The following is a 125,739-nucleotide window of genomic DNA, read 5'->3' as shown; positions in this document are numbered from 1 at the left end:
GTGTGATTTTTCATGCAGACTAAAAATGCCGATTCATCAGGGGGTCACTTCGTTTGCTATCTCAGTATTATCTAAAGCCGGGCTGTCAATCATATGGCCCAGTGGCCAAAACCAGCCTGCAAGATGCTCCAATCCAGCCCTCTAAATCCCTTTTTATTTTTCTTTTGAGCAAATGTCTTAAGACACAAGACAACAATGAGACCCGAGCCGAGATGAGGTGAAAGCTAATAAACTGGCATTAGCCTCAAAGCCATGCTGTCAGGGTGAGTTTGTAAAAACATGCACAATGCAAAGAAGTTCTTTGACATTTGACTGTATTTTGTTTTCATTCAAATTGGCTTCGTGTTGAGGTTGCAGTCCTCTTCAGGATTAAATGTTTGTTTTTGTTTTTCTAAAATACAGACATTTTCATCATGTAAACTCTACAACGCTAAAACTAAGAAAAACAAAAGTTTATATTTTAAGGTTACTATAACACTATTTTTCCAGTGCAGTCCAGTCAAGATGAACTTAGGCTGTATGTGACCCCTGAACGAAAACGTTTGCATTGTTGTAAACCTAATTATTCTCAATAATTCTAATACCACTGGAAAAGCCTGTTTTCGTTTTAAATTGTGTTTCATTTGCAAGGAAGAAGCATTCGTGAAATGAGCACTAAAGCTGAGTCGAAGTCACACTGATGAAAACTTGAAAATATCCAATCTGCCAATGCCAAACTACTCATTTTTACCATTGACACTTTTGTCTGGATTGGGTGAATGTAGGCTGAAAACATAAACGATATTGACAGTTTAACACGTAGCATGTGAAAGAACCATGAACAGCAACAACAACCTGTTACCGCTTCATCCTGGTGGTCACCAGCCTGTTCAACTGCTGCTAATAGCAAGACCTCCCAGATATATTGAAATATGTACGTCATTTGACAGTTCTGTCATAAGGATCTACAGCGTGTGTTCATCCTGGGTGCATTTTATTGCATTTTTTTTTTGTTTGTTTGCTTGCTTTTAACCATTGCACATCAGTTTTATTTCATTGATGATTGTGTTACTTCTGTGACACAAATTTTAAAATCTTATTTTTCTTCTGGCACTTGATGATATTTGCAGTATCATTTAAAATAACAGCAACAATGTAAAAAGTAACTATTCACTCATAGAATTATTTTATTTAAGCCATCAAGGTTTCTTTGGAATATTTCAACCAAATATGGATATAATCATTAGCTTGGATGTCCAAAACCTGAGTCTTGTCTTGACAAATGCTTCAAATCCCATCCAGATAACACTGATCTCACAGGCTCTGCCGTGCCTTCAGGAGCTAATGTAGTATTACCAATTACCATTATGATGCGAATACATCCTGAAGAATCTCAGCCTTTGTTTCTGCACATATTGTTCTAAAGTGCAGCCCCATGCTCAACCTCCTTCGTAAACTCCGAGAAATCCTGGGGATACACATGACTTCCTGATTGAGTGTAGACAACCTGATAGCAGTTTAGGATCACAGTAGAGTTAACGCACTGTCAAATGCCAAGCAATGAGCACCTCACCAGGGGGACACATGAGAGTAACATGTGAGCGTATGCTGGGCGTGCGTATGTGTGCAAAGTATATGTAAGGGGTGAGCGTGAAACGAGTGTGTATCTTGAGTGTGTGTGGGAGTGAATTGTGTGTATACGTCTGTTTGTGTGTGTGAGGGCTACCCTGCTCAGGGCATTGACTGAATTGTTTCCACATGTGTCTTAACGCAGAGTTCTGGGCGGGTTTGGAGGACAAGGGAGGAGGTGGGGGGAGGAGAGGTGGGGGTGCTATAGCTGGTGGTGGTGGTGGTGGGGGGTTCGGATTTCATAGCACCATGCAGCACATCTGGGCAGCAAGAGCAGAATTAGAGTTCCCACGACTGAAAACACATAGCTTACACACATTCACATGTGTGTACACACACCTTGATACACCGCCACTGGTACACAAACATCTGTGATGTGAAAGAAGCCAGCATGTGCACGCTCTCCACCTCAAACAGTGTGGCTCACAAATCCAATGCTACCACACACAGAGTACAACAGATTTATTCTGTGCAAGTGCTGCTTATTGTATCATGCTCTGTTGCTTTTTAATTTGTTCTCTCTGATTCTTTAGACTCACACTGTCATGCATGCCCACACTTACACACATACACGCACTCAAACACCACTTCTGCCCTGGCACAGCTGTCCCGAATGCTGCGGGCACACGGGCGTTTCACTGGCACGACACATGGAAGGAAAATCTGAATGTGTTCTCACTAATCAGTCCCCTATTCCACCCAAAGAGAGGGAGCGAAAGAGAGGGAGAAGGGGTGAGAGAGAGAGAGAGAGGGAGAGGGGGAGAGAGAGGGAGAGGATGAGGACAGACCCATGCAGAGACTGTACGACCTGTATAGCAGGTGTTGAAAAGTGAGAAGGCGGGAGACAATGTGAGTGTCAGGGTGAAAATGTGAGAAGAAAGAAAGAGTGACAGAGCGAGATAAAAGCAGGTTAGAGGTGAATGGGCTGGAAGGGAGGGCGGGGGAGGAAGAGAGAGGGAGAAAGACGGAGTGAGATGGGATAAATGGGGGCATGCCAGTTCCATAAATGTTTAATTGCCAGCAGGTTTATTCATGTTAAGAGAGAGAGAGAGCAGAAGAAAGAGAGAGCTTAAACAGTACAAAATCTGTCTAGAGCCCCCAAATCTAATTTACACAACAAACAGAGAGAGGAGAGAAGAGAGGGTAAAAATGAAGGGGAAAGGGGGGTGAGACAGAGAAAAGGAGAGGGAGAAAAATGCTAATTGGCTACAGTTGGCCATGTCTGGCCTGAGATGAAAGAGGACGAGGACAGAGAATGAGGGAGCAAGAGGGAGGATGAGAGTCCAAAGAGAGGAGTAAAGAAGGCAGGGCAGAGTGTTGGCTGTATGGATGGACGGACGGATGGATGGAGTGGAACGCACAAGTGTCATCTGTTGTGTATAGCACATAATGTGCCCCAGCCGTTACTTCTGGGGGTTTGTTTCATCGCCGCAACTGTTACTTAAAGCAGTTTTTACATTCCCCAAAACCAACAAATGAGAGTACGTAAAACCAAAAAGCAGTAAAACATTTTCATTCACAAATGCAAAATAAAGAAATTTTATGGGTGATGAAAGTTGTACAAGTAATGTGATCCTTCGTCATCAAGAAAATGATGAGTAAATCTCAAAACATAATGGAGCTGTTGACCACTGCCATTCTATAGGAAGTTCCTTGTCATCACTTCAAGAACACTGAATACTTTATATGAGTTTAAAAACAGAAAACACAGTTTAAATGTTAATCATCGGGGTCTCATGGGGCTGACTTTTACTTTGCAGCAACTGTGTCTTGGACCAAACCTATCAAAATAGATGAGGGGAAAGGGCATGCTGCATGGTGTAGCCTTTAAATATTCCACTCCTATTTGCACTCCAGCTGTAACTCTCCATCTGTAGATGCAAACATGTTGAATGAGGTCCACAAATGAGTCAGATTGGACTTTCCCAAGTGTGCAAAGGTTTGGCATTGTCTGCTGTACTGCTGCAAGAATACTGGAACTGTTTGGGAGAGTCTTTCCTAAATTTAGGAAACTTGTAACCTCAACTGCTGCACTGTGTTGTGCACCTTGTCCTTTCTGTGGCTGAGGCCAGACCTTCTCCTCCCCCAACTCATCCCGATCAGACTCACACAGCGCATATCTCTCCTATTACATTTTACACCTCCTCTCTGCCTTCCCTGTGTTTTCACTTAAGCTTATTCCTGTATTACTCAACCCCCCACCGCCCATCTCCCACCCACACACACATGCTTGTGGAGATCACAGTGTGTCACTAAAAACACGATACCAACCTAGTAGGTCAGCTTTGTCCTGAGAAAGGTGAGCTTGCTTTTTTGACTTCGGCAGCTTTGGGCCTTGCCAGAAGAAAAAAAAAAAAAGTTGTGTGTTTTGTGAATAAACCCAAGGTAAGAACATTTTCTAAAAAAAAATCTGTCTGCTCGTCTTTCTGTCTTTGTAACGCAGACCTATGTCTTCAGGCAAATACAGCATCTGTGCTTTGTTAAACATATTACTGTTACGCAAGAATCTGGGGCAAAGAACAACAGCACTTGCTAAATATGTTGTTTATCAAAGTTAAAAATGCATTCAATTGCGGTCAAGATTTTTTTTTTTCTTGAGTACCCTTCACTATGACTAATCAGGAAAACAAAGATGCATTTGAAAGGTAAATAACGTGAGGCCACTGGTGAAGAGTTCGCCGACTGGGTTTAGATTCGGGCCAGAACCAGATCGGGAAAGCAGGTCAAGGGGTGCTGTTCTGGAGGAGATCTGCTTAGTCTTCTCTGTGTGTGTTTTCATGTTTAGCATGGTTTAGTCAGTCTCTGATTTACAAACATTTAAGGCCCTGCTGCTGCGCTGTTTCATTTTTCATTTAAATGCAGCCTTAGGCCATGTCCCATATTGAAGACTGCTACCCAGCACACCGCTGCACTCTGCACCACACCGAGCTACTCCCCTCCTCATTGTCTGGTCTGGTCTGAGCGGTAGATGAGGACCCGCCAATGACCCCATAGCTAGAAACACACACACATGGACACACAGACACGTGCACATTTCTATATGCACGCTGACACACACACACACACACACACACAAACACATGCAGCAATGCAGACACACGTGCACACAAACACACACATAAGCAGGCGGAGGAAACGCAGACAGAACACACACATGCAGACAACATGCAGAACAAGCCGTCTAAATCCACTAATACCAAAAAAATCTGGAGAGACAGACAGGTATAACCCAGGAGCCACTACAAACACACACAGAGACATTACACACACTCCAGTGCACAGTTATGTTTAGTGAGGTTTAACTCAAACACATTAGATACACATATAGATTGTTACCTACCCACAAACGACTGATAACCAGTTTCAGTCATGACATACGCACTCACACACACACACACACACACAAATGATAGATACAAGTGTGTGTGCACAAAAACACACACCTGTGGTTTAAGGCCAGCACACAGAGAACTCTTTAGTCTTTCAACTGTCTGTCTCACTTAAAGTGAGCAGTGCTTTTGAAGAGGACGTGACAGACAGAGAAAACACACACACACACACACACACACACACAGACTACGATGAGTACACTGCTGGACCAGAAGACCTGACTAAGCTGAATTTCCCCCTGCTCCCCTTTCCTATTTTCCATCTGCCTCAGCGTAGGAGAACCTGCGTAGGGAAAAATAATGCCCACCATACACATGCCACGCTTCACTTTCTCTACTCTTGTGTGACACTCCTTTAAACTCACAATCACATTCATTCGCACATGCACACACACGCGCGCGCGCGCGCACACACACACACACAGATAAACTCCGTCTGCCAATCTACAGTTTCCCTCTGCTTTCTGTTCCCTGGTTTCCTCGCATGCAGCCTTACCATACTCTGTCTCCACTCGTTCTCCCAGTTTCATCAACTCCAGCCTTATCTCTTCCCAGTGCCCTATCTCTTACATCTATCCTGCTTTTTTTTGTCAGTTCTGTGGTTCTGTGTGGTTGACCAACAGCCAGAGAGAGACAAGTGTAGGAGTCCTGGCCAAACTTGCCTGCCTCTCCGCCCAAATTACATGGGACAGTCCCAATTACCCTGTGGCCAACCAAAGCATTTCCTGGGTTAGTGCTAGTGACGCGTGCCCCCCCTTTGCTGTGGTTACAGGGGGTGTCATTAGACGCTTGTTTTACTGTAACCCCAAGAACGTGCCCGCCGGCCGCATCCACGCCACGGGAAGCACAACTGCAACGTTCCAATAACTTTGCCGGGCCTGATGGATGACAAATGGGAGAACCTTCAGGGTAACACTGGAGCGAGTAGTAAATTCCTGCTGTCCATGAGGGAGATGCAGGGAGCGTTTCAGGGAAGAAATACTAGACGGACTGCTGTAATTGCTGGGAACAAAAGAAGTGTAAACTGTGATATGTTGTGGCATTAGATAGGCGTTTAGATATGAACAGTATAAATAAAGATGTAAAACAGTCCAGCGTCTAAAAGCGTTAGTTGCGTTTCAGTGGAGAAATATTAGCAATCACTCATACAAGAACATAACATTTAAAAACATAGACATTTGCACTTGTGCCTTGTTTATGTTAACTAAATTACAAGATAAGAAAATAAATGAAAGCGAGAATAGAGGAGTGACAGAAAGTGTGAGAAAGAGATGTATCTCGGAGAGGACGATTAGGAAAACAGAGAGGGGAAAGAGTGAGCGACTGACGCACAAGGCAGGACGAGGAGCTGGTGAGGGGCGCCTGGCGAGAGGTAGAGTGACGTAATGGATGAGAGGAGCGAGGGATTAGCGCAGTGACAGAGATGAAGGGATGCTCTTTTGTGTCACCCATCCTCACTCTCACTCCGTCCATCATTCATCCGGAGCGTCACGGGGCAAGTGTGCCGCAGCTGGGCCTGCCAGCTGTGTGCAAGTGTACTAGTGCGTAATCAGTTTGTTTGCATACATTTCAAAGTCTGTTTATGCACATGTGTGTATTGAAGGTATTAATATTCTTTCTGTCAGTCTGTCAGCATTAATGTGCAACATGTGTGTGTGTGTAAAAAGTGTGTTTCATGTGTGGACGCATCATGTGTGTAGTGTGAGTTTACATGCAATGTGTCTACTCCTTGTTGCCCATCTGGTGCTGCTATGCTGTGCTGCTCAGCCAGCTCTTTAATAGCTCCAATAAGCCTGTGGTTTGTTGCCTCATGTACACACACACACACACACACACACACACTAGTCACAATTTTAGGTACACCTTACTTGTACTGGACTGGATCCTTTTTGCTTTCCAAACTGCCTTTATTTTTATTGGCAGTGATTTAACAAGGTGCTGGAAACATTTTTCAGAGATTTTTGTCCATATTGACATGATACAGCAACAGAGAGGTTGCATGTGTTTTGGCTGCTCATCCATGATGCAAACTGTGAGAGTATGTGATAAGACGACTGCAAAGGCCTTTCTTCAGGTGAAAACTCACTGATGTTTGAGTTCAAGTGAAACAGCATGGTTTTCAAATTTTCTTTTCAGAAAAGTTTTTGTATTCACACAACATTTTTAAAATGATGTCCATTTACACAAAACAACACGAACGCTAAAAATGTTTGCAGTTTCATGTGGAACAAGTAGTGGGTTTGCTTTTGTAATGAAAAAAACGCATTCACACTGAGGAATATAGGCCCTAAGCATTAATAATAGAGAGTTCACAGAAATCTGCGTGGACAGATGGCAAAGTTGGAAAATGACTCTGAATTTTAAAACTACTAAGTCCCTGGAGAATATGGACTGGGAGTCATGACACTTGAGGCAAACATTGTTGTCACTTTCCTCACGAATGGGCAAACAAGCTCTTTACTATGGTCATGATGAGCATGCACAGTTGCATTTTCAGAAAGTTGCATTCCCCATATATGGAGTTGGAGCATTTTCAGTAAGCTTCACCTTGGAAGATGTTTTCATAAAGTTGCTTTTACATTGGATCTGAGCACCACTGTCAGGTAAACAGATACCCAAAACCCAATTGTTTACCTCTCTGGACTCCCCGATCATAAATTAAATTAATACAGACATCACAATTTCTCTAAGAAACAAGGAGCTAAGTGGTCTTTACAACCCAAACAGTTGCGTTTTTTATACGATTTTGTTTTTTGTGCAAACATGGTTTGCTGTACAAATGCTTGAGACTAATACATGGTAATTTTACCTCTGGCAGTATGTACTTTAGAGGTGTGCGTGTATTGTAAATTATACCAACTATTGTATAACAGTTGAGCGGTTCTGAACAGGGTTAATAGATTTCTTCTGAGGCAGTTTACAAAACACTGGTTTTATTATGTGATGCATCTGTGCTGAACTATACTGTTGATACTGATCAAGTAAAATTAAATTTGGAATGAGAAAGTGTGTCCAAACCACTGACTGGTATATTATTACTTTCTTTCTTTTTGAATAAATGATAAACACTTGAAATGAATAAAAAAACTTGCAGCTGAGAAGGTACTAGAAAATCTGTCTCCTGACACTGGTGAAATATGTTGTATTTGTCCTTCTGTACTTTAAATAAATAACTGAGTTACTAAAAGGTGTAGGGCGTGCAGTGCTTCGTGCTCCCTCCTCTCGGCTCAAATACCAGCCGGACCTTTCAGTGTGGAGTTTCCATCTTGTGCCCATGCAAGCATGAGTTTCCTCCAAACAGTTCAAAAACATGCATGTGAGATTAGCTGGTGACACTATCCCCACCGTGTGTATGTGAGTGTGTGTGGTTGTCTGTCTCTCTGTGTTTATTCTGTGATGGACTGGTGACCTGCCCAGGGTGTAACCTGCCCTTACCCACAGTAAGCTGGGACTGGTTAAGGGAATAAAACATTGCAGAAGATGGATGTTAGAGCTATGACACACCAGTTATGGTGTAATTCCGATTCCACTATTGTGGTCTAGATTTGGGAATCTGAGTTATGAGTTTCAGTGTTTCTGAGCCTTATGAGGTCAGCATCTTGTTTGTTCTTAGTCCAGTAATAAAATGATAAAATGGTAATCACAACAGAGGCTTGAGCTCTCAGAATTACTTGCAAAAAAAAAAAAAGGCCAAAGTTGAAGCCCCGTTTACAGTGATGCACAGAGCCACTGAAAATGCCCATTTTTAAAAAAAAAAAAAAAATGCTCTGAAACACACTGTGACTCCATCTCCATGTAAACAAAACAAAACATTTGAAATGCTGTTAGTAGTTATGCTCCCCACGGCCATAGTAAATAGTTCTTCGGATCTGCCGGTAGATAGACAATAACAGCAATGGTGTCCTCCAGAGTGACGTGACTCTCAATCCATAATCTCCTGGGATTTATAATTTTATAGTGGAGAGTCTTACAACTTATTCATCTGTCCATATAAATGTCTGTGTAATCATATATACGTATATACACAATAAAGAATGGATGACTCACCTGCACTACTGGTCAATGTGGAACGTCTGCACTTGGCGACCATTTCACCACAAAGTGTGCATGCACTTTAACAACCAAGCACAAGGTATTTATGTTAAATCAAGATTTAGGCTTCAAAAACTCAAGTACAGAATGGGAACTTGAGAGATTTTAATTGTATGTATATTCAAAATATATTAATATTACTAATATAATATGAATAATCTGAAGTATTCCACATTTAGTTTAGAAATTTAACAATTCAAATAATTTGATTCTAGTAGTAATATTTTTATATTTATATTTTTTTCTCATAATGAAGTATTATCCTCACGATAGTCTGTAACATCCAGGTTATAAAAGTAACATTTATTGCATTTAAAGGCCTCATAGTAATTTCATGTATGATTTACTTATCCAACTTGAGATTTAACTATAGACATGCACAGAGCATTGAGTGATCGTTAGCTTCAAATGGACACAAACTAAATCGGTAAATATTTGAAAGAGCTATTGCTTTGTGCACATCACACACACTTTACCTTCAGTATCGCGGGTCCAGCTGAAAGCTTGCCTGTGGTGCGATGGCCGCCAGTGATGCTGTTCGAAACTTCGCTATGAACCATCTTGCCTTTGTATATATCTATGTGCGTAATCAACATTGTGTATCATTATCTGCAAGCAAGTGTGCTGTTTCATTGTAAAGATAACCAACAGCCCCCACTAGTGGTTCTCCAGTAAAACTACGTTTTTTTAAACGTTTCTGTTGTTTCTGTGTAAACGGATATTTTTACGACGTTGCCTTGAAAATGCAAGAAAAAAAAAATCTGTTTTCATTTGAGTCATGTTGCAAAAAATCAAAAGAGCTCTATCCATCTATCCATCTACTTATCCGCTTCATCCTGTTCAGCGTCGCTGGGTGCCTTAGCCAATCCCAGCTAACTATGGGCGAGGGCAGGTTACGCCCTGGACAGGTCGCCGTTGAAAGAGCTTTAATGTTGCTTAAACTTGAGTCCTACTGGATTTTAGTGCTGCCTTCTATTGCACAATGGTGTAATTACTTAGACTTTACGGATTACACCTTTGATGCTTTCTCTTTTTTTGATATCAAAACAAAACACTGTCAAGAAAAAGAAATCTCTGTGATTAAATAGTAATAATAAATACAATTGTTTGTGTAATTGTGTAGACTAACATGAATACACACAGACTCACACACTTTACACAACCCTTTACACACCGGCTCGTCTCACTGTTATTCTCTTTCCAGGAGAAAGAGGCCGAAAAATGACCATTTATTTACTTTGAGCTGTGGGGCTGCGGCAACACAGCCTGCCAGGACCAGGAAAAAAAGAAAGAGAAAGTCAAAGAGTGAAACAGCGGAGCGAGCAGGAAGGCAAAAGGTAGGTGAACAACAGAAGGATACAGAGGGAGGAGTGGTGGACGACCAAGGAAGGAATGAGCCAGAGAAATCTACATGTTGAGAGAGAGAGAGGGAAAGTTTGCTGGTGGATGTTGAGTAGCGGTAAGCTGTGGTTTGGTCCAGTGCAGTGTTTGGTTGTGTTACAGTCTGGCTGTGGTTTGTGTGGGTTGGGCGGCAAAAAGTAGGGAAACAAATCTGGGCAAGAAAGTGGGTGAATCAATTTCTAGCACTTGAAAACACACATTAAGAGTGTTTAATAAACTTATCTTTCAAGTGAGTTTCATCCATGTTGAGGTTGTGTATGTGTCTGATGAGACAAATTAAGGTTTACCTCAAGCATTTCAAATATTTTGAGCCATGTTGTGTTTGTCCAGGTCCATCGGAGCAAGCGCTCTGCCCTACCCAGGCCGCTGCTGGCCCAGCTGTTGGGACTCTGTTCAGTAGCAGAGTGTCTTTCCAGCTCGCAGGGCAACATTGGGTCCCGTTCCAACACACCGAGAACTTATTTACATTCAGGGGAAAATACGCCTTTTCAAATATTCCTTACAAGTAATTTCTAACCGAGAAATAGTTCTACGCATGTAAACAGCACAAATTGTCAACTCAACTTTGACGTGATTCCCCTGGATGTGGTGGATTACGCTCAGATTCAAAGCTAGGTTGTTCCAGTTTATCCAACAAAACAGGTCTCTCTTCAACTAGATGTTTATTTGAATCCCACTGGGAAAAGCCAGGTGTTGCCAGTGTACACAGGCCTTATGTGGTTTAGGGAGTTTACCTCGGAGTGCACACTACAGGTGCTTGTAGGAGTGTGCTCTGGCACTCAGAAGATAAGATGTTGAGATGGGAGGAGAGCATGTGTCCTAGTCTGCAGTGCTGTCCAAGGATTCCAACAACTCCATTGACCGGCAGACTGACAGATATGTACACGCATACAAGACCGATTATCTCTCTCGAAGGCCAAGCTCGCTACAGTTACCTGCTCTTGCTTTCTGTTCCCTTGTCTGTTGTTTTTCATCTCTCTCCCTCTCTCCCTCTCTCCCTCGCCCTGTCTTCTCCTAATCTGTTCCAGAGCATTGTGATCACATGGAAAAAAAACATAGCAAGTGCACATATTTCCCCCTTTGCCAAGAGTGAAACACACACACACACAGACACACACAGGGGTGTGGTGTAGTGGGGGGGGTGGGGGGGTGGGTGATGGGGAGGAAAAAAAAGAGAAATAAACTGTTTATTCAAAGGCAGCGCTGAGTCCTTTTGTTGTGGTGGGGACCTGTCTTTTATTAGCAGCCTGAAAAGCCTTCAAAGGCTGGAAAGACAGAAGACATGCCAACAGACGAGTGTATACAAGGCAACGAGAGGAGGGTGGGGTAGGAGGAGGGGTGGCAGAGAAAGGGGGACGTTGAAGGGGACAGGGCAAAAAAAGGTTTGGAGAAATAGCAAACCGATGGGGTGTTGGGGGCGTGGGGGTGCATGAATGGTAGAAAGGTATCATGGAAGAGTTGATAGAAGGCTGAGGACTTGAAATGCAGCCACTCTGGCATTGAGGACACAGAGCAAAGACCAGTGCTGATGGAAAAGGGGGGGTTGCTGGGACCAGTCCAGATGGACCATAATATAGAGAAACAATTCAGGCCTGTTCTCATATGTTTGCAGCTTTTTGCACAGGCAGGACTTTCACAGAGTCTTGCAACCCATTTTGTCAGGCTTCGTGTTTGTGTGGGTGATGGCATGGTTGAGAGGATTCATGTCAAAACTCGATTAAAAAAGATTTTGTTGCGTGTGTGTGTCAGCACAGAAACCTTCACACAGGTCATCCATTGTGTTTGTGGCAGCTTTTTGCAAGCTTAAACCTTCATGAGCGAGAGAGATTTATGTATTTGAGGATAACTTGATGAGGCAAAGTAGACAATCCCTGATTGTGCACTTTTATCTTTTTTATCTCTTAAAGCAAAGCTGTCAATGCGGCATTTAAACCCCTCCAATTCTCTTTTTTCTCTCTCCCTTTTCCTGTCAGAATCAAGTCTTCAGTGCACAGCCCTTTTGCTTTGCTCCCCTGTCACCTGCTTTCGATCTCATCTCCTGATTATTTGATCTGTATGTCTACTTTGGAAGGGAGATGGTCCAAACTTAAAGGTCTTTGTGTGTGTGTGTGTGTGTGTGTGTGTTCATGTCTGTGTGTGTGTGTTTCAAAAATGCTGATGGCATGAACCACACGCAGGCTTATGTGCAAGTGTGTATGTGCATAAAGAATTCAATCTATTTTCGTGTTTGTGCATTGTGTGCGTGTGTGCACATGTCTGTGCACGGTGACCGTTCTTGAAGCTGAATCAAAGTGCTCTGCTTTCAATAAGAGTCACAATCAGCAAAGTGGCAGCACACAATGACATCACTGCAGCTGGGTCCCCAGCTGGAGCACAGAGAGGACTTTGGCAAGTGTGTGTGTGTGTGTGTGTGTGTGTGTGTGTGTGAATGAGTGTATGTGTGCAACCAGTGTACGCATAGTTTATTTGTAATATGCATATTTTATGCAATTCGTAAACTGTGGCAGGGTAAACTGCTAGCAGGTTCATGCCAACGTAATGCCTTTTCTATCCAAAAATGTCGTGTGTGTATATGTGTATGTGTGTGCATGTGGTAGCTGAATGTTTAAGTGAGATTTCCAACCTCAGTCGTCCCCATCAGTCTTTGCACATTCTGTGCCCTGTTTCTATTGGAGCAGACAGTGCTGTGGTGAGAAAAACAACAGGAATTTCATCTGTCATTGATTAAGCCCATTAACGGTGGTGTCTGATGTCTTTTACACTCATTCCACACACACCGACATGCAGCTGCAGTCGCAAGTACACAAAGTTACTCTGGCAAACTCACTCACACCCTGACTACCCCCACACTGCACCGCTACCAGGGCTACCATACTGTAACGGACACAACATGGAACATCATCCAAATCCACACCGTGTGTGCAAGTGTGTACGTATGCGCGTGTACACTTGCGTGTGCACGAGCACTTGTGTGTGAGTGTGTTTGTATTGGGTGTGAATGGATTTTCACACGCTAAGTCATGCAAGCCGGAAAATACTGATCATAAACTTCCAACCAGCATGAAAAACCGACAACCCCACGGAGAGCCAACACACACACACACGCACACCATGCTACCGGACACACAAGCTACTGACTCAATTTACAAACATGCATTTACACACGCAAACACACACAGAGATGTGGACACACATACACACACACACACACACGCGCTCATCATTAGACGCTCATTTCAACAAACCACATTTTCATGCAACATACACGTACACCACAGCCACTGAAAACACTCTGCTACTGAGCATAGTGCGCAACCAGACACTCCGAACTCACTAAACAAACGTCTGATGTTGCCACTCTGGTATTTACCACTCCACCACTGTCATTTTATAAGCTAGCCTCACTACTCTGAGTGTGCAAGCAATGTGATTCTAGCTGTGCTCTGAAAATACAGCTCACATAATGTGACAGTTATTGGTTTGGGAATAGCGCTGCACATGTCTCAATACACTGCTGGGCAAAGAGCTAAAAAGGTGGAAAATCTCTAGGCATTCTTTCATCTGAGTATCGAAATGGTGGTGTGTGTAAATGAGACTGCAACAGCAGCGTACCAAATTTTTTCAGTCTAAAACAATATTAAATGTTCATCAGATCTGGCTATGTCCAAGCATTGAGTGTGTGGACTGATGAAAATGAACAACAACCATGTGTTTTCATCTGCCAATAGATGATGTGGAACATTTGAAACCCTGTCATCTGCCAGGGTTTGAATCCCCCCCCCCCCCCCTCCCCCCCCCCCCCCACAATCTGTATGTCTGTCTGTCCTATCTTATTGTCTCCTTCCATCCCGTCACCTCAGCAGAAACAGAACAGCAGGAAACCTTCACCTCTGAGCCTGGTTCTGCAGGTTTCATCCTGCTAAAAGGAGTTTTTCCTTTCCACTGTTGCCTATGTTGCTCATGTGGAATTGTTGGCTCTTTCTTTGTAAAAGTGCCTTGACATGACTGTCTTGTATTTGGTGCGATACAAATTAAATTGAATTAAACTGAAAACCTCAGACATCGGGACCATTTCCCACATATTCTCACTCGTCACCCTTTCTTTCTCCTGAAACAATAGTTTCAATAGTGAGTTCATTCTCACTGTCCAGTAAGGCTTTGGAGAGACCAGAGACTTCAGGTTTGTTGGACACTTTCCAAAGGTGTGAACTGAGCACAAGAGAGAAAATTTGTCTTTTTATGTTCGGCCTGTCAAGTGCCTGGATTCATTTAATCAAACTTCAGCGTGACAGGGTAAAAGTTAGTTCAGTGGGCTTTTTTTTTTTTTTTCCACTCACAGTAAAACTATCCCTGGTTCAAATCCAAGTTTGGGTGCAACATGCATTTGTTATGAATTTATTTATGTCATATTGTGAGCAGTCATGAAGATGTCTGTATCAGGTGACCTGTCCGGGACGTACCCTGCCTTCGCTTATAGTTACTGGGGATTAGATCAAGGCACCTGCAACCCAAAGATAGATGAAACAGATTAAAAGATCAGCTGATATTGCTTTTTTCTTGTTAATTAAAGACACAACCATCACAAAAGTTCTGAATGTTGCAGTGGCTGCACGTATTTGATCGTTATCAGTGTTTCAGTTGCTGGTATATATTATCATTGTCCACACGCACATAAAGTTGTACTGCGCTGTTTTATAATAAATTGTACTGTCATTACTCATAAGACTATTAGGTTTTTTTCAGCAATGTTGCAACAGTTGGACCGCTGCGTGATTAGACCACACGGACAAGCCTCGGCTCTACACATGCATCAGCGATCCCATTGTGCCTATGGCTCTGTCACTCGTTCACCACTTTTCCTTACTTAGTCAACCATTGCAGACCACCAACATCATTTGTCTGGTAATGCTCCCACTGAGGTATCATCTAACCATCACAACTGGGTCTTCATCCAAAGTGCTCAGAATGTCGGACTTGCTCAGTTTTTCTGCTTCCAACATGTCGCCTTGTTGCTGACTGTCCACTCACTGCTTGATTCATCTCAGATATCAATGTACTTCATTTACAAGTCGATAATTTAATGAGATGACATAGATGTGCATATGTATATCAGACATTTTTTTAATATCTGGGAAATAAATTGGACTCTGAAAAATAGAGGATTAGTGTGATTGGTACAAAATTTGAAAGACGACAGTGAGTAATGTTTAGATACACTACATATTATTAAAGAGAAATAAAAGGTAGAACTTAAGAGCAGATTCGTTGCACATTATCGTGGATTGCTCAATGCCGTGAACTCTGCTGGTGGGATGAATGCCTCTCTGCTTTCCTCATTTCAGGTTTTAATGAAGGTGATGCTTAGTGCACTAAATTGTCTCACAGGTGTTTCAAACACTTTCGGTCTGGTAACTATAAAAATCACCATTTTCTTACTCATTAAGCTTTCCTGTGAACCCCTGGGCCTTTGTGAAAGCATCTGTATTTATTAGATTTGTTAAGCATCTGTCGGATGTGTGGGAATATTTTTTTTTTTGGCTTTGCCTAACACCGAGGAATTTAGATGAAGATAATTAGATGTGTTTAATATGGGTTTGTCTGTTCTTTTCCATTTTCAGTCCTTGATCCAATATGTAGCTGTTTGGGTATTTATAGCTTTTTGAGTTTCCTTTTGCTTTAGTCAGTGTAGTCCTCACCAAGTGATTATGGTCCAAATACTCAGTACAGACTGCTTGGATGAAGGGAATAATTTATACAACTGTTATCTCACCGTCATAACTTGATTAACGCATTGTTGTTGTATTTTAGCAGAAGTAAAAGGGAGTTAAGACTGAGATGTAATTCAAATAGAGTTATTGCTCTCTTCAAAGGTGCTTTTCATCTCCAGTGTAACTTAGTCCTAAATCACAACAAGACTCAATCAGATCACTCTCTTTCATATATGGCTCTGAATAGAATAGAATAGAATAGAATAGAATAGAATAGAATAGAATAGGAGCCAAAAGCAAAGCATGAAGCAGAGTAACAAATCAGTTGAACAGGCGAGTGATGCCAGCAGCAAAGGCCTGAGGGAACAGAGTAGTGATGAGGGACAGCTACCAGAAACACCTAGCAGGCACATGCATGTGGAAGGAAACACACACACACACACACACACACACACACACACACACACACACACACACACACACACTCACATACCTGTTCACATGAGTCATTAAATTGACAACACACCTGATACACATCTTTGTTTCACTCCACTCAAAGCAAACTTCTGCCTGTTGTCATGGGTCTTTTATTATCTGCGTGTTTCCTCTGATCTTTTCCTCCGTGTGTCTTTCTCCGTCTTCGTCACTCTTCATCCTCTATCAAATTCCAGAGATCCGTCACATTCCATATTTCCATCACAGGAGACAGCCCCACAGCCCTGCTACTCTCCACAAGTCCACAGCTCTATCCAGCACACCAGCCTCTCTCCAGAATCCTGTCATGTGCTATAATTTAGCTCTCTCCAAAACGCTTTACTTTCCCTCCGACTGTCACTTCCCATATATCACTGTCATTCAGCCCATTTGTTGGGGGTCTATAGGAAAAAAGGCTTATGGGTGACTGAGCAGAGGTCATCATCTGAATATCTCTTGGTTGTTTCCTCTGATTCTAGTACACTCGCACACACACACGCTCATTTATGCATACTTAAACCTAAGTCTAAATGACAAAGGGGAAAGGCAGGTGGGTTTATGAGGAGTGAGGGTTTGAACAGAAAAAGCCAGAAAGTGACAGAAGCCAACAGAGAGAGTGTTGTTGAGGGGGAAAGAGCGTGAGAGAAAGAGGAAGAATGAGCAGAAAATGGAGAATAAAACAACAGGCAAAGTGGGAGAGAAAAGGAGAGGGAGAAATCCTCTGGAGTGCTTTTTCGCTCCAACGGGACAAAAGGTTACAGCATGACGGGGGTAGGTGTCAGGTGATGTGTGACAAGTCCAAATTAAAGATGACATAATGGCGGGGGCCCGGATGGGGTCCAAAACGGGGCCTGACTGAGAATGAGGGTGGGGGCAGACCGTGGCAACCAAGTCAAGCTGGGCCACGCTGGGCTGGGCTAAGCTAGGACTGGGCAGCAGGGGGCTACCCTGCAGGCTCCTCCATATGGAACGTGTTAGCTTAGCGATTGCTAATGAAATGCAGACTGACGTCAGGCAGACACCCACCCATTGTTTTGCTCCTTAATTTGTTATAATATTTGTCTTACAAATTAGAATTTTGCCAGAACAGAAAAAGAATAGTAAGATACAGCTCCCCCCACCCCCCACCCCCCACAAAAAAAAGGGAAAAAGGAAAATGGGCAACGGGTATTACAGTAGAAGCAGCAAATTTTGATTTCGGTATTGACAGGGAAGGAGGTAAAAAAAAAAGCTGAGGGTCTCAGGGCAAGTGTGAACACAAGAAGAGCCAGAGCCTCAGCTGTCTAAGTGGGAGGTAAAGTGACTGGAGAACTAGCATGGGTGGGTGCACTGGAAAGGGAGGGAATGCTGTGAGAGTATGTGTTAATTGCATATGGAAGTTTTTACCATAAACAAACAATTGTGCATTACTCACAACAATTTGTAGGAATGCATCACTTATGCCTAACTTCTGCAGATGGTGATCTGGTCAATGCATCCTCATAAACACTCCTTCAGTAAGTTTTTTTTTTCTTTCTCTCCCTCTCTCTCTCTCTCTTTCCTTTATTTCTCGTCCATTCACACAGTTCCCAACTTACTGAGAAGTCTTCCTAAAATAGGCTTACTGGAGCAAGTTTAAGAATGCTTTTGTTATTCCAAGAGGAGTTGTGCTGTAATTGACCACCACCTGGGCATCTGGCAGAAGTCAGTGTTAGTCAGAGAGAAAGGGATGCAGAGGGAGAGGAAGGAGCTGTGGATGGAAAGAATGAAAGAAACGACAAAACAAAGATGAACAAATTGAGACTGGGGAAAGACAGACAAGAAAAGAGAAAAGATTAATGGAGGAAAGGGGGGGGTGAAAGATGGAAAGTGTGTGCTATGTTTCTCTCTCTCTTGCTTTTTTCTTCTTACTCTTCCACTCCGACATGTCAATTTAGAGGTGCTTTATTGGCATGAGTAATGATGGGAGGTGTTGCCAGGGTAATTACATAGCACATTAAAGGGTTTCATAAACATTACAGTTCCTCCTCTGCCCAGTGGCAAGGCTAAAGGGGCAGGGAAAGCGAAAAAACAGAATGGGATAAGCGGACACAGTGAAAACGAGCCAAAGCAGCCCAAAGAAGAACAGAGAGGAGGAGGATGGAAGACTAAAGGGCACTTACCGGAGGACGAGAAAAGGGAGGAGTGCGGAAGAGACGAACAGAAAAGATGACAGGAGTGAAGGTTACCATGCTCATGGATTCCATCACTGAGCACATCAACATGAAACAGGAAGGAAAAAAACAACATGCTGGATCTGTGTCCAACGCAAACCACAGCTGCAATTCGCCGTTCGTGAAGGAGCATAGGATATCTCTCACCCATACATAAACACACGCATACACACTGAAGCCACAAAACACACACTGCACCATGCACACTCTGGTTGGCTCAGTCTTTGCTCATAACCAGTAACCATTTACACTACAGCCACAAACGCCACATGCTCAGCTGTGCACAGTCTGTCACTGAGGGTCATGGCGTAATCACTCAACCAAACACACACAACCACAAGGAGCATAATTAAACAAACATCCACCCGGTCACAGAGTGTTGCATATTTATGTACAACCTCATTGGTCAAAAGCAATTAAGTTGTACATCCACACAGAGGACACAAAACAGCTTCTGCCCATCAGTGGCAGACAGCATGCAGAAAGACTAACATTGATCATGCACAATGTATCGATTAATCTGTTGATTTTCCTGGTAAATCTGAACAATAAAAGCTTATGGTTTATATTAAGTGTGATGGGCAGAAATTCTACATGACGTTCTGTCGCAGCTTCCTAATGCTGATACTTATAAGTATATGATCCATTTGCTTAAAGACAGCACCTTCCAAGTAGGACACTTTTTATGGTGGGGAGTTGTTTGTTCTTTACAGAAAGTTTCATCAATGCAAAATGTCAAGCTTCAACAAGTGGTCTCGCCAGATGGCACAGGGAAAGAGATGAGACAATTCTCGCTGCTGGAATGTATATGTTCTTGGATGTGAGGAAAGTATATCATGCTCTTGACAGTTTGTCAGTTCGAATTACGAAGATGTCTTGTATTCTTAAGTACTTCAGAAAAAAAAAAATCAACAACAATGAGAATAAATTAAAGCCACTAGAAAAAAGCCAGTACAACTGTAACATATGTCCTGCTGGAAATAGAACTTTAGCCTGAGCAAGGGGGCTACCTAGATGCAATTCACTCTGTAAAGCCAGGAATTGGTGTAACGATGACAAGCTAGATTGCATGAATAATCACCTTGACACTAGTCCAAAGCAGCATCAAACCCTCAAACTTGAAAGTGTCAAAGTAAAGTTATTCCAGTGCTTCAGCTGGGCTGTGTATAAAGACAACAGCTGCAATGAATTCCAGGATGGGAGCAAAGCAAACTTTAATATTCACTGGATTAATCTGACTAAGCGAGAGAAGGGAGCAGGCTGTGCACCACCAACATTGCAGCTAATAAAAACAATATTTCACTATTCTCTTCATCTCAGCCATTGCTTGCTATCGCTCTCTGCTAATTAATTCCTGCTCTTACTTACTTGCAGCTGTCGAGTCTCTCATCTTGCAGACGCGGACAAGTGGCAAACAGGTTCTCATTTCAAAGCACAGCACACTGTACACATTCCTTGACTTCGACTGGGCCTCCCTGTCATCAAAGGGCCTTTATTAAGTGTCTCATACATTTACACATTGGGGAACAGTTTAAACTTGGCCCATGATTAACAGAGTAGGGATATCTATCCAAGAAACCAATGTTAGGCTGACATCTCAACATCTGATGTGAAGTTTAGGGTCCATGTCTGCAGGTATTAATCAAAGCCACAAGCGTTCTTCTCCCTCTAGAGATCCAGCGTGCATGCAGGCCTGGTTTCCCAGTCCCTCCTCCCATTCAAACATATACAGCCCATACCTTATAGACAAAGCTAATTGGACACAATCCACCGCACTTGACACATCTGAAAACTCAAAATCTGCACAGTATGTCACCGCAATGATGGATTGCATTCATACTGTTCAAAGTTTTCAGTGTCTTACACTTTGGAGTGCACAGCAGGGGAATAGCGTTGCCTCTCGGCCAGCTTGTCTGCAACTAAATCCAAACCAAGCCATATCCAAACTTGACTCCTTACCCACAACTCCACACATGCATACACAACTGATGTAATGAGGCAACAACTGGCTCGGGGCTCAAAACACAGAGCTTTGCATTAGGTTTTACTCCGGTCACCCATAGCATGGAGTCCTGCATGATGACCTTTGGGTCAGGCCAGAGTGCCCTCATATAATGAAAGTGCTGTTTGGGGATTTGTTTGGCTGTGATAGAGAAAGGGCGAGCACACGCAATGCACCCTGGGTCTTTGTCTGGGTGCTGACGGTATTGACGAGCACTGATCGATGTTAATTGCTAGACAGAATAGCCATATTGACCAGGCTCCCTAGATGAAGAAGCCTGCAGGCCAAGTCACAGAGAAGGAGAGAAATACGAAGAGAGAGAGAGAGAGAGAGAGCAAGGCCTAGACCTACAGCAGCTAAAGGGCCCCAGACACACACCAACACAAACACACACACACACACACACACACACACACACACACACACACACCCACACACACACACACACACACGGGTCTCATTCACTTTAATGAGTTGAGAGAGGAGCACAAAGGCATAACGTCCATCAATGCCAAGTCTATTCAACACAACAGAGGGTATATGCAAAAAAAATATCTGGTGTCCTGGTGTGTGTCGCTTTGGCATGTGTTTGTGCACATGTGAGTGCATGCACATGTGCATGTGTGAATATTAAGCACGGCATAATTGGCCTGCATGAAAGTAAGATGAGTTTTGAGTGTGAGGAACGGGAAGGGGACATCCATGTGTGTGAGGATGTTTGAGCATACAAGTTTGTGTGTGTTTGTGTGTGCGGGTCTTAGCCAAAGATCAATAAGCAGGAGCTGCAGAGGCAAAGACATGAGCAATCAATATGCCGGCTGCAAACCGGGGAAGGGACAGAGAGAGCAGATAAAAAACAGCCGGAGAGATTAAAGAGACAGATAGAGTGGACAGAAAATGAATGAAAGAAAGAGTGATGTGACAGAAGAACCCAAGACGAGGGACGAAGAGACCTGTTTGGTTTTCCAAGCTATTTGTTTTTGAGGTTGTTCCATTGTTGTTTGAAAGTTCCTGTTTATAAAAGTTTGTTGTTTTGTTTTGTTTTGTTTTGTTTTTGCATTCATTATCAAATCTACAAATTCAGAAAATAATCAAGAAGCAATAAGAAAATTTGCACATCGACCTTTTCTTGACTGGGCCCTCAGTTTGCTATCTTGTTGTTTTTTTTTTTTTGTTGTTGTTTTTTTGTTAGCATTAATCTCCAATATGACTTGAAAAATGCATGTTCCCCAAAGGCTCCTTGTGCAACATACATCTCATGGATATAAATGGAATGGAAGTAAAATCAACACACAACCAAGATCCTCTTTCACTATGAACAAATCTACTTCTACTTTTAAGCCGAAAACCTAAAGCTGCTATCTGAATACAGCTGAGCTCTTCTGTCTGCACTTTCTATTTCCAAGATGTGCTGTAGCCCCCACTCTGAACCCTTCCATCTGGGCTTAAGAGTACCAGACAGGCCCATACCTCATCACCAGAATGTGGTTCAAATCCCTCTCCACAACATTTACACTCGCGTCCCTTGCAGCATTGTGGTGAGCAGTGAAAAAGCGCCCAGACACAGGTGCAAAGACAGAGAGAGCCAGTAGTAGGAAAAAGGGCCAAAGGCTTGTCTATGGAGCATGACTGGAAAGGCATTCAACCACAATGCCCCTAACCCAGCCCAGCTCAACTTTGTCCAGTTGCGAAAAGTCTGTGCATGAGTGTGATTTAAAAGTACAATGATGAAAAGAATAAGCGTACACTTTGAGCCAAGATAACTGTCCCTGATGTATGAGGCCAACACCCTCCCACCTCTATTACACACACATGGACACACGAACAAATTAACTCTTTCCCTTTATTCTCTCTTTGTGTGTGCGTGTGTATGTGTGTGTGTGTGTGTGTGAGAGAGAGAGAGAGAGAGACAGACAGAGAGAGAGAGAGAAAGGTATGGTAGGAGTGTTGTGTTGGCTTGGCTGACCGTCTGCGGTTGTGCGGTGGTGAGAGGGAGTTTTGGGAGCGCTGAGCGGGCGTTGCTGCCGAAATCTCTGAGAAATGTTCGTTTTGGATCCATGTCCGTGCTTACATACCGCCCTCCCCACTGTCTCCCATTCTCCGTTTCATTTTTCCCTCTTAAGGTTTAACTTAAAAGTTATGAAATGGGGAGTCAAAATACATCACTTGAAAGCGCGGTGACTCTGAAGCGTATGCGTGCGTGCGTGTGTGTGTGTGTGAGAAAGACGGAGGGAGGGAGCCCTCCATTCCTCACCCTCCACCGTCAACCTGGGGCCACTGAGGCTGCAAAGAGGTTATCTTCAGGAGAGATAATGGCCAAGAAGTCAGTTTGTTGACGACAGCTGTTCACCTGTTTCTTCCAGATGTGTTATTGTTGGAGTATTTTTAGCAGAACACTTTCTTTTTTTTTTCTTCTTTTTTGGCCAAAGATGCTTTCAAAACCCAATCTGTCTGAAATGCACTTTTTCCTTTCTTTATTTCTGGAAAGTAAAATACTCCCGGTACAATTACATCATTCTATTAGTTTCCAATTCATTTACTTTGTTTTTATATAATTTAGAAATATCAACTCAATTGTCCAACATGAAAAGTGGTCGATACGAAAAACATAAAGACGAGTAAAAAAAATAAGGAAAATTATCTCACCATTCATTAAAATTGACGTTATTATTATTATTATTATTTTTTTTTTTATTTTATTTTTTTGCTGTGTAAGTTTGGTCGGCATCGCATAGCGACTGACTAATCCCATTTTGATCCAATAAGTGTGCGTGCGTGTGAGTTAGCGTGCGTGTGAGTGTGAGGGAGAGATAGAGAGCGAGAGAGGTGGGAGGGAGGCATAGAGGAGGGAGGGAGGGAGGGAGGATTGATCCGCGTCTGTTAAAATCTTGTTCTGGTTTTTCTTGGAGTGAGGTCTGTGCCTGCCGACGCGCCTCTCCTGTGCAGCCCCCCCTCAAGAAGAGCTTTTATGAAAAGAAACCTTGGAATTTTTGAAAGGGAGAAGGATCTGCATAATACAAGTGAAGTGGATAAAAGCGCACGGCTGGGTTCTTTTGCGTTCTCCCTTGCGTTTTCTGCTGGTGTCTGAATGAAGCAAGGAGGCAGATACATGGAGAAGGACGGTGCAGGTTTTGGACTGGGAGTCGATCTGTCAGTGTGATTTTGAGTAAACATGTTTCCAGCGGACTCACTTTGTAACTTTTAATTTCTCCAGAAAGTGGCGACCCTGACTCTTCTCTTCTTGCGGCGCGGAGTTCGTTTTTTTTTTCTTCTTCTTCTTCTTCTTTCTCGGAACGAGGAAACTTTGGTGTTTTTCCCCCTTTCAGAGAAACTGCTTAAACTTTCTACGTTTAAAAAAAATAAATAAAAAGATCGGATTGCATTTTCCCCCTTCAAACATTTCGGAGGTGATGTCATCGTGCTGTGTTTTGGCAGGTATTGTGCGGAGAGGGCGCACAGAGAACTTCTGCTGCCAGGCGGCAACCAGCGGCTAAGGAAAGCGGGGAAGTCCGGAAAATCAGGTGCAAAGTGCGGCTGTCATTTCCTCGCCGTGTCGCGGGTGGCTGAGTCCGCCACCCAGTCACAGCTGTTCCCATCCTCTCCAGCCACCCCTCCCTCCCTCGTCTTTCTTTCTCCTTTATTATCCCCTCCCATTCTCATTCACCAGTCTCCATATACCCCTCTGAGCTGGACCGCTCCGGGACCTTATCACCCTCTCTGTCGAGCACTGTTGGCCGGTGTCACCTGAGCCACAGATCCGTTAAGCCAGCGTGGGGGCGCAGACATGACCGAGGCCACTTTGCATTACCGTGCGCCCGCAGAGCGCCCTTCTCCAGGACACCGTTTGCTCCAGCAGCCAGCCCAGGTAGCCCACCTTCAACAGCCTCTGACCTTGCTCTGCTGGGACTAAACCTCCCCGTTCGTGGCGGGACAGACACTCATTTAGCATCTTGGGGGTCCAGGAGCTTGCTGTTGCGCCGAAACGTTACGCATTGGATTACACAAAAGATTACGCACGCGCCGCATCTGTTCACGGGGCCACGCATCACTGCGGGGGGTCAACAAGATCGATTGGAATTGGCTGTCTTGTGACGCGTGAGCGCGCTTTCACCTGTTCCTCTGCCTGTCAGGCACGCGCAGCGCCAGCTTTTTTAAAAGTCCGAACCCCTTTGCTCCCCCCCCCCCCCCCCCCCCCGCCCATCCGCCCCTCCAGCGGTCTGGACAGCTGTCAGAGGTTGCCCCGCGGTCACAGTGGCACAGTTACCCTGGCTTCACACCCCACCTTGCCCGTGGCCGCACATTTAGGCTGCCGATACCGGGGGAACCGGGGCTCGCCGCCGCCGATGCCAACAGGAGAGTCCGCTAACTCTTTGGCTCCGCACCGCATCCACCGGATTCAACACACAGAAGACAACTCTGCGGACTGTCGGACTGGCTCGGAACGTGCGAGGAGACCGTCTCTGGGCCAAGTTCCATAGTGGAGGGGGGAAGCAATGTGGCCCCTTCTTTCCACGTTGACCGTCTTGTAAGTCGCTTCAATCACTTTATCTTGTTATTGTTTTATTTCTGGACTCTAGTTCAGGCTTTATTCTAAGTTCTTTAAAGTACTTTATGGGTAAACCGGAGAAGATGGAGAGGAAGGTGGCTTTGTCTAAAGATTACATCATTCCTCATCAGTCCCCATAGAAAACATGCCATGGAAGGCCCTGTTTTGATTGGCTGACAGTTCAGGGTCACTGGGTCAGAGTCAGGGCTGTGTTACTCATAAAACCTGCCATAAACATCATCATCGCCATCTGCACCTACTTCAGGGATAGTCAAGGTGGTTTAGAGAAGACAATTTTCCCATCCACAAAAAAAAAAAAGGTTTCTTTTTTCTTCTATTGAAAATATTTCAGAAGTTGAGTCAAATAACACAGACTTTATCTAGTGGGATAGGAAAATGATAAAGTGCCAAGAGCAAATCTAAGGGAGGAGGATATAGACTCAGGGGGCTCGAGTTTGCCCATTTGAGGTGTGTCTTGTTAAAAGCCAAGGGATTTATTTTTCTTCCTTTGTGTCGACTGTACTTCTCCCAGATGGCAGTCATCTCCAGATACTTCTCATTCCTGACACAACCTGGACAGGGTGTGTGCTGCTGCCGGTGTCTCCCTGACTTTTTCTCTCTTTGTCTGTCTCCCTCAGCCTCTCTCCACTTGCTCGATTAAATGCCTACATCTGTCTTGCCTGTAACCCCCCCGCGCCCACACACACACACACACACAGATAGTTGCTGAGATATAATAGCATGAATTAATAACTGATGAATGATGGCAGTATCTGAAGACGAGCAGCCTCACTGTTTAGTCTGCCGGTTTTAGTTTAGCTCTCCAACAGCCAACCATACTTTCATTCATTTCTGTCTCACCTATCCATTTAACCACAGCCTTCTACATCCACATGCTTTCTGACCAACTCTGTCACAAGTATTTAGCTGCTGAGAAAAGCAAAAGCACCCACAACAACCTGTTACTGTTCTTCACCCAAACCCACATGTGGAGACTCTCTGATTTGCTGTATCCCATTTAAACTGCTGATCCCACTTACACACCCACCAGATTCTTAACTATAAGGCCTACTGCAGACCGTCAGAAACTGTTGCACTGTGCTGGAAGCCTGCAGCTACAGTATTGGCCTACCACGATAACCACTGCTACACCCGGGTGAAACCGCTCTTTCGCGCTGGTGCCCAGTCCTCGGTGCTGAGGCCTGCTCGTCCAACCACAGCCTCCATATGGCTGATCTGCTGGGACGCAGGTTTATGATGTCAGATCATTGCTTGCTTTGGCAACCGCCCAAGGCGCACTGGGCTTTCCCTCTCTCCATACCTCCTTCTGTCTTTACTCTCCCCAAACTTTTACTCTCTTATTCTCTCATTTTCTCATCCCTCCCCCACCTCCCGACTGATCCTCTCTCCCTCTTTCCTTTCGCCTTCTCTTTCTCTCTGTGGCTGGCATAATATGGAGTGTCTGTGGTTTCTGTGGGAGCGGGGGAATCCAGTGCTGAGGCACTTTTCCTTCAGTGTCCTCGGCAGCAGTGCAGCGGTGGTGTTTTAACAGCTGAGAGTCCTCACAATGCACAGGCGCTCAGGTTTTTTCGGCTGCGCAGGCAGAATGTGAGGGCCAGCGCTCTGCTGCATTTCCCAGGATGTCTGCATCTATTACAACGATCAGGAGCCAACGCACCAGCTATGGGAAACAAATGTTCAGAAAGAAGAGAAAAAAGAAAGCGAGACTTTTGTGATTGTATGTGCATGTGTGAGTGTCACGTGACGGCAATACTTGGTACAGTGCGCATGAGTTCAGTACCCCACTTTTCTTTCGCATATTTATCTTTTACTTCTCGCTTCATTCAAGTATGGGGTTACACCACTTATTCTTATTTTGTTCTTTTAAACTGCGGCATGCAACTTCATTTTTTTTAGCTGACCCTCTCTACTTCACATCTTAGCTTACATTGAATTTATTTTCTGTCATTCTTCTTCAACTTCATCTCCCCTCTGTATAATTCTTATGTCATCTGTCTTGCCCTTTCCCCATGCCTTTGTTTACTGCTCCGTCAGTCCACCTCTCTCCTCTTCGCTATCTCCTTTTCTTAGCAGTGCATATGTCTTTGCTTTGGCCCAGCTGTCAGCTGCCCGCTTCTCCTGTACACACACACTTACACCCTGTGCACATCTGCACGTCTGTGTACATGCCCATGACAATCTGGAGGAGTCACCTCACTAACCCCAAACACAAAGGAAGACGGGAGGAAGGGAGTGATAGGAGAAAGGTAGAGAGGGCAGAAAGACAGTGAGGGAGAGACAAGTTAGTGGAGAGATGAGGAAGATGGCCGAGCAGAGAGAGAGAGAGAGAGAGAGAGAGAGAGAGAGAGAGAGAGAGGGAAAAGGCATGCAGAGAGATAGCAAAAGATGAGGTGGGGAAAGACAAAATTCATAGAATTACTTGTCAGCCCACACACTTGGTCCTGAACTTCATCAAGCTTTCAGCCACTAATTCAGAGCAGTTCAAGGACTGCCAAAGTAGATTTTGCGCAACACAATCACTCCCTCACTAAAGTTGTAAATAACATTTGATGCATCCAAGGTCAAGGTTGAAACTTCAATTAAGCAATGTGATAAACTGGGAAGAATTTTAATTGTAAGTGTAACCAGCTGTTTCACTCAAAATCTATCTAAAATGTCAGCTAGATAAACAATTCTAAGAAATACAATCTAAAAAGGTAGCTTTTATTTATGAACAATATACATTAATTCTACATGCTACATCACCAGCAGCTGTTTCCTCCATAAATCCTCTTTCCACACGTTTTAGTAGCTCGTGTTCTCACTTATTCAGAGCATTTCTAAATGTAACCGCAGTTCTCGGTTCTCAAAAGCCACATCATAGCAGAGCGTACACCTGTAGTCCAGCCCAGCTGTCTACATACACAAGGCAGCCAAATGAGCCAGCCCATTGCTTTAGAAGTCCAAACCAAAACATGTTCTAGTTGTCTCGGCATGTTTGCCATTTTGTTACGGTCCAATCAGGTCATTTGCAGGCCAGATTTTGGTGTAGCGAAAGTCACAGATGGGTCAGTCAGTGGGTTCGAACCAAAGGCTGGTGGCGTTACTCTAAGCAGTGCCGCGGGTGTTGTCCGTCTGCTGATCCCTGGACATCTGCCTGTCTGTATGTCAAGCTGCTGTGCCAGCCGCACGTCCAACAGTGTGAGCAATCACCCAATAAGGAAATGAGAGGTCGAATAGGGAAAACGGCAGAGAAGAAAGAGATGGAAATGATGGTGTCATTCCCAGACGTTCCAACATTCAGGGTTGCTTACATACCTCGAAAACTCATCTGTTTCCCTACTTTTTCCAGATGTATCCAGATGATGCTGGTGATGTGCAATCCATTACAGGTGAGAGTCAACACCGGTGAAAAAGCGTGATTATGCCAGATAAAAAAAAAACAAAAAAAAAACGAAAAACAAGCTGAGGTGTTTGCATGCAGTTTTCAAGTAAATTTACAACATTTGGCAGACCTGTGGACGTGTTTGTGTGTGTTTCAGCAGGTGCTTGGCGTGGATGGAGTCAACTTCAGTGTGCATGTGGAAAACCAGACACAGGTGCGAGACACCATGAGTCGACGGCATCACCGAGTTTACCAGCTCTACAGCCGCACCAGTGGCAAGCATGTACAGGTGCTTGGTCGCAGAATCAGTGCCCGAGGAGAAGATGGAGACAAATATGGTAAGACACACACACACACACATGCAAAGACAAATGCATACACATAAAGAGTAGAAATGATAAATGGAAAAGTGTGTGTATGTATACTAGTAGAGACGCTTACCTGCTAATACATACACACTCACAGCATCCAAAGGCTGCAAGTACAAAGACTTTGAGGGTGACCAAGTGCATGCATGAACGGAGACAGAATGCAACTGTGCAGGCACACTCACAAAAGAGCACACACTCACACCTCCCCAGGCTTTGGCAGAGGGGCAGTGAAGCTTGTCTTGGGAGTACAAAGACCTCATCGACTGGCTGCTGACTCAATGATTCACAAGAGAGAGAGAGCGAGAGAGAGAAAGCAAGAGAGAGAGAGAGAGATGTTAGGGAAAAGTGTATGGTAGTGGGAGAAACAACCTGGCAGGTAAATTGTCGGACCGAGTGTTAGAAACTCATCTCCTTCATCGATCCCTCCATTGATTTCTCATCCTCCCTGTTGTCTCCTCTGGATTTAAAACAGCAGGCTTCCTCTCCCTCCCTCTGTCCATCCTCTCGCATGCTTTCTGTCCATCCCCCACTTTCTCCTCCTTCTCTCCACCTTCACTGTATGTAATGATAGTCAACCCATTCTTAAGCCCTACGCAATCAATGAGAAGAAAAAAGCCACGCCACAAAGCTGGAGTTCATATTTCTGCATGTGGTCCAGAAATGGATTAGACAGCACATCCTTTCCATTTACAAGCATGTCAGACGGCTAACATGCCACTTCAAGCCAAAGATGGGAACCACAAATGGCAAAAGCGGATCTGTTTTTGTCAAATAACACTTAGAAATTCTCTTAAAACTGACCAACTATGGAAGCATGGAACCACACAAAGAATGTAGATCCTCGCAGGGAGAGAAGAAATAAAGCAAGTGCATGAAGATATGAACATGAAGTAAAAGAACAGAAGGGAGGCAAGAAGAGAGTTGGGGGAAGAGGGCAAGAGGGAGGGAGGTATTGATTTCTCTTGACCCCTTTGTTGACTAAGGTCATGTAGGAACCGTTTTAAGGTTTTATTTTTAAACAGGCACAAGCTCTCACAAGATGTGTAGTTAGTGAGGCGCTATTGCCTGGAAGGATAAACATGCACACGCATGCACAAAACCATGCACACATGGGGGCACGTGCACACACTTTTAAATAACAGTATCACAGCCGCTTAGTTGAAGTGTTTTTTTCTTGCTCTTCTGCTCCTCCGTGCTCTTCGTTATTGTTATCTTCTTTCCAAGGCCCATTTGTAGTCGGAGCCTTTGCATCCATGTGTGTGACTGGCCTTATTTGACAGTCTGTCAAGCCAGAGACTGTTTAATAGCAACTTTGAATTTGAAAACTCTAAATTAGTGTGAATGCTGGTTTTCTGGCAACTGCTAATTTGTGCAATTAAACTGTCAGTACGTAGTGGTAGGCCTGTCCATGAAAGCCTGACTAAAGCTTTGCAAGTTGTAATTTTATCATATCTTTATCTGTTTGTCTTTGTTTGTGTGCTGCAATCTAATAAACTTTGTGAAATACTTTAGGTCGTCCCCAGATGCACAAAGACCTACTGTGTCAGCTGTGGCTCTAATGTCTGTCTGTCCCTCTGTCTGTCCCTTCACAAGCCCAGCTCGTAGTGGAGGCCGATACCTTTGGCAGCCAGGTGAGAATCCGGGGCAAAGAAACCAATTTCTACCTGTGCATGAACCGACGCGGAAAACTGGTTGGAAAGGTGAGACTTCTTTGTTTCAGAGATGTGTTAAAAAAAAAAAAAAAAAATCTGTCATTACTGTACAATTTCCTGACCAGCCTCTCTTTGCTTTTGTGTCTGTGTATATATCTGTGGTTTCTCTGCTCTCTTAGAAGGCCAGTAATCGAAGCGCCGACTGCGTGTTTGTGGAAAAGGTTCTGGAAAACCACTACACAGCTCTGATGTCAGCACGCTATACGGGCTGGTATGTCGGCTTCACTAAAAGAGGCCGTCCTCGCCGAGGCCCCCACACACTGCCCAACCAGCAGGATGTACACTTCATGAAACGGTTCCCACCTGGGGAGCAACCTGACCTCACCACCCCCTTCCGCTTCACCACCGTCAGCAAGCGAGGGAAAAGGGTGCGCGCTACTGGGCCGCGCTAGTAGTGGCCAATGTTAGCACCCACAGTCTTTTCATCCAAAGCCTTGACCTGAGCCTGCCAATGGCTAACCCAGTCAACTCTTCTGTCGCACTCGAATGAACACTTCTCTTTGTTGGGAAAAACATTGACCAGGAACATGATGAATCATTCATGGGGTTTAGCTTTATACCTCCTAATTTGCCACTACAGCCACCTAGTAAGTGATCATTCCTCTCAACTTTAGTCCCCTTACTGGACCAACTGGACAAAATCTGGCCTGATGCTGAAAGCTCTTGAACCTGGTCTGCATCTTTTCACGGGCCAGAAATATTGCCAAAGAATTCCAAGGGCAGCCAGACTCTCAGGGTCTACAAAGGCCTTTATGCCATGACCACAGAAACCACAGGGCCCTTGTGCCTCCTATTCTGGATGAGCTGGAAGATGTCAAATATGGGATTACAACTGGAGCATGCAGAGAGAACGCGGGTGTGAAAGACTGACTGAACAAGAGAATGGGTGCTCAGCCAACGGATAAAGGGAAATCTGGAAGGAGAAGACATAAAAATGGCGGGTTGGACAAAGGGATTGAATGATCTGCATAGATCAAATGGACCAACAATGGACTATTGACATGTGACGCACTTATTTGTCTCACTGCTAAATTGGTGAGAACCTGTGAGACTGTTGAATGAATGAAAGGATGGGTGATGAAGGTGTGAATGCAGGAAAGATGGAGTGAGTGATTCACTGAATAAATGTATGTTTGCAAGAAGATGACGAGAAAGAAATGTATGTTAGAGTTTGTGTATGTGTGTGTTTGTGTGTTGTGTGTGCGCGAGTGAATGCAACAACCATGAGTGAAGCTGGATCACGAGGGACTCTGGAAAGGGACCATAAAGTCCCTGCATGAACCCGTGACAACTCACCGCAGGGACTGAAGCTTTAGGAACAGGAATGTATAAAAACCAAGCTGCACCAAAAACAGCCAGCCAATCACAGCAAACCAAACCGACGACCAACCAAAGACAACTGGAGACCTTCTTCATGACTCCTCCCCGTACCCTGCCTCCCCTGAGGATGAGTGCATGGGCAAGCCCAGTGGGGAGGGTGCCTTCTCTATAAGCATTGCTATAGAAACGAGCCAGGGGACGATGCTCCTGCGCGATACCGTGGATACAGAGTGCTGCTACCAGGACATTCAGTGGAACAAACCAAAGTCTCGTGCATACATACAGGAGAGAAAAATATTAAAGGGAACAATTTATTGAAAGTTATAAATATATATTATATATAAAAGAAGACAGAAACCCTAAATAAGCAATCTTACTATGATGGTTACTATAATTATTACGATAAAATTATTGCATTTATTTATTTCAGCTCTGTGTGCAGCAGTCTTTCTCGACTCAGTAAACCTTACAGAAACATTTCCTGTGTCTGTCAGCCTCTTTAAACTGCATCCTCCATTCGTCTTTACTGATAAGTTTGATTTGAGAGGAATCCACAGTTGCTTCAGGTGACTGACAGGAGGATTAAGTGCAACCCATTTCATAGCTGATTAGTCATGTATGTTATTTATTCAGAGCAGTAGCAGTTGGTTCCAGCAACTGTAGGATCTGGCGCAATGCGTTGCTTCGTACGTTTTCTGAATTCAGTGTTTAGAGATGTTTGACCACCAGGTAAAAAAAAAAAAAGAAACTCATAAATCAAATTTGAATAGACTTCAAATGTTGGCATCATGAAGGTACTCGATCTAAATACTTGATCTAATTTTGAACATTATATCTGGTGGTATCAGCTTATTCTGAGCTTTATTGTTAATCATTGGGTTATGGTTGGTTGCTCATCCGATGTATGAAAAAAAAAAGAAGAAGCTCTCGTTTGAATATACTGGGTATAACAGTATGTGTAAATAGTGTAGAATCTGTCAGTAGAATTCAACTTTATTTATTACTGTCCAGTTCGTATTGACTTTTATCATCAAGTTTTGTAATTCTATGGTCTTTTCATGGTAATTAAAAAAAGTAGTCAGATTAAATGTTAAAGGTACTTCATTGGTAGATTTAGCCTTGCTTCACAGTATTGGAAAACTAATATGAAAGATTTTAAAATGGAGTTAAAAAAAAAAATCTGTCTGAGCAAGTTCAACAAATCAACAGCAGAATGTCATGTTATCCTTGAAACTCTCCTCTGCCAGCACGCCATCATACAATCTGGAAGGAGTTGTTCAACCAGCAGACTCCTAATAGACACAAGGTGCACGGACTTAAAGGCCACAGTAGACCAGATTCTTAAGTTTTCATAGTTCTCGTCAGCATAGGTTAAAGTAGTCACTGTGGCTCAGACTTTAAATTTCATGGAAAATACATATCTAAGATTTACCAGGCTCTCACAGGACCCATTCGGCGGACCATTAAAAGTACTGCTGAGCATCAATCGTTGCAGGAGCCAACTGTCACGTCTACACTGAGAGGTTTTGTCATTGATAAACAGCTTTGAGGATTAGATAGAAGAGTGGAAGTGAAATGTAGTAGTGATATAGAGTTTCATAGTAGTTTCCCGTCTCATCTCGCCGACCTTTACTCCCCCGCCCACCATTCCCTATCCTAGCAGGAGGTCACTGAAGAGATGTCGCTGCCAAATGACCCAATCACGTCTGCAGACACAAACAGCTGACTCAGGGGGAAAAAGGGCTGTACCGGAGGATTCCTATTGCAAGGCAGCAGGAATCTGTGCTGGGGGGGGGTGGTATGAAGAGGAGACAGTGGGATAAAGAAGAGCAAGTTGGGGTGGTGTTAGGGTGAGTTGTTCATTTCTGGAACGTTGCTCCAGCTCTACTTGAGAATGATGGAAATATTCTGCGTAGCCAAACCCAGAGTGGAAGGTGTATGGTAATCATGTCGGGGAAGGAATGCCAAATATGTGCGTGAGAACGGAGCTGTGACCTGAGAGCTGCAGGAATTATGGGCCAAAATCCCACAGACCCAGAGGAAGCACACACACCCATATCCAACACATACACACATCATATATTAATGGTGCTCCACCAAGCACAAATCCATCCCACATTACTTATTCCCAGAATTTGAAACATTCTACTATAGTGAACTAAACCCAAAAATGTAGAAAAACCAACCCCCTCGGCAGGACACCTCCCCTCTTTCTCCTGGAAAACACACGCTGCACCTTGACTGGACAGATGAATTGCAGAAATGAACTATAATGCTCAGGTCTTGGTTATACACGAAACACCAAGAACTTCAAATACACTCCTCTGCTTCACAGCTACACTGTTTATAAGTCTGAGGATGTGATCTACTCTAACAGGTTGTTTAGACTCCAAACTTGGTTACCCAGCAGTTGAAGTCTCAAAAAAACAGATTGCACTGAAAGGGAAGGATGAGTTTATACTCCCACCTGGTGGCCACACTGAAAACACCCACGTGTCCCTCCTGCTTCATCCAACTTTGGTTCCAGTTACACTGGATTTCATCCCAGCTGGCATTGGGAGAAAGACGGTTACCCCTTAAACAGGTCTCCATCAGAGAGACAAAGACGATGAATGCATCCACACCGATCTAACTAAATACGGATGAATCTATATTTCCAGAAAGCAAACTTTACACTGGAAAGTCTCAATCTTGCAATTGGTGTGTTTACAGTGTGACAAGACAGCTAGTTTGTCATCACGTGTCTTCTCACACTTGGAAATAGAAAACTAAAAAGCTGCACACTAACAGGTTTGACCTATGAATTCAGAGCACGAATGCAGGTCTGATGAGTGAAAAGTATGTCATCCTGAGAGTTTGACTCGAGGTCAGTTAATATAAACCTAGCTGACAAAATAAGCAGTGTGTAACTAAACATTTTAATAAATATCAACCTATCCAAACACACACACACGCACATACACATGCGAACAGATCGACAATTAGACACTCATTCATGTTACAGTTGGCTCAACACTCCACCACTGTCAAGTACTTTATTCACAATAAGATCATTTTCTTTAAAAAATCATTTTTAATATACAACACAATTTTTGACAAGACAACTCCGTTTACAGCTAAATTTGAGCTCTTGAATTCCAGCTTCTCTCATAACCAAAGCAAGCACGTGATGTGGGAGAGAACGATCGAGTGGAAGGGACAGATGAACAAGGGTTAGAGGAAAGAATGAGGGGAAAAAGACAGTGAGAGACAAAGAGAGAGAGAGAAAGGGCCAGGGGGAGAGAAAGAGGACTACGCTTAGTATGACTTTTGTACTAAGAACCAAAATACTCAAATAAATTTAGAAAATAACAGTAATAAAAAAAAACAGTAAGAAAGTAAGAGTTAAAGAGGAGAAAAAAAAAAAGCAGAGGTCTGCCGGGATGCTGTATCCAAGGCAACCTCACATGCATGTCTGTCTGACGCTTCGGCTCTCTTCTGCCATTTCTCACAAAGTCCACATAAACAAACACACTCCCGCAAACTTGAGTGTGTGCACCCCCTTTTTCCAAGTGAATGTGCATCTTTGGGGGCGAGGGAGCAGGGGGGGGGGGGGGGGGGGGGGGGGGGGGAGTGAAGAGAGGGAGAGAGAGAGATAGAGAGAAAGAGTCAGGGAGGAGTGAGAGGGAGTGAGAGGGAGCGGGGACGTTATCCCAAACCCATTTCTCCCTCATTCTCTCCCTCCACCTCCCATCCTTCCCTTCTTCCCTGGAGCCGAGTAAAAAGAGTCTCTGTCTCCCGAATCACAGCTCCGGTCATCCTCTGTCCAACTGTGCCACTGTTCCGTACTGTGTGAGTGTGTGTTTGTGTATGTATGTTTGTGTGTGTGTGTGTGTGTGTGCGTGTGTGTGCGTGTGCGTGAGAGATATTTATAAATATATAACTATTAGCAATCCTGTGTCTGTGGAAAGCTGTTTTGACAGGGGCTGAAAACTGAGGAGCAGAAGCTGCTTTAAGTTTGGATCAAAAGGACAAAAAGCGCTTGTGACTTATTTCAGGTCTAGGTTAATACTGTCAATAGTGTACTTTACAAAAACATAAATTAAGAGTCATAAGGTGAGCTTCTTGGGAGAGTCATGTTGATTCTGTAGTTGGGGAAAACTCAGTGTTGACTGTGTGTGTATGTCTGTAGTGGGAGGCAACGGGCACAAGCTGAAAGTCTGTCAGAACGGCCGGGGTGGGTAGCAGTGGTGGTAGGGTGGCGTGGGGTCGGGGGGGGGGGGGGGGGGGCTGGGTGGGAGATGGACAGAGAGATGACAAGGAGGAAGGAGAAGAGATGGGCTCCTTTCCCTGACAGACGCATCCATCAGCCAATCAGCCCTGGGTTCCTCCAAGAAAGGATGCAGTGGATGGCGCCACCTGAGGAGGAGTCAAGAAAAGAATCAGCGCTGATTCATGGTGCTAACTCAGAATTGTTTTTTTTTTTTAATAAAGAAAAAACATTCCGAACCAGGGTGTATCCCAGCAGTACCTGCTATCTAGAAATATAGGTGTAGGTCCGGGAAGGAGACCGTCCCTCTGACTGGCCGTTGGTTGAGACGTTCAGGAAGTCCCAGATCAGGATGGTGTCGTCGTGAGAACTGCTGATGATCTGAAACTCATCGAACTGCAGGCGGAACACACGGCCGGAGTGCTCCTGAAAACACAGCCAGAGCCGAGCAGTCAGTTTAAAGGGTGAGCATCACTGAAATTTACAGCATTTCCCCAACGTAAACATGCTGCGCACACAGACTTCTTTCTCCCCACACTGCATCAAAAAAATCCCTTGAAATGCCATATGCTGGACCCACTCTGAAATGGATTATGTCGTAGCAAAAGCATTTAGCAGCTTTGATGGAGTTGGCAATTAACCAGTGATGTTGTTACAGTTGGAAATAAGATGTTTGTTGAAAAAAAGTTTCATGGGCAAGAAATGCAACTTCCTAAACAGTCAGCAGAGTCTGTTTCCTGATATTAACAGTTGCCGGTTAGGAGCTATTTGGAGTGCACACAGTGTAGTAAGAGATGAGTCCTCTTTGCTTTTTGATTTGAAAATGGCTATAAGTCAGTTTTTTTGGTCCATTTTTACTAGTATTTTGTGATTAAACCAATATGCAGCTCAACCATCTCCTGTTAGCCCACAGGGCAGGTTGTATTGATGTATCAATAATTAGTTTCAGAGGTGCTGGATGGAAAAAAATCTTAACCAAATGACGCTAGCAATTACTAACATTACATGACTGTGGACATGAATGCTCATCCCTGAGCTGCTGGAACTCAGAGGCACTCACCACTAGAGTACGCAGGCATAATGTGCTGGCAGGGGCTCGTGGGTCCAAGGCTGCTTGCAGGTCCCACACCTTAATTTTCCTGCAAGGGGAGCAGCACAGCATGTTGAAGTGTCGGAATACGAATTCAGTCCTCGTACAGATCTGCTTAGAAGACTCACCCGTCGTAGGCGCCACTGACAATCCTCTTGTTGTCGAAGCGAATGCAGCGCACCAACTCCTCGTGACCTTCCAGCACTCGCAAACACGCCCCACACTCTATGTCCCATAACCTGCAGGAAGAGAACCCTTGGTAAGAACACAGCGATGAAGACACCCGATCATGGCATTTATGGCAAATATTAGAAAACATTTTCACATCAAGTATGAAAGTCATGTTTGTCAAAGTATCTTCTACAACTTAAAAGCAAATGGTTCATAAAGTTGGGCTTCAGGTTTCGTTACAATCTCAAATAAAATTAAATTAAATAGCTCTTTTGGGATGAAAATTGACAGATACCAGGTTTTCTTAGTTAGGGAGTGCAACTGCATCGATAATAGTAATAAAGAAAAGCACAGGTCTTCTTGAATTTAGACAGAGTGAAACCTCTTATCATAGCTTGCAGCTTTGTAATTTGCGCTGAAAATCCCAGCTTTCCTTCACATACACCTCAGATCCAGACAGGAAAAAAGGATGACTTAACAAATGGCAGAATTTTATGAAGCCGGGGAAGGCGGACCAGACCGAGACTGGCTGACCGCTTCTGTACGTGTGTTGGCGTGCCAAGAACACACCATGGTCATTTCATCTGCTGCAGGGGGAGTGACATTTAGAGCTGCACTCGCAAAATACAACCTGTTCACATTTTAAGTTGTTTCACCTTGCACCTGTTACAGCGTCTCCAAAGTGCACATGTCATGATGCCAATGTTAAAGTTACGTTGTTTTTGTTTTTTTTTTTTATTTAAAATCAGATCCACTGAATCTCTTAAGTACCGGATTGTGTTGTCAGATGAGCCGCTGACCACCAGGCGATCTCTGTACTGTAGACACGCGATTCCCCGCTTATGACCATTTAGAGTTCGGACAAACTCACATGTGCTGGTGCTCCATACCTGTAGAGGAAGCAGCACAAAAAAAGCTTCATGAAGCGATGAACTGTATTGAGGGAAGCAGACTTTTACTCACAGGGAGTGGAGTCAAACACTAATCTGTGAAACTACGGAAAAAGTGATTGTCACCTTGATAGTACGGTCCCCTGAGGCGGACACAATGTATTTGTCGTCAAAGTCGACCACGTTGACAGCAGCTCGATGCCCCACCAGGACACGGCGTAGGCCGATGTCAGTCGGCGAAGCCATGTCCCAGACTGCAATCGAACGGTCCTTGGAGCAAGTGACCATCAGGCCGTTGGCGAAGCGCAGGTGGAGAACTGCCTCGTTGTGATGGATCAGTGTGTTCAGTACCTCACCCGTCGTCACCTCCCACACCCTGTGGTGCAGCAGAGGAAGGAGAACCGAGGAAAACAGCAGAGGAGCAGAGAACACAGAGATGGCCGTCAGATCAAAGGTTGGGGCAAAAGTCAGGGGGGGGGGGGGGGGGGGGAGAAAAAAAATACAGGGAGACAAGAATAAAAGATAGGAATGTTAAGGGAGCAGTGCCAAACGAGCAGGGAGGATAACAAAAGGGTGAGAATTGCGGAAAATGATAGGAGGAAGAGGTTCGTAGGAAAGAAAAATGAGATGGGCACACGAGAAAGAAAGATCAGGAAGAACCGGGACATGGAAAAGACATGTAATGAAAGAAGAGGAAAAGGAAAACAATGGAGACACAGGGGAGAATTTTTGCTCTATTGGTTCCACAATGCAGAACAACTCAGTCCGCACATGTGTGCACACTGAGGTCACATGCACACGCACAAGTGCCTGTTAAGAACATGTTGCTGAACTGCACCGCTGGGCACTTAAGAGGCAAATGCAAAACACATTGGAAAAGATGACAACCAAACCTACAAACAAAGTGCCTGTCAAGCTGTTACTAAGGAAGTGAAATCACATTTTCCTTGGACATGGACCAGCAAGTACGCCTGAAGTGTGAAGTAATAAGAGAATTAATGTTGAGCTTCTGTGTGCAGTAGCCAAACAAGTGTCAACATACGCACACATGCCAGGCCTTAAAACATCTGCAATAAAACAGATCCCTTTATCTGTGGCGCTGACAGTAAATCTAAGTCATAATAAATAACAAACTTAATTACTTTTATTACAACTTTTAGTTGATTTAATGATAGACCACAAGGAGCAGAAAGCAGCAGATGCGGGTGTGCTGCTTCAGTCTGCAAAACAGACAATGGCATACAGCATGTGAAACGGTACACTTACGGCGCAGAGCACGACATCCTGAACTATGTGAAGCGCAATGAGGTTTAGACAACTGCTGTTTTGAAATGGCAGCATTCTTACATATGGTAGTAATCACACTGAAAACTGACTGTATTTAAGTAAGAAGTGTGCAAAGTACGGCAACAGCACTACTGCATTTTCAGCTGTGGCTTGTGGCAAATTCTAAAATCATAAAGGAATAAAACCCAGTGCACAGAAATGATAAATACATTTCTCAACAAATAAAAAGCTAAATAACCAAAAATGTTGTTGCTGGTGACCAAAATTTGCATGATTCAGTGACACACTTCACTTCTAGTGAGCGTCCCTGCTGTTTGTATGTTTTTCTGTCGGTGAAAAACAGTTTGCGCACCCATGACTTATATGAACTGCCCTCTATCAGTGTTAAGCAGACATGCATGAGAGACTATGTTTGGAGTTGAAAGAAGGTTTTGAACAGCAGCTGTTTACTGCTGATAAGAAAACAAGTCATCTGTAGTTTTAGTGTATTTGTCTGTGAGCCGTTTTAAAATTCAATGCTTAATGGGGACACAGCACTACATTTTTAACACCAGATAAAACCAAAAATATATTATGCGTGTTGTTCCAAATCACTCCTGTTCAATGAGGGCTGACTACAGTAAAAATCCAAACCAGCTGTACACGCTCTCAAAGAGGAGTTGATTTTGTTGAAAACCTCATTGAATACAGGTGTAATTTATAGCCTTTTGGGCTCATTACTTCAAAGTACTGCTCACTCGGCCAACTTCTTATCAAAAACGACTCCACCTAATGGGTGGTAACAGTATTTACAAGTTTTCAAATACATACTGAAGTCCCCTGCATTTGGAAGGAAATCATGAGATGCCTCTCGATCAATATTATGAAAAGCTTGCAAAGTAAAAGTGTAAAAATATCTGACAAAACAATTCACTAAAAAGTTGATCGCGTTTTGTAAGCTAACAGTGGTAATTTAAGGGCACTGTTAAAAATGTTGACGCCCACAGCTTTTAATAGTGTCACGATTCATATGGCAACGTTACAGAAACATTTCAGGTTCGATCTTTGTAAAAGTTACGTGTTCCAACGTGTCTCTGAGCTGATAAAGCAGAAAAGGGCATCAACTGAACGCACCGCTGCTTTGCAACCTATTCATCAACGAGGAGGAGCAGCCTTCCACTGAATGCTTTGAAACACTGTTAAATGCCGCTTTAGGTCGTTGTTTGAATTAAGTGTGCCGACGTGTTTCGTACCTGACAGTCGAGTCAGAACTCCCGGTGACAATGACCCTTTCGTCATACTGAAGACACAATACTGAGCCTGTGTGACCGGTCAATATCTTCAGACACTCCAGAGACTGCTTGTCCCAGATCTAAAAGGAGGATGAGGAGAATGGTGAACATGAGCAAAAACCCAGGGAGAGATTTTAACGGAGGAAGACAGAGAGAAAGTGGAAGAATAAGTGGATTTTCAAAAGGATGCAGATTTGGGTCAAGCTAAGAATGGCCTATTATCACAGCGGTGCTCATGCACTGTTCATGCCCCATTTCCCTACTGCTGTGCTGAGCTCCAAGCCTCCATAAGGAGCATTCAGCTCTTCCCGGGTGTGCAGCAGCCTCCTCAACAATAACAAGACAAATCTGTTCTTCACCTCCCTCTTTTCAACCCCTCCTCATCATCATCTTCTTCTCCTCTCCCAGGCCAGACAGATAAGTGGAACACACAACAAGCCTGGTGCTGAGCCCTTTTATCCCATAATTCACTTGTGCTTGGTCCCAGTGTTTGCTGGTTCAACCCAGCGCAACACACAATAGGACAATAAACCACTGAGTCACAAGCCAAAAAAAAAAAAAAAAAAAGATATTCAATTGCACGTTGGAAGAAGAAACAACCACACACAGTAGATGTCTTTCCCCCGGCAAAAACTTTTTGACTACCTTGTTTAAAAACAAATGCAATCAATTTTACTTTTACATATCATGTTTTCAGGGATTCACCCTTACAGTCCAGTTTTGATGCTCATGCTAATTGTCTCACTGAGCTTTCACTGCTTCATCATTCATCTCTCAGCTTGGGTCTCAGTGTTACTGAAACACTGGAATACTGACAAAATGAACCAGACAGTTGTCACTGATGGAAACTGACGTTAAAGGTATTCATTGGCAATTTTACACTTTGAATTATTCGCACACGGGCTGGAATCGAGTCTCTGGCTGCACAGGTCTAACCTGTAAATCATATATTTGAACCCCCTAGCTTATAATGACGCTTCATAGTAGTGCACAACAGAACAGCTGCAGTTATCCCTTAGTAGACTGTGAGTACAACATTTGTTCTGAAATACTGACACTAATGTCCATACACAGTTTGTAAAAAAAAACAAAAAAAAAAAACTTAAGTTTCTCTCGATAAGAACTTGTTAGAAAAGCTTTAATGAATCACCTGCTGTAACGCCTTTTACATGTAGTTCAGCTGACTGAACACGCCCTGAGACTGTTCAAGATGTTTAAGCCTTTGAAACAGCCATACCTTGATGGAATTGTCCCTAAGGCCACTGATGATCTTATCGTCGTCGTACTGCAGGCAGTAAACACCTTTACTGTTTTCTGAGCGACACTGAATCCTCTGCAAGTTGTGTCTGCCACATCGCCAATTAGCCTCAATAGTCTGTTGGGAATACAAAGAAACAAATCAGAAACACCAACAACAATGGAGCCATGAGATCACATCAGACCAAGTGGGAAGTGGCTGTGACCTTAATGAGATTGTCATATGTCAACATTTTTTTTCTTTTTCGAGTCACCCATGCTAATTTGCAGCATGAATTCTCAGTGTGAAAAATCAAAAACATCTCATTTAAAATGATTTTTTAATAACTTTTTAAATAGTAATGTGAAAAGTAGTTTTGACAACTGTTCATTTGTACTTGACAGCCCATTCGGCGGTTGTGCCTTACCTCTATGTCTTGAATGATCTTGGGATAAAGGGAGTGATAATAGGAGTTGGGTGGAACTTCTGACGTGCGGTTTTTGAACAAATATTTCTCCCTGAGGGAAGAAAAACAAAACAATGGTGAATGTTTTTTGTCTTCACTGGGATCATTTCTTTCTTCCAGCTTCAGAGCTTCAGGTGATTTCGTGGCTTAATGAACGAGTGCGAATGCTTTCTCACCACTGGTGTCTCTCTGACAGGCCTTTCCAGAGAGGGTCAGTTCGGACCATGCGTTCAATGAGCTTCTTCCACAGCATACCCTCAGAGATGACCCTCTGCCATTCCTTACACACCAGCTCCGCCGAGCACAGCGAGCGCGCGTCCAGGAACGACAGGATGTTCTCCGCTATGTGATCCAGGCCTTGGGCTAGTGAGAGACCGAGAAGAAACTGTGAGTGTGTGCAATAAAATCAGTATGATTTCATCTGCTCTGTTCATCTCTAAGTCTTCATATTTGCTTAATAGGATTAGTCAAGGTGGCCGTTGGTACAAATATAACACAGTGGGGTTTTTAAATGAACCCAAAAAGGTAAGGTCATTCTGTATTTTAGTTTAATGTTCAGCTTCTGCAAAGATGCCAAGTTCTACATGATTGCTAAATGGGGGATACAAAACATGCTGGACGTTATCTGCTCATGCCTGACTGAGCCAGTCAAACAGCAAGTGCAAGTAATGATTGATGACTTTGTGCCGGGAAGCCTGCTCCAGGTGCTGGATATAGTTAACAAGCCCGTTTGAAGGCTCAAAATGCATCTCAACTGCTCCGAGTGGCAGCGAGGTCAATGTGTTATGGGAGGAGCAGGAGGAGGCTGACAATGTAACAAAGACCATCTGAGATGCTTGGGAAAGTTGCACTCCAAAGCATGTGCTTGCAACACATATGTGCCTGGATTTATTAATGGAAAGAACAGTTACTTAATTCTATGTGTTTATCTTTATCTTAGATTTAGTTATAAAAACATTTTACTTGAAAAATACCCCCAAACATAAGCTGTCTGAAAAGTTGGCCTGTCTTATATTAAGACTAAAGCTGGGCAATATGTAGATATTTACAGTATATTGCGATTTTTCTCAATTTCAATATAGGAAAATATAGTATTTTTTTTACATGGATATAGCTGTATGCTTCATGCTCCGCCCTGAAGCCTCTTCCACTCTCACAGTCCTGCCCTCACCTGCACTAACGGCTCGCTAAAGTCTCAAGTTTGCAGAAAGACATAACACCGAGATGGACAAAAGATGACGTAAAAGGAGGAACTGGTAAGGGGGAAAAAAGGCACAACGGCTCAATGACAGAGATGGTTCAGATTTCACCCATCTGTGAAACAGTCTGCAGAGAATGCAAAAAAAAAAACTTTTTGACCAAAAGCTCAAGCGGGACAAACTGATTCCACCACCTCCTGAAGGGAGTGTGCCCTTAATGTTTTCTGTCATTGTGCTCAGCTCAGCCTCAGAAAAACACCGCTTTAAAAGATGAATATGAACACATGAGTGAATATTTTACACAAGGACAAACATATGGTCTGTGGGTCAAACCCAGCTAGCCATCGGGTCCACCCTGTGAGATGACAGCGCAAATGCACAGAGTCAAGTCACTGTTCCATTTTTATTTGAAGCAGATTTGATAGAGACATTTCACTGTATTTTGCACCAGGATACATCAATCGAAATTGGCATGATGTCGTTTCACTAGTCTGACCCTCTCTAGCTTGTCACTGAACTAAAATGAGTTTGACCCCACTGGATTGAACCCTACAAACAAAACTGTTAGTTACTTTGAATCAAAATTGTCTCTGTGGTGAAGCTTTGAGAGGAAAAAAAAAATTGAGCTGGTATGGCATATTACCACTTTGTGAAAACATATGGATATGAATTTTGGGCTACAACGCCCAGCCCTGATTTGTTACCATATGAACATGGTTTATTATTATTATTATTTTTTTTTTAATGCTAGTTCAAATTATCCAATTATTATTGTTAAAAGACACAATGACACTCACCAACTGGCAAACAGTAATCAGCCACCCAACAGTTATGAAGGACTATCATTATGCTGGACTTGCCGATGCTAAATGCCACATTAGCGTTATGTTGGAGCTGTGCGAGTACCTGGCAGCGCAGTGATGAAATCCCTCTGCAGCATGGGTTTGAGGTAGGAGTTGATGTGGCCGTGCTGGTAGTGGCACATACGGGAAATCAAGCGCTCGACGAACTCCACCTGGTCGGCCTCCGACCACTGGTCAAACAGGGCGATGCAGTGCTCCTTCTCCTTCTCATAGTTCCCCTCCGACGGACGTTTGCGGGACCCAACGACAGGGCCGTTACTAAGCTGTAAAGTTCGACAAGACTAATGTTTTACATTCTGTCAAGAAGCAGTGTATTTACTTATTGAAAAGCAATGTGATTCAGTGGGATGACTGTAGCTGAAAGATTCAAAACCATTCTATGAAAATAATGAAATTAATTTCACTGTTGCATAAAGTTTCAAAACTAAATCATTGCTGATTAATAAAAATTACATTATTATATAGTTTGACCTAAACGTTATCATTAGGCATACTGTATTTTAACAAAAGGAACATGGGGGAGAAAACAGTCCGTGTCTTAAATATTGTGAAGGTTTCTGCACACATAAGGTTAAAAAAAAAAAGTGTTTATTTTTCTAGTCACACTCAAATGTCTCAAATGATATTATAGATTTTCACTGACTGTCAGTCACAGCATGCCTTTACAATGGAATGTCTTTTTTCTGCATTTGCATATAACAATTCTAACAGCTTTCTTTATTTATGCCAATAACGGATGTGTTACATTTTTCTCTGTCTTCTGGAGTTCTAATCGTATTCCATGATTTATCACATGTATGATCTCCGATGATCAATCATGAGAAATGCTCCTTTATACCAGTGGTTTCCAATTCAGGGCCCACGGCCTCTTTGGGGCCTTGTGGCTTTTGCTTGCATAGTGGTTGTCAAAATAAGATTTTACATAAGAAAACCAAAATAAGACACTTTTGAAATCTAGAGCAGACTAGTAGAACTGTCCGGTGATTTTGAGAAGTTCTTTTGTATGTCAGTGAGAGTGCACACCACAGTTTGCTTGACAGTAACGTTTTGGCTGATCAGAGATGGGGTTCAGAGTCTTTCTTAAGATAACACTGCGAGACTCCAAGGAAAAACAAAAAGGAGTGATGGCAAGATAAAGCTTGTTGAAACCCTGAAGCCACAAACACACATCACTCACAAACATGCTCGACTTTCTGAGGCTTCAGATACACTCAGCCCCCCTGCTGGTCAAATACTGCCCAACAGCAATATAGATTTCATCCAATTCATCTTATTAAAGGCACTTCCTGTATCATTTGTGCATTCATCCATAACAATTCTTTTTTGGTTTAGTACATTATGGCTATGTAACAGGATGATACAATGAAATATAATATCATGTTAGTAATTATAATGTTTGAAAACAGTTATTCAAATTAACTATTTAAAGGGCAGGCAATGCACTTGCTAACATGAAGAGCACAAGAGACGGTTCAACAATGATTGAAATGTCAATATAAAACATGTTGTGACTTAACGTGTGTGCTTGTATCTTCAAACTGGCAATATTTTAGAAATTAATTTGCCTTCAAGCCAGCTAAAGCTTTAACCGCTGCACAGAAGTAGAAAACAGTCATCACAACATCAAAATATTTGAGATACTGGGGTTTACAACAGATGCACACCTTGAGAACTGTGTTCTTCTTTGGCGACAGGTCGTCGAGGTTCGGCGACTCCATCCCTGATGTGTTCTGTGAATAAAGGACAAAACACACAGAAGGTGCCGGTCAGCGTCTCCTCGTCACCCACTCGAGTGTTACGGGCATCGTGAGAGCCAGGAGCAGCGGCGTGGATAGCGCTCAACACAAGAGTGCCACAGTCACAGCCAAGGGAGAGTCGTCATCAAGACTTCCGAGTCGTGCGCGCACAAACAGCCGTGCTTACAAACACACAAACGGCTACAGAGAGAAAAACTGTAGAACAAAAGGCTGCTGGCTTGTCTGTGATGTGGGTTAAGTAGTCTGGACAGGAAATTAAAGTGCAAAAACTCAGGTATGTCACCGGCACCAACCGGCTGCAATGAAACCGACGCATTTACAGAGAACGCTGAGGCATCCCGATCCCATTTTCTGTGTATTTGCCAAAAAAAAAAAAAAAAAAAAAAAAAAAAAAACACGCTATAAGGATATGAAACATGTGCAATACTTCACATATTGAGCATGACAGTTACTCATCACTGTATAAGTCATTCATATTGTGTCCCAATGTTTTCCAACAACTGGAAAATATTTCCTTGGTTTTCTCAGACAGAACATGACCTAACACCATCACTGATGACTAAAAAACAAACACAGAGACACACACTCTACTCTTAGAATTGATTACACTAACATGAAGTATTTTAATACACTGAAATAGAATAAAGGGCAACACTGAATAACAAACATTTCTCAAACAGACAGTACACTAAACAAACACAAAGGCATAGCCAGGCAACTCACTGCTACAACTAAAACATCAATGCATAGATAAAATGGTACAGGTTTATTCATCTGAAAAAACTAAGACGCATAAGGCCTAAGGCCTGTCACAAAAAAGAGGAAAAGTGGAACGACTGTACATCTGAATGGTGCAACGATACCTGAGCCAAGGTCAGTCCCTGAAAACAGCTATGATTGCAGAAAAGCCGAACTAGACTCCAGTTGTTACACCATACTGTGAAAATTAAAGCCTTTGAGGTTTAACTAGTGACTTTGAGAGCATTATAACTAAGCTGTCGTCATTTATTTGTTCTCTTCAACCCAAACGTCTTAATTAGTTCCCTGGAAAAAAAAAAAGAAGAGCTTTTCCAGGTTTATTTGCTTCAAAAAATTTAACTCGATGTTCACTTTACATGTAGAAAGAAACCAACAGAACTTATCAGTGGTTGTCATCAAAACAACCACACATACAAAACGTCCAGTAATGCGACCAAAACACACAGGACAAGAAGTCAAAATGGCCTTGCTGGTTTTGGTGATCATGCAGAGCAGAAGATAAAAATGTTAGGAGAAATAATACAGACTCGATTAAGCCAGGCAGGCAAGCAAGCAAGCAAGCATGTAGCCTCTCAGAGCTTGAAGGAAGACCCCCCACCTCGGCCCTCACACCTCCAGGTAGAAGAGGAGAAAGTGCTACTCCTCAATGCATGGTAATCCTCTGGTACCTCCCATGTCCTTCACTACTCATTTCAAAGTTGAGTATTCAAACTAAATAGTGAATCCATTAGTACTGACTTCCATTGCACTATGACTTTTGATGAGTTCACAGTGCTGTGATTTGACAAGATCCGACAAAAGTCAATTAGCTTGTAAGTTGAAACTTTCAAGCAGAAAGAATTTAAGGATGCACCAGAGAACAACCAGAGAGCAGAGAGCTTCCAACAGGGAGGAAAGGACAACGAAAGGTGAGCAGGTAGGAGGGTGAGAGGGTGAGCCGGTGCACTCTCTGACACCGAGGTGGCATGAGTGGGTGAAGAAAAGTGATGGGTGGGGAGATGGAGAGGGAGGAAGGGAGAGGAGGAGGAGGAGCAGCAGAATTAAGAGGAGAGAGGCAGAACCTGGTTGTGAGCCCGGGTGGAGGGGATGCTCTGCAGGCACCTGAGTGCACACAAACTCTCAGCCACCGAGGAGCAGCCCAGCCAGAGAGAGCGAGGCACAGAGCACTGTGTGAAAGAGAGAGAGGAAGGGAGGAAGGGAGGAGGAGAACGAAGTGGACAGGGTGAGGGAGGAAGAGAAAGGGAAGAGCAAGAGACCAGAGATGGGAAGTAAAGGAAAAGAGGAGGGGGGCAGGTTTGATGAGGGGAAGTTGCAAGGACGTAACCAAAAGAGATGCATGAGTGTTGGTGAATGGACAGATGAGTAAAAGTGGAGGGGATTTGGTGAGGAATAGGATCAGTGGAGTGTGGTTTACGTAATAACAGAAATAATGGAGAAACAAACAAGGTTTGATTTAAAATTGAGAGGTGAGTGCATAACCATCAAAAGGTGAAGAGAGAAGAAGGGAGGAGGTGGGGGGATAGTGAGGGGAAAAACCAGTATTAGAGCTACACACATTGGCACAGTGAGCGCAAGAACACACACTCCGTCACACACAAGATACAGACTGGTAAACATACACACAGAAGCATTATTAAACATGAACTGGGTGGGGATAGGTAGAGGACATGGAGGGGCAATGGGATTATTGAGTCAATTATTGTCCTATCTGGACAGATACCCCAACCACTGTTCTGCCATCCCCACTCTCATGAGTGGTTAGTGAATAACACTGGAACATAAAATCAAATCAAATACTCAGACACAACCCACACGGAATTCGACATTTGGTGTGCACCTGTGCAACTTCAGAGAAGTTTATCAATTTTGATATGAATAATCCTGTCTCTGTGAACAGAACACTTTTAGAAAACGTGGCTCCACTGATTTCGTGTAATCACTCAGCACTATTAGTAATGGCACATTTGTAAATCATGTGGTAAAAATATAATTTAAAAGAACAGAACTCATAATAAGTGACTGACATTGTACATAAGTCTGGTTGGCTTATAACAGACTGCAAAACTAATGTCAGTATGACTGTGATAAGTTACTTTGAACAGTCTAAAGACATTTTCCAACGTTCAACCCATGGAAATAAACCTCTCCCTCACAGGATTGGTTTACAAAAAAATGTTAAACATATAACAATGCTCTTCTCTAGGAGTACCTGGGGTGTTGAAAGCAGCGCCTGGTGTGTTTATCAGACTAACTGAAAGCTGTGCCGAAATTGTGATTATCTTCAAACGGAGTGTGAAATATGGAGACCTCAAAAGCTTCAGTTCACCCCGACAACTTTATCTGTCTGCTCTTATCATCTATTTGACGCCTGAATGACGACCACTTTGACCCCCGTGGTGTTAAAGTTAGCTTTTAGTGAGCTAACGTTAGCTCCATTGCTTAGCTTATCGGAGCAGTCGATCGTTCAACATGGAACAAGGAAGCTTATAAATAAATCTAATTGTATATAAAGGGTAGCGGTTATATATTTTATATCTTACTTTCACTTCGATATACAAAGTAATATTGACCTGAAGAGTTGTTTCCTTTGTTGATGAGATAACTGTCAAGTGTAACTAGCACATTTAGCATGCTAGCCTAAGAGCTAATTGCTAACGCTAATGGTGCTTACGCTGTGTGAATGAAGAAGCAACACTTCCTTCTACGCACTTTAAAAATATAAACACACGAGGAGCGCGTTGATGGCATTCCGGCTAGTTTTACTTATAAAGTGAAATGGCTTTGACTGTACTATACTTTTATAACCGTGTACGTTGTCTGGCCACAAAGCCAATAATAAACGATTGCTGCCGTACATTTTCGTGCCTCATCGCCAGTGTTAGCTGCACGTTAGCTGAGCATCAGACAAGGCCCAGTTAAAGTGGCGCAGCGTCACCGCAGTGAACGCTACCCCGACAATCCTCGGCTGTCTTCGGCCGACGGCTGAACATCAACCGGTTCATTCCCCCGACATTTACAATTTCCTAGACACACAGCGTTTGTTTGAGGAACAACAGACGATATTGTCTTGGTCTTTCTTATCAATTCAAATAGCATTCGGGGCATTCTCAGTGAAATGTATCGATAATTTCAGGCCCTCCCTCTGATTTCTGGTCCCCCCCCCCCCCTCCTCCCCTCCTCCTCCTTTCTCCTCCACCGCAACGACAAGCCGCTTCAGCCCGTTCCTGCCGTCGAATCGAGTCTCGGCGCTTTTTCCCCACAAAACACTCACAGTAATAAAGTCGCGTAGTCCGAGTGCCATATTGGAAAATACCTTACCATCAGTTCCACCGTTTTGTCATCTATCTCCGGCTCCATGTTGACGATCCCCCCCGAAACTCGCTATGAAAATGGAAACCCAGCCCTGCGTCGGCGGCCCGCAAATTCAGAGACGTCATTCACTCGGCTCAGCCACACAGCTCCGGTAGGGCAGTGTCAGAGCGGTGGGTGGGGGGAGAGAACGCCCATGCAGCCTGAACGACTGCTGATTGGTCAGATTTCGTCTTAGGAGGCGGGGCTTCGACGCTTTGCTTTTTATTGATTGGCCCTCCGTGCTACCAAGGCTTCCCCGGTGACTCCCCCAAACAAAAAGGCAAATGGATGAAGATGCTGTTGCTATCCTGAAGAGGAATACACTAAGGCAAAATCAATCATCCGCATAGCTTTGCTATACGAGATGCTGCAGGGTGTTCGCAGTTTTATTGTGCTACTTGTGATGAACATTTGTTTTAAACATAGGGACATTCTATACAGCAATTATATTAGATTCACTGCTGCTTAATGTTGTAATGTTGGCACAAAATATGCTTCGATTTAAAAAGGCTATTTTATGAATACATTTCCTTTCAAAGAATCATTCAGGCAAAACCCACAGGGTCATGAATGGTTAAAAAGAATGCAACTGAATACGAAGCGGGTTTGTCATGTGACATGATAGTCGCACAGCTGCTACAGACGAGCTCCAATAATCATTAAATGACTGCAGAATAAAACCAGGCTCTACTTGAACATTGACCATTTAGATAAACCTGTTCATTGTATAATTCTGTCAAGTAATCCAGGTAGTGCAGCAAACCGTGTTCTCAGACACCTCAGTTAACACCATCCTTTACCTTATTTCACCTCTGTTGCCGAGTTCCCAGAGAATCCCAGAGGCTTTCAGAACTGAATTTTTGACCAGCCTTTCCTCAAATATTTCTCCCCCGACACTATTACACCATCTGGACATGACTACTTAGTGTTTTTATGCTGTCATGAACAGGATGTTTGTTATCCTCCAAAGCACTTTGTGTCCGACTGATTCATTGTTGTCCTTATATGACATGGATGATTTAAGGAGGAAAAGGATGTTCTCTTGAAAAAAAAAATATATATATAAGGAAAGCCTATTCTTTTTTTCTATTAGAAATTCTAACCATGCCCTTTTTTTTTTTTTGTTCTGGCTTATTTACATTAAATATGGGCTCTGAATAGAAATATCTGAAATTTCCAAAAGCAATCAAATATCTTAGGCAAGAACTTTGGACTGAATTTCCCTAAGATCACTTATCTGAACATGCCATCACATTTCCAATTCAAAATAAATATTAATGAAGTAATTAAATAACTTCCAAGTTGGACACAAACTGGCAGGTCTTATCCAATTAGGATCAGAGAATCCAGTTGAAATAATATGCATTTAACTCAAAAGGACAATGTCATCTTATTTAGATGCATGCAGAAGAACTGGCCATTTGGTAATTTGTCAAAACAACACGCAGCATTGACAACACAGCAGATGAGAAGGTAGCAATGGTTTTCAGCAGTTCAAATTTAATACTTTGTCCCCCTTTCTCTACAGAAACCCAGGTAAAAAAAATCCCCCACTCTCATAAAATACAACAGCAGCAGTTACCAGTAAAAAAATGAAATGCAAAAAAAGAGAGAGAGAAAGCATAGAAGGGAAAGAGAGAGGGTAGGGACATGATGAGGCCAGAAAGGAAAATATATTTTCTATAATGGGGAGAGTGAGTCCATAGTTCATCTTCAGACCAGGTTAGGGGCAGCGAGGATTCTGGGAACTTGCTGTTGTGTTCATTCATAATGGAGGGGAGGAGGGGGAAAAAAAAAAGAAAAAAGAAAAAAAAAAAAGAACAAAAATGAGTCAAGTCCAATCCAGCTAGGGGAAGGAACCAGCACTCTAAGGCAGGGATTTATTCAGGAAGGGCTTTCTCCCTCTCTGGATGAAAGAAAATCTCACTCCTCTTCAGCCTGTGTGATGCATTTTGTCGTGTGTACAGATGTATGTGCAAGTCTGTGTATGCAACAGGTAAATTGAAAGGTGTGTCTGTCATATATATGGTCAACACAGTTGCACCTCTCACTTGCTGCAAGAGAGGTGGCTTTTTTTCTTTCCTCATTTCTTCATTCATTCCTTGATTTTTTTTTTCTCCCAATATCAGTCCAAGACTACCTAGTAGTCATCCAAATCAAAGAACTCATCGTCCTCTCCTTGGTACTCCATGCCCTGGAAATCCACCCTGTACCGCAAGATACCTGAGGAATAGAGAAAAATTCAGCAATGGTATTTGATAGCTGGATAAATTAGGTCATACGTAAATATATATAGTTACATACAGTATGAATATTAAGACGTAACTGGACAAACCAATGTCTACTGTGTCTTTACTATATTTTATAGTAATAGTCTATATAGTATAGTCTATTCTATATTTTACACTTACTAAACTGATTGCTAAAACCAGGATTAAGCCCAACACTGCAAAGTGAGTACCTCCTTTCTTATCTATGAGTGGATGTGAGACTTTGAAGCACTGAAGCATTATGTGGAAGGGTGTGACAGTGTTCTGGACGGTCCAAGTATTGTGAGGACTGTAGATTCCAAAACACCTGACAATACAAGTGAGTGGCAAAAAATCCATTGTTTGGCAACAAACTGAAGATAAATGACTTTTGATGCTGTGAAACAAAATGCATAATTGAAAATGTTAGTGTTTGAATAAACCCATACTGAAAAACAACTTTGTAAATCACCAAATCAACTCTATACCAGCAAAGGAGCTAATTGATATGCACTGCCATTACAGGGAAAATGAATACTGGTTGAACAAACCTCATTTGCCACATTTCTTATGTTGTGCAAGTTTCTTACTGAACAACCACATAATCAAGAGGATCACAGGAGCACACGTACCCATTTCCACATTTTGTCTTGAGTTTTTTTTTTCTTTTTTTTCTAACCAGCACATGATGTAAAGACTTCAGTGGTTGGCTGGAGAGTATGTTGTGACAGAAATAATTCAATCGCATTTTGAATTTCAGTATTTACATTTAAACATGTACTGCTTTTCTGTAACTAAATCCACTTTAAAGCTAACAAAGGTGACAGAATATCGTCTTTAGTGATTCAGGGCAGCAGAATGATCAGCACATGCTGAGTTATGTCCAGATTTTCTGAGCAGATTTAACACATTCAGGTCAAACGCAAGCAGTAAATAAAACTCCTCACCACCAATGCCCCCAAAGCCCTTGACAAACTGGGATCCTTCCTGGCTTTTGTCTGTTACTATCTCCAGCGTGGCTCCAAATTTTTTGTAGTTGTTAGCAAACCACTCCAGTAGCGGCATGCTCTCAATCAGCTCATGCTCCTGCCCCGTCTAAAAGAAAACATAAAATTAGTCAACATGGAATTACGGGATATGAATAGGACTTTACCAACAAAGATGTGTCCCCCCCCACCCCGGAGTACTTGCCTCTTTGTCTGTGAAGTGAGACTTGTCTTTCTCCTGCTCGGGTGTTAGGTACAAAGTCTTCTCATCTAAGAATCAAAGAAAAAACTTTCAAAATCAAGTTCTCCCCCTTAAAAAAAAAAAAAAAAAAGGTATGTCTGCCTTGTGTCTCTGTGGCAGATGTGCCACATGTAGCTAGTATACCATTCTCCGCTCCGTTGCTCTCGGCCCCATGTACACGTAGAATGTAACGCATAGTGTCCAAGTTCTCGTAGACTATGAGGATCTCCACCGCTCCCATTTCCAAGGCTTTGAGTGTGTCCTCAACACCAAAGCAGTACTTTCCTGTATCCTGACTGATCTCATCAAAGTATCTCCCTGCAGTATCAAACACAAAATGTTCAGGGAAAATTTCTACCAAGAAAGAAAGAAAAAAAGATTTTGCTAATATCTCAGCACTGATTAGGACGACTCACCTATGAGCTTCTTCTCCTGGATGAACTTGACATTTGAGAGAACCTCTGCAGAGAGTTCGATGGCCTGGTTGAAACCGTTCTCCCCTCCATATGAGATGTCTACCAGCTTCAAAACCTTGGCTTGTAACCTCTGTGAATTAGACCAAAAACTTAAATTAATAAACCTTCCGACAAGCAGAAAGGGTATGATGTTCTTGGGAGGTTTCAATGCACAAGTCCCATTTTCCAGAAGAACGATAAATGAATCATGGAAATTTCACCAAAGTTACAGGTCAAGGGACCACAGTGCTGATAAGTCAGTACTGATTCCAACAATACACTATGGGTACTTTCATTGTGCCTAAAGAGTAACACCTTTAAAGTACGCCTTCAAAATTGCTCTGTTAATGTTTATGCAACTTTTGTTTATCTCAGCAATTCAAGATTGTCTTCATGAGGAAAGTTAATGTTGAGGTCTATGAACTTTGGAATAATTGCAGTTAGGGTGAAATGGGTACTGCCCATTATATTAAGGCATATACAATAACCACAGGTACAAAAGCTAAATTAATAAACCAAGAGTCCTGTGATAGCTGATTTATGTTATCCAAGACGAGAAAATTTGCACAACAGACCTTTAACAAAGTAAAATCTGTAATGCATTAACTTACATTCAAACTATGAATTGTAAGTATGCAATCTGTTTAATATAACTTAATATTGTAGTGTGATGTCACAATAAATGCGAGCAGATCAAAAACTGTTATATATTCCTCACAGTATCAACTGTATATATACACACAATGGACTTAAAATCATGCAATTATCTTAACTCTAACCCTTTTTTGGGAAATAAATTCATTTTTGATACAAGGGACAAACTCATGATACAGGATGTAGCTTTGTGGAAGTACCGATCAAGACTTACGGGGTCGAACATGTCGGACTGGCTAAGTTCGGTCTTGAAGTCAGCAGAGCCAGCCAGGACCATTCCAGCCACATTAACTTTGTCGTTGGACACAAAGAGCTGGACTGCTGTTTCAGCTACTTTCCTCACATAGTTATGTCTCTTCTCCATTCTCAGACGAGCAAAACGCAGAGCAGACTGACCTCCTCTACCTGGAGAGTGAAGATGAAAGATAATCTTCAGCTGGTGAAATTAAAACTCAAAATAAATATAAAAACGCCATATCGAATCCCAAGTTATTTGGGTGAAAAGTTTTATAAAGTGAACACTGTGGGTCAGTACCGTGCTTTTTGGGTAAGTCCACAGTGAACTTGTGCAGCACCTCCCTGGTGTTGCCCTGCAGCGTGCCGAACAGTGCGCCACTTCCGTCGATCACAATGAAGCCAAACTTACTGTCATCAGAGAGGAGGGCCGTCAATGCCTGCAGAAGTGTGCGGTGGGGAAAAAAAGGGGGACAATGAGAGTGCTGAAAAGCAATTGTAATTCAGATACTAGAAGAGAACTTAACACAAATATTTTGTTTCTACAATAAAACACTGTTTGATCACCCAAAAACAAAGCGATGGCTCTCACCTCAGTGTGGAACTTGTTGTCACAGAGGTACAGGGAGGTGTTGATTGGCTTAAAAGGCTCAAAGTCGATATTGACTTTCTTTTCTTTGCCTTCCTCTGTGACAATGGTGCCACAATATACAACCAAACCATTGGGTGGCACTGACAAGAAAAAAAAAAACCAGGAGGGAAAACAATTAGACAAATAATCTTCTGTAAAGATACATAAAGAACATACTGTTTGTCAAGAACAAGCTTGAGACAGAGCTTAGAGCAATATTCAGAGATAAGCTGTGGTACAGCATTGTGAAGATCACAACAGCCTCTGGCCAAACGTACCATTTCAAAAAAAATAAACAAAATAAAATAAGTAATAATAATAATACAATGTTTGTTTAAAATACAATGAAAAATGGTTTACTTGAAACACATACCTTTATTGTAGAGTTTTAGTCTTTGCTGTACAGAAGTGATGGCCCCGAGCACAGAAAGTCTGTTGACTCGACTCTTAATGTTGGAAGCAGTGCCGAACTCATCAGCCAACATCTTGGCCACTCTGGAAATCTGGTCCTTTGGAGGGATGATCAGGGAGATCATGCTGGTGCCATTACTGAAGGAAGAAAGAACAGGGATTTTATTGCTTGCAAAGATAGTTACATACAGACAATAACACTGATGTCCTAGGTAAATGGGTCCCATTTTATTCAAATTTAACTTTGTAAGTTGAGACTTCCAGAGCAAGGTCTTCAACACTGGGGGGCAAATGGAGTGAGCTTTCAGTTACAGTACACAATCTCTGCCCTTGAGAGCAAGGACTGAGTATCTGTTCAATTACACTATTGTTTCCATTCACGATCGCTTACAAAGACAAAGCAAACCAGCACAGCCTGACTCAGTGTGCGCATACACCTCTCCATAGGCAGGTAACAGCCGCTGGATGAATGTAGGGCAAATAGTCAACCGTGTGACATGGCAGGCGGTGTAGCTCAGGACAGCACATTCTGCGCAACACAAGTGGGCAAAGCTGTCGCAGAGCAAGTTACTAAGCTAAAATAGCAGTACCGATAGTTCACATGCTGTGTTTGACAATTCACCAGGCTTACAACAACCCTGCTGGCAGACATCGTATCGGGAATATTTTCCACCCAATATTAGGAAACAGCAAGCTTTAGCTTAGCGCTAGGTTGCCATAAGGGGACTAACTTTACGAATTGTTGGGAGAAATAAAACACATTATGCTCATCAATGCGCAAGTACATTGTCATGTTCGCATCAATACCAGTTAAGGTTTGTCTCTACCGCAACACGTGAAAGCCTGACTGTCGGCTAACCGGCCTACCTTTCTCATCAACGTGCTTTTTTTTGTAAGACACCCATAGCGGCCTCTCTCCAAAAGATGACGTACGGTTAGCGGCGAGGCTAGCATCCCCGCCACAAGCTTTAAACCATATGTGAGCTCGGAGATCTAAACCTCCACACTGTCAGCCATGAGACGAACGTGGTCACGATAACATTATCACTTCTCTCCAATAACCCAGGCATTGTCTAACGAGTGAGGAAATGAAACACGACAGCAGCAGATTCTTAGCATTTAGCTAGCCAGGGTAAGCTAAGTTAGCTATGCTAAGCTAACCACTCCCAAACTCGGCCCCGGTTAACCAAGCTCCAGCTGTTGCAGGGGTCCACGTTCATACAGTCAACAAAAAAACAGAGACTCGACACAGTTAGACCGGTCTTGGTGTGAACAAGGAAGTTTCACGGATTACTTACCCACGGGCAGCTTCCAAACTTTTGATAAGCTTCTTGATTTTCCATATCTCCACGTTCCTGTCCGCCGCGCTGGGGTCGTCCGCCATCTTTCTGCTGTAATCGCTTCAGCACCTGAAAATATGCGAAAAAGAGCAACTAAACAAATGTGGCGAACTGGCCACTGAAAACATTAACAAACATCTATGGCCTCAAACGGCTGACATAATTTAATCTAACTATCCAGACTGGGTACCTCTCCAAACTAGTGGCGCGGTGACCGTTAAGGCACCTAGCTAATGCAGGCAGCGGGACTGACCGGGGAGGAGGGAGTCTAGACGGGCCGCCTTTCTCAGTACAGAGCGCGGAGTGCAACAGGCCTACAGACTACCAGGCCCTAGCGTCCACCCTGTTCTTATCTAATACGACCTACTTTGCCAGAGTTCCGCTGGAAACCATCTGTCCGTTACACAGACGATCTGGTGCGAGCGAAACAACCACAGCCGGTACTTTACCTGCCTCGGACAACGCCGCTCCGCTCCGCTCTCAGTCAGCTGCGCTACGTCGAGTCGGTGGTCCGAGGAATGACGTTGCTCTCCCGACCGGTGTCTCTCTCCTCCACACGCTGCGCGTGGTGCTATGGACGGGGGCTCACATGCGGGAGGTGGTTACAACGGTGGCGTTCACTTCCTGGAAACCACATAGAAACCAATCACAAATCTCCATTGATTTGTCAGTCATAAATTTCTAATAAACGATTGGATGCAATGCAGAATCATCTTCCACATAGGGTGGGCTTCCGTTCCTGTGAATTCTGGAATTTGTAGTTAAAGTCACGTGACTACAAGATTCATGTTGTACAAACCATAGACTGTATGTAAAAGAGATACAAAAATGTTTAAAAAAGGCATCCAAACTGTATTGTGTGTCCAAATCCCGACTCTCCATTATCCTGAAGGAGGACCTCTCATATTTGTAGAACAGACCTAACTCAAATATACACATATTAGACACCATCCGTTTTTGGTTGGGGTGGGGAGGGGCATGCAAACTTCACACACCTAAGCTGAGCCTCAGACTAGGGGCAGGTGTACTACACACTACACCACTATGCTGCCCTACAATATACCCACAGTTTAAAAAAAAATAAAAATTACTTGTTTGAGCTATGAATGCTTTTAGTACTGTGAAGATGTTTCTTGTCTGCAGGTACTTTGTGATGCAAACATATATACTGTCCCATTTATCACTGTTGTGCTGTTCTGTTATGTGTCGACTCAACCACCACAATGTCCGGTTGGTTAGTCAGCAGCATAAAGTCAATGGTCAGCAGCTGTTTGTCAGTCTGGAAGCTTAAGTCCCTCAGGATCTTAGCCCTGTTGTTCCCAAACACCTCTAGGGGGATGTCCCACTGGGATGTGGTTACATCAAATCCATACTCGGAACAGATGTTTCTGTACACTATCCCAACTTCTTGATTGTGTTTCTCCATGCACATTGGATCCTTCTTGCATCTTACACCCTGCTCCTATGTGTTGGACCATCACTGAGACGCCTTTGCGCAGCCTGCCCATTCTCTCTGATCCACCATGGTAGACCTTTATTGTTCTGCTATGATTAGTGCCTCTGTATTGTCTGTCAGTCCAGCATTTTCCAGCCATTGGTGGGTCTCCTTAATATCAGCAACTTGATGATGGTGAAATGTTCCAAGTTAGCGTTCATCTCGAGGTGTTACCTGCTCCTTCTCTGTGTCATTATTTTTCAGCTGCTTGAGGCATTCACTTACGGTAACTCATATCCTTTTGAGGCAATCTGAATGATTGGATGTTGGATTTGGGATTTCTCATCTTGGACATCTTAAGCCTCCATGTGTTTAATTAATGGACAGTCTCAGGATGCTGGACTACGTGGCTTCTACTTCCTCTTTGGTGCGCTTATGATCCCAGCTGGGTTTCTGGTGACTGGCAATGTGTTACATTACAGATATCTGGTTATGGTTAATTTTTTGCAGTCTCTTCATGGTTTCCATTAGCTTGTGTAAGCCAAAGGTACCTAAAGTTATCTATATATCCACTAAGTTGCTCCCTGGTAGATCAAGCCCTTCAGTTCTGATCACCCTGCTTCTCTTTCATATCCTCTGGTCACACTTGTCTAACCTGAATGACATGCCTATGTCAGTGCTGTAGTTCCTGGTGGTTTGGATGAGTTAGTTACTTTCTTACTGCCCATATGTTCTTTTATTCAAGTCTATCAACGAGAGGTATTTACTCCACGGAATATTCAGATATGTGGAAATTCTAAAATGCTTACCTAAAGTGCATATAAAAATGTTCCATTTCAAAATATAAATTTCCACTGAAAATATAATTGATAAAAATCTGAGCCTTTTCACATTTACAAATTATTTCAATTTAGATTGAACAGTGCAGCTCTCTTTGTCTACTTATTTGGGAGGTTCATCAAGTGACCCCTTTTATTTCTGCTGCCCTCAGTTTCAATAATGTTTTTTTGTTGTCAATTAAGTCTTTATTGAATTTCCTTTTGCAACCAACAACACAAAAATAAGAAACAAAATACATACAAGTAAAAATAAAAAAAACAATCAAACGTAGCAATATAGAACAATCAGGGGATTTTAATGATAGCAGACTCCTGTTTCACAATGAATGACCTAAAATATATCCATGTTTTGTTAGATTTATCCTGGATATTCTGAATTTTGGAAATGAGTAGGCAGCAGTCTCAATCATCAGTTTAACCTATTCTTTGATTTTGGGTCTTTGAAGTCTCTTCCAAACTCGCAGGGCTGATCTGGCTGCCACTACAAATGCAGCCACCAAAAAAATATGCATCTGTTATATAAATGCAGGAGACATGATGATTTGCCAACAATCAGGCACAACTGAGGTGTTACTGGGACAGACAAACCTATCCATCTTTTTAAATTCTTTATGACCCCAGTCCAAAATGGACATTACCTAAGGTATGCATTGGAATCCATTCCACATTTCCAACAAGTGTCACTTTGTAACAGTTTAATTTTGAATACCTTTGATGGTGTAGTTTCAATAACATTGATAAAAATGCTCTAAACTCACAACCTGCACAAACTTTACTTTGCTTCATGTTAGTTATTTTTAGCTGAATGTTGACCTTCCTTTCTCAATGGAAAACATTGAGAATAATTTTCATTAGTAAGCCTACCTGGTTACTTGGTTACTGGTTACTAATTTGATGAAGTGGCGTGCAAGGTGGATGAATGGATAGGATCAGCCTGACAGGGGATTTGCTTGTTAAAATTTGAGAATATGAATCCCCACAACCATTGCACCTGCCACACAGGCTGCAAGAGATTATTTCATAATTGTGTTTTACCTTAATAAAATTTATGGTCCATTCAGTTCTTTAATGTGTGTTTTAATATGACAAATATCAGTCAATTAGCTTCTATCATGATTTGTTTCAGGCAGATCAATGGAACTATTGAGCACGTTGGATTTTATTAGGAGCCATATTAATACTGAATATTTCTGAGTCTTGCATTGGACAACAAAGCAGTCCTAGGTTTTTATGTGGTACACAATTTTGAGTGAGATTGGTTTGGGCCATTCCGGACAACAATTAATTGCAAGCTCCTGCAACAAAGTTTTATTAGTTTTGTGTGTGTGTGTGTGTGTGTGTGTGTGTGTGTGTGTGTGTGTGTGTGTGTAATCAGGGTATTTGACCTATGACTGGCTAGTATTAAATTTGTGTCTCTACGTGAGAACATGTTTCAACAATATTGAGACAGTAACATCAGCAGCCCTCAACTTTTCATGTTTTTTTTTTTTTTTTTTTTTTGCACATTAAAACCCATCCTGAAATTATTAGCGTGAACACAGACAAAGATTCATTCCCACTGCTCCACACAGCCAATGAAGGAAGCATGGGCAATTGGGTCAGACTGACATGACAAATGCAGTGGAAGCTAAGTTTTTAAGCACAGTTCTACAACAAACCTTAACCTGAAGTCCTCCAGAGTTCCCACTAAATAATCACATGTTACATAACCCACATTTATCTTCCTGGTTGAGGCGTTTAAAGGATAGTTTCTTGGGGTTTCAACCACACTTAATTAAAGGGTTTCCCATTGCCTAAACTAAATATCTAGCCTTAGCTCTGACAAACTGTTAGTGAATGTTGTACTTTGCACTTTTCACCTGCAGGAATCAGAAGCAGGTTAAATGTCAGCTGGACAAAAACCCAGATCCTGTTTTGTAGCCAATGTCTGATAGAATCCATGACAAAACAAGAAATGTGCTTTGAGGTGTGCTGTTCGCTGTGACTACGATGTCAACTATTGACAGGGGTTTCTTGTATTTTTAAATGATTTTTTTCTAGCTGGATATGTACTGTAAATGTAAATAAGCACAAAGAAAATTAAAAAAGAAAAATAAAAGAGAAAAACAAACAAAATTGGAACTGGTTTTTTGATCTTTTTAAGTTTCCATTTATTCTTCCATTACAGCCACATTTATGGATTTTAAACATCAAGAATCAGTTTTCAGTAACAGTTGTTTCTTTAAACCAAGATGTAATCATGTGTTTCAGGATGCAGTGTGGTTGTGTTGTTCAGGTAGATGATGCAATTGCTGATTACTAGTTGAGATATACGGTAGTTATAATTGTGAAATTGTAAGGTTGAACACTGTGTAAGTATAGTGTGGTTGGCTGCAACTTGAACCACTGAACCCACCAGGATTATATTTAATCAAACACTTCTGACTTTGTTAGATTTTTGTGTTTTTCACATCAAAATGCAACAAAACACACCCAAAAGGTCAGGGTAAACAGGGACTGGCCTTTGTTACGCCATCCCAATGTCAAATGGAACTATTTTCAAGATCTGTTTAGCACAATTCTGTGAAATATGGCTAAATATGAACTAAAATCTTCGAGGAATCTGTTATTACTTGAGCGATTGTAAAACAATTTAGAGCATTATTTTATTCTTGAAGCCTAAATAATTTTAGTGAAAATAATATATCAGATGTTTAAAAAAAAATCTATCATCCACCTGTTGACCCAGTGAGCAACAAATAACTTCTCATGCAGACTCCACAAGGAAAAGCCCGTCCAGTATTGAACCTCAACCTTTTCACTGTCCATTCTTCTTCTTCTTCTTCTTCTTCTTCTTCTTCTTCTTCTTCTTCTTCTTCTTCTTCTTCTTCTTACGTGCGTCATCTTCCTTATTGCTCTGTTCAAATGCAAATTTAAAGAATAAATCAAAACGAGATATGAGTTTGGTTTCCTCCAGTGAAAGCATACATACAAATCCAGACCACTAGATGGCAGCATTGGTTAGTCTAAAATAATATGGCTTCCGGATTCTCTGATTGTGCTTGTTGGCTGGTGAAATTCATTGTATCCCTGGAGCTAGTGGGTATCTGTGTTACTCAGTGGGACATTCAGAAGTCAGATTTGTTGTGTGTTTGCATTGCTAATTGTGGCATGCAGTTTGTTAGACATTATTAGGTTGCCATATGGTGGATATCAGTCAGCGTCTTTAGTGAATTGTGACGGTCTCCATCAGAATAAACATCTGTTTGTGCATGAAGCAGCAAGCTCAGGGATGATCCCTGCAGTACAGTCATCTCTGGTGAACTGGGGGATTGGAAGGAGGTGTGGTGGAGTTTCTGACATTATTTGGCACTCACAGTATGGCTACATCATGGGGAAAAGTGATAAAGCAGTTTGCGCAACTGACTGCCTCCAAAATTGTCCAACAGTAGTATCAGTGCCAATTTATCACCATCTGTCGACCATCAGAGCTGTAATGATCTGTCGCTTGGAAATGGATGGCGCTTGCTGTGCTGTGAATGGGAGCAGTCCTGGCTGGGGATGCTGTTCCTTATTTCACCTGGTCCTCATTCAGGAGCTTTGCGAAGAGCAGATAAAGGTGAAATGTTGTTGAATCCCCGTAATTCAGCTGAACCGCACAACACTGAGATTTAGCTGATCGTGGACGTGATGAATGCTACCAGCAAAGCTTTTTGACCTTTTTCTCATCTGGACTTGTATGGCTACAATGCATTAGGCATGTTTGTAAAGAGATGCAGGGAGTTTCTCATCAGCTGCACAGTAATCAATATTAATTCCGAACAGAAAAATCAACCAAGTCAAAGATGATGATCTGAATTTGAACTGTTTTGTTTGTAAAAGAGGCAGATTGAATTCATTCACATTTAAACTTCAGAGGATTTTTCTTCTTCCCTCAACTGTTCTTTATTTCTGTACCTATGTATACCATTTTACCCAGATATTTATTGAATGATGCAAACACTTGACATGTTTGGTTGTTTTTTGGGGTGGAGGTAGTGGTTGGTGTCGGCTGGTGATGCTGATATATTATATCAGAATTTTTTTCTGGCCTTGAATGAATGATGTATGTAAATCACATCTTTGTAGTTGGATTACACATAAAGGAGACCTTAAATGGGATTTCATTTGGATTAGCTTTGTGTTTGGCTTCTTGCCCAAGGACATTTTGACACATGAAAAGTGTTTTTGGAAAATGACCCACTGAATTAGCTGTGGTTTGCCACAGTTACCTAATCTGATAGATAAAACAAAAACAAAAAAAAAAAACCCTTCAGCAACCATTCTGAGAATAAAAAATGTTTGTGACGTATGCAAGCTTAAAATTTATCCCGGCGGTGACCCAAAACAGATGCAACCAGGTTCACTGGGGCTCTGTTCCCCATCTGTGGCCATCTGCTTAGGTTGAAGGGAGAAGGAGAAGAGTAAAGGTGGGAGGAGACACTCTCGCGGGTCCTCAAGGACACAGTCTTCCCATCTTTAAAAGATGAGGGTGGGGTACAAAGACAGTGAGAGTGAGGATGTGTCCAATCAGACACTTGCCTGAAAAGGCAGCTGATTACATAACCAGAGACGACTGAAACTTCTTGAAACAGAACACAACAAATCAAAAGTCTGTCACCTGTTTCTGTAACTTTCATAATCTCACTGTAACTAATATGCGAAATCCTGGTCCTGCTCCAGTTGAGTCATTCGCTCCTCACTGTGTGCAGTGCAGCTCACAACACAGAAACATTTGAACTCCTCAGGGGGAATTAAGCAGCACTTACTCTCTGCTGACTAGCTAATCTGTGACTCAGTTTGTGTGTCTGTCAGACTCTCTTCCTCTGTCCTCCCAAGTGAAAGAGAGGATCATAATCGTCAGCACTTCAATAGCTTGCTTATGACTTAAACCAATCTTCTTAGGGGGTGCTGTATGGGTATGAGTACAAATGTTGGTGTCTGGCAGCCATCTGCTGTGTCTCTGAGTTTTTGGTTCGGAGACAAGTGCAAAGATTTGGGATTGTAGTGGAAGGGCTTCTCGAGTGCAAGTATGTTGTTTTCTTCTTGCAAATCTCTGAGTTGACATTCTTGTCACATCCCTGGCTCTCATACTGCTCACCACAGAGGGAGAAGGAGATTTACGGATCTGCGTTCTACTATTAAGTGGATTAATCAGGAATGGAGAGTTGAGGTTGTCATAAATATAAATGAGGTCTTTTGAGGCATAGGGCGAGACATGCTTCATGTCCACACAGTGTCGGCTATTAGGAGTTTATCGGCGCAGTGGATTAAGACCAATAACCTCAATTTAGAGGCCAGGACACACAGTCAATCTTAATGATGCATTGGAAAGGGGTTAAACCCAAAGGTAATATGGACCAGCTGGCCTGCGTACAGCACCGACTGACCCACAGTATAATCCAATTGTCTTTCACGCCTCAGGGAGCGAAGAGTTTTAGAGTGTTTTGCAGTTTAAGTTTGACTTCAAAGACTTAAAAAAACATTTTTTCTTACTCATTCAGTTACTTTAGACCAAAGGATATTAAGGAAAAACAGAATTGCTCAAGCAAACAATGTCTACCTGTCACTGTTGGCCTGTGGGATAGTGCTATGATGCAGTCACATCGAACTGATAAAGTCTGGACGCCGGCAGTCTCTCCCAAAGGAGAGATTACCAGATGCTCCCATCCATCTTATAGCTTTGCACAAGAAAAAAAAAAAAAAAAAAGCTTTGCACGAGCATGATTCTATGTGCTTTTGTTTTGCCAACAATTTCCAGTATATGGAAGGGATGAACATTATTACTTTGTGTATATAAAAATGCACCCAAATGCAATTATTCTGGAACATGTGGTCCATCAGCACCTCTCGCATGCAAAAACTCTTCAGTGACCTGTGTTTTCCCCGCATAAAATAAAAGAAGCATAAAGGAGATTTAGGGTATATTTATTTACTTTTTATAAGATTCAAGATCAATGTACATGATGAAGAGCGCAAATCTATTTATTTTTGGTTTGTCTTTGGACATCATGGAAAATGAGGTCTTAGCTGTCACTTTCCAGGAAAATCTAGTTTTCATCTCAGTGAGTTTGGTCCATATAGTAATCCATGCCATCACTCATGCAGTGCAGCTTTAAACCAGTCTAAAATCATTATATCGGAGGCACCACCATGACAACCTCACAGATAGGCTGATAGAGAGGGAACGATGAGAGGAGGGGATGAAACAGAGGAGAAAGATGGTGGAAAATTGATTTTCTTTGAGCTGCATTAATCAAATAGACTACAGAAAGGGCATTATCAGTTCAATGGATTTAATACGGTGTACTAAATGAAAACAAAGGCGTGTCTGGTGAGGCAAACTTACTTCGAAGGATGATGATGGTCAAAAGTCAGAGCCTTTTGGGTGATTTGTGTTGAAGTATTTTTTTTTCCAAAACTCTCCAAAAATTAATGCCAAACTTTTATTAGAAATTGTGTAAATCTATTTGAGAGAGTCGTACTGTATTTCCTCAGGAATGTGCGTGGGCCTTGACAATTGCGACATATCAACAGATACAGAATTTGAATACAGACCTTCATGAGGCAAAAGCACTGAACACTGTTCTATCAAGTGGCCCGATTCATTATCCCACATTTAAATATACTCTGAATGAAATTCAGCCCGTCAAAGAGAAATGCACACTAAAAGATTTCAGTGACACCTGATTGGATGGAAGGGTTGAGGAAAGTGACGAAAGAGCGGGACTATCGAAGGAAACAAAAGCCTGGGACAGGTAGGAGTGTAAATGTAAAAGAGCGCAGTATTTTATCATCCTTTGGCAATCTCTGTCAGTGTAATTGAAAATTTGAAGGAACTCATTTCATCTTGAGATACAAGAAGGGCATGATGAGCAAAAATATAATTCTGGGTTTAGTAGCTGTTTGTAACTTGAAGGGTTTTGTAGTGGTAGGTGAAGAATTGGGAAATCTAATCATAAGCAGAGCAGAGCACCCATCGCTTGTTGATACATTTAGCAAATGATTCCAGTTTGTATTAGAAAGTAACAAGGACTTTTTATTTAACTAGTATTTACAGATGGATTGCTTTGATTTGGTCTTTTTCCGCATGATCCTGAATTAGATCTGAGCTGTAGTTATGGCTGGATTGATAGAGAGCAAATTGTTTCATGTTATGATCATGGAGACAAAAACGTTTCTTCTTGAAAAATCAAACTTTCCTTTGCGGTCAAAGAAAAATCCTCAAGGTTTCCATTTACAAAATAAGCAACAAATCAAACTAATCAAAGGCATTCAATAATTTGCTCACATCACGCCAACATACAATTCATAAAAGGTCTCACTACAATTTTACATCAATTTACAGAAGAAAAAAAAAGAAAAAGAAAAAAGGGAGCATATTCATTTTTGATGATCACCTCACCCCTCATTTGAAAAGTTCAGTACTTAAATTGTCAGCCTGCAATTAATGAGACGTGAGGGAGGTCTGGCTGTACTGGAGCCCAAGAACTGTGTTTCTAATTAAGTCATCCAAAGATATATCAAATGAGAAATGTCCTATCATTATCATATAATTTTTGAAAACTGAACAATTAAGACAGTGGGGTCAGGATACTGGGCTGAAGAGGAGTCAAGCACATTCTCCACAGTGACATCCTGAATAAAGGCTCTGTCACAATATAGGTTAAAACATGAAATATGACTTTATTTACATAAGATTTTGCCACAAAACTGTAAAAAGTGACAGGTTATGATCTGCATTCCAGAAAGTGATTGGAAATGCACATTTACAAAATAGGGACGCAGTAAAAAAGTCTTAAGCTTTCATAAACATTTATTTCTGTATCAAAAAGCTCAATGAACATGGTAGTCACTAACTTTGCTTACATTACGATGTGATCATATTAGTAGTGTTTCCATCATTCCCATCAGTGAATTGCTGTAGAACGAACACACAAATGCAGCCAGATTCATAGTGTTAGCACCCAAGAGTGTGCAGCTACGCTGCACTTGCCAAAATTATACGATGGCAACTTCCAGCGCACAAGCTGATTGAATTCTGCTTTCACATGGTGCCTTTGTGAGAAGCCTAAACAAACAGATCGACAGTCAAAAAGTTTTGCTCATGCTTTCATTTTCAGGCAGAAAACAGTGCTTCAGTACTATATCTAAATACTGATATGACTCCTTTTAATCTAATTAAGTAGCTTCTTTTCATCTGTAAATAAGAAAAACCGTTTGAAGAGATGTCCAAGGGCACTGATATAGTTTAGCATAGATGATAATTGTTGGAGAGAGATTTTACCCTGTGGTAAAAAAATTGCAGCTTTACACTTTGTTGTTCTTTGTGCTGCCCACACATCCTTCCATGATGCTCCTAAGAGATGCATTTCCCCTGTTTATATGATAAGTAAGTCATTATGTTTTGCTAAAACGTTTTAGGGGAAGCTGTCTCAAGCAGTTCAGATTACATCCACAGAGAAATGACGCTCTCCCGACACTTCAGCTGAATCAGAGCCAGATGTGCAGAGGATAGAGAGTAAAGTTTACAAAACTGAAGAGATTGTGATAAATTGTGCTTGGTGTGTGCCGGAACTGCTCAGGCAACATTTATAATTTTGATTGCAAATGACAGGGCAGAGATGGTGGGCAATCTGAATAACATATAGTGCAATTTGATTGAAAAACTTATTTGCAATTATACGACCATGCAGCTCCGTTGAGCTACAGACCATCTCTATGAATGGCTTTCCGGAGAATGTCGCTCCATCCCCGGCCGCCGCACTGTGCCCTGAAGATGAATGCACAAACTGTAAGTTGCATCATGACAAAACATCTTTATGTCATTAAACAAGCTTTCCATACACTTTCATATTTTGTCTTTGTTAAAAACATCAGACTACTTGTGTAAAAATGTCACATTTTCCCTCTGAACTGTTCATTCAATGAATTATTTCATTCCATTTTAATTCAACCTCTTTACAGTTTCTGCAAACAAAAAGCCTCCTGTGCTCTTCAGTTTTGTTTGATTATTGTCTATTTCCACGATCTTATTTCCCCATCACTTTCTCCATTTCCAGCTCCAGAGGGCATTTCAACCACAGTTTTCTCAATTCCTCTTCATCTCCTACTCTAAACAACCAGTAACAATGCTATTTTTTTAAATTATTGTTAGGTGTGGAAAAATGCACACGCAAACCTTTGTATGTGAATGTATCTTCACAACACAGCAACTACACTTCAGCTATATTCAGCTATATTCCTCTTTAAGATCTGAATTAAATGTCCTTTTGTCAGACTGTGGGGTTTGCTTCATACAAGTTGTTCACTTTACGATGCACACACTCGCGCTGGCATGCTGTCCTTTCTCTGATGCAGCCGCTATCTTCTGCCACTTCCCATCTCTGTCCCCCTCCCCACTGTCTTCAGACTGTGCACAGTGGCCCACAGTGAGTCTCTGAAAGACCCTCTTTTCTGTTTCATTTGGTTCGGCAGAGATTGTTTTGGATGTGCGCTGTGTCGCTGCCTGCGATGGAAGTCTTTTTTGCTGAACAGTGAGTGAGAATGCCGCCGCAAAGAAAGAAAGAAAAAAACTAAAATAGAAACCCAAAAACATTTAAACACCGAGAGGCACACAAAAGCTCAAGATGAGACAAAATGTCCTGTTAACCATTTCTTTTTTGGCGCACAGCAGGATCAGGCTGGCTCAAAGACGGTGGACTCAGACACACGACTGACATCAAAGTTATCCCACAGGGAATACACAAAGAGCATTTGTACTGCCAGAGCAAAGAGGGTTCAGTGGTTAGGTGAGCTGTGCAGTGATGGCTCGCTGCAACGGATGTGTTCACTCTGTAAAAGTCATCTCAGAAGGACACTTTGGCTGATGCTGCAATCTTGCAGCTAAACAGAATAATGTATGTAAATTCCAGAGCAGATTAGATTATGGTGAGATTATTAATTCACTAACGTGTCAGAGAAAGACAAGCAGACAGATAAACTATGTTCTCCTGTCAATCACCACGTACTATTGTATAATCTGAAGTGACGCCACTTCCAAGCATTGTGATGAGTAAAAGCAAATAAAAAGGGTTATTAAGATTTGCAATTCTCTCTTCTTTTTTTTAAAGCAGCAGAGTGTTTCATTTTAGACAAGCAGAGCTATGCACCCAAAATTATTAAAATATTAGAAATACTTGTCAATCAATATCCATTATACACTACAGTTATTTTAAGGCTTTTGTGTGAAATTTCTGGAAGACATAAAAAGTTTCTTGCTACAGTGGTATATCATGAAAGTAGGGCATTTAAGCAGAAGCATATAGTGATTTCCTCACCTCAAGAAAATGCATCGAAGCAACGGCGGATGATATACCACAGCAATAAAGTCAATTTTCAATAACTTGTCATGTGCCTTTGAGCATCAGTTACAAATTGACGATGACGTCTGGTGCTGTTCACAAAGGATGTCTACTTCTTTGCTTTTCTGTGAAGCTTCCAGTCTTTCTGTACCTCAGTTGAAGCTGAATTCTAATTGAAACGAGAAACTGGTCGATCTGTGGATCAGACATGACAAACTCCATCTTTACTACATTTACTAAAAACCCATTTCATGGTCCTGAAATAAAATCTGAACGTTCTTCCATTTGTAAAAGTACAATATGTGGCAGGGCTGTTGTATTAGAACATATTAGCTTAAAAAAGCTCACCTAATAAAGTGGCTGGTAAGTGTATGTGTGCTTTTATCTTTTGCAATATTTAGAAACATCAGGCTTGATGACATGTCGAAAGGATACTGACCTTCAGCAACCTGAAGATTTTCTCACATCGACAGTAAAACAGGAGACAACTGTGGACATATGTGGTCTGTATTGCAAAAGAGCTTCAAGACAGGACGAGAGCGATGCTCATGTTTCACCTTAACAGTCAAGATGTGTGTGTGTGTGTGTCATCCATCTGCCCTTCACACAGAAATGTCAACATCTAATATGAGGAGGGAAAACAATACGAAGAGGGGAAGATGGCATGAAAACAAATGGAGTCGGGAAGGAAGAGGAGTGACAAAAAAAGTGACATTCAAACAATTATAAGAGGAGCGAATTTGTTTTCCACTTTGCTGTATTGATTCTTTTCTTAATTGAGGCCTCTACAGGGGACACAAAAGTCTGCTTCAGACTAAACAACAGCTTTTGGAGGCACAGCTGTTGAATCTCAGATAAATCTGATCCTCACAATCACACCACATCACAAGCACAAAAGAACCACAGCCTCTCTAAATTTGAAGGGATAAAGTCTCATCTGGAAGCCCTCTTTAGGGTTGTTGTTGATAAAAACACAAATGCCGAGGCCTTGGAGTTCTTTCCTGTTCAAACAGCCATTAAATGACAAATCCAACAGCACAAGCTGACACAGGTGCAACTTTTCTCTTATACGATTATTTCTCAGAAAATCACAAATATATACAGAAATACAGACATTTATTTGAGCTCACTAGGGCTTCCATAAAGATCATTTTAACATTCAATGACTTCATCTTTATTAAACATATCAAGAAAAGGAGGAAAAGCATACGCCCATACACTGATGGCGTGTCTTTCATTGTCTCGAGACTTCACATGCACCCAGGGGGGAAGCTGTTCTCAATAATCTGACAGGACGGTTGTGTGTTTTTCATCAAACACACAGTATTGATCTGAGCCACAAGTCAGATATCAAACACCCGATCATAGCTGTGATTTACCCTCCTGCCCTCTCCTCCATTTCTCTTCTCACCACCTTTCCCGCTCCACTGTCTTTCATGCAGTATTTGTTCACTGAGAGCAGTAGGGAATGACAGCAGCTAAAGCAAAAAATATATATATTCTTCACGCTTTGACTCATACAGAGTGCTGAGCTTGGTCACTTTTGAATAACCTGTGTTGAATCGGAAGCACTCCCTGGAGGCGAAGAAGCCAAACCACCGGTGTCATAACCACTCATATCAAAACACCTGCTGTCAAAGCTTAACTGATGCTTCAGGACAAATCAAAAAGGTTGTCTTTGAGTTGATCAGCACAAATACTGACACACTAACACTATTTCCAAGGCTCTCTGAAGAATCCAGAAATACAGGAAGAAAAAAAATCTACAGTGAAAACACAAAAAATATATTTTGACCTGACTAGTTCTAATGAAAATATTTTAATCAAATTCAGATTGCAGTGAAAAAATATGCAATGGCCAAAGGATCGATATGATGTCTAAGACGCTTTAGTAGTTGGGTCACTGAGTCCACTTATGTGAGCGGTGGAAGTCTTCAGACACCCAGGGTGTCAACTGTGTCTATAAATTCAGCATTCAGTCAGGCTCACTCATGTTGTTGGACTCCGCCAAGGTTATGCCTTGCTTAGACGTGCCTGTGACCTTCATGGAGGCTCAGCGGAGGTCAGGAGGGTATTGTGTTTGGAAGCCGAAGGGTAGTGTTTTTAAATTTTTTTGCTGTTGATGTTGTCAATTTGGCACCATCAAACAACTTCCTCTAGCATATCGGGGTGGCCGCTTCCGATCGGAATCCAGTAAATAACTCTTTAGTGTTACTTTACTCACTGCTCGGCTGTGCATCGGAGCGGTGAGCGATTGATGACGTTTGTTGCCGCCCCTGCCCCAACTCAGGAACAGAAAAGGATACTAAACAAACTAACACTGAATTATATGAGCTAGTAATGTATATGCTCATTTTCTATTAACAATCTGCAAGAAAAAAAAAAGATAAACAGCTTGGAGAGCCTGAAAAATTGCCCCAAGGAGGGAGGTTTTAGGAGTGATTCCACCAATCACTGATTAATAGTATAAATGAATGACATTCAATCAAACGCACCAGCAGTGTCGGAGGGCTGCTGCTTGGGGTGATTTTTATACGGCTCATTTCTATCTGGCTTACAAACACACTGTATTTAAGTTAAGACTCAGAATATTGGCTGAAATTGAAAAATGCTGAAGTGCCCCACCTAGGAAATTTACCATCAGCCACCGTAGCGCATGACGTACTTTCCGGCTATGCTGTATCATGTGCATGCCAGACCACCTTGGGAAGTGCTCTGAGTGAGCAGGTATTGGTGCTTGTTCCCATTTGTGTTTCGGTGTCTCGTCCCTTGTGCTTGAATCACCTGAGATGGATTTTAATGCCAGCAGGAAACAGGGCCTTTGCCACTTTAACATCACATGGACAGACATGGAAGAAGATGGAGAACAGACGACTTGATGGATCGTTGCAAAGGCGCAGCGATATCAAGCAAAAGAAAACTCACAGGCGATTTGTCAAAGAACAACGGGGAGGCAAAGTTGTCGTGAAGTAGGATTTATCGTCAGTGAACAGACTAGCTAGCCACATACACACCATTAGACACAGAGACGTCCAGTGACGTGCCATTATTCACTGTAGCATGAACCCAGTGCGACTTGAAAAGCACAGCGGGCTACTTCAGAATGTAATTAGCCAGAATAAATTTCAGTCCAGGTAAGAGTGGAGTACAAAATCTTTTCGACTAGTTACAGAAAGAAGTCCACTTATACAATCCCGACAAGAAGAAATACTGGGAACTGGGATTGGTTGTTTAAATTGGGCCGGGGAGGTAATGACAGGTTTTGCCAGGGCAACACCATTACTGCAGATAAACACACACACAGTTCACAAAAGGGGAAGACACAACTTTTTCCATAAGTGCTTCTACTTCCAAGCATTTCAATTCAAAGTCAGCATCAATATAGTCTCCTGTAGTGTGATGCTGCACATTCAACAGAAGACAGAACTATTTTCAGATTATACAGAACTCAATGTATTTTCCACAGAAGGGAGAAGAGGTGATATATCATTTCCTGTGGCCACTGTCAGATGGCCAACTATCTGAAAGTTTCTTTTCAACTCATTGTTCACAGATTAGGACCCCACTGATGTTTTCTATTCATTTAATGTCAAAATGCAGAACTTCACTTCAAAATATTCACTTTGGAATCAAATTTTTGTCAAATGAATGATGGCGTTTCAGAGGCAGATGAGATGTATGCAATAAACAATGGCACAGGCAACAGTTTGAGACTGTCAGAAAACAAAAATAGAAAACCTGTCTCACCTTGGAAAAACGAGGGTGGCCATGAGATGCACTGTGTGAGCCAGAGCTTCAAACTTTGAGAGAAATGCTGTGTTTATGGCTGACACTAGCTTTCCTTGGCTTCACACTGAGGCAGAGATAGTGGGGAAGACAGAGTAAGAAAAACAATCTCAGCTTGCCCAGTTTAATTCTTCTTGTGTTTTTACAACCATCAAGGGGCCATAACAAGGTAAGGCAGTACAAATAAAATAAAATGAAAATGAACCCCATCCCCCTCCCAAAAACAAAAAAAAAGAGTTCTTTTAAAGGACAGATGTTTTAAAGATGTTGTTTTAAGAAACAGATACGTTTAACCTCAGAGTCGACAACCACAAATGACTGTCTTACACCCATGAATAATACCAGTACTGGAAGAAATGCACAGTGACTCCGTGGTGTCATGGTCAGGCCTATATTAATTTTATACCTGGTGGACCCGGTAGACCCTTGGCCATCACATAAATATACAGAGATTTCACATAATTATGAGAATAAGGTGACATACGATGTTTTCTGCAGCACGAGAAATGACTGGTTCATTCTACACTCTCCCCATCCATCTCCATAGAGATGTTATCATTGTGACATCAAGGCACAGGTGGCTCAGGCTGAAGGTGACAGGGATCACAGCAGCTCACTGACTCTGAGTATTATGTCATTTCATACGAAACTAACAACACACACTCACTTTCGCCCGACAGACACAAAAGGAGAAAAACAAGTGAAGTTGGAAGTGAAGACTTCGAGGCTGTGTCTGCCAAGCAGTGACCAGAGTGTGAATGAAACAGAGATGTAGCTGTTACAAAGCACAAACTCTCAAGTGCAATATGTACAACACCACTGAGGAAGATGTACTATAATCTTACAAGAGAGGCAGTCAAGATACAACCCTGGATGTTAGGACAGAGGTGTAAGCTGCAGTCAAGCAACATGTTCACTTCTGTGGTTTAATTCTGTGAGAATGTCCAAGTGTGTTTGAAAGTTATGGATTCTGTGAAGAAGTGAAGACTTTGTTGATGATTCAGATCAGCTTTAATTTTCTTGCTGAATTAAAAATGACATGTTTATCAGTGATATACAAATTTTAGCTTCAGACCTGCATTAAATTTTTACAGTGTTGATTGTTTTGTTTTTTTGTTTGTTTTTTACTTTTTTTTTATTCTTATTTGCAAGCTTGGGGATTAAGTCACTGTGCAAAGCTCGTTTGCATGTGGTGGCAAAATGCTGCATGAAGAGAATGGCCCTGTGTTCGTTAGGGGCCTAATGAGCTGTGGCTCAGAAAACAACTCATTAGTTGATAAAAACATCAAGTAGTTTTTGACCTGATCACATGATGTGATGCTGTGTCCATGCTGCATTATATTTTCTAAATCATGCTTCGGCTCTCAAACATAATGTTGCACATTCGATTCCCTATCTGTCCACTTGTCAAAGTGTCTTTGAGCAAGACACTGAGCAGTACTTCAACCTGCTTGAGCACCTTGCATGGCAGCCACCTCCACTGGTGTGTGAACGTGATTAACAGCGTAAAGTGCTCAAGCAATGGAAAAGTGCCATTTAAGTGAAAAGCGTTTATCAATACTTTGTTCTAAAGTTTGACGATGAAGATGCAGGAAAAGAGTTGATTATTTCAAGTAATAATTTTAAAATGAGTCTTCCTTCTTATTTTCAGTGTTTATTCATAGCAGTTGATTTGATTTCATGCTACTTCGTATTTTTATACTTTATATTTATCGATTCACATTATTATAACAGGTCGATGGAGAAGTAAATACGTTTATCAACAGAAGTTCCTATAAATAGCTTCATAACTTCTTTCGTTGATAAATCACATTTGCCCAAAATCACTATGCACAGGGAATTGTAGTCAGGGAAAGCAAAATCATAAATGTGAAAAGCAAACAATTATAGCCGAAATTAATATTTACACGTGTGTTGCAAAGTATATTCTGCAGGATTCCGATTATTAAGATGATTTGATCATCAAAAGCAAAATAAAGAGAGGACTTATGAAGCGACGTCTAGTGGCATCAGCAAGGTTATTGTCTGCCCACAACAGATTCATTCTTTGAAGTCAAACTGAAAAGAAAATGCAAGAGGTGAGGCAATCAGGGAATCTGCTTCACTGTAAGGAACAGGGCTGAGTTTTTTAATTAGAATTTTACAATTTGGATACCAACGTGTTAACGTCACTGACCTTAAGACAAGAAAAAAGTAAAAAAGAAGAAGAAAAAAAAAGAAGAAATTGTCAATCCATTCCGGAAAGTTCCATTCAGTTCCAGGTACACTCATCATGCTGAATCTCAGAATCCTCCTAATTTTATTCAAACAAACAAATAAACTAAACAAAATGTTATAATCTTATATGAAATGAAACTAAAGATGCTTCCTTGAGTAAACAATTGCACAACGTAATGTAATATCTTTACGACAGCCATGGATGGGTACAGTGTATTTTAACAATCTAAAAAAGCAAGTCCTTTTCTTTCTTGAAGATTAATGGTGCAGTGGTGTCGAGAAGAGCCAGAGACAACCTGGAAAACCAACAACAATAACTGTGTCAAAATTCCTTATGGACTATAACAAGGAAGAAGTCTCCTGAAAAGGTCATGCTGTTTTTTTTTTTTTTTGCTTAAAATACTGTGAATATTGAGGCTGCAAAAAAATGTGCATAAGCAAACCCAAGAACCAATGCACCTAAAGGTCTCTGGGTCTATTGGTTGGACTTGGTCATTTGTCATTTCTCACAATAACTTAAGCAACTTCTCTGTCTCTGTCAGAAAAAGATAAGGACTGTGTGAGAAGTATAACGGCAATTTAAAAAGGGAATGCACCAACAACTGCAGTTCCAGAGACAAAGACAAACAACAAAACTATCAAACCTATCCAAGTTATCTATCCCAACAGTTAATGCATTGGAAAACCTGGCAGTGTATCTTAATAGAAGAACTAACTTAAAAGAATTGGAATCCTCTCCTAAATTTGAAGACAATTATTTCAATGAATCTCAGTTAGCTCAAAAAGAAGCAACTGTAGTTGTGACTCCCCTGTTTCAATTTTTTAACCACTTTGAGTTTTGGTCTTACAATTCAAGTTAAATACATAAAAGTAAATTTCAATATGAAAAAGGTTTCATATACTGTACATATGTCAACAACTGAAGCCATTAGCGAAAGTAAATCTTCAAGGAAAATGATTCAAGTTTTCAGTTTCTTATGTGTGAGAAGATTAAAAAGTTACCGTGCTCAGCAGGGCCTGGCCATTCTGGATGTGGTGCAATTTGGATGTCAGCGACTCTGTGAGACAGAGACACTGAGCAAAGTCTTATTGGAACGAATTATGGAAGATTTGTACTGCTCAGATCAATAGCATCTAGAAGTGACAGTATCAAACTGGAAAAGCACTCGGTGAGCACAGACCTCCAGGGGGCGCACATGAACACAGGAACGAAACTGGACATTCTCTTATCGAGGTCACCTCAAGGTTAACCCTGGATTTTTCCATACTATGATGCTGGTTAACTTCTTTCCAGGGTAAATCACCATGGTAACTCAAGCTGAATGGCTGACCTGCTACAGAGCAGGTTATGTTCTGAGTTAGAAATCAGTGAGTATAAAGGTTAATGGAAATCAATACTAAAGAGTCACAGGGGGTTAAAACTTTTAGTTGATGCTGAGTGAAAGGCAGTCTATACACATGGGATAGATTCCTGTACTGTTATATTGGTCCGATCTGAAGACAAACAAGAAGTTATCAAGGAGAGGTTTCAGTACAAGTACATAGTGCTGACTATGAAACTACATAAATGACAGCAGAAAATAAAAAAGGTCTAAGTGTACTTTATGGGAGCTTTGTTCAGCTCCAGAAAACCGCAGCGCAAACAGAAAACCAGCAGTGCCATAACTGTTATTTTTCCTATTATTATTATTGCTGTTCCTCAGGAGCTTTCAACATGATGGAGTATTTTTCTTGACATTAAGCGGGTCACAGCAGATCCCACTCCAAGTATTATGACTGACTCAGCCAATCAAGAACTTTTTATGAAATAGGATTTTTAAAAGAAAGTCTCAACTGGAGATGTTTCTCTGCGGCCATTAAATCATAAAGTAAAACATTATAAAGGTTATTCAGAGGTGTGTTCCCGGTTCAATTCTGCACTTGTGGGCCTTTCTATGCAGAATTTGTTCTCTCTCTGTGTGCGCAGGTTTTCATTTGTGTACACTGTTATCCTCTCCCGATCCTAAAAGCATGTGGGTGAGGTTAATTGGTGCATCTAAACTGTAAATGTAAGAATGATTATCAGTATCTCTGTGTTTGCCCTGTTGGGAACTGTCTGGAGTGAGAGTTTTTTCACAGTCTGTCTTGTCAAAGGTCCTGTCAGGGTGTGGTGGAGGCTCAGTGACTGAGGAGGGACCGCGGATGCCTGGACTGGCTGTCTGGCACTGCTGAAGGGGGGTCCAAATGCTTTCGCTGTATGGCGCTCCGTACCATTCTCCCTGTTGGGGACCCTGGAGGACTGTTCCTTCTCTGTTGTTGTGAAAACTGAGTGTGGAGTCGAGTGAACTCTCTGACTGCTCTGTGTGTGTGTGTGTGTGTGTGTGTGTGTCTGTGTCTGTGTCTGTGTCTGTGTGTGTGTGTGTATGCATACGTATTATGGAGTTACAACAAAAGCTACCTTTGGCTTGAATATGTACTGTTTCAAAGAATATTGTAGAGAAAGAAACAGACATGCTGTACAGAATTAAGGAGCAAATTAAATAGTATGTTGGCATGTAGAAGAAGGAGTAGGATTAAATAAGCTTCTTCTACTTATTTTCAGACATGATTAATATTTAATAAGCACAAATCCTTTAGGGTTATGTCTATATTTATGATATAAATAAACTTTATTAAATTGTATATGTAAATTATCATCACTCCCATGTTTCCATCATCATCGACAGCAGCATCATCTTCATAGTTCTCACCTGCGATTACTTCCCACCATCCAACAGGAAGTCAGTCACAGCGACAATTTACAAAATACATTTTGGAAAAATCTTTAAAAATTGTCACAAAGGTTCAGTTTGAACAGATTTGCTCTGAGACTAAACTGAAGATCTGCTTTTTTTTGTAATTTCATTCCAGATTAATTTTTAAATTTTTAAATGAAAAAAGAGAGAGAGAATTAATAAGGGACGTTAACATCAAACTCTCTTCCTGCATCCTAAAATACTGAAAAAAGTCCAGAAGTTATTGGATAATGAAGACAGGCAGAGAAAAGCATGCTGTCTCTCAATATCTACAGAAATATAAATCATCAGAACATGATAACAATGTGCATGTACTTTCGCATGTGTAAGTTCATCAGGAGCATACTAGAGTAAAATATTTATAAATCAGTACAAGAATATTTGTCTGTACTGTATTTCATGGTGGATAAACAGTGTATACTTGCAGAGCACCTTATAACCATTTCACTGTTCAATATTAAATAAAATTGCATTTTCACATCTATTCCCAAAGAGTGCATTCATGACTGTTAAAATAATAAAAATCAAGAAAATCACTAAATGCTTTGATAAACAAATAAAAAGGATGTTTCGCTTGAAATACCTTGAAGACTTTAAAATAAAAGATTACTAAACCACTTTCAGCAATATTAACACTCCTCAGGGTCTCACTGTTTGGTCTTTTGGACGCAGTGAAGCGGGTGAAGTCAGAGAGGAAAGACGGAGGGATGAAACCACTGCCAAGGCTCCTGGGAAGAAGAAGTGAGAAAACAACATTAATGTCTCCGAAATGTACTAATTAAATACACCACAAGTTGTTGTAGGTTCAGACAAACTAGATTGGTCAAATATTACTCAGAATGCAACAGAGAAATGGGTGCTTTCCATCGATAGTTTGATGAGAGCATTATATAGAGAATTCTCTTATTACATCAAATACAAAAAGTACAATAATCCACCTTCTGATGTTAGTCAATATTTGATTCAAGTTCTTTTACAACTGACATCTGTGGTACTGAAACAAACATGAAGAACGTGACCTCTTTTACAGACTGATCTAATCTCATCGTTCCCGAGCAACTCACAACTCGCTACACAATGTGTTCATAGATCAATAAGACTTTCAACAACAAAACCAGCTAAATCTAATCTAAAGCAATGCCCCGATCAAAAATTGTCCTCCAACAGTTGGAGATTTCAGGCTGCATAAACAGAGCCTTCCAACCATGGCAAACTCACAAGGGACATAACCTTCCACTTAAATACAAAACCGCTGGTAGCACTTAGAGCCTCTGACAGAGCAGAGGAAATCCAATATGTGTGTTACAATGCCCATTAGCTGTTGGTTAAAAGCAGAGATGGAAGTAATGAATAATAATAATAATAATAAAAACTTAGATTGCTGTTATCACAGTGTATTTTTGTATCTTTTACTGTACTCTGTAACATTTACACTGTGTAAGTAACTTCACTGCTGTCAGAATCATGAGTTGCAACTAACCACATTTTGAATAAAAACTCAAACTTCAACTGCATTTTTTTTTTTCAATAATTGATATTTTCTACAGGTTTTTGAATGCTCGCATTTACAGTACAACTGCATGTAGGTCAGACTAATTCATACTTGTGTTTGGAGTTACACTTGAATATTTTCTGGAAGTACTATTTGCTTATAATTCAAGCAGTGGTGGCCGCTGAAGTAAAAAGCTTATATACGGAAAGTCAAAGTGCCAATCCCCGCTGCCGGAGATTTTTACATCATGAAGCATAAAAACCTCTGGTCAGAGAAACAATGTGATCACTATTCACTGCGGCAACGCTAAATGGGAACAGTCGAAAAAGGATCATTGTCAATTTTACTTTTGTTTGAAGCCAATTTAAGCAGTGTAACTTCAGTACGATTTCATCTTCGGACTGAGGCAACACTAAGGTGTAGACCAACCTCATTTGCGCAGAAAAACTACAACATTCAAGGAGACACACACCACAATCTACTTCAGATAGCATGAGGTTGAGCATCCACTTAAATTATTAGTGGCAGCCTTGCTTCTGATTAGTGGCACAGCTCTAACACTCCACAGGTGTAGCCTGCAACAGCAAATATACTTTGACACAAATAAACCAATAGACCATCTTTCAACATATCAAATGTTAAAGGAAAATCAGACAACTGACATAATTCAATTCATCAACACAATATTTCCTAAAAAATACGAAGTAGAATTTTGCTAACAGAACTTTGGGGTTTTTGAAATCCCCTCTTTCGTTAACCACATGGTACTTCCTGAAACCTTTGGTCTTCAGTCCCTGTGGGGAATCTTTTGGCCCATGCACCTTCAATCAGGGACAAACCAAAAGGTACTTGAATAGATTGGTTTTCATATTTGAGAAGGCCGCAGTTACGTGCTCCTTCAACCGACAAAACAGAAATCGCCCATTTCTAAAATATTCCACTTATCAAACTTGCTCAAACTCCCTCCATTTCTGCTCACTTTCAGTATAGGCTGAGAATCTCTATCAAAACTATTCTTTCAATTAAAACATACACTTAATCCCTGACCACTATTTTTTCTTTACCAATTACCAATGATTTTAGTGCAAAGTGTGACAGAATTTGAGTCCTTCAATCACAAAAGCTTTCAGTCTATTCCTTCTTTTTTGAAGATATTATACACACATTTATGTAGATTTTCCAGTCATGCTTTTACATAGAACAATCAATGATTGGGTTTGAACTTTTCAATAAAAGATGCTTAACAGATAAAGTTTCTTGAATTCTGCTCTGCAAAGGACTCACTTTCTGGATGTGCCTCTTCTTTCTGATGTCTCTGATATCACTACTTATTTTTACTCAGGGTGAGAGTAAACTTGTCACACTACAGAGGAACTCTGTGATCTCTTTCCAGCAGGCAGGTTTTCTTACTTGACAAAGCATCTACACTGTTTGTTTATGCATCACAGCGTTATACTTTTACATGAGAAGACAAGGCGTTCAGTTTGCTCTGGCTCCCACTTCTCGCCTGGTTTCACCTCATCTGATTATATAAACATGAAACAATGGGCCATATAAGATCACACCTCACACACTTATTGTCGCTATCAAATCTCCATTTATTATTTTTGAGCGCAACTTTTATTGGAGGATATTTGCTTGCACCTTAATGATAGCTACACGCAAAATCACAAGAGACTCTTTTTCTCCTTTCACCACACCTTGTGCAATAACCACAACAAGGGATGAACAGGGAATATCGTTTCATTTTGATATCTGGAGTTTAGCAGCATGTGGTGAACTATGTTTTCTGTTACACAATCTCTGTAAAAACTGTACAATCAGTTTATGAAATAAAAAAAATCATGACAGTAATCAATACGATGTAGTTCAACCAACTGCTACATGTGATTTAACATTATTCAAACACACACTGAGAGACAATCCACCACTGAATGCAACCATGTACAAAAAAATCACTCACGTATTTCAACTGAATAAAGTTACGGAAAGAGATTCAATACTCCCTCATCAACAGCCAATAGGCTCTGTCCTGTATGTCTGAAAAAACATATATAAATATAAAAAAGGAAAGAGCAGGTGCATCTATAAAACAAGAAGCTTGTCAAGGCTGCTAGTTTGATCATTTTAAAGATTTATTTAAAAATCCATGAGTTGAGCCAAGTATATGCAGTAAGTATATGTGAGGTACAGACCAATGCCTAGCACAGGTGTGCATGAGTGTGCATTTGTATGTACGTGCTCGTGCATGGATTGTCGGAGGTGGAAACCTCTTTTCAGCACTGATACAAGCCGTCGTCCAAATCCCAGAGAGATGGCACACTGACTTGAGAGCAAAACAACTGACTCCCTGCTCCTGACAGTCAAGGTGGAAGTGTAACTTTTTGTTCAATGCCAATGAAAAATTCAGTGACTGAATACAAATACCTGTTATCCTGCTGAATGGAGCCTCTGCAATTGTTCTGGTATTATTTTTGTATTAAATGTAGATATGTGGTAGAATGTTAAAAAGTACACAAACAATGCAATGATGTCGCAATCATCACTTTAACCATTCAACCTCCAAACATGCTTTATAAGTTTCTATAGGTTTATGTAAGTGTCCAACCTGCACGGAGCAAAAGACACACATAGAAGGGAATGTCACCAAACCAGGATCTTCTTGCTGGTTCTTGCTGTGAGAAAAAAATGGTAACAATTGAACCACTGCACATCTTTTTCTTATGGTAGTTTGAAGAAAGACTTGCTAAGATTATTAAGAAGGTCAGGTTCAAGAAGACCTTTTAAAATGTCTTCATATGATTGAACTCAGAGAAACAGAAGTCCAACATTTCAAATAAATGCACCTGGGAAAATGTATAGCAAATAATGTTTTCTTCCACTGAAGTTTAAAGTGGTGATCAATTCAATTATCAATGAATGAATGCATGAATTCAACTGTACTTGAACTGTTCCAATACAAAATCGATAAAAATAAGTATATAAGTATATAAATTTCATTTATACTTATCTGAAATAACTTATTTAACTATCTTATTTAAATGGTCATCTCTTAAGCATCCATGATTACAATAAAGCTAAGTCACACTGTGTGTGTGTGTGTGTGTGTGTGTGTGTGTGTGTGTGTGTGTGTGTGTGTGTGCGCGCTTCACATGTTTAGAATTCTGCTTAGCATCATCTGCCCATCGGTTAATTTAGTTCAGCCTGTAAATTTTGTTGTGGAAAAATAAATGAATTCGATGCATTTTCTATTTCTGCTTCATTCCTGATATCCCATGTACCCCAAACGCATTGTATCCTCCAGAAGTTAATTGACTTTATCCCCCATGAGCTCTTTGCTTGCTCAATTCACATTGTTTTATTGCATTTTTTTTCTTTTCATTGCTTCTTTCAGTTTTCTGAGTAAAATTAGAAAGGGTGAGAAGATGTGGATGGATGAAAGCTCCCAGTTTGCACAGTAATATTACACCTCTAGATAGAAACACTTCACTGAAAGGGAGGAGTAATAGAAACAATCACAGATGTTGGTGACAGTTGTTGATATTAAGTCACTGCTTCTGAACCATTTAAAATAAGACAAGCAAACAGGTGTAACACCAACAGAATGAGTCACAAACTGTCAAAACATAACATCATGTGGATTTCTACCAGCGACTTTACTGTTTTTATCTGATACAGGCTGCAAGCCCATAGCTGTTTTGAATAAAATGTTATTCATATAAAAACTTATTTAAAAATGTCTGAGTGAAAATGTTTGGTAGACAAGATACAATAAAGACCTTATGAAACGCAAGTTTTTTTTTTTTCTTTAGATTTGTCAAGGATTGACTATGTGCATGATTATGTGTGTAACAGAGAAAGAGAACTTTGCACTAAACTGATATGACAGTGTGATAAAAAAAATAAAAATAAAAAAAACTCCAAAAACACAGCATGCATCAAGTTGCATCATACTCATTTTACATGTAAGAATTTAAGTATTTTATCAGTGCTAATTTGGTTTGGATTTGCCACACAATAGAAAAAAATCAAATTCATGTATATATTGAAGACATAATAAATCTATATTTTATTCCCTGAGAATCAGGCGAGGAGCAGGTGTCATTCAATTGTACCACAATGGGACTTTTTCTTTTCCTTTTTTGCTTAATCAACTCATATCAAAATGCAAGTACACATAAGAAGCATGATACAATCAAACGTTTCTAAAGGAAATCATGTACATTTGTGTTGTTGTCTTCACTTCAGTTAGTCATGTGTTTCTGTCGCTATGCTGTTCATGTACCGGTCTGACCCTGTGATCATGGGATCCCGCTCACTGTTGACAACTTTATTGATGACTTTCTCCAGAATATGGATCAAAATCACAACTTCACAAATGTTTCAGCCATGCAGAGAGAGATAATCTGCAGAGCTCAACTCCTGTTTTGCAATTTTCTTCCACTCTTGCCTCTCTGTCTGTTTGGTCAGACTATAAGATGATTTCAGGGCACCTTTCCAACCACTGCAGATGGTACAAAGCAGGAATTAATGCAGACGGTGTAACCAATAAGGCAGGGCTTGACTTTAGAAGTAGGCAGAACAAAGACGACATCGTGAGCTGGACACTGACACCAAAACACAGCTGAACAGAGTCCACACAGACTAAAGTACTTTTTTCCGATGTCTTTGCATATTTCTCTTTTTAAGGGTGTGTGTTTTTTTTCCTCCTTCATGGAGAGAGCCTGTTTTCCTCTTGCCTTTAAGTGGGAAATGAAGTAAATGTCAGGACACAGCTGACATTTTAATGACTACACGGCAGCTGCTCCAACCTGAACTGCGGCAGTCAGTCAGGCTGGTTGCCCTCCCTCTCTGCAAGGGCAACCAGAGCAAATTTATGTCAGTGTGTGCTCATGTTTGGGAAAGCCATGGTGCATCAACAACCATGACAGGGTTGATATTAACTTGTGATTCTAGGTTCACTACAAATAAAGCTTCACAACAACAACAACAACAACAACAACAAAATATTGTATTAATGAACTAAGTTTGCATGTTTTTGCTGTGCATAGGTCTTCTCTGGGTTCTCTTCACCGTTCAGCATTATAAGCATCAGTTGGATCAGTGTAATTGTGAATTTGTGACTGTAGCGTGGCAAGGTATTGATGACTCTACATAAAAGTGTGTATGTGTGTGTACCTTTGCCCGTTTCCTTGCCCTGCACATAAATTTACCATGATTTCCTGTTCCACAGCTGTTCATGTTTCCATCATCAACTGTCACGATGATCATACTTTCACAACTGCAACTTCAACTGCATCAAAGACTACATAAAATTCAGCATTTGGGCCCATTTCAGGACTGTTCTTCAAAAAATAACCAAGGGTAACACATTAAGGTCTGGCTGAAGGTCAAGAAGAGCATCTTTAGGTTGGAGGACAGAAAGGAGCTGAGGGCCATAAAGAAAAAAAAAAGGACATTTTAAGACCCTGTAGTAGCTTCAACTATCTTCTACACAGTAGTGTGCAGGAGCTTTTCAAGGACACACAGAGACTGGCAGGCTGAACAGACTCTTCAGAAATAAAAACTCTAACCAGCTCCTTCAATGGCAGACTGCTGTAGCCTCGATTCAGAAGAAGCTACCACAGAGACTCCATACCTTCTGCTGCTTAAACTGTTTAACACGGCTCGTCCAACATAATCGGGCACTTTTCCCATTAAATACACTGTAAATATTGTAAATATGCACATTTTCCCTTTTTACAATTCTCCAGTTTCCTGTTGAATTGTTTATTTTCTTTAATTTGTAAAAACTGAAGTGTCTCAAATAGCAAATATGTATTATTGCTTATGTATATTTTACTAAATATTCACTGACAATATTCTAACACTTATTATATTTTAATGGTCTTATTTTCTTTTTATTATATATTCTTAACTTTTTTCAATGTGTAGCTACTGTGATGACTGAATTTCCTCATGTGGGATGAAAAAATCCGGATCTTTTTTCTGGATTTATCAGATTATTCAAGTTAAAATGTAAACAGTATGACATGATTATTATCCAGTTATCAGCAATCACATTAATATATATTTTCAATGTGCTGAATGAAGAGAGGATGGATTTGATATTAGAAAAAAATTTGAAGCCTCAACAGGCGAGAATCCTGAGAACAAGTTCGAGACAGATTATTTGAAAACCACAGGTTTTTGTTTCAAGTCACAACATATTCCCAAAGAAATCCCAAAAAATTGGCTGAAACATCTCAAGCAGGGTTTTCACAGTGCATGAGCATGTGTCAGACCTGGATCTCGCAATTCTTTGTTGCCTCCCAGTTAACGGATGGTTGTGGTCATGTAAACAGACTCACTGTTACTGGCACCATCAGACACCATAATCCAAAATTAGTTTCTCAAACACTAAGGATAGCAATTGCAACACCACATCCAGTGCTTCCCTCTTCCTCTCTTTCTGTATGCATATGGACGAGGAGTGCTTGTCGAAGCTACCCTGTCCCTAAGTGTGAAGTATTACATTCATTAAATAGACTGTCAAACCCACACACAAAGGGCCGGCTGTAGTTGCTGCAGGCATCCTCAGCTGAATGTCAAATCAAATGTGCTGGCCAATAGACCATCACCATGGCAACACAATGGTATTTAACAGTGGCATCAGCATGTACACCATATTACAGGGGCTGTATACTAAAGCAATTACTTTCACATTTCAAAGGTTCTGCGGTGAAGTTCCACAAGCAATAAATATTTGTAGAGAAACACTGCGTGGGACTGAGCAGGCAGGGTGCTTTCACCTGTTGCAATACATGAAAACAAAACCAGTGAACATGCCTCTAACCATGAAAACACAAAGCCAATATCTCAAAGTTTTTGGGCTGCGGCACAAGATAATGATAATGATCCAATGGGTGAAATTTACCATTTTCACAAAATGTGGAAGAGAGAAATTTCTTGTCACAAAAAAAAAAAAAACAAAGCAATCTTTAGAAAATACCCACTGAATAACAATGAAAAATATCTTCATGATTCCTTTGTTGTATGAATTTTAAAGAGAAAGGAAGATTTTTTTCAAATTTTTTAAAACCAATATTGTGCCAAAAACTTCATAAGAGCTCTGAAATTGTGATTAAACCTAAAATCAAATTAAACAAATTAAAACTGAGTAGATGGTGACAGTAGTGGCTTTTTGATGAAGCCCTGATGAAGATCTAAAGCAGGAAGACAAAAGACTGGTGAGACAATGTCAAGTGATCCATCCTGTTCAAGTGTAAAATGCACACAGATAATTGTCTTTAAAACCCCTCGTCTTTCTTGTATTCATTTGCTGTCGTCATTCTACTGAAAAAAGGATTTGTCAATAGAAATAGATTTAAAATAGAAAAGTCCAGATGAACCACATGATGTTGTTTGGAGCATAAGTCGAATCACAGTAAATGATTATCATATGAGACAAAATGATCACATTATGGAAAGAAAAGCTAATATGGCAGAAATACAACACATGCATTCAAGTTGGATTAGCCATTTCAGTTTCTTATAATAATCTATTTTTGCATCTTACCAGTGATGCATTCGATTTTCCTCATCAGCAGAAAATAACATTTTTTTCCAAGAGCGGAATAAACCATACAAACCAGAGAGCCTTGTGTCTAAATGATGTCTTTAAAAGCCATACAATAATAACCAGAGCTATTAGCACATACTTGACAGAGTCTGCAAGAAATCCTGTGTGAGCAATAATCATCTCATTCATTGTGGGTGTATTTATACACAGCAAGAAATCATTATTACACTCTTTGGTCATTTACTGGGAAACTGCGAGGACAACACTGACATGCCATCTCCTTTCAGGGTTGATATAACAAATGTGTTTTCCATCGAATACATTATTGAACTGAATTTACAGATCAAACTAAAACGATAATCAATAGAGTACCTAAATACACTAACATTTTGCCAACATGCAATACTGATCGTATTGAGCAGAACCGAGAAGCTAAATTTATTGACCCTCTGAAGTAGTCCTCGTTTTCATTTCGTCCCTTTCAGAGAATTCATTTCCTACCAATGCTAAATTGTGCACAGAGTTTAACAGTGAGTCATAAATAATTTTTGGTGCAGTTTCTGTAGATTTTTCTAAACTTTATAATCAATAACAGCTTAGCTACATTAGGAGTCTAGCCATCTATCCATCTTCAACTTACTTCATAGGTGTACATTTTCCAGTTCATCTGCGGGAACCCCAAGCTGCTCCCAACCAAACCAGATGACAAGTAGCTATACAGACACAGTGCTCACAGCGTAGGTACCAAAAGACCAGATAGTCCATGGCAGTGGTTCTGGTACCCTGTGCTCTCAAAGCACCTCCGACAAGACAGAGGACATGGTCGTAGGCTTTCTTCAAGTCTTGGCAAACTCCCATGCCTTCTCTATAATCTGTGAGAGGGCGAAGAGCTGGTCCAGAATCTGCACTTGTTTCTTCTGTACCTGAGTTTTGACAGTCAAGTTTTCTTTCCAGTACTCCATCATATACTAAACTGAGACACGCCTTTATCTATCTTACAGTGGAGACATGCCCTGCGTTGTCCGTCAAATAGAGACACATAACTACACATAAAAATTGGCATGTAAAATTTTACATTAGTGATACAAGCAAATATATTTATCAAATGAATAAGGTAAGGTAAGCATTGCATTTTGCGAGACATAATGTGTAACTTCACTAAATTGTGAAATTAAGCCTCAGTTGTGAAACATTTTTTATTTGTATTCATATTGCTCTAAAACTCCGAGTGTATGTGCTAAAGTGTGATTGCCTTTCTGAAGACTTAATTAATATAAATTATTTGCATTTCATATCTTAAATAAATACAGTGTCAGTGTAACGAACAGGAAAAAATCGGTTGAAACGCTCCGCGACTATCTGCACACATTATCAGTGAAGGCACGGCGTTTTCTTTTAGCTGTCAAAACCTGCAAGCTAAAAAAACAATGAAATTATTGCCACAATCACCTTCTCCACACACACTCATTTCCTCTCAACTTTGTGCAATATTCTTTCTTCATACCAAAAAACGGAATGAGCTTTTAACAGCTGTTACAATCATTTTATAATCATTGAATGTGTCGAGTATAAATATGGAGATGAGAACAATTTAATTTTGTTCACCATAATTAAGCAAGAAATGTGGACAATTCCTCAAAACTGAGGTGACACCACATTTTGCATCACATTCACATTATGTAATTTTCCACAGTGAATTAAATGCTTCTTTAACAGCAGGCTGCTAAGTTATCATCTTCAGACTATCAGCTGCAATTGATCCAGTTTAAATAGTTTTTATGCTGCTAATCGGTAAGAAAACAAGAAAGTTTAACACTTGCAAAGCCATAATTATTTTTGTTTGTCGTAGACAAAAATCAAATTAGAAGTTACAATAATTGATTTATGCAGAATCTGCTATTTTCAGCCAATTGAGAAATGATTGCCACTTGATGACAACAAAACTAGGATTAACACAAGACGATCAAAAAGGCGGAGTTGTAATCAAATAGACATATTTTTAAACATGCAAGACATTTTCAAAATAGATTGTAATGAGCCAGCAAGAAGTGAGCTAAAGTAAAATTAATCCAACAACAGTTGAAGGATTATGGAAAACGATCACACACTTCCAGATGTAAAAATAACGCATGAGCAAACTTTGCGAGAACATCACAAACAAAAAACCGAGTGTTTAACAAAAATACGATTAAGTGCAAAACATGTAAGTTACCCAGTACTTATCTCAAGTCTCCACCTTCCACCACACAAACAAATACACACAAATATTGGCTCAACAAATTGCCAGTCAGCTTAACACAATAGCACACAGCAAAATGAGTAATTGAGAGAAAGTGTATAAAGTGTTTCCTCACACACAGAGGCCTTGAAGCAGATTGGTTCATCCGGCAATGGAACTTACTAGCACCATCTTTGAAAGTTCATGATCTGTGCTTCCTGCCCCCATCAAGCCTGCGTTCTGCTGCACTTTGTTTGTATGATCATCTCTGCCTCTGCCCTTATTTCTCAAATATTATCCGGTAATCTCAGCCGGTGCAGCAGAAAGCCTCCACCGCTGAGTTCGGTTCTGCGGATGTTTCTTCTGAGTGAGTTTTTCCTCTCCATTGATACCTGCACACATGGAATTGTAGGGTTTCTCTTTGTAAAAGTGTCTTGAAATGGACTATCTGGTAAACGGTGCTTTGAATTAAACTGAACTGAAGGAGAAGAAAATATGCAAAACAGTAATAATATATGGCCGGGTCAATGAATTTACATAAAAATACAGAATGATAAAGAGTTTGTCTGTTTACTAGGCTGTTTCATTATTTGTCCAGTTGGATACATGCATCACTGAGATCTTGAGAATGAATTAAAGATCAGTGCAGCTCCTTTCAAAAGTCCATAATTTTCCAACCATTTATTCTCTCCCTGCTCTTGAAATGCAAATATTTGAGGAGTCTTAAGGATAGCAGGTCTCCATGAAGTATTTAGCCCACCAAAATCCTCATTTGTAATGCATCAACAAACAAATCCACAAGGTGAAATGAACACCGAGTGGCGTCAGTGTTTACAGGTTAAAACACTAAGGGAGCATCATTATACTTGCACACTCAAACCAACACATGATTGCTCAGGAAAGCATAATTCCCACAGAGAAGAACGATTTTCACAGGGCATAATAGTCTAGTTTTCTTGACTAGGATAGTCTTTTGCATCTTGGAAAAAACCATTAGTGATGCTGCATGCAGTTATGTTGTGCTGCTCTCATCAGTAATCCGCTTGGCTTATCGGGTCCAGCAGTTCAACAAGAATTCGGAGACTGACTACAGTGATTTGTTCACCTGATTATCTCCCCTCCCCAGACCACTGATCTGTCCCATTGAGATGAGACAAATCACAGAGAATTAGCTCCCAATTATGCCCCGCAAGCCGGCCAGCCTCTCTTCATCTGTCATCCTCAATTAGCTGCACAAGCAAATGTTTGAAGTTAAATACTGATTAGAGGGTTGTACTCTAAAAATGATTCCCCCTCTCCACCCACCTACACAGCAACCATCTATCTAATGTAGCTTTCAATGCTGTTTTCCTCTAAGGGCAGAGTGTTGGCGTAATTACAATCATATTGGTATATGATCAAAGTGCCAGAACCAAAATATTTGGAATAAATCACAGATTTGTATTGCGTGTGATACAGATTGGATTCTGGCAAACAGATGTGAAAGATGGGAGTTGATGGGTTGAAAAAGAGGGTAAGAGGGTTTAAAAAAAAAAAAAAAGAGTTACTGAAGCTGAGCAGTGGCACGAAGCCAGCTGTTCTTCCACTGCACTACACAGCACAAACAAACGCCACTCAGCAAACTTTGTATTTACTCAGACTTGTTTACCTGGGTTTAGGAAGGCTCCAGTCCCAATGTACAGTAGTTGAGACTGATCGATGAGCAATGGGAAAACAAGGGAGAAACCTCAAATGCAATTGAAATTGTAACCACAAATAAATCAGCAAGAACAAAGGGAATCATCACAATCTGGACAATACTGCATGATTATCTTATTTAAAATGTTACTGAATTTATGGTTGCAGGTTACAGGAGCTGATCCCAGATGACAGGATACAGTGTGAATAGTATGACTGAAAAACAGAGAAATATACAAGCACACATTCACACTCACATCAAAGGGCATTTTGGAGTCATCAGTTTGGCTCGAATCCATATGTGTGTGTGTGTGTGTGTGAGAGAGAGAGAGAGAGAGAGAGAGAGAGAGAGAGAGAGAGAGAGAGAGAGAGAGAGAGAGAGAGAGAGAGAGAGAGAGAGAGAGAGAGAGAGATACAAAAGCAAACATGTAAATGAAATGGTAGTTACTCCTCAGCGGCATTGCTCAGTCGTGAGCTTCCGTTCTCAAATCGCGCAGTAGAAATGAGGCTTATCACTCACACACCGATGGTGACAGCTGATTTAAATGGAGATGTGTTTGTCTTGCCCAAAGATACTGTGACACAAGGTCAGAGAGAGATTGAGGATTAAGCCGCTGACCTTTGGGTTGGAAGAAAACCTGATCAAACAACTGAGCTTCAGCTGCTCCATCAGTCCACTTTACATTTAGCAAAGCTTTGAGGCTTTCGTGGTCATCAATGGTCATCATCACAGTGTGTCTCTGCATGACACCACAGCATCTCTAAACAACTGATAAAGCTTCCAAAATATTTTTCATTTGGCTGGAAACAAAAGTACGTTGCTAATTAGGTTGGAAGACAACTGACTGATTCTACAACTGAATTGAATTGAATACTGCAACAGTCAGTCATAAAGAAGGTTAATCACCCAAACACACATTTATATTGGCAATTCAGAGGCACCAATTACCTTACCAAGCATGAATTTTTACTGTTGGTACAAACTAGAGTAACTGGTGAAATCACACACAAGCACAGGCAGAACATGTAAACTCTACATAGGAAGGCACCAGCCATGATTGAGGTCCTGATGTTGTTGTCAAGCACCAGTACGAGCCATTTCTCTAATATACAACTCTGCTACTGCAATCAATAAAACCTGAATGATACTGAAAAAGATTAACAAGCATTATCTCACTTTGGTTTGGATGTTGCTTTTTCTGCATTTACCCATTTTATTTCTGGATATGATGGATAGCCACATTATGGTGCTGATGGGGGTCAAGGGGCTCGCTCAGGGACCCACAGTGGTAGCCGGGGATATCCTGTCTTTACCTATAGTGAACTGGAATCAGCTCCAGCACCCCACAACGATAAACAGGATATATGCAGCACAGAAGATGGATGGTTTGTTTGTGAGCTATGCAGGAAGATGTGTGTAATTGGAGAAGTTGGTGTTTGTCAAAACATTCTTGTAATATTCTGTATGTATTTTTTTCTCACATCAAAATAAATTCAAATGAGTTAAATTTGCTCTTTGGATCAGCTCTCGAACGTGCATGCATACTGTAGTGGTGGCTGCTCAACATCTGTTTTGCCTCTGGCTGTATGACATCCAGCCGCTTTGACACAAACTCTTGTGTCAAAATTCAAAGACCAGCGCTTTGTTCTTCACGAAGCTGCCGGGCACATGCTTCAGCAGAGAAACTGCTTCATCACCCACACTGGATCCAAGTCATTACCCACGGCTAAAGACTCACCCGTTCATCAAAGTGGCTCAAACTGGTTTGAGCCTTTTTCCCCTCTCCTTCCCTCTGAGACACGACACTACAACTCACAATTTTGCCTTTTCGGACCTCACAACATAGCGCTGCTTGAACTGACATTCACACTCCAACACTCTCATATTGTTTCCTCATCTTTTTCTTTCTGAGCTCAATTTTTAAAGTTTCTTGCTTTGGCCTTTCCCCCTCTTTCTCACAGCAATCTTCTCTCCAGTCACGTTTCGGCTGATAGTCATGCAAATAGCAGTTGCTCAACACACATTACCCCCCAAGATGAGCGCTGTTTTACCTGCTCACCCAGGAGAGTGAGCTGGTATTTGAAATGCATGCAGTCCCACGCGCTCTTCTGCTGACGGTGTCTACACTTCAAGTAACACAGTGTGAGAGTAATTTTAATGTCAGCAGGAAGTAACATGACATCCTTTTTTTTTATTGGCTCAATTTTACACTTTTTAGTGGCACCGTGATGGGTAGAATTACCACTGTGCAGGTCATAACTGTGCTGACCTGTAAAAGTCTTGAACTGATGGAGCCAAACTGAGACAGACTCTGAGTCTCATACTGTGTACTCCTGCATGGGAGCCAAACAAAGCCTGCAGTCTTGAAAAGCCCGTCACAGTTTAGATTTCTGTTTCACTTATGTTTATACAATAGGAAACAACCATATTATGAAAAGGTTCCCCATCACCTCTCCACAATCAAGATCAATATCTGCTCTGCAGGAACAGAGAAATGCATTCTCTCTCCGAATGAGAACGGATTTCTCTAGTTTGGAGGCTCTTGTCATTTGTTCTGGACACATCATTATGACAGATCTTATATATATATATATATATATATATATATATATATATATATATATATATATATATATATATATATATATATATATATATGGGCTTTAAGCAGCTTTATCGTTGTGGACTGAAGAGTTCTGCTGTCGAGTTTTTCAATAAGTATAACATCTCCTGACTAAGACTAACTTGATTCTTTCCACCTCAAGAAAACCAATTTCTCTTTTCTTGCAGAATATGGATCCATCTTATGAGTTGGTTTTTGTTGAGTAATTTGTTCAGACTTTGATCATTATGTGATTTCATTCATATTGTGGTTGGTTGTTTCCTACTGAGAGGATGAGGAAATCTGAGAATCCAGACCCAAGAATTATGTAACACAACACCATTAGCTTTGCGAGAATCTCAACAATGGGAACCTCAAGGCAGTTAAAATGAGTGACTATGTGTCATTACCATGTCTCTGTCGTACAGTTGGGGGTGGAGTTGCTTTTGTGGCCATACAACCAGATCAATGGGAGTCCAAAGATCCCTCTCGCTATACGAAACCACAGATTTGAAGCCATGATAAAAAATGCCATAAGTGCCTGTATCTTATTGGAAATGGTCAAAACGGCACAAGTTCTCTCCTTTCAGCCTTCCCACATCAAGTACATTTTTAGGTTGTAGAATAACAATGGCATTAATGCAATTTTGAGAACTTTGTATCAGTGATTCTGTTTTTAGTGTATATGGAGGATTGTATAGAGACATATTTGAATGCATAATGATGAAAATGCTGTCACCCAAATAAAGGAGGGTGTCAGTGTAAAAGCCGCCGTCGTAAATAATCTTGAGCTGCTAACATTTTATGATGATTAGTCCTGTTAGCTTGACATAATAAATCATAATTAGCCACCTTCTTAATCCTCCATTATAGTTTATCTTACCTTTCATGCTGATTTTATCTAGTTTATGTCAGGAGCAATATGTTTTATGGGCAAAAAGGGGAAAAAAAACACGTTGCTGCTCCAGTGGAGAGATATTAATATTGGGTTTTAAATGTTCATTTTAATGTTAATGTTCTGACCATAAAGGATCTGAATTGTTGTTTTGATTCCATTTTGAAGCTGCTCCAATACACACTGTGTGTCATAAGCTATTTTTCTATGAGTGCATATGGATCAGCACTTCAAATAAAATTCACAGCTGGAAATATACATTTTTAAATTACTATACTGTGGAAGTTTGAGGCACTTTAGGTGTTTAGTTTCTTACTCATCATGCACTACCATCAGGGAGGCATCTGATCAGTCAGAAGGAACCGTCTTCCACAACACAAAGAACGTAGACTTCTGCAACAGATGGTATGGCACCCGCAGCGCTGCGATCTCAGCATTATGGAGTCAGAGTGAGACTACACAGAGACAGAAGACAGAAAGACAGCAGAGTCGCTGGGAACAACCTGCCAACCATGAAAAAACTGTGAGCCACTGAGAATTGGTGTCATTTGAAAGGCAAGGGGGGGGGGTCCTTGCTACATATTGATTTTAGTTAGGCTATTGTTATTACTGCAGTTATGTATGAAGATAACTGATCAATAAAACATATTCATTGCTTCTTCCTTGACAAAAACATAACTTAACTCATAGTGCTTGAAATCTTAGTATGCAACACGGTATTTGTTCGCTAAGGAGTGATGCTGCTGTGAAGGACATGATGGAAGTTAGTCTGTGTTTCTCTAAAAAAGCAATCTTTCTTGCAGATGATATTTCTGAAGTGTTGCTGTGAACTAATGCAAAAGTGTAAATTCATGACTATGCCAACTGCTATTCTTTATGCTCTGGTGAGCGCTTCAATTATGAAGTCACGACAAGTAAACAGGCAGCCTACATTAATGGCTCAACCCTTATGACAGTGCGATATACATACGATTTTCAGATATTGATGAGCTATTCCACCTTGATGAAGGGCGACTATAGAGGCAACTTCAAGAGTCACAGCCAAAAACATCCTCATTATTTCTTTGTATACTCGCATTGACTGTCGTGTGTGGCTTTTCTGGATGTGCTCCACTCTTCGTCCAAAAACATGCATCTGAGATTACAGTACCTGGAGACTTGAAGTTCCCCTTAAGTGTGAATGTGGACACTGTGTTTGTCATGTGGTGGACTGGTGATCTGTCCAGAGTGTGTCCTGTTTTCACCCATATTCAGCTGGGATCAACTGCGACACCCTGCAACACATTTCTGCAATGAGAGAAAGTCAGTCTTAAGAGCGACTGCTGCACCTTGATTTAACAAGCAACGCAACTAAATATGAACACAAGACTTCTATTCAATCCTGTCTTTTTCACCTGGTCACTGCAAGAATGAAGGTCAGACAGCAAGGAGAGTGGTCAGGAACAATGATATTCTGTATTTTAAACATTACATCCCCCTACCTACCATTGATTCTGAACAGTGACCTCAAATCGGAGACATGTTTAATGGGAATGTGCTGGCTGAGTTAGGATTGCACTGTTGGATATGTACACACACATATACACACACGGTGAGCCTGCAGGAGCCAGATAGCCTTATTTGATGTGACTTGTGATTCCAAACTCACTGAGGGCAATTACACATGTCGAAAGAGTGAGAAACTCAGAGGGAGAGACAAGACACAAGCTTCCTGTTTTTTCCCTTATCTATTTCTCTGGCTCCAAAATGTCCATACCAGTGGCATGATGCCAAATGAAAGCTCTATAAATGAGGAAAAAAAAGGGGGGAAAAGTGGGATCTTTGCAACAGTTGTGATGGAGATCATGTGGACACAACGATGCAAAACATACACATATTTTGGTCCTGCCACAAATCATAAGAGTATCGGGAACAAATATGCCAGAGATTGCAAAAAATATTAGGATACCAGCTCCCCAAAACTTGCAAGATGCTATTTTTGGGAAACTTGCGATACAGATAAAAGATGAGTATCTTGTTAAGATATTACTCGCAGCAAGCAAGAAAGTGATGACCAGATTGTGGCGCAAAGTGGAACCGCCGACTTTGGGAGCAATGGTTATGAGCTGTTGAGGAAATATGTGTGATGGAGAGAAGCACAAACCGAGATTACAGGAGACCCAATTTTGAAGAAAAGTGGGAAAAGTTGACTGATGTCAGGCAGACAGAAGAGGACACCACCACTTTCAGACAATAGGGACACTGCTTGACGAAAGATGGATGGATTTTGTATAACTGCCTTGCCCTGACACTGTGACTGAAAAAAAATCAATAAAAATTAGTTTTTTTAAAAAACAAAGCTCTAAATGAAAGAAAGTGTCAATAATTAACAATATGATAACCAATTTAAAATCATCAGACTGAGATTTGTCGAAGAGAATAGCTGGTGGTGACCTCTGTACCACATTGACTTCCCCCATCCCAGTAATATCACCTAATGTGGATTTAATTTTGCTCTGATAACATGCTCTGTATTTTCTCACTCTCTGTCTCTCCCCGTGGGGTGCTGCACTGACTGGGTAATAGATTTCTGTGAAACCGAGGTAAGGGCTTGGCCCAAATGCAATTCAAACAGTTATCCACGAGCCAGAAAAATAAACTTGGCTCTGTCATGTACTAGAATTCACAATCACTGTATTTTCTTAAGCACTTCCACAATCGGTCTCTTAACTTTGTGCTATCATCCAGTCAAGCAGAAAAGCAAGATGCAGCTGGCCATGGAGACAGGCATGCAAACCTGAAATGGGTTTCATATCAGTTCAACATTGATGCAACAGCTCTTCATCTCTTTCCTGATGTAGCTTTCAACCTCCAGAAATGTTCTGTCCTGAAATTTATGGTGACCAAAAAAATCACATCTTTAATTAGAAAGATATTTTGGGCCTTTTGGCAAGTTGCAAATCAAGTTCTCATAACCAGTTTTAAGTCAAACGCTCACAGAAAATGACTAAAATAAGGGTTTATTTTTCAGATTCTCCCTTCAGAGACAGCCAACATGGGGACTGAAGTACTGTCAAATGAAAAAGCCAAGGGTAGAATTAGTTTAATGGAAAACTCTTATCTCACACCGGCCTGCAGTAGAGCTGCTCCATCCAACCAGCTTCTATACTACTTTATCTAATTCAGGGATACAGATGCTGGAGTCGACCTCATAAAAGTATCAAGGCAAGATACACTCTGGACAGGGCAAATGCAGAACCAGAGATATCAAGTGCTAACCACGACTCAGTGCAGCTCTCGTGCTGCTAATGTTTAAAATCTTATTTGAACTTCAACCTAAGTCTGTGATGATCCTAGTGGCTGTAACTAATGCCTGAGAAATGACCCTGTTCTACCATGAACTCCATTAATGCCTACATATGCTCATTTCAAAAGCCTTCACTTAGCCTGTCCTGCACTGGTGTCGCTCAAACTCTCCAAAGTGGCTATAAGACTATAAAACTGTCTTTTGTGGCCTTATCATCTTTTTATAGCACCTGTCTGTTTCCTCTCTCACAACTAATAAGGAACGGAGTTATGGCTGTGTATTTCACTCCACTGCGTCAAAGCCTCGACAGGTGTGAAGCAGATTTAGAATACTATCAGCATGAATGATGCATTTATGATTTGGTTATAAATTACAGTGCAAAGAGAAGCTGATCGTGGCCAAAGTGAAAACCATGTGACACACACACACACAAACACACACAAACACATTAAAGCATTCAGAGTTTTAAAGTCTTCAAGCTGTATTCATTATAAAAAACAAAGACGCATGAGAAAATGAAGCATAAATGCACTTGGCAGGGGAAAGTGCGTTAAATTGCATTAATGAACTGACAATTTAAGTGTGGGTTTCAGCTGTCATCTCTCGCATTGAAACCATTCAGGACTAAATACCAAAGATGTCAAACAGGATATAATCTTTGAGTCACACTGGCCTGAATATAATAAATTAGGACACAGAATGCTGAACTGATGTATGAATAATGAGAATGGTATTTGAAGCAATCTGCCAACTTCCAAAATTAAGTGAAAATCAATACAGTAATAAAGCTGTGCACCAAGCCCACAGTGAGTTTATTAGACTCTTGTTGGCTCAGTGCTTTCACAGAGACAAGGCTTCAATCATTGAGCTGTGCCGCTGATTTGAATGAGCCAGATGGCCCGAGTGACATCGTTCCAGTTACTTTGCAGGTAACATGCATCCGTTGCATTTTGGCAACATCTGCTGCATCAGCTGGACAGGGCGTCCCGTGATACTGTGGTGAATATAGCAGTCCTCTGTATCCATTAGGCGATAGGCTGGTGTGAACCATTTGGTTGTCGCTCATTTGCTGCCTTCATGGTACAGTTAATAGGCAGATTTGATTTGCAGATGTGACAGATTGATGACTGGATTTCACAGTCTCTGGCTCACACAGCTGCAGGGATACAGGATAAAAATGTAACCTCTCAAAGGGGACATATTATTAACCCCAGAAAGTGTGTTCTTACACCGTACAAGAAGAAACCACAATATGTGCTCCAGGAATTGCAGTCATAGCACATTTCATTCAGAGCGGTCATGATACAAACATTTTACAGAAAAAAAATAATCTACTTTGATTAATCTAGGTGACAGGTCACGACATGACCTGCTGATGCTGTGTGTTCATGTCAGTGGACTTTATCTGGCATGCTCACTGCCAACAAACTAGCACTGCTTCAAAAATCAGGTATGGTTAGGAGTACTAGTGGTGCAATTTGAAAACGGCAACATGATTATAACCATTGGTAACATCAATGCAACTAGAGTATTATTATTTCAAGGCTGGGTATCACTATGCAGACATAAACACAAACCAAAAGCACAGAAAGTTAACAAACTCAGAAAGTTAGGGACAGAAGTTGTGTTTGTGTTTACAGCTGTTAACTCTCACCACGTCATCTACCTGGAGCAAGGTCTCTAGAAATGTCTCCAAAGCCATGCTGTGTGCATTTATAGAATCAGTAATGTTTACTTATAACTGGAATGACATAGAATCTATGAGAAGATGAAATGGCATTTGTTTTATATATATATAAGATGCTCAACAGAAGGGCTCTCTTCTGTCTTAAACTACAACTGTCTTGTATATTACTGCTTTGAAAATCCATCTTTATAATATACAAACTGTTTAAGACCACCTACGTAATGAAAGAAATGGGAGACAACACTCTAAATGGTTTATCTGAGGAAACAATAAATTACTCTCAGAATAATTAAAAGAATAACTGCAACCCCTTTGAGCCATACGCTGGACTTTTTGTACAAATTGCTCTGTTTTTTTTTTTAAAAAAAGGAAAGGGCCATTTCTCTTTGTTGCAGCAGAAGGAGGGACTAAAGAAAAGTAAATCTGGGTGCTGCTGTGTTAAAAGTTTAATGATGTCAGTATGCATTGCCTCAGAGCTAGATAATTATGATAATACACACCAAGCAATGCAAAGAAACTCTTCCACTCGCTTGCTGTTTTTCTTTAGCTTAAGGAGGCCACTAGGGAGACATTACAGTGAACTTTAACTCCTACTAAGTAGGTTACTTACTGCACAACTATACAGTACAAATTAGGTCCCCGACAGATGATGTTAATCATAGTGTGGTGTTCAGATATAAACCCTGTAGTCAGGCAGACTGTATACAACGAGAGATAGATCACTGCAGAGCAGAAAATAGAACTTGATAAAATCTACAAAATTTTATTCCACAGAACCTAAGCTGTTGTGAACTTGGCACATATTTCGGATGCTTTGTGAGTGTCCTTGGGTGACTAATTTTTTGAGGGGCTGCATTACCACGTATGGCATTGCATAGCCACAAATCAGTCAGGTCATTCAAGCTGACCCTCATCCACAGCAAGTGGTCATTATATTATGGTTCGCTTTTTGGCTTTGTATATGGGTCTCCCAATGTAAACTTGAGCAGTTGGCTCTTCTTTTGTCCAGGACAATCCAGGTTAATATTTATCGTCCAGTCTAGTTACCTTCATCCTCGTAACCACAGGTAGAAATGATGATTCATCTGCTTTTTACACTGTTTTAACGCATGCATATGCGGTATTGGGAGGCAATCCACATGTAATTTAATCCGAAACACCTTTTTTATTAGATGAATCCACCCATAGTCCGTGACGATGCGAGATGTAAACGAGATCAGACTGAATTGTAGGAAAACAGAACGCCGTCTTTACATAATGTACGACACTCTTGTGCCAACTGTGCGGCATTTATCCGTGATTTTATGCACTCATGCCAGCATCCGCTACTGATGCTATATCAGTGCACAAACACAAGTTCTTTTTCTTTTTTTATCCAGCAAGAAATTGCTACACGAACAACCCAGTACCATGACACATGGCAGTCCAATGCCAGGGTGATCCGCAGGCCTTGGCGGAGAGAGTTCGTCAGTGTGAAAGGGGTATTAGCCCTCCCAGTTACAACACACCTGATTGTAATGAGGGCTTATTACTGGGCTTCTTTACAAGCATGATGAAGACATCACACCAGATCGGGAGTGCTGAAGCTGGGAGAGAGCTAAAACATGCAGGACACTGGGCCTCGAGGACCAGGCTGTTGAAGGTGCATGAAGAAGAGCATGTCATTTGCGTATGGAGTATAAATTAGGCTTAATGGCATTTAATAGGTAGGCTACTCATGTCTGCACTTGGTATCAGCAAGCGGCTAAAGGTCAGTACTCGTGCTTGTACTTGTCCTTAAAACAAACAAGTACTGTAGTATCGACGGCTCCCTAGTATTTAATGTTGCATGTGACTTAAAAAACAAGTATCTGTTCACAGTGGCAGTCTTTGTAGGTGGGAAACAAAGCCATGTTTTATTCATATAGCTGCAGTCTTGCCCACTACAACTACAACTTATTGTCTTTTTCTTTCTCCCATTGTTTCCCCTCCCTCTTCTTTTTCCTCCTCATTTCTTTCTTTTGTTTTTCCAGTGTGTAGGTCTCGCTATAGGATCGGGTGTATCACACAGAGCTAAGAAATATGACTGAAAGATAAGAATCAAACCTGATGTGGAAGAAAGACAGATCAGCTTGGTAAACTGGTGCAAGTATAAACATAAACAGTCAACAGGTTCTTAAAGGAAAGCAAAGATTGAAAATGAGGTGAGACAGACACAAAGAGACCTTGTACCCTGAAAACGATATCTTTTTTTGTTTAATAGTACATTTATAGTAAGAGTCACATGCCTCAATTTATTTTGTCCTGTGGGCAAACAGGTTAAAGCTTGCTTTGATTTACTATTATAATGACAAAATGTATTTCCCTCTGTACACTCTCTATCATGCGATTTGAAAAAAAAAAACAAAACAAAAAAAAAAAAACTGATGGCCCACTTCTGAACTAAAGTTTAAATGGAAACAATAGTAGTCCATAAATTTTTGATTCCGTACAAAAATAATTGCACGCTTTTCTTCAGGTGTTGACTTTCATAAAAATACTATGGCGGTGTGATGAATGCTGGCTTTATAGTCACACAAAACCCCTAAAATTCTTGAAAATCCTTTTATTTTTTTTAAGAAGAAACCAATATTTTATAGTGTTTGTTTGCAACAGAATTAGACATTTCAGAAGTATGCATGTATTTGAATTTAGATTTCATAAAAATCACTTGAGGCAGAACTTAATTCTTCCATTACTAAGATATTACTAGCTTGCTTTCCAGCAGCATAACCTCAATGCAGGTGCATTAAGTCATTCTGAAGCTGCCAGTGAAGTAAAGGAATGTATAATAGATAAGAATGAAAGCCCATCAGTTAGCAATATGCTACTAAACTCCTGCAGCTGCTGACCATTGGAGATGAAGACAACACCGGAGAGGATTGGAAGAAAGAATGGAAAGAGAGAGGCAGGTGAAAGAGGGTAAACACATGTCAGAGTGGATAGATAATGAGAAGGCAATAAAGGGAGAGAGACCAGAGAAATCTAAGTAACTGGAAAATTGCTGCATTAAAACAACAGCAGAAGATAATGACAGGAGGCAAAAGAATAGAATAATATTGCACACATATCTATGAATTTGTTGAGCAAATAGGTGTGACCAAATTACTTTCCTGCAAGGACATTCGGGTCTCTGATTGAGGCTGAGGAAAATTGGAGGAAATTGTTTTTCTGCACTCGTTTTTGTTCCTTCAGTTTTAATATCCCTAAGGTGGAAAATGAGAAAGGCAAAGAGCATCAAAGATGCCGCACACTGGCGCCGACAAACCTTATTTTCACAACTATTAGCTGCAGTTACATGGACCATAAGTAATGTGATTAAATGTCAAGTCGATTAAAACTTTTATGTAAATATGGTATATGAAATTACTATTGGCTTGGAAGAGTTCTTCTCGCTATTGCAGCTCAGTATGACGTCTGTTACGTACCATCAAGATGTGAGGCGCCATGCATGGTGTTTTTGGTGTTTTTTTAAAAGGCACACCCAGTCGAAGCAGGAACCCACACTCACTCTGAACAAGGGAAATGCTTCTTTTCTGTTGCACTTTCAAAAAGAGCCTAAAAAAGAAACAAAACAAGCCTGACTAGTTGAGCTAAGGCATCCATCTTCAATGCCGACTGGCATTTGGTCAAAGCTGGATCTGACACTGTGAGAATTGTACGCGTGTGACAAATGGCCATCATCACAGTGTGAGCAATTATGTAATTGATCCGCTCACTGAATTTCATGACCTGCATATCAATCCCATCACTTGATGTGAAAATGTAAGCATAGCTTCACACAAGAAGCTGCTAAAAGTAACACATGAGTTCTGTATCCCCAAAAGCTAACATGTTATACAGAGAGTTTACAGTAAGTCGAGTAGGGTGCTACCAACAGTCTCAGATTTGGGCTCCATTTCTCACGTGTTGTGTAAATAACTGTCACGCTTCCTTGGCCTCTTCATGGTGTGCAAACACAAAGATGTCGCTGTGTTTTCCTGTCAGTGTCAGCTCTTGAAAAAAAACAAAACAAAAAAAACCCCAACAGCTTGCTTCCAACAGTTTGGTCTCATTTCCAGTGTTCCTCTTCGACGTGGCAGATGTTGGCCCTGTTGAGCAGGACAGAGAGTGACAATTATAAGCTGTTAGCGGCCCACCTGTTGCTACAGAGTGTGATTTGTGCATATAAGAGAATGAGACCAAATTGACAACTGAGTGAGGAACATGAAGAGTTTTTCTGCCTTTGTACTTACATGTCTGTCTGTCAGGCTTTTTCAAGTTGAATTGGAAGAAAAACTCATATAACAATTACCTCAGGTCATGGCCAATTCTCTCTTTAAACTCTTTACAAAGTACTTTTCCTTGTTATTAAAAAAAGAAATGAAAAAAAAAAGTCACACAAAAAAAAAAACTATTTCAAACTTTGAGACTTTGAGAAAAAAAAATCTTTTGAACGTGTGGGTTTTTCTTGAGTTCTGAGAAATGTATTTGCAGGATGTGCTGACCTCAGCCAAATACATACTGACCAATATTTGCTTTCCTTGAGGAACCCATTAATAAATTATTTTTGTACGGATGCAGCCTCCAGTTCTCCTAATGATCAATAACTCACTAGGTTAGAACACTAAAACAAGAAATGCTGAATTAACTCTATGAAGTGTTTTTGTTGTTGGTTTCAGTTTATGCCCCCCAGACTTTGTGGAACACAAAAGGAAAAAAAAAATTATAAAGATAAATTGCCTCCACTGCTCAGTTGAAAGAGATAAAATGAAGACTCTTGCTTTGGTTTTGTGTTCAGACTGTTTCTGGCCATAATTCAAGGCAATTGGTTAAATACTGCAATGCTTCATCTTTAAATATGATTAAGTTGATGTAATGAAATATCTTTGAAAGGAAACAAGCAGCGACATTTCAAGAATAAACATTTAAGGCATTACTGTAGTTGCTGGAAGCATTTAAGTAATGATGTGGTGCTCCCTGTTGCTTGGGAGCAAAAACAATTATATGTAGCAAAACAAAGTAAATGTTGTCATGAGAAATGAGTCACATGAATCACATGTTTCTTGAAATAAACAGAAACTTTTTCAGGAGTGAATATTTCTAGAACCAACAAAATGCTTATTTTCATACATACAATGTAACTGAAATCCTCAATTCATAACTTAATGTGCAAAATAAATATAAGGGCTTATCTGGTAAAATATCGCCTTGTTTTAGTGACATTTCCCCACTGTTGAAGACCGGAGACATGGCATTTGCAGGCTGTAAACCGAGCCTCTGAAATCTTTTAAGAGCAAGACATCTGGCGACTCATGATGTGCCTCATTTTTACCAGTCCATCCATCATTCTAACCATCCATTATACGTCTTACCTCTGCTGTCCGACTGACTCTGTTCAGGCAAACAGCACCAAGATGCTAATGAGTCCTCCTGGGATGCAACTCTCCCGAAGGGCGGAGATGACGGAGGCGTCGTTACACCCAACACAACTCCGGGTCAAGAAGTGGAACTGTCATGATTGGTCGTTACCATGGGAACCACTACTCAGCAGATGATTTCTGTGATGCCATAGAAAGAAGCGTCACCTGCACACGAACACAGGTTAAATATCGAGTGTATCTATATGACAGAAACCCTCTTGTTTTTAGACTTCCCATAGCTGTTGGTCTGTGTGACTAATCACAGGACATCTGGAAGGTGCAATGGAACCACAACCTCAACACTGAGGCTGAATTACAGAACTGAAATTTCACTATTGTCAGTGTTTTTGGCATATATGTATTTCATAGGGCAATATACACAGAGCAATTATTTTAAGTATGTTCAACTTCAAGGTATTCGGTTCTCTGCTGGAAATATACAGATTTACTGTACTGAAATTTTAAATGGCTTATGTAATAATGAGTTTTGAAAATGTAAAAAAAAAAAAAAAAAATCCTTAAAAAATCGGAGAAAACAAGCTTAATATTTTGTCTACTATGATTTCTGACTTAAAGCTGTTAAAGCCTTTCTCACCACAACTAGCAGATCAATAGCACATAAAATGAAAGCTCTCAAAAAATGATTTGAATCAATTGTGTACAACAATAGTGTTCAATATAGATGAGTTCAATGATGACGTGTTGTTGTGTGCATCAGAATTTGATGATGTTCCTAATTTGCATGTTAAAATAGTTACTTTACAATATTCACAAAGGTTTGTACACTGCATTGATATCTTGCTTACACTGTGTTGGATATGTGCTTCACCAGCTTCATTTAAGCTTCTGAAGCCACAATATTTGTGCGTACACAAGGTCTGAATTTAAACTAAGCAAATTGGCTCCTCAGTCTCTCGACTGAGTGGGGAATACCACGAGGAATTAAAGACAGCAAGGAAAGCCGTGCTAGTTTTACAAAGGCCCTGCATTCCTCTCCATCCAACTTTGCATTTTGGGATGCTGCATACATATTGGTGATTCTGCCATTCCAACTGAGAGCTGTAGCAGCCATTCTGGGGAAAAACCCACATACGCACACACTGTACAGGTTCACCTGAATCAGAAACAGTTTCAAGCAGAGGTCTGATTACTAACCGTTATTGCATTGTGTTCATCCAGTTAAAACATGTAAGTGTACCTTACATGTCAGTGCAGACATTAGGTTTCTCTGTAATTAAATCCTCTTTGATTTAATAACAAACTGTGATTTGACCAAAAAAATGCCTGCGACACAGCATGTTTCTCACCTAATGCCTGCGACACAGCATGTTTCTCACCTAAAGATAGACATCATTTCTGAATTTGATACTGGCATATATGAGAAAGGTTTCAAAGGAACAAACTAACTTCAGCCAAAGCACAACAAATTTAATGTAATGAATTGGGTGGGAAATGCTAATGCCAGCTTGACTTGCCATGATAATTTAATGACAGTTTTAATTTGCATCTTGTAATTCTCATTTTATTTGCTCCTTCTCCGTGTCCATTTAAATTGTGTAATTAAAACTGGCGACGAAAATCTCATCTATTAGGTCTGCAGTGATGAAGGCTGAGACACACATAACTGAGTCAGACGTCCTAAACTCTTTCCTGCCTATAAATTAATTTGGACATACAGGTTGGTTACTATAATGTGGTGCAAAATGTACCAAGGCAAACGTGTAGGATTGCTGCATGGCAAAGCTGTAGCCCTGCTGATCTGTAGGTACACAAAAGTCGTTTGCAGGTCACCTGCATTTACAAATGCCGGATAATCAACGTAGTCACACACAGAAATTGCTGGAGGATAGATTTGAAACATACCAATGTGTTTAAGGTTACAGTTAAATGATGTATAGATAGTTTTACTATGCAGCACACATTCTGTGGGTGCTACATGAAAGTCACCTTATAAAGCACTGTGTGAACAAAGAGAAAATGACTGCATAAAGTCATTTTCCTACCAATTTATCAGATAAACAGGAGTCCAGCTGCTCACATGGTTTTCTATTCACACAGTTCAGGCTTTCTCATCTCTCCTTATGGTACAACCTTCCTTAGTCCTTTGTCTCTTTTGCCCTTCCAATCCATTATTTTCTCCACGGTGGGTAAAGCGAATGGGGGCAAAAAAAAAAACCAAAAACAAAAAAAAAAACCGAAGCACAAGATTAAAAGCTGTATTGAAATATTCGGTGTCAATATTGCTTTGTGTGCAACAAAGAAGCTATTCCTCTCCTGTAGAAGCTTCTGAGTGAGGTTAGATACTTTACAAATCATCTGTAGCAACACAGTTTCTCTTAGCACAATGTTATCCTATTGTAATGCAATCACAAAATCTTCCACATACTAACGACAGCATTATGATAAGAGCTTTGACACCAATTAAAAGTGAAGAGAGTAAATGCAGACAGAAACCAATGTTTTCTTCAACTGTACATTTTTCTCTTCAGCGTCCACAAATGTTAACAATACATTTGAAATTTTGGACCATTCATGATGACTTGGGCAGGAGGTTTACCATAAATGGGGGGGGGGGGGGGGGGGGGGGGGTCTAAGTAAGATCAAGAGTAAAACAAATGCATAATTTAACTGAAGAAATACTTACATTGGATATGCATAATTTAGTTTGTCCCTGAAACAATTGAAGCTCATTATATCAACTGCATTACATGCATGTCTTTGGTGTATCACCTCAATATGTATTTGGACGTCTAATTTGATGCAATGAGCATAAACTAAAGTCTTATTGCAAGATAAGCATCAAGAATCTGCAATAAAATGTATAATACAATGGACCAAACCAAGATCAGTCATATGGAGTGAAATTAATGCCGAAACCTCACCAACGCAAAAAATGTGTTTTATTCACAGCCAATGATTCACAAGCAAATTCAGTGTGTTTGTGTTTGCATAAGCAAAATGTCATTAACAACTAATGCACTTAGGTTTGTTCATCAAAAAAACGTTCCACAAATTAAAAAAATATATAACTGCACTTACATTAAAATGTCTTTCAAGATTAATTATTTTTTTCCCGAGTACAAAAAAACAATTCTGCAGGTTGGAGAAAAAAATTCTGCGGGTTGGAGAAAAAATTCTGCGGGTTGGAGAAACAATTGGCTCCCCGCCGTCACGTGACTTTTGGCAGTAATTTTGCACCTTCCTGATTCGCATCCGCAGGACTTAGGATTTATTCACAACTGCCAGTGCGTAAATTGCATGCCACAACAGGAGGTGGCGCTGTTCATGCCGTTTAAGGCATGGCACCACACCATCGCCAGGACCACAACCGAGTCAGTGGCTGTGTTCGAAACCGCATACTGCCTACTACATCCTTCCATACTCATACTATCCATCCTGCATCCTGCTTACTCAGTCCATCAGACAGTATGCAAAGCGTTTACACTACAGCATACTACATAATAACCCACAATGCATTGCACTCCTCCCCGAGCCGAAATCGACCTGCTAAAGCTGATTTCACTTTAGGTCTAAACTCTTCAAATGTACAACTTCATCGAGATTTTTTTTTTAAATTAGGCGACAAAGTGGTCGTTTAGAGCCCGACTGTGTCCTTTATTTGTCCAAATACCAGCTGTTTATGATTTTGTTCGGACGAATTCAGCGATATGTGAGCCAGCCGCGGTGAGCGGCTCTAGCACGGAGGTGTCAGAGAAGCAGGCAGAGAAGCAGAGCACACAGGAACCCCGGACCCGCCACGGGGGCCCCCCCGCCCGGCACGGCGCTCAGCGCCCTGGCCGTGGCAGTCGGGTCCCCCGACCCGGCGGCCCAGCCTCCAGGCCCGGTCGGGCTTTGGTGGCGGGCGACCATGTGGCAGTCTCACTCAGCGGTCCTACGGAGTGGGCCCGCCCCGGGCGCCGCACCGAGTCGGTTCCAGAGGTCCGGTGGCGGACCCCCGGGCCCCTCGGTGCGGCGCGGCACCCCAGCGGTGGGCCCACCGGCGAGTGCAGAGTTTCTCACACCCTCCGGGGCTCGACCCAGATCGCAGGGCCAGCCCCCCGACCACACCCGCCGGCCGCCAGGCGGCGCAAGCTCTGTCTGGCGCAACCGCTGTCCGTCGCGTTGCATCTTGGGCAATTTCAGTATGAGTAGTGAACACACGATGTATACTCAACATTTATAGCGAATGCAGTATGCATCCAGGAACTTCTCGCATACTCAAAATCGCATACTGCCAGTGTAAACACACTGCATACTCAATAAGTTAGTATGAGCAGTAGGTAAGTATGCGGTTTCGAGCACAGCCAGTCAGTCGCCCCAGTACAACACGCCCTGAGCAGCCAACAGGTGAGTTTGTGGTCATTGTTGATGAAAAATTAAATTATCTTTCGTGGCTACATGTAATTTTTGTCACTGCCGGAGCTAACCCATGTTGCGGTGTCAGCAGTGTTAGCTGGTTGCTAGCGTTAGCCACGCTGGCTCGCACCCTCTCTTTCCTCCACTTACTTTTGAATTTATATCATAATTGTCCTCACTCATAGGAGACTGACTTTGAGAGTACATTGTAACTGACCTCATGTTAAAAGTCATAATGGGCGTGTGTGTTTTTCAGGGAGACCTGCTGATGAAGTGAATGAAACTCATCCTGACTCCACCTGTCGTTACATCTCGACACACAGAGGTGAAAGCTGCGGATAACGACAGAATCCAACAGAGGAAAAGGAGACAGGAGATTGTGACGGCAGTTACTGCAACTGCGACACCTGCACCTCACACACCTGATGGTTATCAAGCTCTACAACAGGACGACATTGTGGAGAATGAGCCGTGTGTCCGTTGTGAACGTATGAATGGTGAAATTAAGACCAAGTGTGCTGAGATGAACCGCTTGTTCTGTTTATCTTGATTATGTGACCAACTTCTATTTTTCTGTAAATAAAATTGATGGCTAACAGTCTTTCTCTGCTTAATTCTAATATTTATCCTTAACATTTCATTATGTCCAGGACATGTAAATCTCCTCAGCTGTTACTTGCTCATATGGTGACAAAAACCAACCCTCTACTTTAATAAGTTAATAAGACTCTGTGAAAATAAATATTGTAGCTCAGTAGCTATTTATGAAACTTCATTTTATTGGGAAATCCTCTGTGGGACTGCGCCATTTACCCATGCAATAATGTCAGACCATTTCTTGTTTCAAAGTTTTTTCTGTTTATTACCAACCTTCTTGTGTAGCAGCGACACTGTTAAAGTTACAGTTACAGTTCAAATAAGGTGCAAAAGTCTTTGTGCAAACAAATATCACTGCAACTATTTAAAGTACGATTAGATTGTGCATAAACAAATAACACTGCAAATAAAATGAAGGAAAACAATGTACATCTTGCAGTCCACCGGCGTCCACACAACTAAGTCACAAAACTTTGCAGCCGTCACAAAGATTTGAGTCTGCGTCTGGCTGTAGTATTACTGTCTTCTTCAAGACAAAATGCCGTCACTGAAGTCCAGACAAAAGTTTGTGCCCTGACAACCTATAGCGCCGTGCTGCTACGATGCTTTGATGGACATTTCACTTCCAGGCAGCCTTTTCCACAACAGAAGCGTTAAGTGAGCCCAACCGGGTCTGAACAGGGTCCAGCTTGCCTCCGTGCGGTCCGTCGCCTTTCTGTTTCGGTCCATTTTTCCTCATGTTTAATTCTGTCTTGTCGCAGCACAGTACGTGATCATACACGGTAAGCATTGTAAACAGCGCCACCTCCTGTTGTGGCATGCAAATTACGCACTGGCAGTTGTGAATAAATCCTAAGTCCTGCCATAGATATCTTATATAACACTAGATACCTCGTCTCCGCTGCTGACCAATGAAGTCGGACGTCTGCAGAGGTCGGCTATCTTTGTACGGGAATCTGGCTCGCTCATAACATTGTGTTGATGAGACATGAACTGCTTAACAAGCTATAACTTGCTCAATTTTTTACCGATTTTCAAACGGTTTGGTTTGTAATAAACATCAAATCTCTGTTAATGACATGACATATGTTTGATGAGTATGGCATGCCTTAAATATATATCATAAATATATATCATATTGTAAATATTCATAATATTCTTCATATTAGGCTCCATGTTCAAATCCTTACACTGATATATATTTATAGCACTTACGAATAATTTAGACAAGCCAAGACAAGCCAAGACAAGTCCATATTTTTAGTTTTGTGTGAAAATATTTTAAGACGTGGCAGGGCTGTAGTGGAGGCTGAAGATAAACAATTTATCCACCTGAAGCTTCAGAAATACTTAAATCTCATGAACCTCATTATATTGAATGTATTATATTATTTTTCATTAATATATAACATTAAACAGTAACCTTCCACATTATTAAATCTATTGTGAATGTATAATGTCCCCCCATTGATTATTTAAACATGAAATAGTGCACCAGAAAACACATTGTTTAAAAAAAAAATATTTAATGAATGAACTCAGAAATGAGCTCAGAAAGTTTCAAGTCAAATAATGGAATTACAGTCACAATATAATTAGGTAAACGAATAAAAGGCAACTGAGTCAATCTCTTGATCAATCAATTTTTATATAACTCAGAGTCAAAACAGCAATTGCCTTATAGTGCTTTAAGATGTTCCATTAAAAAAATTCAGTGAAATAAGAGTATAAAAGTCTGCACAGATCACCAACCTTACATTGCGTTCCACAGAAACTCTGACAACTTTCCCGTACAAAGATGGCCGACCTCTGCGGACGTCGTGGAATCTGCCGTGAGGCATCTAGTGTTCTATAAGATATCTATGAGTCCTGCGGATGCGAATCAGGAAGGTGCAAAATTACTGCCAAAAGTCACGTGACGGCGGGGAGCCAATTGTTTCTCCAACCCGCAGAATTGTTTCTCCAACCTGCAGAATTGTTTGTCCTACCTGCAGAATTGTTTTTTGTACTCGGAAAAAAATAATTAATCTTGAAAGACATTTTAATGTAAGTGCAGTTATATATTTTCTTAATTTGTGGAACGTTTTTTTGATGAACAAATCTAAGTGCATTAGTTGTGAATGACCTTTTGCTTATGCAAAACACACTGAGTTTGCTTGTGAATCATTGGCTGTGAATAAAACACATTTTTTGCGTTGGTGAGGTTTCGGCATTAATTTCACTCCATACAATCACCACTAAGTGTTGTGCAACTGACTGAAAATTTATGTTTATGCAGTGCTTACAAGGCCAATGATTTTTTTTATTATTATTTGAAAATATACAAAAACTCATTAAAAAAAATTCTTACACAAAAAAATACAATGCCACTATGACTCACTGACATTTTGAAATAACTCAATACAGTCGGTTGCCAAAGTATTCATACCCTTTGAACTTTTCCACATTTTGTCACATTACAAACACAAAGGCAAATTATGTGACAGATCAACACAATTTAAAGTTACCTTTTTTTTTTTTTTACAAATAAAAACTGAAATGTGTGGCCTGCAAACTATTTCTATTTAATCTGCCCCTAAATATATGTAACTGGCACATTTTTAATAATCGATCCTAATGTGGATGTTGAATTGTCCAGTCCTTTTATTATTGTAGTGTTGCTGTGATATTACCTGAGCTGTTGATACTTTATTGTGCCTTTTGCTGTCCCCACCTGAGCCTATGAACTGCATCGTAATATCTGGATGGGGAGACTAGGGTGGTGGTTCCTCTTTTTAAAAAGGAGGGTGTACTCCAACTATAGGGGGATCACAATCCTCAGCCCCCCCGGGAAAGCCCATTCCCGGGTACTGGATCAGACTGAGAGTGGAACCTCGAATTCAGGAGTTAATACTATTAATACTGTTGTTGTCCTGGTCGTGGAACACTGGACCAGCTCTATGGGGTGCTTGAGGGTTATGAATTCACCAGACCAGTCCACATGTGTTTTGTGGATTTGGAGAAGGCATTCAACTGTGACCCTTGTGGTATCTTGTGCTTTGGGAGTTCAGAGTACGGAGCCCCTTGTTAAGGGTCATTTGGTCTCTGTATGACCAATGCAGGAGTCTGGTCTGCAATGCTGGCAGTAAGTCAGACCTGTTCCCAGTGACTCCAGCAGGGCTACCCTTTGTTACTGGTTCAGTTCATAATTTTTATGGACAGTGAAGGATGGACAGTGAGATGGACAGACGGATCAGTGTAGCATGTGCATTAATGCAGTCGTTGTATTGGTCTGTCATGGTGAAGAAGGAGCTGAGCCAAAAGACGAAGCTCTTGATTTACTGGTCAATCTATGTTCCTACCCTCACCGATGGTCATGAGCTTTGGGGTCATGACCGAAAGGACAAGATTCCGGATACAAGCAGACTGAAATGAACTTCCTCTGTAGAGTGGCTGGGTGCTCCCTTAGAGACAGGGTGAGGAGCTCAGCCACCAGGGAGGACTTTGAAGCAGAGCGGGTATTTCTCCACATCTAGAGGATGCAGCTGAGGTGGCTCGGGCATCTGTTCCGTATGCTTCCTGGTCGCCTCCTTGGGGAGGCGTTACGGGCATGTCCCGCTGGGAAGGAAACCCCAGGAAAGACCTAGGACACTCTGGAGAGTCTCTCTCTCTCTCTTCTGGCCTGAGAACACCTTGGTATCCCCCCTGAAAAGCTGGAGGAAGTGTCTAGTGTTAAAGAAGTCTGGGCATCCCTACCCGGTGATGGATAAGTGGTAGATGATGAATATATGGATGGAAGGATGGCTTTTATAGTTACAAGCGCTCCTACAAAAGGGATGTACTGTTCGGCAGTCATGAGCTCAGAATAAATCCTGTTTGTGAAGAATTGAAGTTTATAAATGAATGACAAAAAGGAAACAGAGCAACAATTGAGATAAACTACGAACATGCAGCCATCAGTAAACGACTCTGCAACATTTATTTTGATCTGTGTATACATGAAAGATCCTGTGGATGCAGGCTAATGTTCCTTCCAGTTCAACATCTTTCCTGCTGCTGTTTGAAAAAGTGAGAAATTAATGAGGCTTCCTGAGCAGGAGATTAAAAACATCTGCTTTCTTCTACAGCAAAAGTAAAGAATAACAAGTGTGTAAAAATCTCATTAAAAGTGTTAAGATTTGTAATAGTTCCCAGTCACTCGTTTCAGTTCTAAATGTTACAAGTGACATATGACGTGTTTTCCCCAAAATTATCAAATCAAAACTGAAAAGTGAAAGGTAAAACTCCAATATTCCAAGAGCTCTCCTTACAAAAAAATGCTGCAGTGCTACAATTTTTCCAGCAATATGCCTTCAGCGTAAGAACCATCTAGTCATAGCAATGACCTAATTTTTGTAATGAAACAAAGCAATATTTTTGTGTTCTTTTTTGCTCAAAATTTTCAAGACAAGTTACTTCTTTAATCCTTCTCACTATATTGTAGCGACTGCAGAGCATCCTTGGCTGAATTGTGGTGCCACAATGTTCCAAGGGAATTTGTGATGTTGGGGATTTATATGTTGTTATTGTGGACTATATAAGAGTTAAAAAGAAATAAGTGGTTGAGTTTCATTTTGTTCCTGTGGTTTAGTTTGGTTGAGTGTAATGCTGTCTGGACCAATGATAAGAGCAGTGTGTCTGATACCACCCTGAGACTGCTCCTTTTCAAGTATGTCAAAATATAAGTGCGTACCTGCTGCAGATTGATGCAATAGTAAGAGATCCTTTCTCCATTATAAACCTTCCACACTGCTTGCAACAATACCTTTAGTTTAATCTCCGGTGAGACAACAGATGTTTTTTTGTCTTTTGGAAAACATGATTTTATATGTCGAGAGAGTGATAATATCAAACAGAAAAACAAACAAAAAAAAAAAAGCTAAAATACTTTCAAATTTCGTGGAAACATTTCTCTCAGTAAAGTTTTCCATTTTCTACAACAGCTTTCCAATGTGATGAATTGTGCATGATAAAACAATTACACGAAACATCTAGAACATAATGCAGGAAGTAAGAAAAACATTAACCAAAAAAAAAGAAAAAAGAAGAAGAAAAAGAAGAAGAAACAGCTGTGTGGGAACAATAAAAGATACCACAGTTAAACATGAAGTTTGTTTTTTTTTATGAACAGTGGGCCAACAATAAGGCACAAAGGTGACATCATGCAGGAGGACAGCTACGTCCAGGCAGAGACTGAGGCAGGCAGTAGACAGACCGAAGACACAGAGAGGATGATATCCAGAATGATGAGACGAGTGAAACAGATAAACATCACAGTGACTCCACTTTGAAATCAAAGGAAAAACTGTGTCGCAGCATCAACTCAGTAGAAAAAAAGTCACTCCTATAATGTTGGAAAAGATAAACAACTCACACGTACAAACACAAGAACCACATGGAGCAGTAAAAACACAGCGGGTGTTTTACATTGATGAATAAGGGAGTTCTGCTGGCTGATTCATCTCAATAGAGGGTGATCATGACAGTTAAAAAGAGGCGACTGAGGTTTCAAATCATCAGAAGAAGATTAAAAAATGCAGTCTGATCTGATGAGTCCCAATTTCTGCTTGAATTGAAAAGTATTATCAGAATTTAGCAAATACACAATGAGCTTAGACCAATCCACCCCAATTAACATCTATTAATTCGATTGGTCAAGCATGATATTTTCTAAAAATGATCCCACCGAATATATTTATTGTGAGTTTTTGTATTTTTTTTTACAGAACACAAAAATACAAACACCCACACATTGCATTAGTAAATAACATTGGGCGCAGATGTTGAATTTCAAGTCGGCCATATATTTAGGGAGTTAACATCAAATTTGTGCACGGTTTAGCAGAGCTCGCTCGCAAATCTGCCATCTTAGTCGTAGTCACGTGACCCCCTCTAATAATGATTGTTGTGTAAAATACCGTAGCATACATGTGTTTTGTTGCTGACCACAATCATTTGTTGTTGACTCAGCAGAACCTGAACATGTAGCCCTTAAAAGAATACCCCGAAGATTTTGGACCCACGCCCTATCCCTATCATTTACAAAGTGAGATAAGCTCATAAATACCTTTTTTGTGTCTGTGCGTCCAGTGGCTGGATCCAAGCTGTTAGCATCGTAGTTATCTTAGCTCAACTGCGGGAGATGAAGAGGAGACAGAGCCGGACTGCCGAAAGTGGACAAAATACTCCTTCCAGTGGTCCAGGGGATGGCGTATTAGCACATCAAGTAAATCTGAATGGTTATAAAACATTTTAAAAGACATGTTTTCTTTTCAATCTGTTAAAATAATGTTTTGATACACACAGACCTGCGCATGCGTAGTGCTCCGCGGAAGGATATACACACAGCAGTAGAAGCCATAGACTCAGCCGCTGTGCGCCGGTAGATCCTTCCGTGGAGCACTGTGCTTGTGTAGATCTGTGTGTATCAAAACGTTATTTTAACAGAATGAAAAGAAAACACGTCTTTTAAAATGTTTTAGAACCATTCGGATTTACTTGACGTGCTAATACGCCATCCCCTGGACCACTGGAAGGAGTATTTTGTCCACTTTCGTCAGTCCGGCTCTGTCTCCTCTTCACCTCCTGCAGTTGAGCTAAGCTAACTATGATGCTAACAGCTGGGATCCAGCCACTGGACAAGCGGACACAAAAAAGGTATTCATGAGCTTATCTCACTTTGTAAATGGTAGGGATAGGGCGTGGGTCCACAATCTTCGGAGTATTCCTTTAAGGCACCTAACTCATTGCCCTCAAAATCTAATGTTGGTAGTGGACAGTAAATCTTAATAATTGAACATAAAAGTATTAAGTTATAGTTTGAAGAGGGAGCATACTGAGTGATTACTTTTCTGGTTTGTTATCATTATACGGTTGATTTTAATAGTTGATTTTAATATTCTCATCCAACCCCTGAATACAGCCTCCCAAGTATTACATGATCTATTACTATGCAAATACATTAAATTAAGGCATAACTATATTAAGTATCTTGAAGACATGCACACTTTTTTAATTAAAACAGTAAAAGCAACATAGAATGCTTAATGGAAACCATCCGACCCATATCCCCCAGATACTGAAACAATGACTGAACAGACAATAAAGAATTACTGGTGACATTCAGGCTTCAGGCCAAGCAACTAATAGGCTTTGCCCTCCTTATCAGTATACTGCAATATCTGCCAGAAAGCACACACACACACACACACACACACACACACACACACACACACACACACACACACACACACACACACACACACACTTACCAACCAAATCAACAGACCTCAGTACCCTGGTGTTTTTACCACTCTCTCCCTCCCTTTGCTGCTCAGTGTCGAGAGTTTTACAGTTTAAGCCAGTTAAGTGCCATATTGTTGTTGATAAGGAGGAAGATGAAGTGCTATGAGGAAAGGTCTGCGTCACATTAGGCAAAGTCAATTGAGGACTCAGTCGTAAATTTGTATGCATGTGCCTGTATTCTCACTGAGAGTGTGAATGCTTGGGTAAGCTGCAAAAATGAGCTCAAAAATGCAATTACACAGCAATTCAAAACTCCACCTGTTCGCCTGAGCTTGCATGAATGCACACAGAACACACTGCACCTTTATGCATAGGGGCATTTTTTTTCCTGGAGGGAGTGAAGAGCAAATATTTGTGCTTGATTCTGTGTACATGTGTAGCATCGGGGTTGGACAATTTACTTTTAAAAAGTAGTTATAGTAACTAGTTACTTCTTCAAAAAAGTACCTAGCTATCAGGCAAAATAACTATTGCTTTACTTAACGGCGGTGTGGACAATTTTCCTGGAATTTAGAGACCAGCGATTGTTAGTGCTTTATTGAATGATGCGCAGCTACACCTACACCTGCGCAGCCTGCTGAGCTGGCCAGGTGTGAGCGCGCTGAACGTCTTTACGAAAGCGGATTGACATGCTGGTGAGCCATTAGTCGAGATGATCCACCCGAAAAGCCACAGAAAGAAAAATCTTCCATAACGCCTTTAAAAAAAATTTGTTGAAATATGTCAAAGAATTTGAATCCCCTCTTAATGGAACTTTAAGATGTGGATTCAATTATTATAAAACTCAACATACGATTAATGAAATAAATGGACACCTGACAGAATAAATTACAAACAGGAAATGCTACATTAATCTAAATGAATACAAATTTTCTGTGTGATAATATGAGACAAAACACCACTGAAAATTGATTTGTAACTGTAGATTGCAGTTCTACATTTGTGAAAGAATAATAAAACATGCCTTTGAATGATCAGGGCTCTCTATGGCTGTATCTCCATCTGCTCACTGCAGAGGTGTTTGTGTGTTAACATCCGGCCAGGTCTACCTCTGGTTGGTTTATTATGACAGAATTCACCAAGCGTTGGATTGTTCACCCACTAATAGGGAACGTAAGCTGGGATTAGACCGTCGTGAGACAGGCTAGTTTTACCCTACTGATGATGTGTTGTTGCAACAGTAATTAATATATTAATATTAAAATATATATATTTAATCTCGCTGCAACCTTCGGGGACAACGCCATCTTTAAGAAAAGGTCTGTTTTCACTCACTTTAATGCCAAACATTCTGCAAGTGAAATCCTGTAGTAAATCAGAATGATTACATTCTGAGCTTAATGAGATGAGTGACATGAATCGTGGTTCGGTCGTCATGTGACGCACTTTGCATCAACAAGTTCCTCTCTTTCTGTAAACAAACTTCGTGCTCCACAGGCTCCGCTGGTCTCCACTGGAGAAAAAACCAAGTTGAAAGCGATTAATTATAGTAACGGACCGGCGTCTTATATTATTATTAGTATCGTTAACAGTGTTGTAACGCTGGAAACAGTAACTGGTTAGAATACATTTCATTAAAAGAAATAACGTCATACATTTTAATCCCATTACTCCCATCACGGGTGAGCATACTCTGAAACTTTACATTACATTTACAAACTACATATCCACGAGACTCATTGAGAGTGTGACACATTCATCTCATTAGGTGAAGATGACATTGTGGGAGCTCCACTTACTTGAACTAGTGGTTGTTTTCTTGACTCTGCCTCAGTTAATGAGGATCTGTTTTGGCGTTAAAAGACGACAGTTTATTCACACTAGAACGATCGAGTTGGCCTTGCGTCACTTCTGTGGGCGCACTAACTCAGTGCTGTCAACTATTAATTTCTTCACTGCTTTCATCTTAAACTAATCTGACAGAAATTTAACAGCCCGCACCCACGCATGACAGTCCTTTGTTATCTTAGCCGCCATCTGTAACTTCATATACAATGGAGCAAAACTCAGAGAAAGAACACTTCATGCAAGGTTTGAAAAGCTGTTTTATCTTTGTATTTTATAAAGAGTCAAAAAAGTGAGGAGTAGGCACATGACTGCCATGACTAGTTTGTAATTAACTAAGCAAAGAATGATAAAGTTTGAAACTAAAACATTTTCAATCAAGCTCTGTTTGTAGAATTGTGACCCTAATTTTGGTCATTATGGAGCAGAAATGCTCACATTTACGTTTAGTGTACAAACAAACACATCGAATCATATCACGATCTTCAGCTGAGACTGGAGGATTTTGGACCCATGTATATTTTATTAACACCACAAATATGACTCAGGCAGGTTTAATAACCTCCTGAAAATACATTTAAATTGATTTAACTACCTTCTAGATTCATCACCGTGCTCTTTCATATTTAAAAATTTCAAACAGATTTCACAAACCATCAGTTAATGGTTTTTTATAGACTCATTTGCTGCAAACAGGATGGGATCTCATTAAACTGCGACCAATTCTCTCTCTCTCTCTCTCTCTCTCTCTCTCTCTCTCAATATTTTCTGCAATGAGCAGCCATCTTCATCCCATCAGCAGGTGGCCAACAGTAAAAATCCAGTAGATCTGAAATATGCATCTGTTAAGCCTCCAGCACACTTATTAATGCTTACATGTGATATCACTCAGAGCAGCATACAGTCAGTTTCGCAATAATTGCACAACATGAAACACCGATTAATAAAGTGACAACACTGGTAGTTGTTTTGAAAACAGCAGATAAAGTGCTGTAATGTGTTATATTTCAGTATGTTTTATTTTATTTTATTTTTTTCAATAGCAGTGAGCATTACCTTGGAAAAGTTTCCTCTGCAAGAGAAATAATGTTCTCAATGAGTCTGCTGGCAATTTACAAGTCAAACAAAAAATATCTAGAGGGGTAGGAAATTGAAGGTGAAACTACAAAGTCAAACAGTTTCAGAAACTATACAAACTGTACAATTTATGGAAACTGACATAAAGATTTTTGCTTCTTTTATTCATTGAAAAAAAAAATCTTCACAATTACTCATACTTGGAGTAGTGCCAAAGATCACATTGGTGCCCGAGGCTTCCGCTAATCTAAGGCTAAGTTTTATTTCCACATGTCCAACCATATTCTGACATCTGGACACCCTTTTAAAAACTGAGGTGAGGCCTTGGAAACTGCCCATTACTTTTTTTTTTCTTTTTCAAAAACTCCTGTGATCCCTAATGATCGTGATAGTAGGCATGTACCAGCATTTGGCTTCTTTATTATGTTTTAGCAGATCAGAGGTGAAGGAAGAGGTCACCTGCAGAGCTCAGAGTAAAGTAGTTGATGAACCACTGGTGTCACTCTATCTTCACCCCTATCTGGTGCAACTGAGACACAGGCTTGATTTTTTTTTTTTTTTTTTAAGAAAAAAGATAAGGGTCCTTGTCAGTGGTCAGACAAACTAGGCAGCACCACAAAGAGAAGGAGGGACATGGAAAACAGTGCTCAAAGGCACCAGAGGAGAAAGAAAAGACAGAACCACATGAATCTAGATTAAACATAACCTGAGGCACTCAGAGCCATTTTCACTGAAATCATCATTCCCTGCGTTGAAAACACAAAAGTTTTAGATGCCAAAAAACAATGGAAGCAAACCTGTTATGACTTTTTATGAAAACTCAGCTGGATTTGAATTTATAAACAGTTTTAATTTTTTTTTTTACTTCCGTTTTTTTGCTTTGATTATTTGATGAATTGCAATTATTATTTTCATGTGGATAATCGACTGTGATGAACAACTGTCTGCATATACTAAACATTTTGTATCATTTTTTTCAAGTTGTTGCTATACTGTCGTCAATAAAAAATTATACTGAATCACATACAAACTCAAGAGATGCCACAGCTGAATTGAAAGGAAAGGTGAATATATGAAATTAAACAAGAAATATTGATGAATAGAACATGAAACAATGAAAAACAGAACCTGGGGAGCAGGACTCATTAAAACACCCTCTCAAATTTTAATCACCATTCATCACATAAAAGGTGTTGATTGACATTCTGTTTGAGCTCAGTACCATGCTTGTCTCCATGCAACAGGACTCTTTTCCAACACTAATGACTCCTGATAAATATTAGAAATCACAGAGCTAGCATTGTCTACACACAGGCAAACCAAAAGTAACTAATTGTTATAGCTTTCAATCTTCACTGCTTCAGCATTCAATCAGTAATCAGTATTACCTTCAAACAGCATGTGGTGCTCGAGCATTGACGTCAATTCCTGAACTTTTCTGAAAGTTTATCTTTTAAAAATGTCTACGCTAAATGACAGTTTGTTAGTTTTTGGAGCTGTCGGCCACATCTCATCTTCATTCGTGAACCCAACTATTTGTGTCATGATTGCAAGAAATGGTTGTAGCATCTTGTTCAAGGTGTCAGATGTGGATGGTCTTCCTGATCCTTCTCACACTCTCCAGTGACTCATCAGTAGTTATCCCTTCTCTTTGGAGATAAATGACACATTTGTGTCATGCATTGAAAATCTTTAAGAAACCTGTTGTGTGTGTTATGTGTGTGTGTATATATATATATATATATATATATATATATATATATATATATATATATATATATATATATATATATATATATACACATTAGTAACTGCACACAATGTAACTGTGTAATCTAATAACTGTGCTATGTGCTATAAACCAAAGTGGGTTGTGTGTAAAAGTCTGAATGCAGTAGAAGGACCAAAGGAAAACAGGTGTTGGTTCATCAGGCCCCCAGTGCAGAAAGTCTGGCTCAATAAAGGAGAAGCACACACTCCATCGAAGATTGTGTATTTGAAGCAGTTGGAGTAGTTTTGGCCAATTATAACTTCATTATCTTTTTTAGATTCACAGAAAAAAAAAAGTTTAGTAGATAATAGGACATAAAGGAGACTTCATGTTACACTGAACTAATGTCAAAAAAGGTTTTTTACATTCAAGTGTTTAGAGGGCAAAAATTTCAAAGCCCATCATTGACATATTCACATGTGAAGCACAGCTGAGTTCAGCACTTAAAACACAATGTACCGCAAATGTAAACACAAAGAATGCTACTCAAGGGCAGAGATGAATTTTAACTTTTAATACTTTGAAAAGAACAGTGAACAATAAATCCAGTTTCTTTCTTGAGGGATCCCCATATTGTCATTTTAAGAAGCTGAGAGTTAGCGGAAGAAAATGGATGGATGGATGGAGAGTTAAAGACTTGAAAGTGTACAAAGGATTCAAAGAATCCTCTATTGCATACACCAACACTGCTGAAGATCTGCTGCAAGGAGACTGGTTTATCTATTATTTTTTGAACATATTGCGATTACATTTCAGTAGAAGCACATCAGAGTTTGCCTGGAAATGAACTGAGGTTTATTGCGCAGCCTAGGTCCAATTGTTATTGTGCACCGGGGTTTGCAAGGTTGCTTTCAAACCTCCACGAATAAACCGCACTAATACAGCAAACACTGGGGTTTGTTTTAATCCTCCAAAATCTGACACGTGTGAACACACCCTCAGAGACTGTGTAACATCCGCAACTCTGTGAGAGCAGAGAAGGCCAATTAAAGCAACAACACACCACAAGAGAGAATGAAAGAGAAAAAAACAAACAAACAAGGAAATTAAAAATATGGGTAGCAAAAATACAACCCAAAAAGAAAGTTTATACTTTCTGCACATGCCAACATGCCACAAACAGCTAAATTAAACTTTTTCACTTGAAGTCTGAAAAGATAAAGTCCTGCCCATTTTGCAAACAAATCCCTCTTGTGTGTGTGTGTGTGTGTGTGTCCTTGCGAAATAAATAAATAAACCATTCATCAATCTGCCAGGTGTTCGCTACTCTGGGCAACTGCTGTCCATCAATCAAAACCCTGTCCAGCTGCACAGAGGAGAGCGGAGTGACAGCCATGACCCTGCCCACCTGGTCAACCAGGTGACCTTTGAGTTGTGGTGACAAGGTGATGGATATTCCGTGCCACAGGAAGTGAAACATTCCATCTCCAGGCTGCAGGTGAACTGACAGATTTACATCGCTGATAAATACCACGGCGAGCTGAAAATGCGCCCAAGCCTTGATGTGTCAGTGCAGGCGAGACAGTATTTCTAAATATATAGTAATGGTAAAGCTTTCTGAAAGTTTGGATTCTCTTCAATGCACATTTTCTCCAGTTGCAAGGTATTTAGATCGGTTTGCATGTACAGTTTGGTTCAAATTGCGTATTCGTTATCTGCTGATTACCCCAGCATCATTATCATTTCTGCACAAATGATATGACGCAAAACTGATGCCAAACTTATTTCAGTGACTGTGACCTGTAAGACAGTGTGGGAGTCCCAAAACAATACAAGTTGCCTTCTGTCTGCAGCAAAGTTGCCTGCGTCAGCTTTATCACAATTCTGCTTTAAACTCTCGTTTCGGAAGCTTTCATTCCTTTCTGAAAACCTCTTTGGTTCTAAGTTCACTGTGATTTTTCCTGGCCTGCCTCCATGCAGGTCGACTTTGTGCCGTCTCCTGCTGACTGCAGAAACGTGCACTTTGACGCTGCCAGCTGCAGAAGTCTTGTGCAGATGCTGTGATGACATTTCTGAACTTTCAATGACACGGATTGCTGATTACTGACAGATGTTGTTAGAAGTGACACATAATCTGGTATCTTTTTGAAATCATGATAAATTGTCTTCATCAATATGGTGGAAATGTTATGAGATATGAATATTACTATGGTATTTGTTTTCATTGTTGTATGTATTTAGGTGGTGCATTGGGTGAAATCTTAGCCTTGATTTTGTACTAATCTGGTGACGGCATGAGAACGAGCCAAATCATGTGCAAGTTGCAATGACTTACTTTGGAAAATGCTGTATAAAAAAAAAGAGGAAAAGAGGGACTTAATTGGTATATATTGTAAAAGTGTGAACAAAGGCACAGCAAAAGTGTTTTCATCATTAGTTTCAGAGCAAATTAAAATACCAAAAAAATAAAACACCGAAAAACAGTTTGACAGTTTAATTCATTGCTACACAAAGCACCTATTTTGGAGCAAAGAATTTTGGATATCTTCACAGATAAATTGAAAAGAGATAATTTTATACGGTCAGAAAAAAACGTCATGAAATCAAATGTGAAAATGATAAAATTAGCAACTGTTGAAACAAAAGTG

General features: G+C 40.9%; 3 protein-coding genes across 8 annotated transcripts; 1 reads left to right on the top strand and 2 right to left on the bottom strand.

Moving 5' to 3' along the window:
- The first annotated feature begins 25,073 nt into the window (after window positions 1–25,073).
- Window positions 25,074–32,215, top strand: fgf18a (fibroblast growth factor 18a). 3 transcript variants are annotated; one of them, XM_030115099.1, is made up of 5 exons: window positions 25,074–25,391; window positions 28,765–28,804; window positions 28,958–29,135; window positions 30,762–30,868; window positions 31,000–32,215. In XM_030115099.1, the coding sequence occupies exons 1-5, from the start codon at window positions 25,360–25,362 to the stop codon at window positions 31,270–31,272; spliced, it is 630 nt and encodes a 209-aa protein (XP_029970959.1). In that variant the 5' UTR covers window positions 25,074–25,359; the 3' UTR covers window positions 31,273–32,215. The 3 variants fall into 3 exon arrangements, with proteins under 3 accessions (XP_029970959.1, XP_029970951.1, XP_029970941.1); XM_030115091.1 differs by having other exon boundaries at window positions 28,955–29,135; window positions 31,003–32,215; XM_030115081.1 differs by having other exon boundaries at window positions 28,955–29,135.
- A 2,977-nt stretch (window positions 32,216–35,192) lies between these two features.
- Window positions 35,193–50,884, bottom strand: fbxw11a (F-box and WD repeat domain containing 11a). Of its 2 annotated transcripts, XM_030104241.1 has the most exons (14): window positions 50,758–50,882; window positions 48,501–48,605; window positions 46,588–46,653; window positions 44,967–45,186; window positions 43,038–43,224; window positions 42,823–42,913; window positions 42,396–42,533; window positions 41,120–41,238; window positions 38,727–38,976; window positions 38,482–38,600; window positions 37,668–37,778; window positions 37,510–37,588; window positions 36,711–36,875; window positions 35,193–36,598 (listed from the first exon to the last, which is right to left on the bottom strand). In XM_030104241.1, exons 1-13 carry the CDS (start codon window positions 50,794–50,796, stop codon window positions 36,714–36,716), a joined length of 1,686 nt encoding a protein of 561 aa, XP_029960101.1. In that variant the 5' UTR covers window positions 50,797–50,882; the 3' UTR covers window positions 35,193–36,598; window positions 36,711–36,713. The 2 variants fall into 2 exon arrangements, with proteins under 2 accessions (XP_029960101.1, XP_029960109.1); XM_030104249.1 differs by lacking the exon at window positions 48,501–48,605 and having other exon boundaries at window positions 50,758–50,884.
- A 1,386-nt stretch (window positions 50,885–52,270) lies between these two features.
- On the bottom strand, window positions 52,271–58,589 carry etf1a (eukaryotic translation termination factor 1a). Of its 3 annotated transcripts, none has more exons than XM_030104261.1 (11): window positions 58,441–58,589; window positions 57,950–58,060; window positions 56,614–56,789; window positions 56,202–56,341; window positions 55,911–56,049; window positions 55,590–55,780; window positions 54,683–54,812; window positions 54,411–54,584; window positions 54,231–54,295; window positions 53,987–54,134; window positions 52,271–53,013 (listed from the first exon to the last, which is right to left on the bottom strand). In XM_030104261.1, the coding sequence occupies exons 2-11, from the start codon at window positions 58,033–58,035 to the stop codon at window positions 52,931–52,933; spliced, it is 1,332 nt and encodes a 443-aa protein (XP_029960121.1). In that variant the 5' UTR covers window positions 58,036–58,060; window positions 58,441–58,589; the 3' UTR covers window positions 52,271–52,930. The 3 variants fall into 3 exon arrangements, with proteins under 3 accessions (XP_029960121.1, XP_029960128.1, XP_029960138.1); XM_030104268.1 differs by having other exon boundaries at window positions 58,445–58,575; XM_030104278.1 differs by lacking the exon at window positions 58,441–58,589 and adding an exon at window positions 58,182–58,359.
- Window positions 58,590–125,739: the final 67,150 nt, after the last annotated feature.

The sequence above is a fragment of the Salarias fasciatus genome, chromosome 2 (assembly GCF_902148845.1).
Source record: "Salarias fasciatus chromosome 2, fSalaFa1.1, whole genome shotgun sequence".
NCBI classification, from domain to species: domain Eukaryota; kingdom Metazoa; phylum Chordata; class Actinopteri; order Blenniiformes; family Blenniidae; genus Salarias; species Salarias fasciatus.
This window is presented reverse-complemented; position numbering and strand designations above follow the sequence as displayed.

Excerpts from the sequence above, each read along its gene's own strand:
- fbxw11a (XM_030104241.1), bottom strand. The coding sequence starts at position 50,796 with ATGGAGCCGGAGATAGATGACAAAACGGTGGAACTGATG. Across the intron at positions 45,187-46,587 it reads AGAAGAACACAGTTCTCAAG|CTTAGTAACGGCCCTGTCGT; the intron begins GTGTGCATCTGT and ends CGAACTTTACAG. Across the intron at positions 37,779-38,481 it reads TCATCTGACAACACAATCCG|GTTATGGGACATAGAGTGTG; the intron begins GTACTTAAGAGA and ends CTCTTCCTGCAG.
- fgf18a (XM_030115081.1), top strand. The coding sequence starts at position 25,360 with ATGTGGCCCCTTCTTTCCACGTTGACCGTCTT. Across the intron at positions 28,805-28,954 it reads TGATGTGCAATCCATTACAG|CAGGTGCTTGGCGTGGATGG; the intron begins GTGAGAGTCAAC and ends TGTGTGTTTCAG. Across the intron at positions 29,136-30,761 it reads AGAAGATGGAGACAAATATG|CCCAGCTCGTAGTGGAGGCC; the intron begins GTAAGACACACA and ends TCCCTTCACAAG.
- etf1a (XM_030104261.1), bottom strand. The coding sequence starts at position 58,035 with ATGGCGGACGACCCCAGCGCGGCGGACAGGAACGTGGAGATATGGAAA. Across the intron at positions 54,135-54,230 it reads CTCACTTCACAGACAAAGAG|ACGGGGCAGGAGCATGAGCT; the intron begins GCAAGTACTCCG and ends GTTTTCTTTTAG. Across the intron at positions 53,014-53,986 it reads GGGCTTTGGGGGCATTGGTG|GTATCTTGCGGTACAGGGTG; the intron begins GTGAGGAGTTTT and ends TCTATTCCTCAG.